Here is a 121,896-nt window from a genome sequence, read left to right on the forward strand (position 1 = left end):
TTCTGTGGGTTTAATTTATTACAAAGGACCCACAACTATAATCCAGATTTCCCAGCACAGTCCAAACAGTACATTCACACTTTCAAGTTTCAACAGTCCATCAATACACCAAGTACAGCTCCAGAATCTCTCACATGGCTCACCCACTAGGTACAGCTCAGCATTGCTCACCACACCTCACTCCAGACCCTCCAGCTGGGGTTCTTCTCCACCATGTTTCATTCTCAGGCCTGGTTCTAGCTCTCACCCAAAGACATCAGTGGGCTCATCCATTGATCATTCCCAGCCTTTAGCCCTCTCTGACCCTCCAACATCCACTCAGAGAACCATCAGGCATCTCCCTCTGCTGATTTCAGCCCTCTTCTGCCCTCTCTGGCCTGGGGAAGTTTGTAAGTGTCCCTTTCCCGCAACTACCTTCTTGCCTTCTACTGTCACTGCTTCTGCTCTGGCTCCCTTGCTCACTAGGGAAATCTCACTGCTCCCTCTATCAGTGGCATCTGCTCCCTGAAGTTCTCAGCCTAGCTCTGTTCGTCTTCTGACTCTGGCTTTCTGGACTCTGGGTTGGTTGAGTGACAGATATGACAGTGTCCTGCAATATCCTGGACAAATCTTACTGAATTAAGTTAAACCTTATTGAATTAAGTTTAAGAGTCTTAGGCGTTCAATGTATTAAAATGTGATCACAGGAAAAACCCCTGTATGAGGTTTGAATGGCTAATCACAAATTGGATCCCTTGTCAGAGTGAAGTGGTGCTTTCTGGTAAGCTTATTAGCATGCATGTAGGTGCTTTTTATGGTTTTTAATATATTTTCTCTATAATGTTTTTACCTTAACAATACAGGTGCTTGCTCAGAAAGAGCAGTGTGGTCATTTAATTGTGGCAATTACACTGCTTAATTAGACAAGCAAAGCAGGCCTGCTTAGGCAGTCCAACTTTTCTGGGGAGGTCACAGTACGGGCAAGGAACTGTGCAGTCAGACACAGGTCTCTGCCTAAGAGAGGGGTCAGCTGAGAGCTTAGAGTGGGTGCTTTTGCTGGACCATAAAGGGGGAATATAGGTGCAGGTGCCATGAACTGTGACTGGTTGGTTGGTTGGTTACTTACTTACTGGGTTCTGAACACACTCTTGCCTTTGAGCTGTCTTCCAGGGACAGCCCCATTCTCCTCATTGCATCAAAGTAGCATGCACCTAGACTGAAGAGCAGGGCCCAGTTTTATTTAAAGAGCCAGCTACCCTGTTATAAATACATGTTAATATGCATTCTCTACATGTACCATAACATACATCTATTGTGCAGATGTTGTACAATACATACTGTAATGTATATAAATATGTACATACATATGTATATGTTTTTCAACTCAATGGTGCATATAATTTTTTTATTGGCATGAATCTGAGATGCTCACATCTTTTACTGTATATCAAGTCTAGGTAATATATGGAGCTGGAGTGTGGGGACTGATCATTAGATTTAATTCATTTAATTATTTATATGGAAAGAGAAGGGTGAAAAAATCTTTTGGATTATCTTTAATAGGGCTCTTTTGGTTCAGAGAGCCTCCTCCCGAAAAGCAATGCTAAAATGTGCCATCTGTTGTCTTACTATAAAACAAGTGATCAGCAACGGAAAAGTGCCCTTATCTTACATGTTGGCTATACTGCTTAGAATTGTCTCTTACTGATTTAATTTTTAGAGTCATACAACCAGAAGATCATTATTAAAGTCAGAGCGGTAAGATTCATGGATCCACCATCAGCCAGGCCAGTTTGTAAAGCTGTAAATGTTACAGTGGTTCTCATATTTCAGTTTTATCTTCGCTACGTTTTCCCATATAGAAAGTAGCTGTTTCGGCTCCATTGTCTGTGTCTGCAGTGCCCTCCTTTCAGAATGTGATCTGAACATTTGTTTCACCCAGAATCTGCTGCAGGCAAAGTTGCTAGTCAGCAGCTTCCTTAAAATTGGTTGCAGATTTATCTTTATTTACCCGGTCTATGCGCTAAATAAAATAAAATTCATAGTATCGGGTCTAATAGTGTGTGAGGTTTGCATCATTTTCATTATGAAAGAACAACACTACTCATTGCCCTCCAGCATATGCCACTTAATTTACAGTATTATTTTTGGTTTTTTCATTTGGTTACAGCAAGAGCTCCCCCTGCTGATGTAATCAATTACTACACCTTTAAGACCACAATAAATATGGTCCTGAGCTGAAAAATTCAGATCTGGGTCCAGGCTTCAAGGGGCTAGGAAGCTCAGCTTTTGGATCATGACTTATTTCATTATAATTAATTATTAATGATAAGCTGTCATATTGCTACATCAATCCCATACGCCGCTGGCTGCCTTTAGAGTTTGTTTAAAAACACACAGTAATGAACTGTATGTAACTGGCAGGCAGGCAGACAATCCCCAGACTAATCACCAACCCCCAGCATGATTTAAAAGAAGACAGAAGCACCGGACATGAGTTACCTCCACTCCCAACCCTCTGAAAGCCTAAGGTCTTATAAATAGATGGGACTGACACTGTACCCTGAAAGTCATTAAATGTGGAGCCTAGCACACTCTGGCGGCCAGGCCAGGCCAGGCCATAGGAATAGCTAGTGGGATGGCACCAGGCCGTGTACAGTCTGAACTGGGGCGATTTAGGTAGCTTTTCTGAGTCCAGCAGCCTCATTACTATTTGTATTTATTATTTGTAAAACCATAGTGCCTAGGAGCCCCAGTCATAGATCAGGACCCCATTGTGCTAGGCACTGTACAAACACAGAACAAAAACACAGTCCAGGTCCCGAAGAGCATATAACCTAAGCATAAGACAAGAAACAACAGATGGATACACACAGACTGACGGAGGGGAGTGCAAGGAAACAATGAGACAATATTGCTTTGAATAATAGTCAGTACACAGCAGCCGAGATGTAGTCAAGCTTTTTATTGGCACCATGACAAAGGAGAGTTTTAAGGTTAATGAGGTAGCTTTGCGGATGTTTATGGGGAGCTACTCCCAAGCATGAGGGGCAGTGCGAGAGAAAGCACAAAGGCGCTTGTTTGAAAATTTAACGAGAGGGTGACAGAGGGTGGCATCATGGGCCAATCAGAGATGGGAATCAACCTCTCTGTAGTGAAAGAGAGAAAATAAGTAGAGTGGGGATAGGTCCTAAAGGGCCTTGGAAAGTGCAGACAAGTAGCTTATGTTTGATGCAACAGAGAACGGGGAGCCAGTTGAGGGATCCACTATGCCATTCCACATCCCTCCCACCAAAGCCATGGAAAGGAAGACGGGTCCCAGGGCCCATGAAGCTGCAGAAGTATGGGAGAAGAGAGGGGCACTGGAACCCAGGTACTTGGGAACCCAATATTTTCCCTATTATTTATTTGATCTCCTATAGAAGAGTGGTTGTTTGGGCAAATCACAACAATTTTTACATTGAGATTCCATATCCCTAGTAAATGTTTCTATATTTTAAATAGCTAAAAGAAAAGGAGTACTTATGGCACCTTAGAGACTAACCAATTTATTTGAGCATAAGCTTTCTTGAGCTACAGCTCACTTCATCAGATGCATACTGTGGAAAATACAGAAGATGTTCTTATACATACAAACCATGAAAAAATGGGTGTTAACCACTACAAAAGGTTTTCTCTGCCCCCACCCCACTCTCCTGCTGGTAATAGCTTATCTAAAATGATCACTCTCCTTACAATGTATATGATAATCAAGTTGGGCCATTTCCAGCACAAATCCAGGTTTTCTCCCTACCTCCTACCCCCCCCCCCGCAAACCCACTCTCTTGTTGGTAATAGCTTATCTAAAGTGATCACTCTCCTTACAATGTGTATGATAATCAAGGTGGGCCATTTCCAGCACAAATCCAGGTTTTCTCCCCACCCCCCGCCTTTCCACACACACAAACCCACTCTCCTGTTGGTAACAGCTTATCTAAAGTGATCACTCTCCTTACACTGTGTATAAACACTGGATTTGTGCTGGAAATGGCCCACCTTGATTATCATACACATAGTAAGGAGAGTGATCACTTTAGATAAGCTATTACCAACAGGATAGCGGGTTTGTTGGGGGGGGGGGAAGAAAACCTGGATTTGTGCTGGAAATGTCCCAACTTGATTATCATACACATTGTAAGGAGAGTGATCACTTTAGATAAGCTATTACCAGCAGGAGAGTGGGGTGCGGGGAGAGAAAACCTTTTGTAGTGGTAAACACCCATTTTTTCATGGTTTGTATGTATAAGAACATCTTCTGTATTTTCCACAGTATGCATCTGATGAAGTGAGCTGTAGCTCACAAAAGCTTATGCTCAAATAAATTGGTTAGTCTCTAAGGTGCCACAAGTACTCCTTTTCTTTTTGCGAATACAGACTAACATGGCTGTTACTCTGAAACCTTAAATAGCTAAAGTATTCAACCTTCAGTTTCTTACAGCTAAATATTTCAAAACTTTCACCGATCTTTATTGCAATTTAATTTCCTTCGTTTGGAGTAATCTTCAATGACTGGATTTCTGCTTCACTCTCTAGGTTCCTTCTTGCTTGTAGCTGGGTTCTTTCATAGTTGATAAATTGTACAGAAGACAAAGTCTGCATCCTTTTAATTTGCAAGTTGCACACAAACTTTAAAGAGGCTATTCACCCCATGGCACTACTGGATGTCTTAATTTGCCCTCTTCATATCTGCTTCCTCCTTCAACACCTTCCCCGTAGGCAGGGAAATCATGTAAGTACCCTTCAGAGAAAAGAGCCCAAATCACAAACACTTCATGCAAGGAAGTTTGAACATCTTACGCTGTTCTTTTCAAGTTTTGTTAATGTCAATTCATACAATTCATGCCTCACTTCATCTCTTCTGTAGGCAAAAAAAACAAAGGGCCAGATCTCTAGCTGGAGTAAGTCAGCATCACTCCCCTGGCTTGGATAGAATTCCACCAATTTACAGTTTCAGAGGAGCAGATCCATAAACATTATTTTTAAAATACAGCAAATGGCAAAGCACAAAACATACTTTGTGGTGAATTTTGACTTGGTTGCTCTTAAGGAGCCCTATTTTCCCCTTAGATTATATTAACATTAATGGAAGTTATTTATAGTGTAAATATCTTATATAATGTGTATAGAAAGGTATAGAATGAAGTGTTGGAGTCACCCTGAATACAGAAGCCAATGGAAGTTATTTATATCCTGCAAAGAGAGAGAAGAGCCCAAATAAGCTGAGCCAAGTTTGCCTTTGGACTAGATTGGCATAGTGCAGTCCGCCCTGAGAAAAGGGCAGTTCATAGCAGTTCCACCCTCACAGCAGAGACTGAATTATGGCTCTGAGACCCTTTTCCAAGTGCTGTTTACTTCCAGGCTATGGCCTGCCAGCATAGTTGTTCTGCAGACACTACTCTGGCATCAAAGTTATAGCAACGCATGCAGCCCATCCCCTCCCACTCCAAGGGTGCACTGGCAGGCTGATCTGTACAGCAGTAGATCCACAGGCCCTATTCCTGTGCTACCAACTTCATGGTGCTATGATAAGAGCCCCAGCTCCTGGACTTGTAGAATTACGTGAGGCGCTCAGCTTTCATTTTTAAAATGTATCTTTCTAGCCCTTATAACTGCAGAGAAAATTTAAGCCCTGCATGCTTAAAAATGAAAAGGCAAATAAAGACCTCAAATGTATTATTTTTAACTATCTCATGCTTAAGCCAATCATCTGGTGATTTTGGGGGGGCCTGACTCATGATTTTTTAAGTGTTAGGGCTGGGCATTGCTACTGCTTCTCCTACCCCACTTCCTGTCCTGATCCCATGATCTACTGCATGCAGCTGGCATATAGACCATACCTAGTTCTATTGTGTCTGTGACCCTCTGTGACGTTGCTTGTGAATGAAGAGGCAGAATTAAGAAAACTATACTGCGTATGTTGCAAGATGTCTAAAAGGATTGTATAGTCTGTGAAATGCTACAGAACCCTGACATTTATAGTTACAGGGTGGTGCTGAAATTATATAGCCATTTAAAATAAATTACCCAAAAGGAAATCTTTTTAGTTTCTCGCTATAATAGCCAGACTCCTCTGGGAAATCTTTTTTTGTCATCTCTATTCTGTTGAGGAGTAGCTATAGTTCTACCACAGGTTTCCGTTCAACGCAGAGCATTCCAGTAACAAGAAAAAAAAATTAACAGATATTTAAACGATCAAAACCCAAGTCTCTTTTCTTCCAGAATAACACTCACTCCTTTCAAGTGCATATAATACATCTTGTGCTGCTCAGTGTTTTTGCTTTATTTTTAGCAGCCCTAATGGCAGAATTCAAATTGATTGATGCTTTTAAAAACCTTTAACAAAGTAAAGAGATCAAGATTTCTCTACAAAGAAAAGGACAATGGCTCTAATGCCAAATTTTATTTCTTGGTGAACAGATCAATGGAAATCATTTCTGGGTTCGGTTTACTGGATAGTTACAAAAGTACTTGGTGATCCCTGAAGATTGGGGTATAGATTTATCTTCAGCCAATGGGTCAGTAATTCAGTTTGCTTTCAGAGATAATAAAGTCAGTCACAGTGGAAATGGAGGAACTGAAAGATGCAGAAAGTACAGAGACAGCATTGCTGACAAGTATGAAATGGTAATTATGGGGGGTTGCAAATGGCAGTGCTATATCCCTAATGTATGCATCTGTATATAGTAAGGCATGTTTTGCTGGTTACTTTAAAGGGACTTTTTCAAGTGAACATCTGTTTTGAAAAGACAATAAAAGAGCAAAAGTTAATTACGCCACAAACTGCCAGCAGAAAGGTAGTGAGGGACACTTGATGGTAATAAAGGGCCAGCTCATGCCCTCTGATCCACAGTACCACTGAAGTCAAGGGGAGCTGAATGTACACATCCAAAGGCAGAATCTAGCTCCAAATTTGGAGATGTATAAAATAATTCTTAGCTTGTCTAGACGTCAGCAAGCTCTCACAGGTGCACAGAATTCAGTGAATTTTGGGGAAGCGTTAGGTTCAGATGCCAAACCACTACACTTTGGGGGTTAGGAAACAGTAGGAATCTTGTAAATAAAATGATCAAACCACTAACTGGGAAAATATGCAGCAAAAGTGCAGCAAAGTGCCGCAAAAATGTATGTTCTAACATAATATAGCTATATGCACCCATTATCCAACCCAGCTTCCATTAAAGTTAATGGAAAGACTCCTATTGGGCTCAGTGAGAATTAGATCAGGCAACTATTCATTTTACTATCCAACCCAAAAATATCCATAAAAGTCCTTCTGGTGTGATTGCCAGTTCCGAAATCATCCGAGGCTGTACTATTGTAATATCCCATACCATTAACTGATGACCTCTTAAAGAATAGTATTTGGGACAGAGTCTTTGTTGATGTAGAGACTGGCACAGCCCTATTGATTCCAGTGGCACTGATTCAGTTCACAGTAGCAGAGTATGTATGAAATGGAAAATGTACCTCTTTCTTCCAGGTTTTAGGGCCTGATCCAAAGCCCACTGAATTCAATAGAGATCCTGCCACTGACTTCAAAGTAGTTTAGATCAGGGCCTTAATGATATTACTTCTTTTGATTGCATTAGTAGCAATCATTTGTGATTATGTACACTGTGCCACAAGCATGCCTGGTGTGACTATTGGTTTTAATGAAGTAAAAAGCATAAATTTTGCCCATCTTGTCTTACTGTCACCTAAAATAAACCTTATGGTGCTGTAAAAAAAAAGGTTGACATTGTTCTCAAGAAGCAATATAAAATTTCCCAGATGTCACTATTTCTTGAATGCAATATTTCTACCTCTTGCAGTAGTGGACATCAATTTTGGTAAAGAACAGATAAGGAAGATTAACAAGATACACACATGCTTCAAAGTAGCCTTGTATGTATAGATATAACAGCTTGGAATTATAATGCAACAGCCACAGAAAAAGATGCCGGAAAGCATGTGAATGCCTGTATATAGCAATTACAGAGGCTCAAGAGGAAGCATTATAATTAATAATCATCTCACAGTTTCCATTTATTAAGTTTATATTGCTGCTGTTTCACCCAATTGCATATAAACATGAATAGGCTCACCTCTCAAGTGCCCTTTGATAGGGACGTAATCATACGTGGTGCTGAATGCCTCTTACAAAGCATTGAGCATCCTCAACTCCCATTGAGCACATTGCTGGATCAGACACTAAGAAAGTTCTTCATTTCAGCTCTACATTTACACTCATTCCACAGTAATCTCTCCAGTTTCCACCTGCCTTCTTTCTCCTTCCAAAAACACAGATGGGGGGTGGGTGGCTAAGTGTGTGTAAAAATATGGGGGCAAGATGACAACTTTTTTAATACAGTATTGTAAATTATGGATATTGGAAATGTTAAACCAATGTACAATGGCAGTTAGGGCATATGTTGTTTGAAAGGAATTAATCCTCTTTTTAATATTCTGGAGTCTCTCGTGCTAGATCTCTGTGCATTTAACAACCGTTTGAGAGAGCAATAATAAAAGGAAATTGTCTCATTCAAGACATCTCCTCTTCCTCATTTTAATATCAGAACACACTGAGATGGCTATTAGTATTTCATACTGTTTAAGGGAGAGTAAAATGTGGTAACTTCGAAACTACCTATCCATTGGCCTTTGCTTTAAAAGACTAGATCTTTTAAAAAATCATAGTCTTTTAAAGCAAAGGCCAATGAATAGATAGTTCAGATGTTACCATATTTGCTTTCCAATCAACAGTATTTTCCATAGTTAGGAATAAAAAGACGCCTTTTCGTACTTTGCTGGCCTTCAACTGAAATACACAAGTCATCAAGTTCATGGGAAAAAGCCTTACAAAATGTACTGTAAGGAATAATCTTACACTTCCCAGGAGCTGAACTTGATATTCATACATTTCTTTTCTGTCTTTAACTTGAGCAAAAGTCAGATTTGCTGTAAGCAGGCTCAACTCCATTCACTTCAGTGGAGCTACACTCACCAAGCCCTGGTGTGAGCCTGACACGTGGATCATTTACTCCTAATTTACAGCAAGAACAGAATCAAGACCTGCGTGTCAACCACAAACATCTATGAATTTACCTGACATTATGCATCAAAGCTAGGAATATCCTTTGTAACTTTCGCTGCTAGTTAGGGAATTGCACAAAGACGGGATAGAAGAGGTCCACTTGTGCATTGGCAGTTAATTATGTTCATATTGTGCGTTGGCAGCCATATTTTCCCAAATCTCTCATTTGTTTCACATGAGGCTGCAGAAGAGCAAATAAGAATAATAAAACAAAATATTATGAACAGTGGTTAAACCAATGTTTAAGACTGTCACATACCCGTTTTTCCCCAAAGAAAAGACACAAAAAGAAAAAAAAAGATTTGTACTGAAGTATCAAGATTTTTCCCATTACCATTTCTGGGGTCCCAGAGATGGACCAAAGGCACCTCAATGAAGTGAAGTACAAAGAGGCCTGGGCGTGCATAAGGCATATATTGCATCTCTGAGGTAAAAGGTAGGTTTCTATATTGCATGAGTGACATTCATGCATAGTCAAATCATTCATCTGAAACAAGCACAAAAACTAAAGGACAATCCATCCCTAATGCACTGGAATGGTGGAGGGCAGCTCCATAACCCTTCCATGGCGGCCACTCAAGGCTTTGCAAAAGACAGAGATTTGGGCTGGAATCAAGATTGCAAATCCTGCGCACCCTACTATGGTTCTATAGATGCTCTCATCCTGCACAACAGTACGTATCACTGGGTGAATTTCAGGTCTGGTATAATGCTTAACCATGAACAAGAGTTACCTAATGAGTGGAAATTTCACTGAAACATTTAATTGCCCTTCCTATACCTGTTGGTTTCTTAAAATATATGTTTACCATTTTGGAAAAAATAAAAGAAGACTGATCTACTTACGTGCGTATTGCAGTGACAGAGAGCAAAAAGAAGCAGAGGGAAAACTTTATCTGTCGAGGTTTAAAACTTTTAATAAATCTAATGAATGTCAGCAAACAATTTATACTGACAGCAAGTTAAATCAGAGGAAAGATGAAAGCCTATAAGGTAACACCTTTTCATTTGCAAGTAAAAAAGCACTCTGTTCCGTTCATATCCTTTGCTTTAGAATATAGATCACATTCAAACATTTTTTTTTAATTGTGGCTATCTAGTAGTTCTATGAAAAGTATCTAAATGCACATTTCTCTCCTGAAACCAAGTATTTTCTGAGACTAAATTTAATGTGCCCTTAACATGCATAGGAAATGTTGAGAAGTGCTAACATTTTCAAACAAATCTGATGACATTATAGAACATGATTCTACTTTGTTACTTGTGAAAAGAACATGCTCTTGGTGCAATTGATTTCATACATAAAAGGAAATGCTTTGAAAGACCAACACTGCTATTTTTGGTCAGCTAGTAGAGACTGATTCCAAGAGCTGATAACAGCTCTGACAATTAATTACAAGCTGAAGATCAAGCATGTCAAATCATTGTAAAATCCCTAGACATGAATCAGAATGCCTTCTGATTACTTCAGTTGGGTTTAAAAGAACTATTATTTTATGCTCATTTTTCGGTGGATTTCCAAGGTGCAAGCACTCTTGAATTTTCCTTCTGCTAAGACAATGCTGGCTAGAACAACTGGTTTATCATCTGGTGTTTTTATATGACAGACTTAACCACTAGTAACTATCTGGTCAGTTAAGTGTTCTTATGTATTAGACCTGGGTGAATTGTGGAGAAAATTGTTCACAAACATTCTTGTAACTTCCAGTTTCAATCTGATCCAGTCATTTTCATACTCTTTGATTGTTTGCTTTTCCATAACCAAACAGATGACCTACTTTGTGTTTGCATGGATGTTTGAGAAGTTTTTATTTGTGCATCTACAGGTACCTGTTTGAAAATTAGTCAATTTGTGCTTGACTACCTGTCTTCATGCCCTAAGTGGGCATCTGGCTGATAGATGTGGGGTGGTAGCGGCAGGCTCTGGCCATGTGGTGTTGGGCTCCATTCCTGGACTCACCCTCCGCCATCACCTGGACGCCCACTACCTCCTCCAGCCCCCTATTGCCGCTGGCCCCCCTGCCTCCTTACCCATCTCCTCATCCAGGGCTTAATTTGTCCCCCAGCATGCCTGGGCTGAGTACATCTGCTGTGACAAGTGATATTAACAAATATACCTTTTCACAGTAGCAGACTTACAAACTAGCAATCTAAAAAAAAAAATCAAAACATGCAAAGCACCTTATTTTTGGTTCTATTCTGTTTAGGTCCAGTAAAGAATAGAGACCACTGTGCATTATTTTTATTACTGAGTCCGCAAAAAAACCCTACATAAATAAATTACAATGATCTGGTCATGTATATATGCCTAGTTATTTGTTTTTCCTGGAGTTAATTAAGTATTTTAGGAAAAATTCTCTGAGCAGCCACCAGCAACAATTGTACTCTGAGGCCACCAAAAATATGTCGTGAAAAGCCCTGACCTAGGGCATGGGCTGAACAGCCCTGGGGAGAAGGCTTGAACTGCCCTTTGTGTTCTTACTGGTCATATGTCACAACAGTAAAAGGGACGACTCAGGAGTGATGAAAATTCACAGATGTCAAACAGGCAAACAAACAACTTTGATACTGTTTGTAGTACTTTTTCTGAGTCAGACACATATTTAAGCAAGGGCTGTAATAACCTTCTCCTTAATTCTAAAACAAAGCTCTAATATTGACTTTCTGACATTGTGATAATTCAATCAGTATGCAAAACTCCAGAGAAAAAGGAAAATTTTGGTTACGTAGAGACAAGTTCTTACTCAAACACAGGTGCCTTTTTAGTAGCAGGATTGCAGAAAATTAATTCAAAATCAAACCAATGGGATTGGTGCTCGATAGCAGTCTTTTTATTTCCTTTCCCACTCCAAAAAATATGCCCCAAATAAAAGCACCTCTAAATTCTTATTCACTCCTAGAATTCTGGCATTTGCCATCGCGCCAGCTTAGTGATTGCTTAGCATATATATTCAACAGTGAGTCAAATTTCTTGTCTATAACCCCTAATAAAACCCCATGCATTAGGACCCAATGTTTATCGTCTTGACATCAAGAGCTAAGTAGCTTTTCAATAACTAGAGGAGTCTTACTGGCTGTATCATATTAGTAGGATAAGTAAGCAGACACATTTGTGATCAGCGAAGAAGAGAGGAACTGCAGAGTGGGCCGGGTCACACACCATTGATATTTTTCAGGAGCTGCATGGGAATGGTGAGAGAAAAGACTAAAATGCACTGCATCTCAAACATTTCAGACAAAATATTTAAAATAGCAGTGTTGGCATATCAGAGCTAAATTGCTCTGAAAACAAACTGTAAAGGTCTATTACTCCTTCAAGAGGTATTAAGATTACAGTAGGTTAGTTTACATGTCAGGCCAAATTCTGACTTCTGTTACACTAGTGTAAATCCAGAGTAACACCAATGACGGCATGGGCTTCCTTCAGATTTACATCAATGGAAGATCAGAATCCAATGCTAGAGGGTAGATAAATGTAGAAGCTTAGTCCTGAAGTGCAGGAGGGACAGACACACCTGCGGAGTTGTGCAGAAATGGCCGTGGAATGCACTGGTTACAAGAGGTAGTTAAAAGTATGCCATCCTCAGCATGCTGATTCAGTAATTGAGGCCACCGCCTCTTTTACCTAGGTGCAGGGTACCCAAGAGTTGTCATATTGGAAGGACAACAAGGAGTCCGGTGGCATGGATCATGGAGTAAAAACCCTGCATCTGTAATTTTCACTCCATGCATCCGATGGAGTGCGTTCTAGCCAACGAAAGCTTTTGCCCAAATAAATCTGTTAGTCTTTAAGGAGCTACCGGACTCCTTGTTGTTTTTGTGGAGACAGACAAACACGGCGCCCCCTGGTACTTGACATATTGGAAGGGACATAGATGGACGTGTGTCTCTTGGATTGGTGCTGAGCCTTCATCACAGCGCCGGTGAGTCTCAACCTCGCTACACCATACAACTGCTGCAACTCATGGGCTGGCCCTCCCTCCACTTACAGCAGTTAGATTGGAGATGGGGGGAAAATCACCCATCATCTGATCAAATCGCTCTCACAAGCAACTGGCCAGGAAAAGAGGAGTCTAATTCCTGAAATTTTCTTTCCCTGGCAGCTTCAGGGCATTGCACATCATAAAGCCAGCCCTGAAATAACTGATAATTTATGTGGTGAATTGAAAACTGTAAAAACTACAAGCTGTCACTTTAACGTGTAAGGTGTTTCTTGGTCCTGCTTGCAGGCTAGGGGCTCTGTAGGGAAGCAAGCAATCAGTCAGTCAGTCAGTCTTCAGTGTGCCAGCCTAGAGCAAGATGGGGTAAATTGTGCCTTTCTGCTTTAGGGAGCAGCCTGCTTTGTCTCTCTTTTGTGGGGGTTGTGTGCGTTATTGTTATGAATACTGAGAAATAAAGTAGTGTTACATCGCAATCTTTCAGCAAGAGCATTTTATGTTTTTAATCTAACTTCTCTGTGTGTATACTGCAACCATTATAGTTTGAAGCAATAGTCTTACTTCCTATATTTTAATCTAACTCTTCTGCTAAGTAAATTTTATTAGCAGAAATAGCGAAGTGACAAGCTTTGGTAACGATTCATTTTAAATGCTGGTCCTCTTTGCAATAGCCAGATTCTATAAGAAAATAACTTGGTGGATGTCAGGTGAGGGGAATAAATAAAGGGTTTTTTTTTAATATATCCATGATACTATTTATATTATATTGCGTGAAAAAGTAATAACCCCATAGACATAATACAGATTGAACTATCTCCTCTATTCCCTCCTTTATTTACAGTGGCAATGTTGTTGGAAGCAGTACAACAGCAGGAAGTAGACATGACCAAATTATATCCCTCTCCAGGCAGCTGAGAACACAACTGTCGGCTTCCGGAGGAAACTTCATTTTGGAATCATTTCTTGCAAAGATTGCCACAAGAAACTGTCACAGCTGTGCTGAGGAAAAAGCAAATACACCACTCCCGGTATACATTGTGCTCAGGATAGAGAAAACAGACAAATTAAAGGATGCAACTACAATAGTTAACATCCAAATATCATCCTTTGCTTTCATTTTTTATCTGTTATGATAAATGCCCCTCCACGGGCAAAAAGTTTTCACCATGCCTTTGACTGTATGCAATTTCCAAATTATCTAAAATAAATGCTCTGTCTCTAACAGGCTGAAATACTCCCACAGCAGGTCAGAAATCACCCTTGTATGAGTTGGAATTCCAAGAAGACACTGCGGGTGAAGAATATGAACAAGGAAAATACAGATGAAAGTAAGACACAAGGCAGGGACGGCACAAGGAACAAACCAATTCACATACAAGATGAACTGGATGGAAACTTTTCCCATACCTTAGCCCAGCGGTTCTCAAACTGTGTGTCAGGATCTCGAAGGGGGTCATGACTTCATTTCAATGGGGTCACCATGGGTAGCGTTGGACTTGCTGGAGCTTGGGGCTGAAGCCTGAGCCCATCTCCCGTGGCTGGGGCTGAAGCCGAAGCCTGGCCAAAGCCCAAGAACTTCAGCCCTGAGCAGGAGGGCTCAGGCTTTGGCTTCAGTCCTGGGTGGCGGGGCTCAGGTTACAGGTCCCCCTGCTACCAGGCTTTGACTTTGGCTCCCCACCGTGGGGGACAGGACTCGGGCTTCGGCTTTGCCCTCCTCACCGCCGGGGGCAACAGGGCTCGGGTGGGCTCAGGCTTCAGTTCCCCCTCCTGGGGTCATGTAGTAATTTTTGTTGTCAGAAGGGGGTTGCAGTGCAATGAAGTTTGAGAACCCCTGACTTAGCCATAGCATTTCTGAGGTTCAGGAATTGTTTCTGAAATCCCTCCATGTTTGGCATTGTGGGGGGGAGGGAGTAGAATAACACTTACTTCTTGTTAAAGTCATCTTCAGGAGCAGCCAGGCAGCCAACTATCAACTCCAGAGAACACAGAGGGCTTAGGGTGGCCCACCGCAATCCTTGTGCTGCAATGTGGCCTTCAGGGGTTTCAGAAGCATGTGGTGAGGTGTGGGTACTACAGAAACCACAGAATCCAGTTCAGCTGTATGTCAGCAGTTGAAGTAGAACCCTCCACTGGACCACTGTCACTGTTGTTACCACCACAGGAGACTGGGGGGCGAGGGAGAGTGTGTCTAGTTCTCACCCTACCTCCACCTTGTCCCAAGCCTATATAACAAGTTTCCTCATTTTACCAAATTTAACCTGGAGTATCCATGGAAGTGATTCTCCATCACATTCTCCTCTCTGTGGCCATGCTCCCTTCTTTGAGGGGAGAACTACTTTTATTTTTCCCTCTTTCTCCTCATTCTTACTCTGCCACTCTGGCAAAGATTTACCACTTAGAATGGAAGTAGAATCCAGGCTGCATGGTCTGTATTTTTGCGCTTCCTGACAAAACATGGAGTGAAAAACTGGGTCTGATTTTCAAAAAGGGAGTCATCTTTTCATGGCTACCAGCAGTTTGTGAAATATAGGGGTCAAATCTAGCCCTTCTTTTCAGGGAGGGCCTTCCCAGACTTTATCTTAAAAAAGGTACGGAAATATCTAAAATAAACTCAGCTAATCTGGTTCTAGTGGAAAGGGGAGAGAGGAGAGAGAGACAGAGAGATTGGGGTTTAATGATTAAAGGGGCTTTAGATATATTGAAAAACGATTATCTCTGTCCTTTGAACATTTCCCTGCAGTGTTGGAAATCCAAATGCAATAATGTGGCCAAAGTTTCAGAGTGGTAGCCGTGTTAGTCTGTATCAGCAAAAATAACGAGGAGTCCTTGTGGCACCTTAGAGACTAACAAATTTATTTGGGCATAAACTTTCATGGGCTAAAACCCACTTCATCAGATGCATGGAGTGAAAAATATAGTAGGGTGTGTGTGTGTGTGTATAAAAAGATGAGAGTTGCTAATGAGACCAAGGCAATCAAGATGGATGTCTCCCATTTCCAACAGTTGACAAGAAGGTGTGAGTATCAGCACAGGCCCACAAAGAAAGTAACAGAACGCCACTAGCCATCACGTACAACCCCCGACTAAAACCTCTCCAGCACATCATCAAGGATCTAAAACCTATCCTGAAGGACAATCCCTCACTCTCACAGACCTTGGGAGACAGGCCAGTCCTCGCTTACAGACAGCCCTCAAGCCTGAAGCAAATACTCCCCACACAACAAAAACACTAACCCAGAAACCAATCCCTGCAAAAAACCTATTGCCAGCTCTGTCGGTATATCTATTCAAGGGACACAGTCATAGGACCTAACCACATCAGCCACACCATCAGGGGCTCATTCACCTGCACATCTACTAATGTGATATATGCCATCATGTGCCAGCAATGCCCCTCTGCGATGTGAATGGGCCAAACTGGACAATCTCTATGCAAAAGAATAAATGGACACAAATCAGACATCAAGAATTGTAACATTCAAAAACCAGTAGGAGAGCATTTCAATCTCCGTGGACACTCAATAACAGACTTAAAAGTGGCAATTCTTCAACAAAAAAAACTTAAACTGACTTCAACGAGAAACTGAAGAACTGGAATTAATGTGCAAACTGGACACGATCAAATTAGGCCTCACTAAAGACTGGGAGTGGGTGGGTCACTACAAAAAGTAATCTTCCTCCTGCTGATACTCACACCTTCTTGTCAACTGTTGAGAATAGGCCACTTCCACCTTAATTGAATTGGCCTCATTAGCACTGGACCCCCACTCGGCAAAGCAACTCCCATCTTTTTCATGTATAAACTGCTTACTGTATTTTTCTCTCCATGCATCTGATGAAGTGGGTTTTAGCCCACGAAAGCTTATGTCCAAATAAATTTGTTAGTCTCTAATGTGCCACAAGGACACCTCAATGTGGCCAAGGTATGTGAACCAGCAACTGAAATTGACTAGAAATAGAAAGCCAGATCCTCAGCTGGTGTAAACAGGGAAGCTCCATTGACCATTACACCAGACCAGGGGTAGGCAACCTATGGCACGCGTGCCGAAGGCAGCACGCAAGGTGATTTTCAGTGGCACTCACACTGCCTGGGTCCTGGCCACCGGTCCTGGGCGCTTTGCATTTTAATTTAATTTTAAATGAAGCTTCTTAAACATTTTAAAAACCTTATTTACTTTACGTACAACAATAGTTTAGTTATATATTAAAGACTTATAGAAAGAGACCTTCTGAAAACGTTAACATGTATTACTGGCACACAAAACCTTACATTAGAGTGAATAAATAAAGACTCGGCACACCACTTCTGAAAGGCTGCCAACCTCTGCACCAGACAAAGATCTGGCCCAGAAAGTGAAACCATTTCATTTAGTTTTAGTGTCCAAGCTGAAGAACAAGCAACATAGGAAATCAGCAGCAAAAATGGAGACAAGTCAATTAGATTGTGAAAAGATTTTCTGTTGTAGTCATCTGAGATTTTTTTTCAATATGTGATTTATATCTTGACAGTTTCCCTTTAAATATTATACTGTAGTATCAGTTTTTTAAGTGGCCTAGATTTCTATGTAATCACATTTTTAAAAGTCAATTATTTTGCTGCAGGTTTAATTTAATCAAACCCATTTTAACAAGGTTGAAAACAAGAATACCATTCCACTTTTGATCAGCTGTTTACAGTGAAATATCACAAGAAAAAGAGAAGCCCAATCTATAAGTAGATATTGCATCTTGATTTTTTTCAGTGTAACATGCTTGGTGTATTTCCCAGTGGACACCTTAATGAAAATCGAAGCATGATTAAATTGTTTAAAACCCTTTTTAAGTTGCAGAGCCACTTTTTAATTAGAAGAAATATAGCAACAGTACGCCAGAGAAACCTATTTACAGGTAGATGACTAAAACAGTTCAAAGTTTTTTACATTTTAGAACTATTTTTTTTCTTATTTACTGTTCTTCATCAAAAATGGCACTTGTTCTATAATTCCAAATAGCCTGAAGATGGTAAAAATGCTTGATCTGATGCTTAAACAGTGGTTTAATGATTGGCAAACAGGATCGGGGTTCAATATCCCATAGTAACTGTAAGTTTATTGAACCATTTATAACTGACAGTACGTCAACTCTGTAAATTGTACAGTCACATTCTATTTTTTTAAACAGCACATGTGAAGAATTGTGCATTAGCATTTTGCCACTGTTTCTAATCAATATGTGTCTACTTTTATATCCAAGGCAGATAACATTCTCTACTCCTTCTATTCAATTAAAGAGTGAGAGCACACACTACATATCCTTTGGGACATGCAATAGTTGATGCATGAATTGCTTGTGAGACAAGGGTAGCAAACGTGTGTCCTTCCAAAGTGAATGGCCGATTAGAGCTGGGTGACATTTTCAGACTTATAGTTTCAGTTGACCCGAAGGTATTTGAAAATTTGACACAAATTTGCCGAATAGTTTCAGCCAAAAAAATAGTAATAATTGTGGGCTAAATTCACAAACCTGGGAGGTGGCAGCAGGAGCAAATGAGGGCTGGTCTACACTACACGAGGGGGAAATCAATCTAAGTTATGCAACTTCAGCTACATGAATAATGTAGCTGAAGTCAATGTATTTAGATCTAGTTACTGCAGTGTCTTCACTGCAGTGTGTCAACGGGAGACACTCTCCTGTCAATTCCCCTTGCGCTTCTCGTTGAGGTGGAGTACCGGACTCAACGCTAGAGCGATCGGCTGTTGATTTATTGCGACTATACTAGACACGATAGATCGACCCCTGCTGGATCGATCGCTGCCCCTCAATCCGGCCAGTAGTTTAGACAAGCGCTGAGAATGACTTTGTGGTTAGGGCACTCAGCTGGGAGGCGGAGACCCAAATTCAGATAATCTTTTAAATATGCCTGGAAACAAAATACTGCTGTTTCATTTGACCTGAAATAAACTTTTTCAATTCACCAAAAAAAAATAAAAAAAATTAAGTTTTCAGATACAGTTTGATTTAAACCTATAGTTGTGTTATTATTATTTTTCAGCACAGCCAGTGAACTGAAAAAGCAGCTATTCACCCAGCTTTGTTGTTCATTCAAGTGCATTTTGGCTAGGTTTCTATTGGTTATGTAAAGGGAAGTCAGTGTTCCTGCTCTTTCATAATATTAGCATGACTATGGAATGGCGGCAGCCACTCCAGAGTTATTACAACAGTGTTTTGCTTATAAGCCTGATTTTGCCTCCCAGTCAAATCCACAAAAAGTTGAATAATTATCACTGGTAAAAACAATAAAACCTAATGTAATGGAGTTTCCCACACGAGATCTAGTTCATAAGGCCAAATTTTAGTTGATTTAAAGTCTGATTAAGTAGGTGTAGGTGGTGGCTGGGGAATAGGGTTGCTCACTCCCTGGGTCTCCTGCATGATGCGAGGTGACTAACATGGAAGAAATGTCCCCTGGATCCACTCTCTCCTCTCACCAAGGCCCTCCTCCTGGTGACCTCCTGTAGATCTTAAGATATCTGCATTGAGGCAACTGATGGCCTTGGGAGCCTACAATGTCACTTCACTGCTACTACCAAAGCCTCCTGCTCTGCAGTAGCCTCTTATTTCCTTACACATGCCTGTTGGAAGTGTTTTAGGCTGTTGGGTGTACGTAGTGGCAGCTCCCCTGAAAACTTCCCATTGGGCCTTCTACACCTCACCCTTCTCACTCTGAACTGCAGTGGAATGGAATCCCATGGCTGCATCTCCCTTTGCAGCCTACCCTCAGCTGCTCTGCTGTAGGAAGGGCCCTCCATGTGATGAAGAAGAAGCATTTGGCTAATAGGGAAGCTGTTTTTGTACCTTATAAGTTAGGTAAGGAGGCAAAGCTATGCTCTTTAGGAATATATTCTTTTGTTATTGTTTTAGCAAGCTCCCACATACTATATGATGGGGAAACTTTCTAGTCCAGAAGTGAGCTGCTAGCCATCAGAGCATAAAAATGAAACAGTTAATAGATGTAAAACTCATTCTAGAGGGAAGGGGGGAACAAAATTGTGTCATTATTAAACAAGGCTAAGTTCGAATGCCTTCCTTTTAATAGTTCATTATGCTTGTTTTATTGCTCTCATTCTATAAGAAAGCATACAATACATTTTTCAATTGAGTCATTTGCCAAATGGTAAGCAGCAGGAACTAATAAAGTCATCTGAGAGGAAGACATGCAATTGTATTAGCTGAATCTCTGACTTGTTTCAAGTATATTAACAATATGAAAAGACTGCTGCAAGGTTAGATGAACATGCACAATACAAATCAAAGCCCTTGATTTTTTTCTACTTGCTCTTGGCACAGACCCCAAGCAACAAAAGAAAAGCCAATTGTAAAATGTAACATGAAATGTTACATTTGCTGAATTATCTCTGGAGCAAATGTGTCCTGGAAAGAAAGGATTAAAGCAAACAGGATGCTGTTTTCATAGTGCAGTCAGAGTAACACAAAAAAGACATCGCATTGACATGATATTAATATAACAGACAGATACAAAATCTCTGTATTGTGGTATGAATCTTCTGTCAATGGTTCTCAATTTTTTTATATTATCATCCAGAAAAAGTTCCTATCATCCCAATATAACACCTGCTACACAGCAACCTGACTGGTTACATGAAAAATCCTGAAGTCCTTATCAGTTTTCACTCCGTTATTGCTCAGGAAAGCTACTATCTCATCAGCTAATGTATTGATTTTACAGAAAAGAAATACCTGACAGAGAAAGCTGCTTGTTAATAGACTTCACTTACTATGAGGCACAGGCATACAGAGGGGCTGAGCTTGAAGACTGAGGTTCAGCTGAAACTTTTTAGGATGGTAGGCCCACCTGTTGTTTCAGTTGAGTGCGCTTCACCATTATGCAGGAAGCAGCTGCACTGATCACCTTTGATTTCAATGGGAGTTTGCCTGAGCTAGGATTTAGGCCCAGATCCCCACAGACATTTAGGTGCCTACTTCCCATTGAAGTCAGTTGAAGCGAGGTGCCTAAATACCTTTGAAGATCTGGCCCTTACTAGAAACTGATAATTACTTCAGATTTTGGCCCTGTAGATGTACTCATGAAAATGATCAGAGATACAGTGGGAGTTTTGTTAGAGTATACACTGAAGAAGAACTCACAGCCACCGGTGATCTGCAGAGCGCATCCAGACTGCCAGCACAGAGGAGAAACCCACACAAGTGAAACAAACATTCCTAGAACATTTCTATTGTGCATGCATAAGTCTCCAAGCAGGGCTCCCTTGTACACCAGGACCCAAGGATCTTTTGATGCCAACTGGAGGAGGGCACAGGGATACTTAAGGGTTACAGAAATCCTCTGGGTCTGGCATATCTACCTACTTATCCACCAAAGAATGTCATATCAGTCGTAATAACTGTGAGATGTAAGCACAGAAATTATGTGAAGAGTTTTATGTGTATATATACTAAAAATTATGTTCTTTAGTCTGTGAGTTAAAAGAAGTCACTAAAACGTGATCCACCTACTCCTGTCAGGCAGGGGGGAAGGCATGCTGATCTCTCTCTGGCTGGTCATGTGCAAATTAAGTATTGTATGCTTCACAAGGAGTGTCCATTTACAATCTGAGCAAACTGCAGAGGCTGGAAGGAAAAAACAAAAACCGCAGGAGTTATCCTGTTAAGGTGTAAGACAATGAACTTTTGAAACTATATCAGGGTGCAGATGAACCCCCAGCTGTTATTTCAATCTTGGAGGACAAGCCACCTGCAGGCTTGATCTTGTGAGAAGGGATCTTAGCCAAACTGGTTGAAAACGCTGAGGAAAGGACTTAGGTTATGCTACCTTGTAGAAGACAGGGGAATGCCTAGTTGGTTAAGTTTAGGCCCTAGGAAGCATGTTATGATTCTGTTTTTATATGTAACCATTTGTTTCCAGTTCCATTCTCTATCAGTTCAATCTCTGTCCTTTGAAAATAAACTTGTTCTAGTTTTCACTCTAAAATATATCTAAGTGCTGTGTGTTGAGTGGTGATCCTGAGTTGAATCTTATAAGCTGGTGTGTACTATTCCTTTGAGAACAGCAGATCTAAGAGAATTCTGTGAGTATTCAGTGGAACAAGAGCTGAGCACTCCATGGGGATGCCTAGAAGACTTGGGGCTTAGTGTGTGTACCTATCGCTAACGTACGCAGAAACCACGAAGCCTGGAAGGTAGCATTTGTGTTGCCAGAGCACTGATGGTTTCAGGCAGGTGATGGTGAGATGCCTCACAACCCTGGGTAGCATCACATACACCTATGTCCAGTTGTGTAACTGCATAGAATATAATGAAAGAGGGAGCCGAACAGGGTTATGAAGAATTTACTTTTTTGGTGTTAGACTGAATGCCAAATACTAGACAATAGTCTTCATCAAAAACTGAATGTGAACATTCAGGGAAGACACCACTATGTTGTAAAGCAATATGAAATTTGTCATAGGATTGTTTAAAAATGTATATGCAATTTAAAATACATTTCTAGCATACAGTATTGTGATAGGCAGCACAGAACCTTTGGAACCCCAAAGGATGGGGAGACCTTGTAATCATGGTGTCCCTGTGTGCCAACTTCCCTAATGAATAGGGGAAGCAACATGTGGGAAGTTAGGGTTCAGAGGAGTTCCCTCAAGAGAGGAAGGTAGGATGGCTGCATCTAATTTTCAACAACGTATATAATGAGGGCAGCAGCTGAAGAAAGTTATTATGGCTTAGAGTAGATTATTCTCCATTTCTTGATGAGGTACCACAAATGCATCTACCTTAATTTATATGCTTTCTAGATGAACCTTTTTTGAATAAATACCCCCAAACAAAAAAGGGCCTTTATGAAGGGACTTTACTTTCTGTTGGGTTTCTGAAGTAAATAGCTAAGCATCTTTCCCACAAAAGTCTGTTTTTCTTCAGGAAAGACATCTCTGTTTATTGGAAGCTCACCAACTAGAATCTGTAACAACTCCTAGCTAGTTAATCTCTTTTAGAAGGACATTAAATCTAAGCTATATTTTCAAATTGCTTAGTACTGTCTGTGTGCAATTTGATTAACTTGCTTTGTGACGAAACAAAGATACGAAAAGTCCTGCTGTGCATATGCAACTAAAAAATAAGAACCACGCTCAACCTTTGATCTTTGCACAAAGCTCCCATAGAAGGAACCAGGAGTTCTGTGTTCAAAATGGTAAGAGTATAAGGAACTCCAAGATGAAGTCTCCTTTTTCTTTCTCATATTCTCCTCTGCACAAATTTAAAATTGATGGCTCTTGAGAAATGTCCAGTGACCCAGTTATTTGAATGCTGAAAGCCCACTTGTGCTCTGAAACATGTTACATGACAGGCCACATTGCACCATGACACTCAATAGTGATCTGTGTAAATAACATCTGACTGCTGATCTAGCAATGTAAAATGTGGATCTGTGTTTGACAAATTCTCATAGATGTTTTGTCATATCCTATCTTCCCCACAAAAAAGACCTTTTGAAAGTATACAAAGAAAGAATATACATGAATTCACAGTCATTGTCAGTGGATGGGAAGGAAGGCAGGGTTTGCCTTTCCTCCTTGTAGAACAGAGAGAAGCTTGACACCAAAGCCCAGGATTCCAGGGGGCTAGTTAGAGGAATGGGCTAGCTGCATAGGCAAGGTCCTGTGTGTCTGCAACCAGACCCTCTGCTTCCTAGCAGCACAAAGCCTTTGGGGTCAGACTGACAATGCTTCCCCTGCCAGCAGATGGTTCTGAAGCACCATATCAAGGTGGGTCCCCAGCTTTGAAAGGGCTCAGTGCAGCCACTAGCTATGTTAACTTTTGGGCAGATTTACGATGATGTACATCCACACAAGCTCACCCTCCCCAAACATGCTCCCACACAAAGACTCCTGGACCCACAGAAAATTGTCTTTAGGTTGAGTCCAGAGGGGTAGACATTGCTGTAAAAGGGCAATTGCTGTAAAAGGGTAAAAGGCACCACTTCTTTTTGTGTGAGCTGGGAGAAAATCAGCATGTCAGGCTGTGAGGGTTGTCACCCTTGGAGCGCAGTCCGGGAGCTGTGGGAACCATGGTACTCCTCTAAGACACACAACTAGGTTGGGGACAGAGCCTGTCTCACCCAGACCCTGTTATCACCCAACACGACAGCAGGTGGCACCACTCACACAAACTGGTCTACCCGAGTGCAAACAGCAGACACAAGCCAGCTTCCCAGCTCCCCAGACATGCACTCCCCTCTGGAGTATAAACCCAAAATTATACTGTCTTGAACTGCACAGGGACCTGTACAGTATAAGCTCATTAATATGTCCACCCCTCCCTCAATGTGAAGAGGAATATGCACAATACACCTGTGTTAAACCAAGCTGAGATTTTCCCCAGACACTTCAGTCAAAGGCACAGTGGTTTAGATTAAAACATAAAACAAGTTTATTAACTACATGTAACGGGGTCAGCACCCACCTCTCATGCGCACCCCTTTTCTCTGGCCAATATACCTGCAATTACAGTCTTTTTGGGGGGCAGCACTCACCTCTCATGGGCAGCCCCCTTTGGTTGGTTGGGTGTGGACCTGCTTTTGGTTTTAGTTCTTATATCAGGGTGGCACCCACCTCTCGCGAGCATTCCCCCGGCTGATGGTTCTCTTAGCGGGTCTTCAGCAACTCAGCCCTCTAGCAGAGCCACATATACTGTTCCCCCCTTTTGGAGTATACAGTCCAAGTTCTTATCTTGGCCCTGGTGTTGGGCCATAGCTCTAAGGTTTCTCCCAGAGACACTGCTTTCTTCAACTACCCTGCTGGGGCCCATCTCGGTACCTGTAGCTGGTGGTGTTTCAGCAGGCCTCCCTGGGCTCAGTCTTCAACCAGACCAGCAGGACCCATCTTGGTACCCTCACTGGCCTGGCCAGGTTCTGGACTGAGTCTCCCTGGGCTTCAGCCTGCCCACACTTGCCTTCTGCTGGTCCTGCTGCTCTTCCTGCCAGCCAGCACCCAGTCTTCAGCAGCCTTCCCTGGGTTTCTGTCCTGTCTGCAGTGAGAGCTCCACAGTGACCTGTCCATGGTACTACTGGTCTTCCGGACACCGAATCTTTACTCCTTGAGCTCCACACAGCAACTGACTTCTCTGCTCTGGCTCTTCTGGCCCCAGATTGGCTGCTCCATCAGCCCCTCTAATTGGCCACTCCTCTGCAGCCACTCTAGGCTTCCTAGACGACTTCTCTCTGCTCTATTCCGGGGCAGGGTGATGCAGGGCCACGAGCAGGGGGCCTCCAGACCTAGTCCACTCTGCCATACTACAAAAGATAGATTTTAAGTCAATGTAAGTGATAGCAAACAGATTAACTAGTAAATAAACAAAACCGCAAACTAAGTCTAAGATACTAGAAAGACTGGATATAAATTAGCAATTTCTCACCCTGACTGATGATACAAGCAGGCTTGCAGATTCTCAAGACACAAGCTGCACTTGCTTTTCAGCTCGGGCTCTCCACCCCTGTTCCAAGTCCTTTTCCTTAGGAGCGTCTCTTAGGTGGTGAGTTGTGGGAGAGTGAAGAACAGAGGATGTCACTCCCTGCCTTACATAGCTTTTCCATATGGCGGGAACACTTTGTTCCAAAAACAGTTCCCAGCCCAGTTTGTGGAAAAATACAGGTACCCAAAATGGAGTCCAGAGTCATGTGGTCTGGTCACATGCCCTTGCAGAGTCATAGCAGCCATTACTTACAGGCTGTCTGGAGCATTCTCAGGAAAGCTCACCAGGTGTGAGAAGAGTTTCTCCTCAGGCCTATTGTTTTTCCTAATGGCCCTTTATCCTGAATAGGCCCTTACCCACCAGCTTTCTAGGCTGGAAGTATTTTGCCTAGTGAGTGTCACCACATTTGAAATACAGATACATAGCAAATATTCATAACTTTAGATACAAAAAATTATATATGCAACAAAGAGGATAATCATATTCAGCAAATCATAACTTTTCCAAGGACACCTCACATGACCCATCTTGTACAAATTGCATCATAATTACATCATAATCATACAATTATTAAGAATATGGGGTGCAGTGTCACACAGGGGTCCATCCTATTCTCTCACATGGATCCTAATGGAATGCTATCCCCAAGGGCCTGATGTAGGAATCACTTGATGAAATTCTGAGGCTTATGTTATGCAGGAGAGCCAACCAGGTGATCCTAATTGCTCCTTCTAACTTTAAAAATCTATGTCTCTGTAAACTATTATTCCTGTTTTTTGAATAGCAACACACATTACATCTGTGTATATTGCAGATTATGGTAAAGAATTCAAGCAAGGTAACTACCGAAGTAGTAGTAGCATGGATCTACCTCATGGAGCTCAGTGGCCCATGGGCCCAGTTGAAACCCTGGTGAAGTCAAAGCTTCTAATTTATTTTCTTTACATTAAATGGTGTGTGTGCTTCACTTTTGCCCTGATCCAATGTCCTTTGAAGTCAAGGAAAGGCTCCTGTTGACTTTAGTGGATGTTTAGAGGTCCTTTATTAGGAGTGCCCTGTCCCAACATGTTCTCAAAATTTGTGCATAGAGACATGAATGTGTGTGGATATATAGTTCCATGGACTTCTATGTCAAGAATATCACTAATTTGCTATTATTAATTAAAGGAGTATTTTTGTATTTTAAAAAAAGTCTAACTTGAAGAAGCTAATTAAAATATATCATTGAGTCAGCACCAAGGTGTTTTGGGGCTAAATAGAAACAACATCTAGATTAGATAAACACATGTAAATAATTTCCCCCCAAAATACTGACTTCCTGTTGATGTAATTCCTAATTCAAATACGCTTACAATCAAGAACAACAAAAGCAAAAAAGCAGCAGTAGCAGCTAGAGTTAGCTTGAGTAAGGGGAATGAGTGCTGGAATGTACTTATTTCTATATTTTAAACCTATCTTGCTTTAAAATTATATTTTAAACTTGATATTTAAAAATAATTATGTTGGGAGGGAGAATTTCCACACACTCTGCTGTCAGCGTTCACTGGTTAATGTGATTTGCCTTGGTGGGGAGTTATTCTTTTCACAACATAAGTCTGAAATTGCTATTCACTTTGACAAGCCTGCTCCTGATTGCACTCCAGATCATGACATTGGTAAGAGAAATGTGCAGAGCAGAGCTCTCCAATATATGTTGTTTAGCTCAAAGAGATGCAGTCAGACCCCTCAATATTAGCTGATGTGTTCTAGACAATATTATGAGGAAATTAAAGTCTATAAGTATTGGCTGATGGCGGTGAATTATGATAAGTTTCAGGAGCTAGTTGTCTGAACCAGGATATGCTGATTAATTACCCAATAATTTTCTATTAAGACAGCTAGGTCCACATGTGCTCAGCAAAAGCAGGAGTATTAGACAATAAATTGTGAAAGTACAATTCAGACTACACAGTATTTGTGGCCATAGCCTCAGTAATAAATTATACAGATTCATTTTTAAAAAATAAGATATTTTAAAAAGCAATGATCAAAGTAACTGAGGTGAGCAGGACCATGCTAGATGCTGTATGAACATATGAGGACAGTCCCTGAGTGCATATCTAGAACCAAATTTTGCTCTCATGTATATCCTGCATGTAGTGAAGTAGACTGGCCTCCCTCTAGTACAAAGGGGGTTAACTCCTCCTGCCCCACCCCCTCTGCAAGAAGTGCAGAGGCAGGACAGGAAGTATAAAAGCATGGCCCTGCAACTTAGTTGAGGCTGGACCAGGAAAGGAGGCAGATGTCTCTCTGAGGGAGCAGAGCTCTCAGCTAAGCCTGTGACTGGTAGCAGGGAGAAAAGGCAAACCACTATCCCAGGAGCTGGAAGACCCTGAGGACAGAGTAAAGGAAGGGCTCCTGATTGGGAGACTGATTGCCAGGTCCCAGGGATGGTGGAGTAGTGCCACCACAAGCTGATAAACAGTTGGGGTTTTTTTTAGTATTTTTTTTAATGGAAGAGTTGCAATGTAAATCTTTTGCTCTTAGAGAGGGTTTTCTTCATACTTTTTCTTTGAATGGTAACCCTTACAGTATATTTAAAATCCAGAAACTTCATGATGACATGCTCCATATCCCCCAAATAACAAGAATGGTAAAATGTTGGCTTTAAATCTCTGTTCCCAATGTTATCTAGGTTCTAAAGTCCAGACATGCTCTCGCACTTCATTGGGGATGATGGTCATGTGGTTAATGGACTGGCCGCCAACTCAGAATAGCTGGGTTCAGTTCCTAGCTCAACTACAGACCTCCTATGTAACCTAGGTTAAATAATTTACCCCATCTATATCTCCATTCCTAAGTTATTGCCTGTATCTTGTATTTTTCTCTTACTTTTTGTCTGTCTAGAATTTAAGTTCTTCAGAGCAGGGACAGTCTCCCACCAGGTTTATACAGTGTCTTATAAATGGGCCCTTGTACCTGAAGCTTCTAAATGCAACTGTCTGACCAAATAGCATGTCTTATGTGGGTGACACACCAACATACTTGAACTGGCAAGGGTAGATTTACATCAGTGGCTCTCAACCTTTCCAGACTATGCACCCCGTCTTGCATACCCCAAATTTCACCTCACTTAAATTACCTGCTTACAAAATCAGGCATAAAAATACAAAAGTGTCACAGCACACTATTACTGAAAAATTGCTTACTTTCTCATTTTTACCATATAATTATAAAATAAATCAATAGGAATATAAATACTGTACTTTCCTTGAAGTGTATAGTATATAGAGCAGTATAAGTGAGTCATTGTCTGTAAGAAATTTTAGTTTCTACTGACTTCACTAGTGCTTTTTATCTAGCTGTAGTGGGTTGGTGGTCGTCCCTCTCCCTCCAGCTCAGTGAGAGGCCATTCCACCTCACTGGGTCACTATGGGGTCAGCCCATGGGCAGCGATGGGCAGTAAACAGTCTAGGGAGCTAAGGCCCTCAGGCAGGGCTGAACAACAGGCCTTCCGGGTGGGGCAGAGAAACAAGCATTCTTTTACCTGACCTCCTGACTCAGGTAGACGTCAGACAAATGCAGGCCTCTTGACTTAAGGTGGGTAGGCGGCCACCCCGGGGTAGGGGGGTGGGGGTGGCGTGGCCGCAGCAGGTAGGGAGACCCAGGCCTATCCTATTCCACTGGGTCCCAGCCCAGAGCCCTGCCAGTAGCAGAAAGTTCCACCACTGAGAGAGCTCCACCAAAACACACCAACCTGAGCACTGACAGGAAAACCAGACTAAAGTCTGATTTCTTTGGGCTACTTCCTACCATGATCCGGGGAAGGTTCCAGCATCCAGGGTCCTACATCTCCTTGGGGTATTTGGCTTCTGGCACACTCAGCAGCTCCTCTCCAAACTCTGTTTCCTCTCGGGGTAGAGTGCTGCCCGGTTTGGTACAGGGCCGGAGGCCTGCAGCAGGCAAGAGTCATTTGTTTCCTCCCCTGGCTTCCCTTCAACTGCTTTGGAGGCCCTGCCTCTTAATACTTCCTGTCAAACTTCTCACCTTCAAGCATGAAGGCCAGGCCTGGCCTGGCTCTGCCCACTCAGGCACAGAGAGTGATACTTAACCCTGGCCTCACTACAGTGTCTGGCCAGTTCTCTCTGGCTCTCCTGCTGGCTGGTGGTCTGCCTGGCCGTTGCTGCTGCTGTTCGGAGGGCTCTGCTGGCCTACCCTCCAGAGGGGAGTGAAGAACCCTGCTCCTGCTACCATCCATGGGGTCTCTCCTGGCTGGCTTGCTGGTGACTGCTGCTTCAGAGCCTGCTGCTGGTGCTGTCGAGGAGGAAGAGGAAGACTGTTACAGGGCACCGTGGAGGGGGTTTCTAGCTGGACTTTTACATCTTGCTCCTCTCGTGGTGCTGTTGTGGAGGGCAAGGGGAGCATGTGGAGCCCTCCCCCAGTTCATCTACTCCCCCCCCACCACCACCACTGCCATCCCCTCCACCACCTGCACTCACCATCTGGATCTGCTCTTTGCCCCTCGACACAGCTGTTTGCTTCACCCTTTTTCATCACTGGGACTGATTGCAGCAGCAAGCATAGATTGTGTCACGCCAGGGCACGTGGGCACATGTGCCCTCCCTTCCCCAGCTATGTTTGGCCAGTGGGCTCCCCCATCCTCTGCTTTGCCCACTGGCCTTCCTGCAGCAGTTTGCCCCCTTTCCCCTTGCTGCCTTCCCCGCACGCCCCTTGCTGCCCATTTTGCTTTCCTCCCCTCCTTCCACCTTGAACTTTATGGTGCAGGTAGTCCGGCGTGGATCACGTTGGCGCATGCTTCCTCCGCCGGGCTCCCATACGACCAGCAGCTCCTCTTTTATCTCCATCTCAGAGGACTTCCGCAAGACTTCTCTGAGCTGATGGTCTTCTACCAGGATCTCCTCCAGACCTGGAAGCTGCTATCAATGACCAGGTCCATGGTTGCCACCAAGGGAGCAGACCTCCTTGCGGAGCCCCTGCTACACAACCCCCACTTTCGTGTGCAGGTGGCAGAGTCCCCCTCTGTGCGCCAGAGGCTGGTCCTGCAAAAACCACCAGAATCGGAGATCTCCTGGACTACAACCAGGGGGACTGGGTAGATCCCCGAGTACTAGGTCAGTGCCTGGGGTTCTCCACCCTTCAGACCCCCCCACATATACTCTAGGAGCCTTATTACTCACTTCCCAGGTTTTCCTTGAGTGGGTCCTGTGAGAGGGTGTTCCCCTCTTACCTCAGGCCCTCTGGACTTTTTCACTGGGCTCCTGCTGCACAAACCCCCTGGCTCCCTCCCTTCCATAACCTGAGCCATCTGTGCGCCCTGCAGCCAGTTCGCTTCCAAACTGCACCAAGGGAACAACTGTACATGCTCATGCACCATACGTTTCACTTCCTCACCCTCATCTTGCCCCGATACCAAGTGGCAGGACCTACCACTACTTGCGGTAATATTCATTTTGTGTCCATTTAGAAATCTTGCTTCAAATTAGTTCAAACAGTTCATGCCAACGTTCTCTGCAAGAAACAAATTAAACAGCAGAATGAATGAAACATTACACTTCCAGCCCTGCGTTCCATGCTCAGGCCACACACCCACTTAACTCCAAGTCAATGGACATTTGGGCAGAGTATGTGCTTCAGAACTAGGCTCTGGATGTCTAAAACCATAAACCAGTTAAAAAGAACAAAGTCGAATAGTACAATAAAATTAAAGCCTCTTCTGATCCAACAATGTAACAAGAGAATTCAGAGTTGTGATTAAAAATCCTTGTCCTTGATTTACCCTTTTGTATCTTGCAGACACCACAGATTGGTGTGTAGTGTTACATACCATATGGGCTAAACTATTTCTGTGGTCTTTCCTTCCCATTTTTCTTCTTTCACATTTTCATTTCTCTCCAGGCTACTTACCCATTTTTTTCTCTCTTTTTTTGTTTAAATGAGGTGCCCGATGTCATATATTGATTAACATCTGGCAGTCAGCACATCATGACTACACTGGTCAGCAGAAAGCACTCAATGAATCTCTTCTTGGTCTGAATCCCAGATTTTCAGATATGATAGTGTCTCACAGACCTAATGTATTAGAATTTGGGGAATACAGGAAAAGTAATCTCTTTCAGAAGATTAAAAGGTAGAAAAAAATCTTGGCTAGCAATTTCAGGTTGTTCTGTACATTCCTACATCTTCTAATTCTGATTTTCTCCTCTTTTCCTTCTTTAATCCTCCTGTGCATTTCTTTTCAATTTCATTTCTCCTACCTTGTTTTCTTTTAAAAAAAGAGAGGGGGTTTTTTTGCTAGATCTAAAGACCCAGCCCTGGTCCTTTCTGGAAACAAAAGCAAAACTCCTATTGACTGAGGAGCAGGCCCTATTAAAGTTAAGATAGTAAAACATTTCCCCTCTCTCAGCCTCTTCAAGGTCCCTTACCAACTAAATCCCTGATCCTGCAAATACTCACATGTGTGTAACTTTATGGACATAAGAGTTATGCACATAACAGTTAGCGGGCTTGCAGTCTTACTGTCAGGAGTGCATATGTATGTACTGGGGGACAGGAGGGTCTGGACTTGAAGGCTGGTATAGCCTTACTTCATTTTCTCTTCAGTGTCTCACAGTACGTTATTTCAATCATATGACTTTGCACAATTTAATCTGATTGTTGTATTAGTCACTGTACAGAAAAATATGGTCCGGGCCTCAAAGAGCACACAAACTAACGAAACAAGACTGTAACAGGCAATATGAAAATGGAGGAAGGAGGCCAAGAGTCGTATTAATAAAATGTTACATGCGCTACCCACATGCATGGTCTTATGGTTCAGAATCATGTGACTGTGTTTTTTTTATTTCTAGACATGAATAAAATTTTCCTGACTGCCCTTCAACCTACCATTCAACCAACCTACTGTCCACCATTAGTTCAGAGTGTTGTAGTTCACAAAGCCAAAAGTCATAATGGAGAAGAGGTAGTTAGGATTGGAACTATCCTCTATTATACAGCTCTTTGTAGTTCCCTCTAACTTCTGGGAAATTTGCATGAAAATTGCCATGTTTACTCATGAAGACAAAGGGCATGTTTCTGAAACCCTAAAGAAAATTAATTATACTTTTTTGAGTTACTGTTGGTCATTTTTAAAAAAATTACCTAAATTTGAAATTCTGACCTTGTCTAATTATTGCTATGTCTCTGTAGTTCAAAAACCACATTGTCAAAACCACATAGGTCCTTCAAGCTTTCCACAGTGTTAAATCTCCTCAAAAATCTCATGCACTGGCTCTCCTTGAAGAAATTAGTGTCGGGTTAAGCAAAGTTAATGGTTAATGATCTTTTGTTCTGAATAGTTTGGGGGACAATATGGGAGGCAGGATGATCTTGTGGTTAAGAGAAGCCCAGGTAGAATAAAAGGCTTTTTGTTTATTATAAAGTATAAAGCTGTACGAAGCCCAAATTGGGCAGAAAATGTTCTGTATCTAATAACCCGACAGAGAAAATAAAAAGGCAAAGTTGGGAAAAGAGGACCCTGAATTGTATCTTGATTGGAAAGGAGCAGGCCAGCGATCAGGAGGGGGCACTCAGGGGTAAGCGTAGTGACCTTATGACAGGCTCCTAATGACAGTACAACCACAATACAAAAATAAATAATGATGTGTGGCTTGTAAAACACTGCAAGGGTAAATTTTCATTAAAAAACAAAACAACAAAAGCAAACAACCTTCTATTACACTTACTACTGAGTAGTCATATTTCAGTGGTAAATAATACCTATGACACATAAGAAGTCAAAATTAGGTTGAGCACATCACCCAAAAACCTAAGAAAACCAACCAGCAATACAATAGGAAAACCACTGATTTAGCGCCCAAATGAAAGAGTAGACACAGCATTGCACACATCTATAGCCTTGTCTACACTAAAGGGAAAAATTGATCTAAGCTACGCAAGTTGAGTTATGTGAATAGCGTAACTCAAATCAACATAGCTTCGATCTACTTACCGCGGGGTTCACACTATGCGATGTCAACGGAAGACACTTTCCCATTGACTGCCCTTACTCTTCTCGATCAGTGGAGTACAGGAATCGACTGGAGACGATCGGTGGTCGATTTAGCGGGTCGAGTGAAGACCCACTAAATCGATCACCGATGCATCGATCGCCGCAGCATCAATCCTTCAGTAAGTGTAGACAAGCCCTTTATTTCTGTCCCATACCTTTCCTATGGAAAGGCAGCTTTTGAGTCAAAATCACTTTGTGTAGCGCTGTGTCCACCTTACCACTTGATTCATTAAAAGCACATGAATTTTCATAGCACAATCAGATAATTCCCCAAAACCTTTTTTCCTTTAAAAAAATTCTACTCTGTAGAGGTGGAAATAATGAGATTCAAATGTAATTTACTCCCCCACGTTGCACTATTCCTTTTTCTCCTTGTAGGAAGTAACAAGGTAAAGATGTCAGGCTGTTCATGATTTTTCTCCAGCAAGCAGATCTTGCCTCTTGACAGATTTCTGAGGCATTCAGTTAGTAATTTTGAGGCTTCTCCCACTCTACTGCCCCCACCCCCTCAGATTGTGACATACTTTAAGGCTGCTGATAAACAATCATGGTTACTTTGTCATAAGCATAGCTTCCCTTTGACTTATCCTTGATTCTAAGAGACTGTGAGCATTTTTATCCATTTGAGATTAAGATCCTATGCGAATAGCTAGAAATCTTTAATATACCAATAAAATATTGCCATTCCATATATTGTTTGCTTGTTAGTCTACCTGAGTCAGGGAAGTCAGTGTGCTAACAAGCTAAGTATAGGATAATAGAATAAGTTTATTGCTAGTATTGCTGACTCCTCTTCTTCCCTGCTTATGTTTTCAGGCGTGCAGCAAAGAGGTCAGCATTTCAATAGCTTTTCCTTCAGTCCATTCTTTATCATCTCACTTCTCATCTCAAGGACCTTCAGGGAATGTAGGTTTAGAGTTATCTGATGTTCATCAATTGAAGATATAAAAAATAATCACTTTCATTACCTTTCAAGCCGTTAGCTAAACCTCAGCTGCTTATTCTACATTACAAAATCTACAGCAATGAAATAAGACATCCATTTATTTCAGCTGATGTTTGCTCTTAAGTTTTTAAAGGGTTGCACATTCTTTCTTTCAGAAAGAGAGTTCCATGGAGAATTGGAAAAAGAAAAATGACTCATCATTCATCTTCCTTGGGCTCCAAAGGCCAACAAGAGATACAGCTCTAAACACAGGGATGGCAACACTAAAATGTAATACTGATTCCAGAGGTGGCTCTGACTGACTCTGCAATAAAAAGGTTAACACCTGAAACAAGTTCTAGAATTGCTTAAACAGTACATAAATGTATCCTCCAAACATTTGTGATGGGCAAAGGGACGTAGTCTAAAAACTTGAACCAGTGGCCAGGAACAAGCATTAGTTATGGTTGAAAATGACTTTCCATTATAATTCCCCATCCTCAGATCTTTCCAAAACATTCACTTTTGGGGCTAAAATTTTCCAAAATAGGTCTCTGTCTGCAGATGAATGTTTTGGGGAAAGTTGGAGCAAAACCCCTTTTGCCGCTTTTGAATTATGTAGAAAAATTGTTTTCACTCAGTGTTACAATTGCTGCACATATCTTTTTAGAGGATTTCAAAGCTGCTGAAGCCTGAACCTAATAAAGTGGCAGAAGAGAGCAGGATGCACTTGGAATAAGTACATGTCTGCCCTAGTATTATATAAAATTCCCCCTCCCTGCCCACCACTGTGCTATATGTTGTATTGATATAAATAAAACAAAAAGAGGAAGACAATGTTCCATACTGGCTTTGTTTATATTGACAATAATGTATGCATCCTCACCAGTTTGATTTCCAGTTGGCAAACTCATTTATTCTATCTAAAAACAGGACAGGAGTGAATATGAACCAGGAACTGTGCACAGTATAATTAGTAGTATTGACTGATATTTCATTAAAACCAGAATTTGCATTCAATATTCTAGGGGCTTAAAACAGACTTCCCTAAGGCCAAAAATTGGTGTGCACAGCTGAGACAACTTTAAAAAAAAAAACATACATAGAAAAGGCAACTGCCCTCAGACAGCACAACTATTTTCTGACGCTAATGTAGGCAAGTTACACTGCTTTAGGCGTGCTTCACTTAAGAAGTCCCACAAACTAGCTTTATATACCACTTTTTTAAAAAACTCTAGAGTCCAAGTTGACCTTAGTAGGAAGAAGCAGCAACGGGGAAGTATACGATGTATATTGCACTCTGATACAGATATGCTGAGTACAGTGTACAGCAATGACAACTGGAAATGGAGAAAAATGCCAGATGTGACAGCCTTCTTAAAGCCTGACTATATCTGAATCTTACCAGACAAGAGTCCTGGAAGCCACTATCCTTCCTTGCAGAGAAAAAGAGCCGTACAAATGATAGCTGATGACACTCTGCTTTCTAGTGTTTCTAGCGGTCACTGTAAACCAAGAGATTCCATATGGTATTGTGAAAATGAATGTGAATAATACTGACCCTCTTCTGTGTGCCACTTGATGACTTTCAATTTTTTTCTTGTTTCAGTGATTCTTTATTTCATATGAGAAATAAAGGAGATTTTTCAAAGACACAAATGGAAGCTAAGTACCTAAATACCTTTGATTTTTTTTCCTTGGGATTTGGACACAATTCCTTAGGCTCCTTGGAAAATTCCACCTAAATATTTCACTTGAAACTGGGAGGCAAAGAATGAAAGATAGATTGTTATTGAGCTACACACAGAAGCCCTGATCCTGCACTGGGATCTGCTAGTACAGATCCTTGACTCTATGCAGGATCTGAGTTAATGTGCCTTTGCAGGAGTAACGGCTAGTGGATCCCAATGTTGGATCGGTGCCAAAACAGTTTTGAAAGATTAAACTCAGCTGGATAATGGATAGGGGTTATATCTTTGTGAGAGAACTGGGTGTAATAAGAGTTGGGATTCAGGGATATTCAGTTGTCTGTAGTGTAATATGTATATCTATGACACTGTATAAATCATTTAAATAATTAACTGTCAGAATCTCTTCTGGACCTATTACATTTGCATTTTTCACATTAAGTGAGAACACCTTTAGATTTCAAGAGCAACAAATGAAAATGGTGCAAGGTTTGCCTAAGAAAAGATGTCAGGCTTTAGCCCAGCACCTGCAATCCTTTAGATATTTCACTGTGTCTAGAATCTCCCTCTTAGCATATTTCCTGCTGAAGATGAGAGGCAGGATCATCCAGTGATTAGGGCACTGTAACAGTCTGTACCGTTATATTCACCACTGTTTACAAAACTATGATAAATCTTGTACAAAGTATGCCTTGTGAGGTATCATTAGAAAGTTCATAATCTGCTGAACATTATTGTCTTGGTAATATATTTGTGTCAACATTATATGAAAAGTTATAAGATTCTACTATATGACTTTACTGAGACATGTTCTAAGTCTAGGGAAACAGCTTCAAACCAGTTCCCCAGAGACAAAAGTTTAGCCAGCACCTCAGCCAGGTGTCAGCAGAATCAAGTGGATTATCATGTGATCAAGCAGCCCTTCTTTGGCAGGAAAAAGGGTGTGAGCAAAAAATTTACATCTTGGCAATGGAAGACTGCAGGTTCCAATGTAAACAGACTGGCTATCACCTGAACCCCAGCTGGAGATGATTATCAAAGAGGAAGAAAAAATATAAAATTGAGAAACAGAGGCCCCAATTCACCTCTCTCCCCTCATCTATACTCACGGCATCAATAACATTTGAAGGACAAAGGAAGCATCATTGAACTGGGAGCGGGTCTTGGCTGAAGGTATCTAGCCAGACTGCTATAAGCATGTGGTGAGAGAGCTTGAAATTAACTTAGCTTGTTAAATTAGGTATTAGCTTGTGTTTTACATTTTATTTCTTTGTAACCAATTCTGACCTTTATGCTTCATTACTTGTAATCACTTAAAATCTATGTTTTTGTTAATAAACTTGTTTAGTTTTATCTGTTTGGATTGAAATGTTTGGGAATCTCCATTTGAGATAACAAGGTTTGTGCATATCATTTTCTATTAATAAAAGGTTGGACTTTCAATGAGCTTATATCATCCAGGAGGATAGTGGGTAGTACAAGATGCGCATTTCTGGGGACAAGTCTGGGATTGGGAATTTTCTAGTGTTACTCTACAATATAATTCAGGAGTGGCTGGCTAAGAGCATTCAGGTAACTCAGCTGAGAATAGTTTACATGCTAGAGGCTATATGTGCGCATGCTAGCAGTGGTTGCTCTCACAGCAAAGCAGCGTAAAAGGCACCTCAGGTTGGAGAACTGAGGGGACACAGCTGTCTAAGAGTCCAGATTGTACCTGGGCAATGTCACAGGCAGTGGCAGAGCTAGGTTCAGTTCCCTGTCCTGCTATACTGTGTGACCCTGGACAAGTCATTTAAGGAACATCTACATGCTACCCCTCCCCCCGCACCCAACAAAAAAGAGTGGCTGCAAGCCTCAGAGCCCAGGTCAGCTGACTTGGTCTTACAGGGCTTGTGCTATGGGGCTAAAAATAGTAGTGCAGACATTCCTGCCCAGGATCTGAGACCCTCCCCCCTATGGGGTTTCAGAGTCTGGTCTCCAGCCCAAGCAAGAATGTCTACTCTACTATTTTTAGCCCCATAGCATGAGCCCTGCAAGACCAAGTCAGTTGACCCAGACTCTGATATTTGCTGCCTCAGGAGGTTTTTTTAAGTGTAGATGTACCCACTGTCTCTCTGTGCTCATTGAAGGAATTATACCACTTCCATGCCTCACAGGAATGTTGTAAACATAAATCTATAAAGTACTTGGGAAAAACTGAAGTGCCATGGAGGTCACAGTAGTCTATAAAGAAGCTTGTTCTTCTATCTGATTGTTTTATCTTCTCCCACACCTCCAGTTGTATTTGAGGAGTATTTAATGAGGTTGTATGTTCTTCTGTCATGTCAAACATCATAATTTGGAACTCAAGATCAAGAAACCTTATTTATAAACAGGAGATGGTTATCATTCAAGGAATATTTGGCCTCATTCTCATTTACACTAAGGTCCATTTGTACTGCTCTGTATATGTAAAATGGCCTTATATTGATTCCCATTTTAAGGCCCCAAATGGCCTTACTGTAAATGAGAATCAGGCCCACTGTAACTCCCTCTAATGGACAAACAACTGTGAAAGATGTTGAGAGGCTTAGCTGATTTTATCCTTGCTTAACCAGATTAGAATATGCCATTTATGTTGCAAATCAATTAATCTAGTGAGAGGATGATTATATGTCCTGGAATTACTTTGTGTAATCAATAACATCATCTATATTTTCAGTATCATATAGGAAATGAAAAAAAGCAAAAACAAAAAAGGGGGGGGGCATTCTATTGAATGTGGCAGCCATTCTGCACTGCAAAAACAAAACAACAGAAAACCGAGGAATAATATTCTGATTTGGTGAATCTATTACAATTTATGGATTTTTATTGATGTTATGAGATTGTTGAATCATGGAGAGCCTCAGTGAATGCAGAATCCCCTATTTGCCCACAAGAGCTGCAGAACATACCTACTGTTTCATTAGCAAAGAGTAAAGATGAATAGCAGTTGAACAAATAGAACTTAATTAAACCCTGTGAACTGCTCTGTCTATGTACCCAAGTTCTTTCTAGTTCAACTCTAGTCACAGTCCCTGGTGTTCCATCAATAATGGTCCTTCTAGGGAACAGAAGCCCTCTTATTTTAGTTCCACTGATCATGATACATCTTTTCCTATTTTACAAACTTTAATATAGGAATTAAAAACAAATTAATTGATGCCTAGACCTGTATCCCATGTCCCTTTTGCTGGAGGTTGCTAGAACTTAGCTGAGTTAGAGTCTTGTTTTTATCACAGACTCAACTGCTTCATAGTCATTAAGGTAGCTTGCTCTCCTCAACAGATGACCACACCAGCAGTGACTGATTTCCGTGCATCTGTCAACTGTCTCCAAGTCTAGTACACTATATCTCTGTGGACTCCCCTGGCTCCCTGTAGGATTGGTCTCCAGATGGTCTCGGTCTCTCCATTCTGTGATTCTCTTTATTTCTGTACTCTCTCTGGGTGTTGTCTGCTGGATGGTAAGTGCCTCCTGTTCCTTCGGATCACTTGTCCCTCTTGTGTAGTCACCTTTTATGACCTTGGTGCCACTGCACCCCTCACAAGTCCATTTAGTCCACTCTCTCTGGTGTCTCCCTAACGGCTGGATCCTCACAGGAGTGCCTGTCTCCAGGGCTGACAAGCCCTTGGCTGATCTTTCATACTCTAGTGCCTACTTTCTCTGATTGTTGCAGTCAGAAGGACGGAGATACCACCGAGAAGAGATGGCAACAATGTCTTCTCAGTGGTAGTAGAGATTTGGTCCCTCATCCCATCAGTGCCTGTGTGGACGGTTTTGGCACCTGTGTGATGGGGTATTCCGGTCAGCCAAAAAATGCTAGCAAGAGGTCTGAACCACAAGAAACAGCCTTGAGTAACAATGTTAGCTGTTTTCACAGCTGATTCCACCTTACCATTACTCTGGGGATATGTTGGGGAGACAATAGGGTGATCAAACTCCCATTTGCATGCAAATACCTTGTATTCTCCAAAGGCAAATTGGGGTCTGTTCTCAGGGAATACAGTGTCTGGAATGCCATGTATCAGAAACTGGGCCTGAGGTTTCCCAATCACTGACTTGCTTCTTGTATCAGGCAGGGCACTGGCCTCCCAAAAAAATGAATAATAGCCCACTGTAATTAAGCATTGCTTTTCACTGAAGGTAAATAAGTCTTTTCTAGGGCTGTCAAGCAATTAAAAAATTAATCGTGATTAATCGCACTGTTAAACAATAACAGAATACCATTTATTTAAATATTTTTGGATGTTTTCTACATTTTCAAATATATTGATTTCAATTACAACACAGAATACAAAGTGTACAGTGCTCACTTTATATTTTTATTATAAGTATTTGCACTGTAAGAAAAAAGAAATTGAGAAATACTATTAATCTAATACAAGTACTGTAGTGCAATCTCTTTATCATGAAAGTTGAATTTACAAATGTAGAATTATGTACAAAAAAACTGCATTCAAAAACAAAAAACAATGTAAAATTTTAGAGCCTGCAAGTTCACTCAGTCCTACTTCTTGTTCAGCCAATCGCTCAGACAAACAAGTTTGTTTACATTTCCAGGAGATAATGCTGCCCGCTTCTTGTTTACAATGTCACCTGAAAGTGAGAACAGGTGTTCTCATGGCACTGTTGTAGCTGGCATCGCAAGATATTTACATGCCAGATGTGCTAAAGATTCATATGTTCCTTCATGCTTCAACCTCCAGTCCAGGGGACATACGTCCATGATGATGATGGGTTCTGCTCAACAACAATCTAAAGCAGTGCGGACCCACACACGTTCATTTTCATCATCTGAGTCAGATGCCATCAGCAGAAAGTTGATTTTCTTTTTTGGTGATTTGGGTTCTGTTGTTTCCACATCGGATTTCTGAAAACATTCTCCACACCTCGTCCCTCTCAGATTTTGGAAGGCACTTCAGAGTCTTAATCCTTAGGTCGAGTGCTGTAGCTATCTTTAGAAATCTCAGATTGGTACCTTCTTTGTGTTTTGTGAAATCTGCAGTGACAGTGTTCTTAAAATGAACAACATGTGCTAGGTAATCATCAGAGACTTCTATAACATGAAACACATGGCAGAATGTGGGTAAAACAGATCAGGGGACATACAATTCTCCCCCAAGAAGTTCAGTCACAAATAAAAATTATTATGAGCATCATCAGCATGAAAGCATGTCATCTGAAATGGTGGCCAAAGCATGAAGGAGCATACAAACATACAAATGTTTAGCATATCTGGCACATAAATACCTTGCAATGCCGGCTACAAAAGTGCCATGCAAATGCCTGTTCTCACTTTCTGGTGACATTTTAAATAAGAAGAAGGCAGCATTATCTCTTGTAAATGTAAACAATTTGTTTGTCTTAGTGATTGGCCGAACAAGAAGTAGGACTGAGTGGACTTGAAAGCTCTGAAATTTTACATTGCTTTGTTTGAGTTCAATTATGTCACCAAAACATCTACATTTGTAAGTTGCACTTTCATGACAAAGATATTGCACTACAGTACTTGTATGAGGTGAATGGAAAAATATTATTTCTTTTGTTTATCATTTTTCCAGTGCAAATATTTGTAATAAAAATAGACACTGATCTCAATTACAACACAGAATATAATATATATCAAAATGTTGAAAAACATCCAAAATATTTAATAAATTTCCATTGGTATTCTATTGTTTAACAGTGCGATTAAAACTGCAATTAATTGCGATTAATTTTTTAAATTCCAATTAATTTTTTTGAGTTAACTGTGATTAATCAACAGCCCTAATCTTTTCCCACCTTTTCTCTTGGTCGGGTGAGCAGCTTATGTGGTAACAGTCTCTTTCTGCTGGTGGTTATCACATGACTGGCAGGTGTAACACCCTTCTGTCAAGGAGTAGAGTTATGTATTCATTCCCAGCCAGTAAAAATAATTCCGAGCCTGTCTAAGGCAGCTGTCAATGTCCAGGCGTGAGGCATGTATTTTTTGCATGACATCCCAATGTAATGAAGCAGGAACAACAGCTCATTGTCCTTGAAATATGATTCCATCTTGCACACTTAGTTCATACTTACTTTGAAAACATAGTTCTGCTCCTATTGGTACTTGGCTTATGTCTTCTGGCCAACCTGCTAGTATCAATCCCTTGGCTGCCTGCAGTTGGACTGAGGCCTTGTTCCCCGGTAAGGTAGAAAAATGGGTTTACTTTCCAGCTTTTGTCATCCTCCTGGGTGGCCAGGTCTGTGTACAGCTCGAACTCCTCTTTCCACTGGGTCTGTCGCTAGGCTACGTTTGTGTCTGCAAAATCCAGGGCTCCTGGGGGCTTCAGACCAACTTCCATGGTTCACGCTGCCAGCTGCTGCTCTGCAGAGAATTCACAGCTCAGATACTGCCACCATGTTTCATTAGCAAAGCTTGAAATGTCATGATACACTTACCAGACCACAGACAATGGAGAATTGTTAATCTTAATGACTGTGCTCTGATCAAACAATAGGTATTCAAAGGAGGTTGCTTGAGCTGGTAAACCATATCAACCAACTGGTTTCAGAGTAGCAGCCGTGTTAGTCTGTATCCGCAAAAAGAAAAGGAGTACTTGTGGCACCTTAGAGACTAACCAATTTATTTGAGCATAAGCTTTTGTGAGCTACAGCTCACTTCATAAGCTTGTGCTAAAATAAATTTGTTAGTCTCTAAGGTGCCACAAGTACTCCTTGTCTTTTTGCATATCAAACAAATTTCTCCGCAGAGAGGGGGAATTGAAGAGTAGAAAATCTTTAGCAAGAGAACAAAGGATCCAGGTGTTAGTGGTGCAACATATCAATGTGAGAAACTGAGAAACACAGAAAGCTTTGGGCAGGAGAGAGAAAGAGACGGGCATGCTTTTGTAGCAGATTTCAGAGTAACATATATATATACAAATTTGTGTGTATATAAAAAGATCTTCTACACTTTCCACAGTATGCATCCGATGAAGTGAGCTGTAGCTCACGAAAGCTTATGCTCAAATAAATTGGTTAGTCTCTAAGGTGCCACAAGTACTCCTTTTCTTTTCGTAGCAGAGGGTTCTGCAGGACTAATAACTGAGTAAGAAGGAAGCTAGCTGACCTAGAGAGAGTGAGAGACTCCATGATTTAGAGGAGAAGCCATGTGCAAGAGAGGGAACCTGGACTCCCTCAGAGGGTCTGCCCTAGACCCAAAAGAATTCCTCAAAGTGGTGAGGAAACAGAGGCTGAGAAACATGTACAGGTGTGTTTATTATTTTGTCTAGATCGGTGTATTCCTCATGCCCCCTAAAGAGTAAATTGTTTTAGAATCTTGCGCAAAGTCTGTCTGTTTCACTAGCACGTGCCTCTGGAGAGTGAGCACCTGGCTGGAGTTCTGGGAAAGGATGTGCTTAAGCAACAGAAGAGTCTGAGGGGTCAGTACTGGTCCCAGGGCCTCAGCAGTTGAAACGTGAGGTCTTAGCTCTCAGGACGGGGTGCGAGACAGACAATCTGCACCCTGCCTATAGACTGCAGCCAGAGGGCAATGCCTGGTCTCTGTTCAGGCTTGGGAGGCTTAAAGCACGCCCAGCCCACTGAAGCCCACATCCAAGCACAACAGCCTGGTGAATATCAAGCTAGAAAGTGTTCTACCCAGACTGTGTGTGTGACAAATACATTCAATTGAAGCTGGTACCAGGGAAGTTTTTGGTACACAAAATGTAACCAGTCTTGGCTAACCTACAACTTCAGGTGATCCATCTGGGCAAACACACCAAGTGTAGTAAAACATGCAATGGAGTCTTGAATGACCACAAAGGGTCAGGACCATTTAAAACTCAGCTCATCAATGGTACAGTCAGAAGCACTCAGCCTCTAAGCACTCTGCTGGGTCATTGGTACAAACAGAGTACTAAGAAGAAATGCCGTCTACCGAGTCACTGACACCACTCCTTGCAGCATTCTGGGTGTTATTTAATGATCTCCCATTGTCAGATCAGGCTTGACCCTGCTTAATTTGAGATCTGACAAGATCACGAGCCAAGGTGAGGGTCATATAATTAGAAAAGAATTAGAATAAATACCTTTTCTCTGAGAGCAGCTCACTTTAATTTATCACAGATGTGTAGACGGGTAGATTCTCTTTAGTTGGCAAAACTAAACCTGAGAGCGATGTAGAGGTTTTTTCACTGATTCTTCCAAATAAGAGCACCTTATATAGTGAACATGCTGTTCACCTTGGTGGAAAATCTAAAATATGGAATTGTTTACAGCTTCCATGTTCAATACAGATGCAGGTCTAGAAATTTAATTTCTCCCTCATGCACATTTTCAATTTCCCCTCCAGAAAATTGACAACTACGTGTTATCAATGCAACAAGAAAATGAAATGAGAAGCAAATTAAAATCAAATTAACCAAAAGCCAAATTATATACATCTATTTGACAATCCTGATGTAACTGAACTTTTCAGTCTTTGACCCTGTCCATGCAAGATCAAGTTGATGGGTTGTTATTATAATTCTCTAATGGTGTTTCTGTATATTAATCATCAAATGTAGATTATAGCCATTTAATTATGAAATCTGAAAATTATTAGAATATTAGGATGGGAATTCAAAAAGGTAGTTAGATGTCTAGCTCCCAATAGGCATTTTTCTACATTTGGAATATCTTTGTCCTGCACAGCATTTGTCAGTCCCAGGATGCAGTAATTATGCACCTCAAATCTTTTTAATTATTTGACAAATGGCAAGGTTTCCAAAGGCGTAGATGATAAAAACCATCATGGAATCTTATCACATACAGTGCAGGAGGCTTCAAGACAGCTTTCTATATGCAGAAAAGATTACTTCTAAATATGTGCCCAAAGAAAGTAATCAGCAATCTTACTTTACACATTGAATAAATGGATTGGTTTTTTGCATATATGGAAAATCTCTTTAAATATAGCCTAAGCAAATAGAACAGGTTTCTGATTGGAGCAAATGCAGGGGAAAATGTATGACCTACATGCAAATTTATTTCACAAAGTTATAGCTGTTCATGTGGCAGTTTTAGATTAACTACTGGTTTGATGCACCAACTGGCCAATGTGCATAAATGAGTTCTCTCCCTCATGGTGTTTAGTATGTTCCTTGTCAGTAAAACAGCTCCGCCATCTGTGAAATTCCCTGTAGATTCTCATAGCAGACAAGGATTGTGGCTCACCAGTGAAGTCTGCCATCTTGTGACAACCCTATTCTATTATAATTCCAATAAAATCATTTTACAGCAGCCCCGATTAATTCTAGAATGTATTAAGTTTGTCTATTGTCTATTCTTGATCCTATGAGCAAGACAAAATATTTCTTTTTAACTATCATTTGCAAGAGGGGAGATGCAGTCCATGCCTCCATCTCAACAATTTCTTTATCAGAAAAAAAAATGCAGTGATAAATGGCATCTTAATTCAACAGCATCGTAACTCTCAGCAGGTAGTTGCAATTTGCTTGACCACTCCCCTTCAAATTGCTTGGTTTTCAATGCACAAGATTGGAAAAGGAAAGATCACGGATATAAAAATACTATACAATTTGAAATCAATACATTGTTTCATGCTTCCTGTCTTAAACGTAATGTGGGCAAATTCCTGATGGAGGTAGTATTATTCAATTCAGATACCAATCACCAATTATAATATTATATTTGTGCTGTTTATGCAGGCCACAAACATACCAAATGTATTCAACACATTTCTTTTAGTGGTTTCATAGAGAGGTTCTGTAGGGCTTAATTGAAGAGCTAACCCTTGTTATTCCCTCAATACAAAATTGTATAATTTGCAAGTAAATAGCGAAAGACACAGTGTTCATTGAAGTCAGTGATAAAACTTCCAAACCAGCAGCTTTGGTATAAATTAGATTTCGGCTGTGGCTTTCTGAACTGAAAGGAAAAGAGTTAGATAAAGAAAAATCTGGTGGCTTTTCAGTTAAAATTTCCCAGCAAAAGACTGGGGAAATAGAGATTTTTAAAAGGGTGTAAAACCAGCATAGCTCATTGACATTACCCAGCACAGAATACATGAAACACAATAATAGGCAAAACTATGTATTAGCCTTAGGCCAGTGAGCAAAGACCAGGTGCACAGTTGAGCTCACTGGGTAGCAAACAGAATTATCTAAGTATGTTCTTGTTAATGTGTTTTTGCATCTGTTAATCAAGCTGCAACCTTTGTGCGCAACTTCAGTGTTGACAATATGTTCATCTTGGGGCAAGGTGCTTTTGCAATGGAGACATGCATCATAAAACTGAGACTGAATATAATCAGAAAGTGAAACATACAAATCTAATGCTTTATATATGCTTTCCATTATTCAGAGCAGTGGCAGAATAGCCACTGGGCCTATGGGGCCCCAATCCCCGGGTGCCTGGGGAAAGCCCCCGCGCCCTGACCCCACTTCCAGACAGCAGCTCTGGGTGGGTGGGGCAGCACAGCGGCAGGGGAAGCACCCCACATCCTAAACCCCATTCCTCAGCGGCTGCACCATGGAATAGCAATGTGGGAAGCCACCTCACGCCGACCCCACTCCCCAGCATCTGTGCTGGGCGGGCGTGGTGTGCATAGTGGCAGGGGAAGTCCCCAGCATCGCCCCAGCCCTGGCAGCAGCCAGGTGCGGTTGCAGGCGAAGCCCACAGTGACCTTGACCCTGTCAGCAGCTGGGCGCAGCAGCAGGGGAAGCCCCCAGTGCCCCCAGACCACGGCAGAAGCCAGGGAGCCATAGGGAAAGCCCCCAGCGCCCCATGACCCCGTCCCCAGCAGAAGCTGGGGAAGACCCAGCACCACGACCCCCACTGTGGCCCTGGGACTGGAGGAGCTCTTGCTACCTGCTGCGGCCTCAGGGCTGGTGCAGTGGGGGGACAGGGCTTCCCCAGTCTTGGGGGTGGAATGGAAGGGACCTAGGTGGAATAGGGGTGAGGCCCCAGGGAAGGGGCAGAAAGGGGTGGGGCGGTGGGCAGGGTCATATGTGGAGGGGCGGAACGGGGGTGGGGCCACAGGTGGAAGGGCTGGGGTGTGCCCCCCCCCCACTTGCTCTGGCCCAGGAAACCTTAATCTGCCTCTGATTCAGAGTTGCTTATAAGTGGATCTGGAGAGAAACTGAACTATGGAGTAAATGGATGCAAGTCTGTTAAATCAAAAATAGCATCACACCCACTTGCATCAGGTTGGAGTTTGGCCCAGAGATCTATTTATGAAGTTTGTCATCAGCATGACTTCAGCAATATAAAACTGAAGAAAATCTCACAAATAAAGCCTATAGCTAACAAATACAGAGAACATTTTCCTCTGAATGTAAATTTTAGTAGGTTTGTGGGAACACAAAAATTCCATTTTTTTTAAATCAATGTTTCCAAATTTGTTTTCACTCTGATGCAGAATAAAAATGACACCTCTTCTGAAATTTTTGAGAAAAAGCACAAGAGATACCCACTTATCCCAGAATAGCCAATAGCCCAATGGTTAGGGCACTCAGCTAGGGTATAGAAGACCTAGATTCAAGTCTACTCTGCCTGTTTTAGAACAAGGAATGTAGGGTCTCCCATGTTAGGGGGCTTATTCCTTCACCCACTTACTTCCCTGGTCCTTCTCGCATGAACAGAGAGCAACAATACCCGAAGTCCAAAGGTGCAAACAATTCGATGTTTATTGGGGTGAACTTCCAGCAAGCATGATTCCAGTTTCCTTCCTTAGTATCCTCCTTCCCAGCTCTGACACCACAGAGCCTTACACTTGTGTCCCTGTTCCCATTCCTACCCTTAGCCAAACATGATTCCAACTTCCTTACTCCCATTCCCTGTTCCCATTTCCCCCTTTAGCAAAACATGATTCCAATTTTCTTACCCCCATTTCCTGTTCCCATCTCCCCCACCCACCCACCTCCTCATTGACTACAGATTATATAGTAAAACTTGAGTTCTATACCTTAACCAATCATTTTCCTGAAATAGTGAGTTTGTGTGTGTGGTTTTTGGGAGGGGGGTGAGGGGGTGAGAGAACCTGGATTTGTGCAGGAAATGGCCCAACTTTATTATCATGCACATTGTGTAAAGAGTTGTCACTTTGGATGGGCTATCACCAGCAGGAGAGTGAATTTGTGTGGGGGGGTGGAGGGTGAGAAAACCTGGATTTGTACTGGAAATGGCCCACCTGATGATCACTTTAGATAAGCTATTACCAGCAGGACAGTGGGGTGGGAGGAGGTATTTTTTCATATTCTCTGTGTATAAAGTCTGCTGCAGTTTCCACGGCATGCATCCGATGAAGTGAGCTGTAGCTCACGAAAGCTCATGCTCAAATAAATTGGTTAGTCTCTAAGGTGCCACAAGTACTCCTTTTCTTAATCCTAACATATTGTAACATGATTATGTAACCAATTATATCCCACCACCTTAATTAGTTTACACCCAGCAAAATTAATTATACAGCAGACAGGAACAATCACAGAACCAGACAAAGATTATACAGACAAATAGCAAAGTGGGAACTATAATGACAAGACAATACAGAAGTGAGGATTTCACATCCCAGCTATTGACAAGTGAGTTCTTGCCAGACAGGATGCTATCAAACTAAGTTTCCTTTTACATTTTCTAGGCACTTCCCTTTCTCTGGAGGTGACAGGAATACAATCTTGTCTTGATAGTGCCTAACAGCCCAATAGCACCTTATTTCAATATGACTAGTTTGGAATGTGAGGATGTGACTGTTTGCTTCCTAGCTTATGGCTGCCTCTGCTGCTTACCCAAAGGCCTTAGCCTAAGAACAGGGCCTCAGACTGTCACAGTAAGAGAAGGCCCTTACACCAGCAGACAGTGATCTTGATTCTTCTTTTATACCTCTAGAACTAGCCAAGTGATAAGAACACACCTAAATTCTTAAAGTACAGGCCTTTGCAGACAGGCCTGAATATCTTTATCCTAACATCCCACACCCCATGTGAGTGCCTGCTGGGCTATAAAATGAGGGTTCTTTTCCCTCAGTCTTTCCTTTTGCTGATGTTCACTGTGTATAAATAGCAAAAAGAGAGACTGATTATATAGCCCAGTGGTTAGGAAACTCTCCTCAGATGTGGGCAATCCCAGTTCAAATCTCTGCTCTGAATCAGGCAGAATAGAGCATTGAACCTACATCCCAGATGAATGCCCTAACCACTCAGCTGGAGGGTGGGAGTGGGTGTCTCTCTCTCTCACTGACCAGAAATTCCATCTTGGACCTGAGAAAGTTTAATTGAAACCAACCCTTTTCCATAAAAAGTTTCAACAAACAGGCATTTTCTGATGAAAAAACATTTTGTCAAAAAGTTCCTGATCAGTTCTAGATTTTAACACATGTGTTTAACTCCCTTAAGAAGGCAACAGAGAATACAGGGTTTTCATTTGTTAATTTTTAGATGCTTCATTGTGTAACCCTTCTGCCAGGTGGAGCCAGCTGCAACCAGGGCCGGGTTCAATATCTAAGGATTCCTCTACATCGATACAACACAGAACAGGCTCAAGCCCACACCCAGTAACCTGGGAAAATTACACACCACCCCTGGGCGCCTCTAGAGGCAACATTTCTCTACTCGCAAGCACAGAGTCTGAGTATAGAAAAGAAACATTTTAATAAAAGGAGGGAAGTAACTCGGCATTAATTTGAGAAAACACTGCAAACAGGGTTCATAAACATAAACCATGAGCAAAAGACCCACCCCCAAGTAAGTTGGGCAGTGTGCTTTTCCCCTCAGGTTCTTAAGTCCAGTAACCCAAAAGTCCCTTTCACATGCCTGACCCTTCTCTGCACCCCACTCACAGTTGCTGTCCTTGGTCAGTGCAGACCCACAGTTGCATCTGCAGAGTTCATCTCCCTCCCTGGGTGCAGGGGGGTAAAAAGGCTCTTTACACACTCTGCTGCTCAAGCACTTGCTTGCCGCCCCTCTCTGCAGGGCTCTGCTCTGGCCCTCTCTGCCAGCCACCCTGCTGGCGACTCACCACCAGCTGCGCCTCACCACCAGCCGCCCCGCTGGCCACTCACCGCAGGCCACTTATCTCCGGCAGCCGCCCTGCTGGCCACATGCTGTGCCTCTCTGGCTCACCAGCCACTTGCTCACCAGCCAACTATCAGTCACCTTCTGCTGCCACCTGCCTCTTTGCTGTCTTTCAGCTAGGTACTCATGACAAGCACTTCTCGCTCCATCTTTGCAGGCACTACTAAGGAAATCATGCCCACATACCTCAATGCTCCCATTGGTAGCTCCAACACCCCTGTTTTAGTGCTCTCAATTCTTCTATAGGTTTCAGCACAAAACATATGGACCATCAGGATGTTCAGGTATTGGTCCCCAGCCCATTGTCTGCAGTAATCCGGGAGTACCTTGAAAAGACCAGAGTTGGACCCTATCAGCACAGCCACATCAGAAATTACTTTAGAGTCGGGGCATATTAAGGCAGCGGTGACTCCCTCTTTTCTTACACCAGCAACCTCCTCTGGAAATTCCAGGTGCATTATGACATACCCTTGGTAGGGGTGTTCATCCATGCTGAGGCCACACAGGCCAAGGCCTGTCAGTGGCTGTATACACAGGTACCTAAGCATCTGGTGGTAGAATGACTGAAATATAATAGTCACTTGAGATCCAGTGTCAAGCACTGCTTTACATTCTGCCCCTTCAATCCTCACTGTGACCTCCGCTCGAGGCCCTATCAGTCCTGAGGACATCCCATCTGGACAGTCTTTTCCAGGGAAGCCTTCAAATCTTGCGGCCCTGGGTGGCTGCCGTCCCAGGACCCTTCAGCAGTTCCTCAACCCCACCCAACTGGTCGTCAGCTTTCCATACACTAAGGAGGGATTTTCTTCATTACGACACTTGGCAGCACTGTGTCCACCCTGACCACACCAGAGAAAGAAGAATTGTCCTTTCCCCCTTTGGTCAGGTGGAAAGGTGGCTCTAAATGCTGACTTCTCCATCGCCACAGCCAGAGGCTCCTTATGCCTGGAAGTCTTAGTTCGGTCAATGGTGCTTTGCACCTCAGCTATCTGTTCTATTAGGACCTGCACTTGCTGGGCAAGTTCCTCTACAGCGCTCGCTATCAGTACACTGGCTGCCCACAGGAGTGCTGTGCTCGCTGGCTCAGATGGTTGGGCTTTCCAAAACTCACTGGCAGCCTGCGTTTCTTCCTCCCCTCTGACCTCTTTTATCAGCTGGGAGTAACTCGGGGGACATTCCTGTCAGTCTCTTAAGTGGAGATGAAGTAGAATCGGGTTCTGATATCGAGTTCATCTTACAATTTGAGCAAGTCTGGTCTGATCCATCTGCTCGGCAGTCACTGCTCCCCTCTTGACAGCTCCCTGAAGCAGCCTCTCCAGCCTCTGTACATAGGCTGAAACCTTCTCGCCCCTTTGCTGTCGGGAATTAAGGAACTTTCAATAACTGTCCTCAGAGCCCTCTATGCTCCCAAAGGTGTGCTCAAGGGCCTCTAGGCAGTCCTTCACACTGACCCCAGAGTTAGTGAGCTTCAGGGTGCGAATCACGTCTAATGCTGGGCCTCTGAGGCTCTCTGTTAGACATCTTCGCTTCCCAGCATCTGGTCCGGCCCACTCCTGCAGCATTTCAGTAGTATGCTCTAACCAGGGTTCAAACTCCTCTTCCTTAGGTATTGTAATGGGACTCCCAGCAAATAACCTTAACTTACGATAGCAGCTTGACATAGCATGGGACAACACAACCTTTTCCAATGTTTTCCCCAGTGCTTTTGCCCAATCATCAGCTCAGGCTGCAGCCCCCAAGCTAGGGGCTGCTGAGTCAGAGCCCAACAAACCCAACATATTAGCCATTACACAAACAGTGATTTCCTCAAAATATAAACACAATTGTTTCCCCAATTTAGTGAATCACTCAAGATGTACTTGCGAGGGGTACCGACCCAGGATCCTGGACGAGCCTCCCAAAATGTAACCCTTCTGCCAGATGGATCCTGCAGCAATCAGGGCTGGGTTAAATATCTAGGGGTTCCTTTCCATTGATACAACACAGAACTGGCTCAAGCCCCCACCCAGTAATGTGGGAAAATTACACCCCTGGGCACTTCTGAAAGGCAATACTTCCCCACCCACAAGCACAGAGTCCGAGTGTAGAAAATAAACTTTTAATAAAAGGAGAGAAGTAACTCGGAATTAATTTGGAAGAGTTCATAAACATAAACCATCACTAAAAGACCCATCCCCAAGTAGGTTGGGCAGTGTACTTTTCCCCTCAGGTTCTATATTCCAGCAACCCAAAAGTCCCTTTCGCATGCCTGACCCATCTCTGCACCTCACTCACTGTTGCTGTCTTGGTCAGTGCAAGCCCAGAGTTCAGAGGTGCATCTGCAGAGTTCACCTCCCACCCTGAGTGGGGAGGGGTAAAGAGGCATCTTCCTTGCTCCACTGGCTGCTCACCGCTCTCCTTGTGCTCCTCCACCAGCCACCCAGCTGACTGCTCGTCACACGTCTCCATTGCCACCCTGCTGGCCGCCCATCACGCCTCTCCACCGCCACCCTGCTGGCCATTCATCCTACCTCTCTGCTGCTGCCCTGCTGGTCACTCATTTGTCAGCTGTCAGTCACCTTCTGCCTCTCTGCTGTGACCTCTGCACATCCGTCTCTCAGTAATTTTCAGCTCTTTTGCAGGCTGGCCAGAAATACTACCCCATCTCAGGTGATTTCAGCTCTCAGTGATTTTAGCTCTTAACAGGCAGGGCACAAACACAGTCCTACCACAACTGGTTTCAGCTCTGATTGAGCAATTAAAATAACAAAAGAGGCTCCTCATTAAGCCTATTTAGCTCTATTCTTTGAACAGTGGGGAAGAACAGGGTAAGCCAGTTTAGAGAGGACTGGGGGAGGGGAAAAAGGGGATTGCAGCCTCCTGACCAGGACTCCTGTTCCCTCCTCCCCTACTTGCACAAGGCTTTGGCAGTCGAACTCCTGGCTCAATGAGGTCCTCCCTGCTAAGGATGACCCCCCCGCCATTTGGAACAGGTTAAGCACAGTCTTCCCAAAATAATTACATTGGTAATGCCATTTCACTATCTCTGCATTCAGTACTAACGTAATTTGTGACCCAACACTAACAAAGCTGATTACAATGAGCAAAACACCACTCCAGCTGCTGAATATCTAGGCAAAGCAGGAGCAAACTGTATTTACATAACCACACCGAGTCTCTCCCTGTTCTAGCTAGCTGTCAGAGTAGCATTCATTCAGCCCCTGCTTACAAGTGTATGCAAATATTCCACTAGCAATGGAAATGAAAGTTTCTTCTCATGATTAATTCTTTGTGTATTCTATAAGTTTTAATATGAAAATAAAAATTCATATGGGCTTTGAAAGTTTCTCAAAGTGTTGTTTTATTAGAAGATAACATTTTACAAGATAGTTTTCTTTTATTGGATGTTTTGTTTTATTGATGTATTTTCATTTATCAAGGACATATCAAAGACTGTGAATGTTTGCTGAATTGATTCCATAAAATACCTTTGGTAATTGGAATAGGATATAGAGGCAGAACAAGAATAAAGGCCAAAAGCAACCCACACCATTCCTTGAAAATAGATTGATAAATTAATTGATTTTAAGTCCAGATAGGACCATTATCCTATAATATGACAGCCTACATAACACAAGCTGTAATACCTCACCTAGTAATTCCTGTATCAAGCCCATAACTTCTCGTTGAACTAGCAAAGGCCTTTGAAATCCTTGCTGATCTTAAACACAAAAAAGAGGCTTACAAGAAGTGGAAGATTGGACAAATGACCAGGGATGAGTATATAAATATTGCTCGGGCATGTAGGAATGGAATCAGGAATGCTAAATCACACCTGGAGTTGCAGCTAGCGAGGGATGTTAAGAGTAACAAGAAGGGTTTCTTCAGGTATGTTGGCAATAAGAAGAAAGCCAAGGAAAGTGTGGGCCCCTTACCAAATGAGGGAGGCAACCTAGTGACAGAGTATGTGGAAAAAGCTAACATACTCAATGCTTTTTTTCCCTAAGTCCCGGAAGATTGGAAAAAGGCTAATGTAGTGCCAATCTTTAAAAAAGGGAAGAAGGAGGATCCTGGGAACTACAGGCCAGTCAACCTCACCTCAGTCCCTGGAAAAATCATGGAGCATGTCCTGAAGGAATCAATTCTGAAGCACTTAGATGAGAGGAAAGTGACCAGGAACAGTCAGCATGGATTCACCAAGGGCAAGTCATGCCTGATGAATCTAATTGCCTTCTATGATGAGATAACTGGTTCTGTAGATGAAGGGAAAGCAGTGGACGTGTTATTCCTCGACTTTAGCAAAGCTTTTGACACGGTCTCCCACAGTATTCTTGTCAGCAAGTTAAAGAAGTATAGGCTGGATGGATGCACTACAAGGTGGGTAGAAAGTTGGCTAGATTGTCGGGCTCAACGGGTAGTGATCAATGGCTCCATGTCTAGTTGGCAGCCGGTATCTAGCGGAGTGCCCCAAGGGTCAGTCCTGGGGCCGGTTTTGTTCAATATCTTCATTAATGATCTGGAGGATGGTGTGGATTGCATCCTCAGCAAGTTTGTGGATGACACTAAACTGGGAGGAGAGGTAGATACACTGGAGGTAGGGATAGGATACAGAGGGACCTAGACAAATTGGAGGATTGGGCCAAAAGAAATCTGATGAAGTTCAACAAGGACAAGTGCAGAGTTCTGCACTTAGGACGGAAGAATCCAATGCACCGCTACGGACTAGGGACCGAATGGCTAGGTAGCAGTTCTGCAGAGAAGGACCTAGGGGTGACAGTGGACGAGAAGCTGGATATGAGTCAACAGTGTGCCCTTGTTGCCAAGAAGGCCAATGGCATTTTGGGATGTATAAGTAGGGGCATTGCCAGCAGATCGAGGGACGTGATCGTTCCCCTCTATTCAATATTGGTGAGGCCTCATCTGGAGTACTGTGTCCAGTTTTGGGCCCCACACTATAAGAAGGATGTGGAGAAATTGGAGAGAGTCCAGCGAAGGGCAACAAAAATGATTAGGGGACTGGAACACATGAGTTATGAGGAGAGGCTGAGGGAACTGGGATTGTTTATCTATGGAAGAGAAGAATGAGGGGGGATTTGATAGTTGCTTTTAACTACCTGAAAGGTGGATCCAAAGAGGATGGATCTAGACTATTCTCAGTGATAGCAGATGACAGGACAAGGAGTAATGGTCTCAAGTTGCAGTGGGGGAGGTTTAGGTTGGATATTAGGAAAAACTTTTTCACTAGGAGGGTGGTGAAACACTGGAATGCGTTACCTAGGGAGGTGGTGGAATCCCCTTCCTTAGAAGTTTTTAAGGTCAGGCTTGACAAAGCCCTCGCTGGGATGATTTAGTTGGGATTGGTCCTGCTCTGGGCAGGGGGTTGGACTAGATGGCCTCCAGAGGTCCCTTCCAACTCTGTTATTCTATGATTCTATGATCTAATCTTGATTTTACAACTTCAAGTGATGGAGAATCCATAACTTAACTCACTCTACCCCTGTGGTTACTACATGGTTGTGTACATGGCTTAAGAAGTTGGGTGAGCTTGATAGATAGTCCTTGTTGGACTACCAATTAACCCAGGAGAAGGAATACAACCTTTTGGCCTGGCCTGGGTGAGAAGGTGGGAAGTCAAAGCCAACAGGAAAGATTCTGTCCCAAATAGTTGTGGCGAAGAAGTTTTACCTATATTTGAACTTGTTGGCATCTGTTGCTTCCTACAGTTTGACTGGGAAAGGTTAACTGGCCTCAGACAGTAAATAAAAAGGTGCTTTGTTTTCTAGGAAAGATCTTATCCAGGAGTGGATGGGAAACTTTGCTGACTGGACGAACTCTGCAGTCAGCATTTTCAAGGCACGTTATGTACTGAAATATGCAGGTAGATGCTTAAACAGGTGGGATACAACTGTTGTATGTGAGCCAATAAACTGTAGAGGCCATAGCTCTTCCAGCAAAGAGAAGGCAAGGTTGGATTATTTCCAGGAAGCTGCCTGAGACTTCTGAACAGATTTTATTATTTCTATCTGTTTTATAGTGGTGACAGCTCTTCTGGACCTGGGTCATTCGGTTTATATGCAGGTACTTTTTGAACTGTTTGTCATTTTCTGGGAATTTCAAATCTGCTTACTTTCTGCACTTATACACTTGGCTTTATCTGTGTTTCTTATCCAGCTATCATTTTGTTTTGCCATTTCTGTACATAGTATATGGCATTTTTAATATTACATAGTCATTGATGGGGACACCTACTGCAACTTTCTGAATTCTTGTAGAGACTTAGCTCTATTCTATATTAAACTTTTTGGGCATCAAGCCATTTTTCTCTGTCTTCAGTATTCAAGTGATGGGGATCTTCTCTGTTTTTTATATTTGGTTTGATATAGGGACAGGGTTTCCTAGTTAAAATATTGAGTTTAAGATACTTTGTTATAGCTTGTGATTGTATTGGGGTTTCATTTAAGAGGATAAAAATTGAGACTGCAATCTGTATGAGAGACATGAATGAATTGCACCAATCATAGAGAGAAGAGTACTTTAAAATATGGAGCATCTACCTGACTGACGCTGAGGAGTGTTAAACGGAATCTAAACCACCAAATCCTTTTGCCAAACTTAATCAAGTAAAATACACTTTTCCTGAAATTGCTCCTACCTTACCTTTCAGTCTTCAAACTATTTATTCCATTAGCTGATGTAGATAACTTTTTATCCTGTTCTTTGTGAGAAGGTGGTACGTTAACTTTAAAGTGTTGTGTAACCCTTCTGCCAGGCCAAGTTGATAGCAGCAAGGGCCGGGTTCAGTACACAGGGGTTCCCTCTCATCAAAGCAAATGCAAAACTGTCTCGAGCCCCCACCCAGTGACCTGGGAAAATCTTACACACCCCCTGGGCACCTCAAAGAGGCAATACTTCCCCTCTCGCAAGCACAGAGTCTTGGTGTAGTAGAGAATCTTTAATAACATGAGGTAAACAACATCAGCATTAAATTGGGGAAACACCACAACTAGTGTTCATTAACCAAACCATGAGCAACGCCCCACCCCAGAAAAATTGGGCCACATCCTTTCCCTCGGGTTCTTGAGTCCAAACGTCTCTTGAGTCCAGCAATCCACGAATCACCCAAAGTCCAAAAAGTCCAGCCCCAGAGTTCAAAAGTTCATCTGCAGAGTGTTACTCCCCAGTCTGGCTAAAATGTGCCTGGGTGTGGGGGAAAGAGATAAGGGGCACCTTACGTGCCCTGAAGCTGACTGCCCCGCAGGGCTCTGCTCTGCTACGCTGTCTCACGAACGGCTCTGCTCCACTACGACCGACTCCGCTCTGCACAGCTCACCATCTCACGAACAGCTCTGCTCAGCTCGCCGTCTCATGAACACACCGCTGTCTCACGACCGGCTCCGCTCAGCTCGCTGTCTCACAAACAGCTCTGCTCACCCCGCCATCTCATGAATAGCACTGCTGCACACTAGATCTTCCGGCTCCCCCTTACTTGACACAGTGCTCAGTGATTTCAGCTCATAGTAGTGGGAGCTTTAGTGCTGGTGCACCATAAGACTAAAGTGAATTCAGCACAGTACCTGTAACAAAACTCTTAATAGACCCAAAATTAGCTCTGACATTCCACAGTGGAGAGAGACAGAGGTGCAATTGGTGCTTCAGGCCCTCACAAAGGGGCCTACACTACCAGGCACTAATACCTGTCTCAAGTCTCTCTCCCTTCACAGAGTTTTGGAACCCATGTCCCTTGCCTAGCGAGTGCTACTCAGTTGATGGTGAGTCCTTCATCATAACAAAAGGCCAAGTACAGTTCCAAGCACAGTTCCCATAATCAGGGTAATAACAATTTATTCTTCCCGCCCCAATAACAGAGACAATAGGGGATCCCACAACAGCCAAAGTGACCATTTGGGCAGTTATGGCCTCATTCTAGGCGGGGTGGGTGTGCCTATGCAAATGAGATCAGCCCCTGAAGTTCTTTTCCACAACTTGCCACACCTCACCACCAGATGTAAGGGTGGAGCCCACCCTGACTCTGCTTACATCTGCATGATATATTTAGCAATTAATCAACTCCAAATATTTTTTTAACCAGTACTTGCTTACTTTAAATGAACTGAAAAAGGTTTGATCACTTTTAAAGCTAAACTTGTGTCCCTGTGCTGGCATGAGAAAAGGTTTCCAAACTAATTTGTAGGTAGCGGAAGGATTTGCCTCCTCTGATTAGATTCTTTAAACTGGATGTGGTGTTAGAAATTTGTACTACCCATTTGTTAAGTTCTCGGGATTCAGTGATCAAGCTGCAGCAAATCAGTCAAAATAAAGGGAGGTCAATTGTCATGCAGTGAACTGATACACACATTACAGTGCAATTAATAATGACCAATTCCTTTTATGGAGTCAGTCCTGAATTCTTTGCACAATGAAAAGTCTTATTGCCTTAAGTGGGAGTTTTATGTATTCAAGGATTTCAGGATCAAGCCCTAAAAGAGAACTTTCTAAAATCTCGTGCTTCTTAGCATGGGTGAGCTATCATTCAAGCTCAGGATATTACTAGCTTAGAATCTGATCTAGCACCCACTGAAATCAGGGGGTATCTTTCTGTTGGCTTCAATGGGTGCTGCATCAGGCCCTCAGTGCTTCCTTTATTAAGGGCCAATCCTGCTGCCTCTGAAGTCAATGGCAACAGGATCAGGCCTCCATTTTGGCATATGTTGGGAAGAATTTATGTCATTAGGCCCAGTCCCGAAAGTATATATATATAACTAATATACTGCTTTTACTGTAAAATCAGTGGAGCAGAGAGATACAAAACGGAACATAAAGGTGCCAAAGTAGTCTGTTAAGTGCTAAGTACCACACAACACAAAATCCATTTATGGACAAATCCTGGTCCATACCACCGATCGGGGCAGTAGAACTAGGGTTTGGGGAAAGAGGGGAGGACTAGCATGCCTGCAATGGAAATAGTCGGGGGTATGGATCTATGTTCCCCCCACTCCAATAATCTCATGGAAGTGAGAGTGGGACCTGGCTATGTTCTGTGCATGTGCAAGGGGGTGGAGACATGAGCGGGACCCGAAGGAGAGGCTGGAGTGGCTACTGCAGTGTACAAGTTCAGGGTGGCCACCATGGAGCAGGTAGGACTCCCCAGCCTAGCCTGGTCCTGCTTTCTAGCCACTGTGGGTCCCAGCAGAGACCCTCACCCTAGGAGCAGATGCACCAGCTGCTGGAGTGAGGTGGGGGACCAGGACAGGACACAAGCACCTGGGTAGGGGATGGAGAGGATTGGCACAAGGGGCACCAGCTGTCAAAGGGGGTGAGGGGAAAGCACTGGGCACCAACCACCTGGAACTGCCTTAGGAATGGCCATAGGAACTACCGACACACTCCTTCCCAACCTTAAGCTGGAAGCCCTTTCCCCGCATCTCCCACCTTGAGTATCAGTAGCTTCCCTCAACCCCTCTTCACAGGGAGATTCCGTCCTACCCCCACCCACCGCTATGGGGCAGTGCTCTCTGACCTCCACAACACTGGAGGAGAAATGAAATGTTGAGGAGGGACTCAGTCTTAGTAGTACCCAGGGATCTCCTACACGGCCACCCAACCCCACTCCTAACTGCCCTGTTTTGGTAAGATAGTGCTGGAGAGTGTTATGAGAGGAGGCAAAACCCCCTCTCAGTATTCAAGTGGTAGGGTGAGGCTTCCCCTTCTGAGTGGCACTGGCAGCAATGGGGACTCTAAGGCTACCAGTCCAGAAACAGCCCTGAATGAGAGTTCCAAAATGGCATTCTCATGGAAGAGAACAGATCAAGACCAAGACCAACATTCACTCACCCAAGCAATCCGGATTGGAGGGGAGATGACACCACTCTCCGAAACCAATCTGCAGTTTGTACACTGGTACACATATCCCCCTCCCCTTTTGGCTGGTCCACAAGGGTAACTGAAGCCTCAGTTAATATGCAGCCTGCATAAAATTATTTCAGTAGAGAAAGTCAGGATTTGGTCCAAAGCACACAAGCACTGCATTAATCATAATAAAAAATAAAGGGAAGAGCAAAGAATGGAGTCACAAGTTGTACATTCACCACTGTTTTTTCTAAAGCATAAAATGTATTTAACTTCATGATCAGACAAGATAATACTGTGGGTTCATTATAAATATTCCATTACAATTTAGTTTTTAAAGGAATCCATCATTTCAAAAGTCCTAAATAACCTTAATTATGAGACAGAGAAGATAGCTCACAGGAGCTATCACTTTAAGGTTTCAATCAAGTAGCTCATTGTTTATCATTATGTAACTGAACTATAACTAAGTTTTACTTTAAAGACTATGGATTATTCTGTAACTGACTCCAAAAAACAGGCCTCAAGGGGTAATCATAAATCATGTCCTTATGTAACTTTAACACACACACACACACACACAGACACCAGGAGGCATATGTAGAGAACATGCTCATGTTAAATTCTAATTCATTAAAAATCACTTGTCCATGAATTTTTAACGTTAGTCTAGTGTAATTACCTGCCACATTTTCTTAGTCCCCACACAAAACACACTACATTTTAACATAGGCCATCATTATGTATCAATGGAAATATATCTATACATTTCTATTCACTTTGAGACCAAACTTGCAAGCTGCTGAATACCCTCAACTCCTATTACCTTCATTCAACATCTTAAAAGTGTCACCATCACTCACTTTCCAGGATTTGGCCCTTAAGACATTATATAGTGTCAGCCAATTATAAGATTTCCACCCTCAGCTTGATAAAGCGTGAATTAAGCGGTGTTCCTTATCCCCGTTTTCTTCCAAGCCATATCATCTTATGCCATCTACAGTGTGCCCCCTTCATTCCCACTAGAGCCAAGGAACATTATCTTGCTTGCTTTGTTGTTTTAAATTCACTGGGCACATTTAAAACCACATTTTTGGAAGAAAAAAAGCTTTACATTTTTGAAACACTTAAGATTAAAAGTACCAAAAATAAACTAGTAAAAGTAAGAGGTTTCTTTGGGTATGTTTACACTATGAAATTAGGCTGATTTTACAGAAGTTGATATTTAGAAATAAATTTTGTACAGTCGATGGCTTATGTCCACACTAAGCACATTAAGTCAGCAGAGTGCGTCCTCACTACCGTGGCTAGCATCGACTTACAGAGTGTTGTACTGTGGGTAGCTATGCCACAGTTCCCGCAGTCTCCACTGCCCATTGGAATTCTGGGTTAAGCTCCCAATGCCTGATGGGGCAAAAACATTGTCACAGGTGGTTTTGGATACATGTCGTCAGTCGCCCCTCCCTCCATGAAAGCAACAGCAGACAACCGTTTCACGCCTTTTTTCCATGCAGATGCTATCCCACAGCTAGCATGGAGCCCACTCAGTTCAGCTCACCATCACTGCTGCTGTTTTGTCCTGGATGCTGCTGTCAGCAGACGATGCAGTACGACTGCTAACCGACATCATCCACCACTTCCGCTGCAACTCTGTTCTCCTGCAGACGCCATACCATGGCAAGCTTGGAGCCCGCTCAGCTCACTGCTGCTGTTGTGAGCATTGTAAACACTTCACGCATTATCCTGGAGCATATGCGGAACCAGGCTAAGAGACGACAGCACGAGGACAATTTTGATGAGGACATGGACACAGATGTTCCTGAAAGCACGGGCTGCGGCAATTGGGACATCATGGTGGCAGTGGGGCTGGTTGATAAAGTGGAACACTGATTCTGGGCCCGGCAAACAAGCACAGACTAGTGGGACCGCATAGTGTTGCAGGTATGGGATGATTCACAGTGGCTGCGAAACTTTTGCATGCATAAGGACACTTTCCTGGAACCCTGAGTTGCTTTCCCCTGCCCTGAAGCGCAAGAATACCAAGATTAGAGCTACCCTGACAGTTGAGAAGCAAGTGGCGATAGCCCTGTGGAAGCTTGCAACGCCTGACTGCTACTGGTCAGTCGGGAATCAATTTGGAGTGGGCAAATCTACAGTGGGGACTGATGTGATCCAAGTAGCCAGTGCAATCACTGACATTCTGTTATCAAGGGTTGTGACTCTGGAAAATGTGCAGGTCATAGTGGATGGCTTTGCTGCAATGGGGTTCCCAAACTGTGGTGGGGCGATAGACGGAACGCATATCCCTATCTTGGGACTGGACCACCTTGCCAACCAGTACATACACTGCAAGGGGTACTTCTCAATGGCGCTGCAAGCACTGGTGGATCACAAGGGATGTTTCACCGACATCAACATGGGATGGCTGGGAAAGGTGCATGATGCTCGCATCTTTGGGAACTCTGGGCTGTTCGAGCAGCTGCAAGAAGGGACTTACTTCCCAGACCAGAAAATTACCATTGGGGATGTTGAAATGCCAATAGTTATCCTTGGGGACCCAGCCTACCCCTTGATCCCATGGCTCATGAAGCCGTACACAGGCAGCCTGGACAGAAGTAAGGAGGAGTTCAACTACACGCTGAGCAAGTGCACAATGGTGGTAGAATGTGCCTCAGGACATTTAAAAACTTGCTGGTGCTGTTTGCTGACTATGTCAGATCTCAGCACAATCAACATTCCCATTGTTATTGCTGCTTGCTGTGTGCTCCATAATATCTGTGAGAGTAAGGGGGAGACGTTTATGGCGGGGTGGGAGGTTGAGGCAAATTGCCTGGCGTCCAATTTTAAGCGGCCAGACAACAGGGCAATTAGAAGAGCACAGCAAGGCATGCTGCGCATCAGAGAGGCTTTGAAAACCAGTTTCATGTCTGTCCAGGCTTCAGTGTGACAGTTCTGTGTGTTTCTCCTTGCGGCAAACCCGCCCCCTTTGTTGATTTTAATTCTCTGTAAGCCAACCACCCTCCCCCCTTTGATCACAGCTGGCAAAGGAAATAAAGTAACTATTGTTTTGAAACCATGTGTAAGCAGAGTCAGGATGAGCTCCACCCTGACATCTGGTGGTGAGGTGTGGCAAGTTGTGGAAAAGAACTTCAGGGGCTGATCTCATTTGCATAGGCACACCCACCCCACCTAGCATGAGCCCATAGCTGCCCAAATGGTCACTTTGGCTGCTGTGGGATCCCCAGTGTCTCTGTTATTGGGGCAGGAAGAATAAATTATTACCCTGACTACAGGAACTGTGCTTGGAACTGTACTGGGCCTTTTGTTATGATGGAGGGACTCGCCATCAACTAAGCAGCACTCGCTAGGCAAGGGACATGGGTTCCAAAACTCTGTGAATAGAGAGAGGCTGGAGATAAGTATTAATACCTGGTGGCATGGGCCTCTTAGGGAGGGCCTTACATGGTAATTGTACTTCCTCCTCTCTTGACTGTGGAATATCAGAACTAATTTTGATTCCATTAGGAGTCTAGTTACAGGCTGCTGAGCTCACTTTGGGCTAATGGTGCACCAGCACTGAGGCTCCCCTACTACAAGCTGAATTCACCTAAGAGCTGAAATCACTGAGCGTTGTGTTAAGTAGTAGGGGAGCCTGAAGATATATTGTGGAACAGTTTGCAAGGAGTGCTGGAGTGCCTTGTGGACAGGCTGGTGGAGCAGTCCCTAGGTGGCGGGAGCTGCTTGTGGGACGCGGAGCGGAGCAGTTCGTGGGACGGCGGGAACTGCTTGTGGGCCGAAGAGCAGAGCTGAGCTGAGCGAAGCAGTTCGTAGGATGGCTGGCGGAGCGGGACGGAGCGAAGCGAAGGCCTATGGAGCTGTGGGGCGGTCAGCTTCAGATCATGTAAGGTGCTCCTTACCTCTCTCTCTCTCCCCCCCGCTCATCTCCACCCAGGTTGGGAGGTAAAGCTCTGCAGATAAACTTTCGAACTCTGGGGCTGCCCTGACCAGGGACAGAGACTTTTGGGCCACTGGACTTTTGAGACTTTGGGTGATTTGGGGTTGCTGGACTCATGAACCAAAGGGAAAGGGCATGCCCCAATTTTTGCTCATGGGTTGTGTTATGAATCCTGTTGGTGGTATTTCCCCAACAGAATGCCACATTGTTTCTCTCTGTTTTATTAAAAAGCTTTTTGCTACACTCAGACTATGTGCTTGCGAAAGGGGAAGTATTGCCTCTTGGAGGTGCCCAGCGGGGGTGGTATATATTTGTCCCAGGTCACTGGGTGGGGGCTCGAGCCAGTTTGCATTGTGTTATTGGAATGGATCCCCTAGATATTGAACCCGGCCCTTGTTGCTGCCAACTCTGACAGGCAGAAGGGTTACACATGCATTCTTTCTTTATTAATTAAAAAAAAGTGAGATAACTGACAAGGTAGCCCGGGTGGGGTGGGGTGCGGAAGGAGGGAAGGACAAGGCCTCACTGCTTATTGTAGCCACACTACAAATCAAACTGTTTGAATGACAGCCTTCTGTTGCTTGGGCCATCCTCTGGAGTGGAGTGGCTGGGTGCCTGGAAACTCCTCCCACCACGTTTGTGGGCATCTAGGTGAGGAGGATATGGTGTTATATCAATAAATTAAAAACTAGCAGGACCTTATTAAAGAGGAAAAAAGGCAAAATACCACATTTATTGTGAATACAGAAAGAATCATAGTAAGCAGTGAGTTATAATTATAACATTCCATTCAATCTCATATTTATTCACACAGAGAGAGAGAGAGAGAGAGAGAGGTTCTGCAAGGTTGTTATCATAGTTACCAGCCTTAGAGTTGCTCATGCCAAGCCACTGGCCAGGTGGCCTGGATATGAGGAGGGAGCAGAGCCTTGTCAGATGCTCATCTGATGCTCCTGGAAGTTGGTTTGTAGAATCAGACCCCCCCAAAGTTCTCACTTTCTAGAGTCTATTTTTATAGGAATTTATTCCTAGGCCAGTCTGTGGGAATAGCTTCATCATGCTGTTGCTGAATCAATCAGCAGATAGCACATCCCTGACGGCTCCGTGCTGCTAGATGTTATCTTGTTCTTTGGTTCTCCCATTCTTGAGGCTGTTGGGTGGATTCCAGTCTGCCCTCCGGGGATCCTCTGGTTATTTGCACTTGACGCTTTCTTCAGCCGATGGACACTGGATTCTTAAGCTGGCACCTCCCTGATCATTCAGTTATTATCCACACCAAGCATCCATCCACATACATCCTCTATCTCTATTTTAATCACAATTGTTAATACAACAAAAAGGCGGGGAGTCTCTGGGTGCTGTTTCTGTTGTTACAGAGTATTGCTTTGAGTCTCTCTCTGTGTGAATTGCTTTGAGAACAGACTCTGTCTTAGAATGTACTAACGCAATTAGCAGCTTGCAAGTTTCACACATAGAGGGAGAGAAACAGTACCAAAAACCAAGAGACCTCTTAATTAGTAATACCCTGGAATTTAAACTCTGGGGAATCAAACTCATTTGTGATTTTAATACAGAACTTCTTTAATATGATCCAACAATGGAACTTAGGGAGGAGGTCAGGTGGTTGTACAATGGATGCAGCGGGGGTCTGTGCTCTTGTTGGCTTTCCTGCAGCTGCACCAGATGGTTCGTCATGTCTGTTTGCTCCCCCATTAGCCTTAGCATCACCTCCTGCCTCTGCTCTTCGTGCTCACTTAATGCTTTCCTAGCTTCTAACACTGAATGCCTCCATGCATTCAGCTGTGCCCTATCAGTGCGGGAGGACTGCATGAGCTCGGAAAACATGTCATCGCAAATGCATTTTTTCCGCCTTCTAACCTGTGATAACCTCAGGGACGGAGATGATGGGGGAGCATAGAAACATTTGCACCTGGGGGGGGATAAAAAAGGAGAGTAAAATTTAAGATGATACATTTCTGAGAACAAAGGGGAGACTCTTTCACAGTGAATCAAGCAATTCACAGCAGACAGCACATGTGCTTTAGGTACAAGGTCGCATTTTGCCTTTTTTATTGTGCGCCTGCCGGTATGGTGACACATCACACACGGCTGGGCAACAGAATTCAGTTTGGCAAAGGGTACACGGGGTTGGCTTCTTACGCATAACATGTGAAAATGGTTTCAAACTGCAGCACCATCCTTTCCCATAGCAAGAAATGGGTTGGGTTTCACATTTAAAAGGAAGGGCTGTGGTTTTCAGGTGGATGTGCAGCACACACCTCCCCCCACCCCATTGCATGCCTATTCTCTGGGATGATCCCTTTTAGCCAAGCGCAAACAGCTCAGCGCGAACGGGGTCCTTTTACTGTTCCCTTACAAAAATTCCCCTATTTCAACCAGGTGATCATGAATGATATCACTCTCCTGAGGCTAACACAGAAAGATATAGACCGAATGTTGCTTGACTGCGATCAAAACCCAGGACCGTTCGCTGCCATGCTTTGTGCTGCAATGATTCCAGAATACTTTCAGAGTCCTCCAGGAGAGCTTAATGGAGATATCCCTGGAGAATTCCCGCTCCATCCCCAGACACATTAACAGACTTTTCCAGTAGCTGTACTGGCCGCGAATGCATCCCAATTCTTCAGGGCAAATTGACTATTAAACACTATTGCTTTTAAACCCTGTACTATAGTTACAAATGTGCACTCACCAGAGGTGCCTTTCTCTGGCTTCAGGGTCCGGGAACCGGCCTTGGGAGGGTATTGGCTCCAGGGTGATGAAAAGGTCCTGGCTGCCGGGGAGAACAGATTCACCGCTTGCCTGCTGTGCATTCTCCTCCTCCTCTTCCTCATCCACAAATTCCTCCTCCCTGTTGCATGAGACTCCCCCTTGCAGGTGTTCACGGACAGTGATGGGGTAGTGGTAAGGTCCCCTCCTAGAATGGCATGCAGCTGATCATAGAAGCGGCATGTATAGGGCTCTGACCCAGAGCAACTGTTTGCCTCCTTTGTCTTTTGGTAGGCTTGCCTCAGCTCCTTAACTGTCACGTGGCACTGTTGTGTGTCCCTGTTGTAGCCTCTCTCCAACATGCCCTGTGAGATTTTGGCAAATATATTTGCATTTCTTCTTTTTGATCAGAGTTCTGCCTGCACAGATGCTTCTCCCCATACAGCAATCAGATCCAGGGTCTCCCTTTCGGTCCATACTGGAGTTTGTTTGCAATTCTGGGGGGACTGCATGGTCACCTGTGCTGTTGAGTTCACCACTCCGACCAAACAGGAAATTAAATTCAAAAGTTCCCGGGGCTTTTCCTATGTACCTGGCTAGTGCATCGGAGTTCAAAGTGCTGTCCAGAGCGGTCACAATGGAGCACTCTGGGATAGCTCCTGGAGGCCAATACCATCGATTTGCATCCGCACTAGCCCAAATTTGACCCAACAAGGTCGATTTTAGCACTACTCCCCTTGCTGGGGAGGAGTACAGAAGTCGATTTTAAGAGCCCTTCAAGTCGATGGAATGGGGTTGGTTGTGTGGACGCATTCATTTTAAAATCAACCTAATGCGGCTACATTTGACCTAACCCCTTAGTGTAGACCAGGCCTTTGAGTTTATTCAGGTCTATTACAGTGTCTTAAACAAAACCTTGTTGTATAATCATAAGAAAGCCTGGTATGTATGAACTGTAATTTATTACTTTACACCTACCGAATAAATGTATTGACAACACTTAGCCAAACAACACACTAAACCACAGCCTGCCACATCTTATTCTTTAAATCAACACATTTTTTGTGCTGCTCCATCTGCCTAGAATTCTTTCCCCTCCTTCTCTCTGAGCCTCACTCGTTTTATGTCTTGCTTATGTCCTGACCAAATTCGGGGAAGAATCCTGGTCACATGCTACATCAGGCACATTGCACATAGTCTAAGAAGAAAAACTCTTTATGTAAGATGCTATGCAGAAAGGTACATTGCTCTCCTTGGTGTCAGTGGTTGAACTCCCAACAGCCTCAGTCAGGCCCAAAAGGTGTATTGTAAAATCTTTTTTGATAACCTGATAGTTCTGCTGCTCTATCGTCTTTGCACATAGTCTCTTGTCTTTCTCTATCTCAATTTCACTTCTTAATTGATTAATATATTTCTCACTACCTTACATTATTCTACTGTGATTTTCTTCTTTAGAGCTAATAGATCAAGACACTACATGAAGAAAGAGACACCAAGAATATGGTTGAACTAGGCCACAACATTATTAACTCACACATCTGGGAATTATCTGGCAATAACTCATCCCTTGCAGGTCATCCTTCCTTTTGTAATCTGTACCACCTGGAGGAGTGCCGCTGTCAACTCCTCTCCTCCCGCTGTACCATCTTGGGGTATGCTGCTGTCAACGCCTGACCGCTCCCTACCATCTGGGGTAGTGCTGCTGTCAACCCCCAACTCCTCATGCTACCTGGGTAGGGCTGCTGTCAGCCTCCGCCCCATCCACACCATTAAACTAGTTCCAGCACTGTGGCTGGGACCCATCATACAAGAGTTAAGTAGATAGAGGGTTTTGTCCTCACTGTACCAGTCATTAGGTGCCCCAATCCCATCCTGCACCTTCTTTAGGGGATGCTTCTCCTAATCCACTTTTTCAAGGAACCAGACTCCCTACTGAATGGGTATCTGCCAAATTTTGACTAATTTAATTTTACAGCATAACCTACACATGGGGTCCCTGGGCAGCTGAGAGGAAGGGGGTGGTGGAAAAATCTATATCGCCCAGGACAATCCCTCAGTGAGGGAAAAATTATTTCCTAGCCCCACAGCAAGGACTGAAAAACCCTGTTTATACTAATCCCAAGGGGGATGGGGATGGAGCTTTTCCTCAGTGCTCCAGGTACGGGGAAGGATTTATAAGAAGCCCATAGGCTTAATCCACACCCTTATGCCACGTGCTTCTGTCTAGCCATGGAGCCCATGAACAGGCTCAGTGCCCACAAAGAAGGGAGAAAAAAGGCAAAGCAGGCAGTAATCCAAATGTTTTCTTTCCCCTGCTGGCCCAGACAAAGCCTCTCCACCTCTGAGGCTACATCGGAGGAGGGGACTTTTTCATTGCTTGACTGAATCATAACATTTTAGTTCAGACTTTTTTTTTTAATTTGTTAAATGAGCTTTTTCATAATTGTACACCTGGTTATTCCCATTCGTTGTTTTTATTTGCATTCACTGCTTTTGTTTCATTTCCCCCCTTACCTGTTTTGCAACTTCAGTTTGAGTTGCATATACACTCACAAGAGAGCTGCGTCTAAACAATGAATCCAAAACAATGAATCCAAGCACTTTCAGGTTTGGGGTCTCGATTTGAACTTTGTGGATCAGGTCCCAGGCTACCATCTGTTTCATCATTTGCACATTTGCAGAGGAGAGACTATGTGACTGAGTCAAGAGACAGACCCTTCAATACTACTTATTCTGGTATTGTATAATTTCATTAGAGGGATGAGAAAAAAGCAAGACCGGGCCAGAAAGAGGATATGTTGGTTTGAGGGATATGTTAATACAGTACGTTAATTTCTTTGATGGACAGAAATCAAACTCAGACTGACAAAGCCCTGCTCTCAATTATTCTGTATCATAACCTATTCTTTCACTTGATCATCTGCAGGTTGATATGCTGGTACAAAATCATGAACGTCCAGTATCCTGCCAAGGGACTTTAGATTTATAGTAACTCATTACATCAGCCTCATGTTGAGTGTACCACTCAGATATCCTTTCCCTGGGCATGAGCAGCCAAAGCTTAATGTCTCTCTCCTTCAGCAGTTCCAGAGTCCTGCTGACTAAAGTGAAAAATAAGTGTATTTTCATGAAATATTGGTTTGCTGTAAAACAAAATGTGAAAAGGAACTGAGACAGTACGAGATGGGGAAAGGGGATTAAAACTCTCTTGCTTCACTAAAGAAGCTACTATACATCTGCTCAAATCAGTATGTAAACTAGAGCATTTCTATTTTACTTTTTATCTCTGTATTTGTTTCTTTGGATAGGATACGTACACTATGTTTTTGTAATCTGCACGCTATTTTAGTTTGGTGTTCAAGGTGTCCTGCAAAGAAAAGTTGTTTTTTGTGTCCTTTTTAAATTACTGTTATTCTTTATGATGTACAAAAAGACTGTTTTTAAGTTCCCTCTTTCTGTTTATGTGTGTGTGGGGGGTTGTTTGTTTGTTTGTTTGTTGTTTTTAATAAATAAGAAATTCAAGACTCATCTACCCTGTTTTCTTGATAGATTCTATGGAACACTGAAGAACTGATAGGAGTATCACACTAGGGATACCCTGCAAATAAACCTGATTGAAGGGGAAATAACTTGAAAATCACAATTCCATCTGAAAATTGTGGCTAGCTACTGCTGTCAAGGGAACAACCCCCAAGTGAGAAAACTGAGATAGTTAAGGTCTCACAGCAAGTCAAAGGTAGAGCCAGAAACACAGCCAAAGTCTTCTAATACCAAGCCCAGTCCTCTCCACTGGATGGTGCTACACATACTCCTTAGGATTGTTTGCATTCCAAGGGACAATATTTGCCATTTGAATTTGGCATAAACAGCACAGCAAATTTTTACATGTTTTGTGTTAGGTATGTTGGAGGAGAAACAGCTTGGCTGGTCTGTTTTCCAGACCCTCAAGATTCCAGGCTAGTTATGAAGGGAGCATCAGTAGGCTACAGTCTGCCAGCTAGGGGCATAGTGTTTATGCTACTTGCTGATCATGCATATAGTCTGCTGCTTTTTAAAGGAAAAACAGCTTAGATCTCCACTCTCCTTACCCCCTCCACTACTAGTGGACCTGAGCCATCTGACCTTGCACCAGCAGCATGGTGCTGGAAATGAACTCATGGCCACCACAGCTCTGATTATCCTCAATGCACAGAGTCCTCAAAAGGATCCAAGATATCAAAAATTATTGTATTTTGGGTCCACTAAAGGGCTTCTGAGTATAACTTTCGAACAGAAAAGTTAATCTATATTGAACAAGCAACAAACAAAGTGTATCTACAACACAGGGGTTAGAAATTATTCAACAAAATAACAAGTCCCCATCCTTTGATATTACTTTTAGCTTCATCTCCTTTGATTTTACATATGGAACAATTTAGAACATCAAAATGGTGTGATGCTTTAGAACTTTTTTCTTATAATGCCAGCATTCATAATAGTTGTAATTTGCTTTTCAAACAACCCTTGAAAAACCCATTAAAACAATCATAATAAAGCCACTGGAGGATTATTGTTGCATTGGAATATCAAAGAATTTAGCATGCATTGAAGATTTATTGTCATATGAAATATTCAAATGTTAATGATACCAATCTGCAATACGGTGTTCTTCTTTTGATTAGATGCTATACATCAATGTGACATCCTTAATACTTTTTGTTAGGCTGATAAATGAAATCAATTTTAAATTACTTTCTTCAGTATGCCTGCCAGTTAATTTAGAAATAAAATTATTTCCCTATAAATCTTAAGCAATGAACTATAGAAATGTAAACACACCACAACAAATACTGTTACTATTCTGTTGCCTATAATGTTTATAGTAAGTTGCATGCATTTCTACCTCCAATGTCTCATTTGTATCTCTCTTTTTAAACACAGGAAGCTGGCAAAATATTATTTTTTTCAGTAGGGTTCTCTCACTGGACCCTTCTCCTCCGTCCTCAATTAATTCTTTTAGGCCACGATTCAGCAAGGCCCCAATTCAGCAAGGTACTTAAGCACAAGTCTAACTTTAAGCACATGAATAGTCTCACTGATGTCAGTAGGATTACTCATGTACTTAAATACCTTACTGAATTGGGATCCAAAGCTTTTAAGCAAGTGCTTAAGTCCATCCCTATTCAGAAAAGCAATTCCCAGATTCTTAAGTCCCATTGACTTATATGGGACTTAAGCATATGCTTAAGTCCTTTACTGCACTTGGCCCTGGCGCTTGCTCCTGACTTCAGCAGGGGCTGAGGAAGTTCAGTGCCACTCTGCAGTGCTCAGCTCCTTGCAGGATTGAGCCTATATTTATAGTATTATAGAAGCAAGTGTTGTATGTAGCTGAAATATCATTGTAGGAGGTTCATTGGATAATGTAATGATTACTGAACTTTTCAGTGTAGCAGGGAAAGTGCTTGAAAACTTTATTGCAGGGAGCAGAAGGTTTAAAATGAAATCTTAAAGATGAAAACAAAACAAAAAACCTTCTTCCCAGCCATCTGGTTTTTGTCAGCTAACCTTTTAAAGTTGTACCAAATCATTTTTCTTAGATCTACACAACCCATTAGTCAAGTTTGCTGTAATACACCTCATAATTTGCCCCAATTAAGTCCAACTCAGAGATGTGACTTGTGCAACAAGCATTATGTCATGAAGGAGTATATGGGACTACCTGTAGTTACCCCCACCTTCTTTCTGTTTGATTTGCCATTTCATTACTATGTGGATGGCAAGTTGAGGGTGGGAGTTTGATGCAGGTAGAATTTTACTATATAAGAACACAATCCTGCTTCCAAAATTGATGGAAGCATAGCCAGTGACTTCAGTGGGAGCAGGGTATGCTCAAAACAGTACAGCACGTTTTGTTTTAAATGTTTGATAAATGATTTGTATAAGCATAGAAAACATTACTGAGTGGGCAAAGCAGAGTGTTTTGAAAGATGTATGTTGGTGTTAGTTATTGTTATCCCAAGCCTGTAGTTCCCAGGATCTTCCTTCTTCCCTTTTTTAAAGATTGGCACTACATTAGCCTTTTTCCAGTCATCCGGGACTTCCCCGGTTCGCCATGAGTTTTCAAAGATAATGGCCAATGGCTCTGCAATCACAGCCGCCAATTCCTTCAGCACTCTCGGATGCAACTCGTCCGGCCCCATGGACTTGTGCACGTCCAGCTTTTCTAAATAGTCCCTAACCACCTCTATCTCCACAGAGGGCTGGCCATCTCTTCCCCATTTTGTGATGCCCAGCGCAGCAGTCTGGGAGCTGACCTTGTTAGTGAAAACAGAGGCAAAAAAAGCATTGAGTACATTAGCTTTTTCCACATCCTCTGTCACTAGGTTGCCTCCCTCATTCAGTAAGGGGCCCACACATTCCTTGGCTTTCTTCTTGTTGCCAACATACCTGAAGAAACCCTTCTTGTTACTCTTGACATCTCTGGCTAGCTGCAGCTCCAGGTGCAATTTGGCCCTCCTGATAACAGGAGGTTCTTATACTACATTCTTCCCCATAGCATCTGAGCTCTTGGGGTGAAATCCTGGTCTAACTGAAGTCCATGGCAAAACTCCCACTGACTTCAGCAAGTCCAGAATTGTACCCTTGGTCTTCCAATTGCCTCAACTGCCCTATCCTCTGTAGCACACATGTAACAGGAAAAGCTTTTAGGCTAACATCTATATTTTCAGTGTAGAGTACCAGTGCCTCTACTATCTCAGAACATAAATGGGGGTTTTGATGAATTTTTTCATTGTTTCCATCTAGACAGACAGCCTTTAGTTATCAGTGCTCTGGGTGAGCTACTATTGGGTGTCTCCAAAATTAAAGTAATTAGAGATAAGTGTTCATTTCCAAATAGGGTTGCCAACCCTCCAGGCTTGGCCTGGAGTCTCCAGGAATTAAAGATCAATATTTAATAAAAAATTATGTCATGTGATGAAACCTCCAGGAATATGTCCAACCAAAACTGGCAACCCTGCTTCCAGTGATGCATCCTGTCCTGCATTTTAGCACTCTAGACTCCCACACATATAGACCAAGCCTATCTACCTTCCAAGATTCACTGGATACTGGCCTGTGTTTAAAATAAAGAAGGTAATTTGTTTTTACTAAATGTTATGTTGCAAGTCTTAAAATCAAAAATAAAATGATCCCAAAATAAATTTCCTGAAAAGTTTCATGCATCAGACGCCACAGTTTTATCCCTTCAAAATTATGGAACATGACAATGTACCAGCCTAGGAACAAAACATACCTAGTGATGGTAATAAAATATGATATTTTACTAGTCTGCTGACTAGACATGCAGAACTTTTCAAGGCAAACCTTTCATTTATTTTAACTCCTTTATATTGGTATTTTTCAGCTCTTCCAAATATAAGCTTTAAACCAATATCAATCAGCAATTCAATATATATATTGCTTAGTTTGCAGGACAATAATTCAACTGATTGCTGCCTCGGAGAGAGGTAGAAGAGCAGTCATAGAAATAGTAACAGGATAATGTAAGCAAAACTAAAACAGGCATGTAAAGGTTCCCCTTGTTTTTAGTTATGTGGGATCTATTCCTTTCCTCCAATGCACACAGATGGGCCACCAGATAGAATACAGTTCTGAAAAGCTGCTTGTAGACATTTACCCATTGCAAAATAACATGATCTGGTCTATTGGATACTGGCCCAAGTATACATTTTGAAAAATAAATTATAAATAAGTGTAGAAGATGACCACAATATTGATGCAAAAAAAGTTATTAATAAAAGTATTAATATTTAGTTTTATACTTTTAGATTATTGCATTCTTCACTTTGCCTTTACTGAATTTTAGGAAATACTTGTAATATGTTCATATGCATTATGCTTAGAGACTAGGATAGCTCATATGCTTATGTTTTGGTTGCTTATATAATGAAATATAATGTTCAAGCTAACTAAGCAAATTCTGAGAAAATCTCTGCTTTCCATCACCAGTAACAGGCATCAAGTGTCAAGGAAGATAACACATTCATTAGCCATAAAACCATGCTTATTACTGCCAAATGTTATTACACAGACTCTGGAATGCAGCTTTATAACTTCTATTTGGCTTTAATATTCTATATCATGTTCTTTTTTTACTGTGTTTTGAAAGATGTATGTTGGTGTTAGTTATTGTCAAGGCTACGATTAAACCATGGGTTTTTTTAGTAAAAGTCATGGATGGGTCATGGGCAAGAAACAAATAAATCACAGCTTGTGACCTGTCTGTGACTTATACCATAAATACCCCTGACTGAATCTTAGGGGTGGGGGCAGACTTTGCCATGGGGGAGCAGCCCCCAGCACCAGCCACTGGAGGGGGAGCTCCAGGAGGCCAGCAGCTTCTCCGACTGCCACTGTGGGGAGAGAAGCCCCGGGGCCAGCCATTGCTCCGGCCGCCCCGGGACTGCTGCCGAGAGCCGCTGAACTGCAGCTGCTTCAGCTGCCCCGGCACCGCTGTTCAGGACGAGGGCCACTCCAGCAGTGGCTTGGGCAGCCCTGCGGTCAGTCACACTGGCCACTGCAGATGTCATGGAGGTTGCAGGAAGTCATGGAATCCGTTACTTCCGCGGCCTCTGTGACAAACATGGAGCCCTAGTTATTGTGATTCATGCTTTGTATAGACTATTTGATAGGAGTCTGGTTGCAAACTGTAAGTGATTGTAAATTGTAGCTTGTAAATCTAGAAATCATTTGGCCAAAAGGCAAATCAACAACGCTGTCTTACCAAAGAAAAGGACACATCTCTCTTGAATCAGATAATAGTTGGTATAGATATGATCTTTATCTCAAGAAACAAATTTTATAAGATATTTATGTTTTAGAAAGAGACCTATTTCTGTAAAAGAATGTGAATATTGTTTTTATGCAGGCCATACCAAACAGGAGTGATACTTAGGATGTGTTATCAGAGCTATAAACGCAGATATAAAATTGTGCTTTTTTACCCCTCCACTTTGACAAAAGGAAAATTTTAGTTTCAAACCCACACAAAAAATTCTAGAAATATCCTTATTGAAACTGATTTCTTATATAAACACACTAAAAAGTCTTCCTTCTTCAAACGTTAAGGAGAACATTTATGGTTTGGAAATGTTTTACGGAAGATATTCATTACTATGGATTTAAGTTTCCAAATAAAAGGTGAAACATTTTGCTTTCCTTCAAATGCTTGAGATGGTATAAATTTCTTTTGAGATGTATATTTGTCGATATTTTCTATCTCAGTGCAAGCCTTCATCTAATAATAACTGCCTGAATCCCACTGTAATGTTACTAGTAAGATGTTTTATGTACAAACATAGCAAGGTGTGACAAAGTTCCTCCTCTACCTTGGTGGGTCTTCCATTTATTGGCGGATTTGCTCGCCTTGGAGCTTCACGGCAGCCTCAGTTTGGCCGTTTTCGTGAACCCACAGTCCAGATCAACTCCTCCTGTGTCTGACCAGGAGTTGGGAGGTTTGGGGGGAACCCGGGCCCGCCCTCTACTCCGGGTTCCAGCCCAGGGCCCTGTGGAATGCAGCTGTCTAGAGTGCCTCCTGGAACAGCTGTGCGACAGATACAACTCCCTGGGCTACTTCCCCATGGCCTCCTCCCAACACCTTCTTTATCCTCACCATAGGACCTTCCTCCTGGTGTCTGATAATGCTTGTACTCCTCAGTCCTCCAACAGTATGCGTTCTCACTTTCAGCTCCTATTGCCTCTTGCTCCCAGCTCCTTACAAGCACACCACAAACAGAAGTGAGTTCCTATTTAAACCCAGGTGCCCTGATTAGCCTGCCTTAATTGATTCTAGCAGCTTCTTGATTGGCTGCAGGTGTTCTAATCAGCCTGTCTGTCTTAATTGTCTCCAGAAGGTTCCTGATTGTTCTGGGACCTTCCCTGTTACCTTACCCAGGGAAAAGGGACCTACTTAACCTGGGGCTAATATATCTGCCTTCTATTACTCTCCTATAGCCACCTGGCCCGACCCTGTCACAAAGGTCATTTGGTTCCCAATGTAAAAAGCAATTATATTAATAGGGGAATTTAATTGGTTATCTAGCAATGCTTACGCAAGTCTCAAACTCAGGAAGACAAGGAAAAAAAGCCAATATCTACTCTAATGACCACTTAAGTTTAAAGAATCTTTAAGAATCTTTAAGAATCAATTATGTTTTTCTTAAAAAAGCTATTGTGAGAGCTGGAATATTTTTAAATAGAAAACAGAATTGTCTGGACTTATTTGAAACAAAATTTCAACTCCTATTAAACCCTGATGAAACTAAAGGGATATATCAGAAAATAGACTAAATGAAGAGTTAAAACTCTAACTTTGAAGATATTCTTAGACTTTCCTACTACAAAGACAAAAGCGATTACAACCCTGCTGCATATGCTTAGTAGATTGCATAGTCCTCAGCAATGCTACCATGACAATCCCACAACGATGCTGAGCCAATAAAAGGTGACAGCAGCTGATATTTGAATCCAGTAAAATCCCTAAAACAAGGGTGTCTTCCATCATCAATGAGATTATAAAAAGAGAGGATTATAAATCTCTCTGAACTGAAATACCAACACAGCACACTCATCTTAGCACACTTAGTACAGCCTGCTCATTGCATCTCTGCAAGCAGACACCCACCACAACAAAACAGCTCAGAAGAACAAAGAAGCTACAACACAGCATGATGAAGAAGCAATCTCCCAGCCCTGCATTGCTTCTGTTACATGATGAAATCTGTGAGATGATAGCATCATTGATGAGATGGGGTTTTCAAAAGTGCTGCCAAGGGGTTAGATTTAAATTTTTCTTGTAATAATTTTAATCAAATATTAAAACACTGTTGTAATTTAAGATATTAACAGCTTCTCCTTGTAAATGCCAGATAGTTTAAGCTATGTAATCTTGGAGAGGACACATCAGCAAAAGAGAGAAATAGTGAGATTTTATTTGAATGTAAGATTCTTAATATTTATTAATTTCCCGGTCTCAAAACCACTCCTTGAATGACTTCTTTTAAGTAACTAAGTTTTAAAAAACTTCAGTTTTATAGGACTTAGTTAAGCTCACCTTTGCCATTAATACACTGTTTAAGTTATCTATGATACACTAATACAAGACTCACTCCAAATTTTGGGAATGATATACTTTGGTCTTAACTTACCTAGAGTATCCCCACTCTTGCATATTGCAGGTGATTAAGGTGAATTTCTGTTGAATACACAGAGAGAGAGAGAGGAATACAGAAGAAACTGAACCTGAAGTAAACACTGTTTACACAACAGAACCACTAACCCAGGAACTTATCCTTGCAACAAAGCCTGTTGCCAATTGTGCCCACATATCTATTCAGGGGACACCATCACAGGGCCTAATAACATCAGCCACACTATCAGAGGCTCGTTCACCTGCACATCCACCAATGTGATATATGCCATCATGTGCCAGCAATGCCCCTCTGCCATGTACATTGGTCAAACTGGACAGTCTCTACGTAAAAGAATAAATGGACACAAATCAGATGTCAAGAATTATAACGTTCATAAACCAGTCGGAGAACACTTCAATCTCTCTGGTCACGCAATCACAGACATGAAGGTCGCTATCTTAAAACAAAAAAACTTCAAATCCAGACTCCAGCGAGAAACTGCTGAATTGGAATTCATTTGCAAATTGGATACTATTAATTTAGGCTTAAATAGAGACTTGGAGTGGCTAAGTCATTATGCAAGGTAGCCTGTTTCCTCTTGTTTTTTCCTACCCCCCCCCCCCAGATGTTCTGGTTTAACTTGGATTTAAACTTGAAGAGTGGTCAGTTTGGATGAGCTATTACTAGCAGGAGAGTGAGTTTGTGTGTGTATGGGGGTGGGGGGGATGTGAGAAAACCTGGATTTGTGCAGGAAATAGCCCAACTTGATTGTCATGCACATTGTGTAAAGAGTTGTCACTTTGGATGGGCTATCACCAGCAGGAGAGTGAATTTGTGTGGGGGGGTGGAGGGTGAGAAAACCTGGATTTGTGCTGGAAATGGCCCACCTGATGATCACTTTAGATAAGCTATTACCAGCAGGACAGTGGGGTGGGAGGAGGTATTGTTTCATATTCTCTGTGTATATATAAAGTCTGCTGCAGTTTCCACGATATGCATCTGATGAAGTGAGCTGTAGCTCACGAAAGCTTATGCTCTAATAAATTGGTTAGTCTCTAAGGTGCCACAAGTACTCCTTTTCTTTTTGCGAATACAGACTAACACGGCTGTTACTCTGAAAACTGTTTATTCATTGTATTCAGTTTCAGTTTTCTTTTCTTTCTTTTTCTCTTTTTAAAAATGAAAGAGATTGTGAATAATTGTGATTATTTTGCTTAACATTAACTGTGGTGTCCCCCAAGGCATAGAAAGAACCCATGTGACTAAAACAGTGGGGGGGGCACATCTCTGAATTGGCATTGAGAGAGAGAGAGAGAGAGAGAGACTTAGTAAGATTGCATTTTCCATTCTTGTGTCTCTAGATTACAATTTTTTAGTAATTTTAGTATAAAATTACTTGGTGCTTGACAACTTAAATCACTCCTTTCTCCCCTCACATATTACATCAAATATACACTATCTATTCAGTCACCTGGAATGAACCCAAAGGCAAATTTCCAAAATGTAAAATACACTCTACAAACTTAACTACATATATACCCAGTAGAAAATGAGACATTCAACAGTACTGAGTACGTGCAAAAATACATGTTTTAACTATAAATATGTATATATGCAAATACTTCTCCAATAGATTGGCTGGAATCTGAAGTTGTCACTCCATTTTGTAGGGTTAATAATACACATTTTTAAAGGGTATAAATAGATATACTTCCAATATGTGTAAAATTATATAAATACCTATTTACCTCCTAGAGTTCCCCAGCCCATTACATACTAATTACGTATTTACATTCTTTAGAAAATCATATCTAACTGAAAGATTGTTATAGCTTTGATGTTAGCCATCAGATGCATATTAGTGAAAAAACTGCCTCAACAAGCTGCTTGAATGCTGGTTTAAAAATCAGGGTAAACTTTACTATTTACTAGTTAAATACCATGTATGGGGGTAAATTTTCATGTATTCCATATGCAAATTTAAGTGAGAAATCAAGAGAATGTTTTTCTGCATCATGGGAACAAAGTTTGCCCACATCGAGGTTCAGCAGTGGCAAAATTCTGCAGCTGGCAAGCCTGCCAGGGAGTGGATGGGAATTTTTGTGCATGCCTGTACCTGTGCTGTCATCCTTCTACTTGATTCTGACAGAAGCTCTTCAGAAGAAGGGGGTGACTAACCACATAACAGGAAACCCTACTTTTCCTTTCCTTTCTGGCCCTTTCTGAGCCCAACCAAGCACCATGGAGTAGTTAGCTATGTACTATAACTTAAGTCTTTGTTTACTATGTACTGTACCTTTTTACTTCTAAGGCTTCTGCCGTCTGCAGAGATGGGGTAAGAAATTCTGGCCCATTGAAGTCAATGGGAGTTTTGCCACTGATTTCAATGGGGCCAGGGTTTCACCTAGGAAGTCATTTTGTGTTCAGTTAAGCACAATATGTTACAGCGAATGCATCCACTGCAAGTTCTCATGTTGACTTCACTTTTGTTGTTTCTTCTCGTACTCTAAACTCTAAACATAGATCATTCTGACTCAAAAACATACATATACATCTGTTGTTTCTACAGAAGCCTTCTACAGTGCCTCCTTCTCCTCTAACAAACCAGCTTTTAGCAAGAATAAGGGTCAATGCCTCCATCATTCTGGGAGAGCTACATCTTCACAGCTAACTTGTGAGGGTAACTCATGCACTGTTTTTATTACCTATATTCCTTTTCCCTTTGCCTAATCCAAAACTCCTGGGGAGTTAGATGATGTGGGCACAACCTCAGCTGGTATCAACTGTCATAATTCCACTGAAATGTAGTAATGACAATTTACACCAGCTGAGGATCTGCCCATAGGTAGGTCTGTCTGACTAGGACTTCATGTCTAGGCGTCTGCGGTACACCCATTTTTTAGGCTCACCGTTTCTTTTTGTTCTCCAAATGCTGTGATACAAGAGGGGTCAGAGTTGGCCTTTATTGTTTAATCATTAAACATTTTCTTCATGTTAAACTAATATACGGGGCCTGTGATTGGCTTATGACATTTGATTATTCGGCTCCCATTCTTTCAGCAAGGTATTGGCAACCAGCAAGTGACTCAGAAAAGCACATTTTAATTAACAGCTTGGCAGTTTATTCTCCCACCAAGCTGCATGTGAGTAATTCCCATGAGCATTAACAGAAGTTACATAAATGTACTGAGGAATGGATATATATTTCCCTTTAATTCTGAAACACAAGTCAGTGTTCGTACATGCACAAAATGGTGTTACTGTGTGAACTTGTAGAATGCTTGTGGAGAGCTAAACGAGTGATGCTTTGCTTTGGTATTACTCAGTTGTTATAATACTCTGTCAGTAATAATGTTCAGTAACATGGTTCAAAAGTATATTAATGTAAAATATATTTGTGTGTCTACCTCTTTTACTAGCTACAACACATCCAATCACATACTAACTGAAATCCTAAAAGAGACCACAAAGTACTACTGTAATATGAAAGTATGTTAATATATTTCTGTTGGGAATGCTGTCCATGGCTTTTACAGCTCTTTGCAATGTTGTTTGCATATTGTTAAGGCCAAACAAGCAGTTTTATCATATTATCTAGCTTTCTAAGTGTAAAAAAGAAAAAAAAAAGAAAAAGAGGCTACTCTCCACCCCTGTATATTCTTTCAAATGTAGTGGTTCCTTCCTAAATCTTTTTAACTGTTAAATGAAGAAAATGCTACAGCTGTAAGAATATTGGCCCTAATTCAGATCCCATTTACACCAATGAAACTTCACTTGTTTCAGTGCAAATGCTGTTGTTACGCAGGAGCATCAGGTCAGAAATTTTAAATTTTAATGATAAGGCTGGCCTGAGGTCATATGGGGCCTTCTGAACATTGAATACTATCTAAGAGAAGGGGAAAACTTGACTCACTTTCGACCCTGCTTGAATTCAGGTTCCTCGGAGCATAATGGAACTCCCTGTGGTCACAGGGTTTGCAAATGCTGAGGGCTAGCCCTGTGAATGAACACTAAGAAACCCCAACTTAAAGTGTCCCCAGGTGTACACAAAATTGGGTAAGTGCTAAAGGAGAGGCAGTGATGCCTAATGAATAGAGCAATGTACTGGAACTCAAGACCTGGATTCTATTTCCAGTTTTGCTACTAGCCTACTGGGTGATCTTGAGCAAGTTACTTCACCTCTCTGTGTATCAGTTTCCCTATCTCGATTATAAAGATAATGATAATCACTTTGTTAATCACGTTGAGATCTGCTAATGAAAAGTGGTATACAAGCTCTAGGTATTATTATTATTATTATTGTTAATGAAAACTAAAGTTAAAAAAAAAGATATCTAATCATTCCAATGTCTTTGTACTAAGCATTTTCTCAGAGGTAGACAGTTTATTCGTATTACTATTCCTTAATTTTCCCCACTTCTGTGGCTTACATTCTGGAAGTGATTTTGAACTTAATACTCAGGGAGGAAAGACCAAACAAAAAATATGGCCCTGTTGGCAATATGGTGACAGAAAAGAAAATCCCAGAAAGAACTGAGGAATTGTACGCTCAAATTGTCACGTGCGTCTGCTCAAGCTCATTCTCTTTTAATGATTACAGCGGTGCTTATGTTAGTAAAATAAGGGAAGCAAACTAAATGCTGGAGCAGAGTGGAATTGTTATTATGCACTCTCCAGGACTTGTTCCGTGTACAGTAGGTGTTTACTGCCACCTTCCGGGGAGCCTGAAAACTGTTCTGACTTACACATGTAGGTCTGGTCTACCCTAAAAAGTTAGGTCAACCCAGCTACATAACTCACGTCTGTGAAAAATCCACACCTCTGAGGAACTAACCTTGGTGAAAACAGTGGTAGGTTGATGGAACAATTCTTCTGTCAATCTAGCTGCCACTGGTTGTGAGGTAGATTACCTGCACTCACGGCAGAACCCCAGGTTGTGTCTACACTGAAGCACTCACTATAGCTTTGCCACTCTAAGGTACCACAAGTACTCCTTTTCTTTTTGCGAATACAGACTAACATGGCTGTTACTCTGAAACCTGCAGTGTTTCAAGTGTAGACAAGCCCATAGCTTCTCATTTTACTATGACTTCAGTGAAGGGAGAAACAATGAAATGTACTCCCCAAAGGCACCAAACAAAAGGCTCTAATGTTTTACCATGATATTTAGGGCTGGGTGAATTAGTTCTGATTTAGAAAACAAGAAAGAGCTGATCCAAAGTTCAAAAAGTTTAAATGCAGTACTTTTTTTCCATTTTTGTCAATCTCGATGCTTCCCAATTTGGGCCAATACCAGAAATACAGAGGCTGTTCTTGTGTTATTTACAACCTGACCGGAAAGAAGGAACACCAGAATTCTCATGAGGGAGAATGCAGACTTCAGAGGATCAGGTACAGTAGTTGTCATGTCTTGGGTTAGTTATCTAAACCAAACATGAACTCTGCGCCTTTTGAGATTGACATATCATTTTTCATAATAACTTTGAACTTCTATAGCACCTTGCCCATGGATCTCAAAGTTCATCGCAATGAATTGAGCCTCACAACACCGATCAGGGAGTGAGGTACTATTATTCCCATTTTACAATGATGAAACTAAGGATTTGTCTACACTTACTGGGGGATCGACACGCGGCGATCGATGGATTGGCAGTTGATTTGTGAGACATACAGTAGAAGCGCCTTCTGACTTTCTAGAATATGCTAACATCTTACTGTAGTAGTAGAAGAATCATTGCAAGCTCATAACAAGAATGTATGTCTAAACAGATCAAACTCTGCAATCTCTGGGTGGAAAGTGAGTTACGCTTAATATTATCTGTAGTATTATCTGTTTACAGACAGAAACTATTTATTTAATTTCAGAAATTGTGAGTCCAATTCAGATAGTTGCTTGAAAGCCTTTTGTAGTCTTTTGGATCCCACTCATCTAAGCGCACTTCATCCAAGAGCAGCAAAGTCCACAGGGATAAGGACTTTGGAGGAACTCATAAATCAGAAGTGAACCAAGATTCAGGCGCAACATTGCAGAAGATGGAGTGACTAGAGCCCTGAGAGACAAGGATCCTGGACTGACTTCAGGTTCCCAAATGACAATGAGGCTGACTTAGAAAGCCTGCAGATCAGAGGACCGATCTTACCTAGGTATAGTACACACAAGACATGAGAAAAAGAAGTAGGAAAGGCCTGTATCCTAAGAGGGGACACAAAGACTCCATGATCAGGAGACTGTCACTTGGAGTAAAAGAACAGATGGTGCACAAACAGCTGACAGTCCTGACTTCCTAGCACCCAGGAATCCAATAACAGCATACCTAACAATGAGACAGTGGCATTCACACATGTGACCGTCACCTCTATGCATCTAACACCAAAGCAGCCAGTGTCAAGACATCAAATACTTGTAGCCATCCCCAAGGATGGACCACCTGACACAGAGAAGCCCTGCACAGGATCATCTATGCCGATGTCATGGGGTGCTCCACTCACCCCTACACTGGCACCTCCTCCTGGTCACGCTGTGGAATAACTGAGGTAGATGCCCCCTTCTGCAGTTTACACGCCATCACTCTGTCTTTCTATCTCTGGTCTGCAGCTCCTCTCTTGCTCCAGGACCCTCAGCATCTCCTTCATGACTTAACCCTCTGGCTATGCCACTCAGCATTCCCCTGTCCAGGGTACACTCCATCAGCAGTCCTAGGCAGTCTTCCCATTCACTGCCTCAGGTCTATGCTTTGTCCTCAGTGGCTGGTAGGGGAACCCACACCCATCCTCTACTCCAGGTTCCAGTTCAGGGACCCTTAGCTCAGCAGTTCTGAGTTTCCTCTCCCTCTGCCTTCACTACTCCTTCCCTGGACTGCTTCCTACTCTCTGGTTCCCCTTCTCTCTCTGGGTGTACCAGCTCCAAGAACCCACCACCCTGTCCCCAGGGAGCGACTGCTGCCCGACTTCCTGCAGCCTTTACCAGCAGCCCCCAAACACTCCTCCATCTTCCCAGGGAGCGACTGCCCTTTCTCAGCAGCCACCCAGTCTGTACCCTGCTACCTGGCTTTGTAGACCCCACCTGTTCCTGCACAGGTGAGCCTCTCTCCAACCAGCTACTCTGGCCTAAAGCTCTCCTATTTGCAGCCTAATTAACTGATCAGGCCCACTCAACCCAACACAGCTCTTGTAGGGCTCACCCCATCATAGCCCAATACAAAGATGTTGGAGAATCCAATAGTAAAGTAGTTGATGATAATGATCCCAATGCCAAGGCATCAGAAACATAACATGCCTCAGAATGGTCATGGTGATGAGCTGAGTTGCAAGACTCAGTGCATATAGTAAGTCGGCCCCTGGAAAATATGTTCCTGTTCCTTGATGAGCTGATTCTGTATGGTGCCCCAAATGAGAAAGTCCTATTGTATTTAGCAGTGATGAAAAATAAGGTTTATAGAAATGTAATAGGGCTCTAGAAAAATTATTCTAAGAACCTGTAGAATTTACTAGAGAATGATATCCTGCCTTTGAATTTTAAACATATCCTATAGAATTATAGCATGGATATATTTCTATAAAGAATTCTGTAGAGTTCAAAGACTCTACAGAAAAGTCCTAGCTCTGAGCGATCTAGGAGAATAGATAGGAGACATAACAAACTTTTCAATGAGATACTGAATTACTGGGTAAGGCAAAAGACAATATTCTGAGAACAATCACATAACTCACCTGAAACTAAGAGTTCCTTAGCTACAATGGTACAATCCCACTGACTGCATGTGTGCACCAGTATAATAGAGAGAATCTGGCCCCACAAACTGTAACAGAACGCAAAAAGAAAAGGAGTACTTGTGGCACCTTAGAGACTAACCAATTTATTTGAGCATGAGCTTTCGTGAGCTACAGCTCACTTCATCAGATGTTTACCGTGGAAACTGCAGCAGACTTTATATACACACAGAAATCATGAAACAATACCTCCTCCCACCCCACTGTCCTGCTGGTAATAGCTTATCTAAAGTGATCAACAGGTGGGCCATTTCCAGCACAAATCCAGGTTTTCTCACCCTCCACCCCCCCACACAAATTCACTCTCCTGCTGGTGCTAGCCCATCCAAAGTGACAACTCTTTACATAATCAAGTCGGGCTATTTCCTGCATAGATCAAGGTTTTGTCACATCCCCCCCACCCCCATACACACACAAACTCACTCTCCTGCTGGTAATAGCTCATCTAAACTGACCATTCTCCAGGTTTAAATCCAAGTTAAACCAGAACATCTGGGGGGGGGGGGGGTAGGAAAAAACAAGAGGAAACAGGCTACCTTGCAACTCTGACATCATAATCAAAAAGGCTGACAAAGGAGGTGCTGTTGTCATCATGAATAGGTCGGAATATGAACAAGAGGCTGCTCGGCAGCTCTCCAACACGAGTTTCTACAAGCCATTACCCTATGATCCCACTGAGAGTTACCAAAAGCAACTACAGCATTTGCTCAAGAAACTTCCTGAAAAAGCACAAGATCAAATCCGCACAGACACACCCCTGGAACCCCGACCTGGGATATTCTATCTACTACCCAAGATCCATAAACCTGGAAATCCTGGGCGCCCCATCATCTCAGGCATTGGCACCCTGACAGCAGGATTGTCTGGCTATGTAGACTCCCTCCTCAGGCCCTACGCTACCAGCACTCCCAGCTACCTTCGAGACACCACTGACTTCCTGAGGAAACTTCAATCCATCGGTGATCTTCCTGATAACACCATCCTGGCTACTATGGATGTAGAAGCCCTCTACACCAACATTCCACACAAAGATGGACTACAAGCCGTCAAGAACACTATCCCCGATAATGTCACGGCTAACCTGGTGGCTGAACTTTGTGACTTTGTCCTTACCCATAACTATTTCACATTTGGGGACAATGTATACCTTCAGATCAGCGGCACTGCTATGGGTACCCGCATGGCCCCACAGTATGCCAACATTTTTATGGCTGATTTAGAACAACGCTTCCTCAGCTCTCGTCCCCTAAAGCCCCTACTCTACTTGCGCTATATTGATGACATCTTCATCATCTGGACCCATGGAAAAGAAGCCCTTGAGGAATTCCACCATGATTTCAACAATTTCCATCCCACCACCAACCTCAGCCTGGTCCAGTCCACACAAGAGATCCACTTCCTGGACACTACAGTGCTAATAAACAATGGCCACATAAACACCACCCTATACCGTAAACCTACTGACCGCTATTCCTACCTGCATGCCTCCAGCTTTCACCCTGACCACACCACACGATCCATCGTCTACAGCCAAGCTCTGCGATACAACCGCATTTGCTCCAACCCCTCAGACAGAGACAAACACCTACAAGATCTCTGTCAAGCTTTCTTACAACTACAATACCCACCTGCAGAAGTAAAGAAACAGATTGATAGAGCCAGAAGAGTTCCCAGAAGTTACCTACTACAGGACAGGCCTAACAAAGAAAATAACAGAACGCCACTAGCCGTCACCTTCAGCCCCCAACTAAAACCCCTCCAACGCATTATTAAGGATCTACAACCTATCCTAAAGGATGACCCAACACTCTCACAAGTCTTGGGAGACAGGCCAGTCCTTGCCTACAGACAGCCCCGCAACCTGAAGCAAATACTCACCAACAACCACATACCACACAACAGAACCACTAACCCAGGAACTTATCCTTGCAACAAAGCCCGTTGCCAATTGTGCCCACATATCTATTCAGGGGACACCATCACAGGGCCTAATAACATCAGCCACACTATCAGAGGCTCGTTCACCTGCACATCCACCAATATGATCTATGCCATCATGTGCCAGCAATGCCCCTCTGCCATGTACATTGGTCAAACTGGACAGTCTCTACGTAAAAGAATAAATGGACACAAATCAGATGTCAAGAATTATAACATTCATAAACCAGTCGGAGAACACTTCAATCTCTCTGGTCACGCAATCACAGACATGAAGGTCGCTATCTTAAAACAAAAAAACTTCAAATCCAGACTCCAGCGAGAAACTGCTGAATTGGAATTCATTTGCAAATTGGATACTATTAATTTAGGCTTAAATAGAGACTTGGAGTGGCTAAGTCATTATGCAAGGTAGCCTGTTTCCTCTTGTTTTTTCCTACCCCCCCCCCCCCCCAGATGTTCTGGTTTAACTTGGATTTAAACCTGGAGAATGGTCAGTTTAGATGAGCTATTACCAGCAGGAGAGTGAGTTTGTGTGTGTATGGGGGTGGGGGGGATGTGACAAAACCTTGATCTATGCAGGAAATAGCCCGACTTGATTATGTAAAGAGTTGTCACTTTGGATGGGCTAGCACCAGCAGGAGAGTGAATTTGTGTGGGGGGGTGGAGGGTGAGAAAACCTGGATTTGTGCTGGAAATGGCCCACCTGTTGATCACTTTAGATAAGCTATTACCAGCAGGACAGTGGGGTGGGAGGAGGTATTGTTTCATGATTTCTGTGTGTATATAAAGTCTGCTGCAGTTTCCACGGTAAACATCTGATGAAGTGAGCTGTAGCTCACGAAAGCTCATGCTCAAATAAATTGGTTAGTCTCTAAGGTGCCACAAGTACTCCTTTTCTTTTTGCGAATACAGACTAACACGGCTGTTCCTCTGAAACCTGTAACAGAACGGAATTTGCAGTTTTATGCAGGATTTCATTTTTGAGCATAGCAGAACAGTGACACTTTGTGGCTGTTGCTGTTCCTAGCAAGTAACCAGGCCTGAAACATTCTCCTGAGGTTAAAATTATTGTCCTGTACAACAAGTTTCTTAGACTGTAAAAGCAAAATAGCCAGTTTAAATTTGATTTTGATTCCTTTTGATTTAATAAGATACTCTCAGGAACTATGCTCTGGGGTTTTTCATCATTCACAACTGATTAAAATATATTTCAATTTACGCCTCCCTAAACAGGATTGTTTTTGAACCTGAGTCTTATCATTCATTTAGTCTATTTCTAAACAATGTTATTTATATATATATATATATATATAAAAATAACATTGTTTAGAAATAGACTATATAAAGGAAGTGCAAAAGACCATATTCTTTCATACATAGAAGCCTGATCCAAAGCCTATTGATAGAAAAACTCCCATTGATTTCAGTGGGCTTTAGATCAGGCCCAGGATCTGCTCTTTGCTCCTTCCCTTTGCTTTTGTGTATATAAACATATCACCATGAATCAGCTATTCCTTTCTTGAATGCATAAAACATACATGGAATAACATTGTTTATTTACTGCATTATTTTCAAAACTCTCAATGATCTGAGCTAAAGATACCTAAGCACTTCATCATCTGGAAGCTTGACTGCTCTTGATATTTATGCTCCTCAGGACCAATTGGGGAACATCTTATTACTAGAATGGTGCTTATTTGTGCAGGGGACAGAGGCTTTTTCCCATGGGCTGGCCCCAGACTGTGGAACTGATTGTGACCAGGTGCCTGGAATGGACCACACTGAGAATGCCACACTCAGGGCAGACTGCAAGAATCATGGCAGACAATCCCCAAAAACTGGTGGTTTATTCTATAATTAGATTCACCAAGCCAATAACAACAGACCTTCTGCAATACCACATTGGTTAAACAGAAGACAAATACAGTCCCCCTTAGGCATTCCAGCCCTTGGCTCCCATCCAGACAAACAGGTCTAATATAGTGAGAGGTTACTGAAACCCATCTGAGAGATTCTACTAATCCCAAAGGATGAGGCACACCTACTCGCAGGTCACATCTTACTCAAATATCATGCTGTCAACCAATCCTTAGTAAACTAAAGATTTATTAAGAAAAGAGAGTATAAATGGTTAATAGATCATATATATGCAAATGTTTGAAAAGTCCTTATATCAGGTTCGTAGCAGTGATGGAATAGACTGCTGGCTTGTAAAAGTCTCTCTGGTAACTTCCAAAAGATTGAAAGGTCCTCAGTCCATAGTTCAAGACACTCCTTTTAGTTGTAAATCCACAGTCCAGAGAACTGGAACAGGCAAGGGATAAAATGGAAATGCCTCAACTATCTTTTATATCCTTTGCCATGTGCATGGAAGTTTACTATCCCAAACAAAGTCCTCAGCCCCTGAGTATGGGAAGTTGGAGTCCAGGGTCATGTCCTCACTTGTGCTTTACTGACTCACAGGAGCAGCCATTGCCCATATTGTTTCTGAGGTGTCCACAAGAAAAGCTTACTGGGAGGGATGAGTTTCAATGGCCCATTGTGAGCTTAATGTCCTTAATGGACCATCAACACACAGCTGTCTAGCCTTGATGTAAATCTCTCAGGGTGGTGTTACCCAGACATACAACACATGTCTGACATACAGATACATAGACAGTATTCATAACTTCAGATACAAAGATGATACATGGATTAAACCAGGATAATCATATAAGACAGATTGTAACTTTTCCATTTACTTCTTGTATGACACTTTGTATAAAATTCATTGCAATTGCATAGGCTACAACACCCATGGAAAAAATATAAATAGTCATTTTCAATCATACAGCATTACACTCATTACTGTGGCAGCTCAAAAAAACCCACAAACATGTAACGTTCTGATCCAGATGCAACATGCATTTCCTTGATCTTTCCCTCACAAATAACACATAGTACTAACTTACCTGAAAAGAGAGAGAGTGCCACGCATGCAATTTTTCTGACTGGAGTGAAAAATGAAGAGGAAACCCTGCATGACAGACATTAGTTTCCTTGTTTTATTTTCTAACTCTGGAAATCTTTCAAATATGACAGTGATGAGTGCAGTATAAGAACCTTAAGAGAATAGAATTAGACGAATGTCATAGGCTATTTGACTGTGCTATACACTCCTCAGGCTGGAGTATTAATTTGTGAACCATATTAGATACATAAAGTAATTGCCACTGATGAGAACTACAATAAGTTAGGATCTTCCTTTTATGGTACATTTATGTGAGTGAAAAATTGAGAAACCTAAGTAATATTGTCATGTAAAGAAGCAGACATTTCTTCATTTTTAGAGCTATTTTTTATGAGTAATGAGTTTTAACACAGCTGGTGTTGGGTTTTTGTTAAATTATAATCTATTAGCTAGCAATTGAAATCTAACTATCTGGCAAAAGATTTCACAGAATCCTAGAAATTAAAGATGAGATTCATCTATTACAGGCCCAGCCCTTTATTGTGTGAGTGTCCTTCCTCAATGAAGTTAGTGAGACTATTACCCTGAGTAAGGATTGGCTCCTGTGACTTGGCCTGGGATAATTTAGTCCATCTCTCTACTGATACAGGATTATTTCCTACTATATACTTTTCTAATGATTCATCTAATTTTGTTTAATATGCAGCCAGTGCTCAGTTTTCCACCACTTCTTTTGAGACACTACTCCACAGTCTAATAGATGTCACTATCAGACAGCTTTTTCTGATATTCACCTAAATTTTCAGAAGGTTAATTTAATATTTCTTCTAATGATATACTTTTACTGCCTTGAATTATTACTCTTCATGTTTGGAGTGTATGGTATAACTAAAATGAACCCAATGAGTCTTGGCTGATACATGTCTGTATTTTCAGACCAGAGTCTACTAGACACCGGGCATCCATAACCACCATTATACCTTGAAGATGGCTATCAAATCTACTTTTAGACATCACTTCACCATGCTATTCGTATTTTCTCTTTTAGTCATTCCTTCCCGATCACTCTTCATTTTCTCTGAATTTCCCCATATTTGTCTATATTTTTCTGGGATTACAGTGCCTAGAAATAAATGCAAAATGAATGTATAGACAAGAAGCTTTGTCAATTTTTATTTCTTTTAGTGTAAAAGACTGTCTCTTGCTAAATAAAATTTAGCTTGCCCTCTATTTGAGATCTGCTCTGATAACTGGAATATTTAAGGCCAAGTTCTCTTCTCACATCTATATTGCAACACATATATTGTGATACTGCTCAGATCCCCAGTTGACCTACTACTGCTATCAACGGGAGTTCCATATGCAGTTCAAGATCACAGTGTGGTCTTCAGAAGCTTTTGTAAAAGTTACCCTATTAGTTAAGTAAATTCACCTGTGCTTTTACAATCTGACAATATTTTGCCCTTCACTTTGGTGTTCGCTAGCCTCAATAGTTGGTGACTTTGGTTAAAAAAATCCAGGCATTTTAAGCTAATTACATTATTTGTATAGCGGTAGCACCTAGAAGCTCCAAATAGAATTCAAGGCTGTATTGCACTGGGCCCTGTACACAAAGTGCTGACAATTTATGCATATCAGGAGATGGGGAGAAAACAAATACATGAAGAGAGGACAAGGCAAATAGTGTGCTACTATATGAAATGACAGGTTTCAGAGGAACAGCCGTGTTAGTCTGTATTCGCAAAAAGAAAAGGAGGACTTGTGGCACCTTAGAGACTAACCAATTTATTTGAGCATGAGCTTTCGTGAGCTACAGCTCACTTCATCAGATGTTTACCGTGGAAACTGCAGCAGACTTTATATACACACAGAAATCATGAAACAATACCTCCTCCCACCCCACTGTCCTGCTGGTAATAGCTTATCTAAAGTGATCAACAGGTGGGCCATTTCCAGCACAAATCCAGGTTTTCTCACCCTCCACCCCCCCACACAAATTCACTCTCCTGCTGGTGCTAGCCCATCCAAAGTGACAACTCTTTACATAATCAAGTCGGGCTATTTCCTGCATAGATCTATGCAGGAAATAGCCCGACTTGATTATGTAAAGAGTTGTCACTTTGGATGGGCTAGCACCAGCAGGAGAGTGAATTTGTGTGGGGGGGTGGAGGGTGAGAAAACCTGGATTTGTGCTGGAAATGGCCCACCTGTTGATCACTTTAGATAAGCTATTACCAGCAGGACAGTGGGGTGGGAGGAGGTATTGTTTCATGATTTCTGTGTGTATATAAAGTCTGCTGCAGTTTCCACGGTAAACATCTGATGAAGTGAGCTGTAGCTCACGAAAGCTCATGCTCAAATAAATTGGTTAGTCTCTAAGGTGCCACAAGTCCTCCTTTTCTTTATATGAAATGAGGTTCTCTGTAGAGCCAGATCAGGGCCTGAATCTACAGTCTGCTGGCAAATGATGCTCATGGAAAGTAACTGTAGTCCAGCCTTTGTAAAGACTTCAGGATTGAGGGTTAGCAAGTCTAAATTACTGTTCTATCTTGTTTTCAAGCTTCATAGGAGTATTTGGGTTTTATACATATTTTTCAGCTAAACAAGAGATCTAAATGCAAATTCATCATTCAGGGACACCATATGAATACATGCCACTTTCTGGAGCAGTGGCTCTCGCTCTTACCAGACTACTGTTCCCTTTTCAGTAGTCTGATTTGTCTTGCATACCCCAAGTTTCACCTCACGTTAAAACTATTTGCTTACAAAATCAGACATAAAAATGCAAAAGTGTCACAGCACACTATTGCTGAAAAATTGCCTACACTCTCATTTTTACCATATAATTATAAAATAAATCAATTGGAATATAAATACTGTACTCACATTTCAGTGTATAGTGTAATAAAACAAGTCATTATCTGTATGAAATTTTAGTTTGCACTGACTTCTCTAGTGCTTTTTATGTAGCCTGTTCTAAAACTAGGCAAATATCTAGATGAGTTTCTGTACCCCCTGGAAGACCTCCCCATACCCACAGCAGTATGCATACCCCGGGTTGAGAACCACTACTCTGGAGGACATGAGTACTGAAATAAATGACATTAGTCTAGAAATGCAGGCTTTTAACATGACAAAATATTGATATTTCTCATTTTCACTAACTTTCAGATCACTGTGAGAAAACAACAGAATGGAAATAACTGATACTAAATCTGAGACGAGGTTGAAGCATTTTGTGACATGGAATGAAGAGACTGACATGTTATGTCCTGGCTTGTGGCATGCTGGAATCTAATTGTCATGCTACAGCTTAAAAGCCAGAATATTTTTATGGCTGGTTTTGATGTGAGGTAGTTTAAGACCATACTGTCAAACCATCTATTACCAGAAATGAATGCTTCCTTTCATTCATTATTTTATTTCACTTTGATCACTCAATGTCACACCATTTCAACTGAGCTGCAGGTGTGTAGCTATTTAAGTAAAAACAATGTAATGGATTCAGTAATACTTCAGATTCAATTCAGTTGTACTGTATAAAGAAAATGCAAGAGACGTTCAGTCAGATAAATTCTTAGTCTTCATTTTAAGTAAAACACTTTTTCTTCCATTCTAAAACCTGAGGATTTTTTTTAACTGTTTTATAAATTTAAGTTCAAATGTGAAGAGGAAAGTTTGAGAGGAATGTTTGTCAATGGAATAACCCTAGTTTTCATGAGCACTGATTTAAAAATATTCAGTAACACATAAGGGTTGACTTTCTAATAGCTTTTTGAGGTACCAAAAAGGTATTACTTTTGCTTATGTAAGCTATACCAGAGCATGATCTACTCCAGGGGCGGGCAGACTTTTTGGCCTGAGGGCCACATAGGAATTCTGAAATTGTATGGAGGGCCAGTTGGGGAGGCTGTGCCTCCCCAAACAGCCAGGCATGGCTCAGCCCCAGACCCCTATCCAACCCCCCCTCCCCCCCCGGCTTCTCACCCCCGACAGCCCCCTCGGGACTCCTGCCACATCCGGCCCCGACTCTGTTCCCTGACCGCCTCCAGACCCCCCACCCCAACTGCCCCCCCCACCACCCCATCCAACTCCCCCGCTCTCCTTCCTAACTGCCCCCCTGGGACCCTTGCCCCATCTAACCCCCCCATCTCCTTAACCGCCCCTGGACCCCCAGCCCCTGACTGCCCTCTGCCACCCCATCCAACCCCCCCACTTCTTGACGGCCCCCTGGGACCTATGCCACATCCAACCACCCCTTCTCCCTGTCCCCAGAACCCCTACCCCTAGCCACCCCATCCAACCCCCCCTCTCCTTCCTAACTGCCCTCCCGGGACCCCCACCCCCATTCAACCACCCTGTAACCCGCCCTATAACTTCCCTGACCACCACCCCGAAACTCCTCTTCCCGCTATGCAACCCCCCTGCTCCCTGACCACACTGCCAGGAGCACTGGTGGCTGGCAGCGCGGCTGCACCAGGACAGGCAGCTGTGCAGCACAGAGCACCGGGTCAGGCCAGGCTCTGCAGCTGTGCTGCCAGCAGAGCTCGCTGCTCCGCTGCCCAGAGCATTGCTGGGGAGGGGCTGGGGGCGAGCCTCCTGGGCCAGGAGCTCAAGGGCCAAGCAAGACGGTCCCGTGGGCTGGATGTGGCCCATGGGCCATAGTTTGCCACCTCTGATCTGCTCAGTCTGAAACAAAAGTGACACTTCTAAGGCCCAGAGCCTATTTAAGTCAATGGAAAGACTTCCAGTGAAGTCAGTGTGGGATATGGGTGAGACGGAAGTGTGTGGGAAGAGAGCAGCGTGTGGATAGAGTTTGGGGAATATTGAGGAGAGAATGAGGGATTTGTAGGCAACAGTGGGTGGCTGGAGAGAGGGATGAGAGGCTCTGGCATTCAGGGAAGGGTGGCAAGAGGATGTGGAGCTTAAAGAAGAGTGGGAAAGCAGGATGTGAGCAGCTGTTCAGGAGAGGATGGGGGCAAGAGTAGAAGGATCAGGGCAAGTGTTGGGAGTGGGTAGCAAGAAGCCATGGGACAGGCTCAGAGCCTTGGATGAAGGTGGATCTTCAGGGGTATAAGGCAAGAGCCATGGAGCTCTGGAAAGGAGTGGGCAGTAGAAAACTGTGGGGTCTGGGGAAGGCTGGGAGTTTAGGAGTGGGGCAAAAGGTGGTTCTGAGTTTCAGAATGAGTGTGGTAGCAACCCTCACTCTTTGTACATTTTTTTTTAATATGGCTATAATTCCTAAAAGACCACTCAGACAGAGCATAGATTTAAATTGTCGTGTATATTAACATAGGTTTTCCTGAGAGAGGTGAAAAATCAGTTTTGTTGGAAAACTGCCAACACTACGCGGGAAAAAGATTAACATCTGGAAAATTCATCTCTGACTGCAGCATGGCAGCTGGTTTTCTTCTCAAGAGAAGACTATCTTAATTCAAAATATTTTTTGTTTGGTTACACGTTGTTTAGTAACCTGTTTTCTTTTACTACAAACTAATTTTGTTGTATAACTGGCAGCATGTCTGTTTAGTGATTCCATCCAGGTTTTGTTCTTACAGCACTGAAAATAAATAAAATCAAAATATACAGTAGACGTGTTGCCTGATAGACAAAGTATGAATTTGTTGATTATATTATTGGAGAGGAAGCTAAGATTTGCTTGGTTTACTAATCAATGTTTAGAGTAAGTAAATATTGTTAAGTGGGTCAATTGTTAGAAGAGAGTGTTTTTTAAGTGTTTTGGAGGATCCCGATGAGGTTAGTAGTATTCCACGGAAGCATATTTTTTTTTTATTTTTTTTTGTGTGTGTGTGTGGTGGGGCGGGGGGTTGCTTCTTTGGTTAGATATCTAACACAAATTACATCAAGAGCACATCAGAGGACTTGTTCTGTTATCCTTATACCACACTGGACCATGAGGAAGATAGGGTTTTTTTAACCTGTATTACTATCCAGTCCTTGATTAAGTTCTTTGCTGGGTTTTGAAGGCAGAGATTACAGTTTTATTTTTGGAGATTGTGTTATTAGTGCAGGCATACATTAGAAAATCATTGTATCTATGTAATGTAGCGTCCCAAGCTATATAAGGGTGAATATAATGCAAATAATATATATATAGGTTAAAGTCCCAATTCAACAATGCATTTACACATTTGCTTAACTTTAAGCAAATGAGCCTTACCAAAGTCAGTGGGATTACTAACATTCTTAAGTGTTCTGCTGACTCAGGAGTTAAGAAATTTTGATCAATCAGTTTTACCCACAGTATATTCTCCATGAGTCTGTTGGAAACTTAAGTTGCTAACTATGGTACTGTACATACTCAACAGCTCTAAGTTTAAATTTTATTAACCAAAATAAATCTGAAACAAGATTATATATAACTAAATAGTAGATGACATTTTTCAATGGAGTATTCGGCTTACTTTATGTAGTCTTGTTTTTTTCTCCTCAATATGGTCTCTTTTTCTCCCAGAAAAATCTCTGTATTGTGAATTAATTCTCCTCCCTCTAGACAATGAGTAGATGAATGAATGGATATATGATTGAGAGTCTGGAGGGGAGTTTTTATCCACTCTGGCTATCTAGAACCTCACAAAAAGCAACTAAAGCTATAGGACTTGGAGACTAAAGTCTTGATAGAAAGCTGTGCCCGTTCTTCATCATCAAACAAATCCCACTGAAGGTGAAAGTAGAGAATGGAGACATCTGTGGGACAGGCAGCTTCTCCGGCATTGAACTTCTCTGGTAGCTGCCAACATAGCAGAAATCAGGATATCAGTATCCTCCTCAGCTGCATTGTCAGGTCATTTTAATCGCAGCCTTTCCTTTTGTGTTTCTTCCCTGCTATTTCTTGTGGGTACATGTTTAGCTCCCGATTCTCTCTCACCCACTCTTCCTGTTAGTTTTTCTTTTTGCATTCTCTCCAGGTGCAGCATTTTCAAATCTCATGCTGCTTCCTCCCTTCTTGCTAGGGGCAAGAGCCTCTTTTTGAAGGCTCTGACATTTGTGGGGTTGATTTTGCCCACTGGCATCAGTATTTCCCAGACATGAGTTGATTGCTGATGTATCTCTCTCCCTGTTCCCTAGTGCTTATGTACTCATAGCCTATATTCTTCAGCCATTTGGTGAACCAGCATCCTGATTTGACAGTTAAAGAACAAAGGAAAACCCAGCTACATCTTGCTGCTCTCCAGAAACACCACCATTATGGCTGTATCTATAAGCCGTAATGGAATCCCAGTTTCTTCTAAAGAAGCAACCCCCAGACAGGGTACACTTTCTGGACTTCAGATGCTTGAAGCAAGCTACTGGATATCTATCACTATTACATCAAAGTGATTTTCAGGAAGTAACATCAGTGGGCCATCAGAGGAAGCTCTAGTATGTATTGTGAGAACAACATTAGCTGAACGGAGAGCAATATGAGAAGATACTCCTCCCCCAGCCTACCTCCTGAAGGTTATTCCTTGAGAGGGGATGCTCTAGACCTTTACCTGTAAAATGCAGATATTCATACTTAACACTCACATGAGTATTGTGAGAACAGAGAGCACTGAAAGATGCTATATGCGTGAGTGCAAATTGATCAAAATTCCAAACAACAAAACTACCATAATAAATGGCAGTAACCGACATGTTTGTTGGCAGTATTAGCAAAGAGTATCTAAAACACTCATCCCATAAATGGTTGGAATACAATTGGACTAATACCCCCTTACATAAACCAATCTAAAATAGAAATAATGACTCTAAAATCAGTGGAACTGTACTATTCTAAACCTATTGCAAGAAGACAATCAGACCCAGTGGTGGGGATAGCATGGATGGTTATTGCTGGAGCTGTACCTACTCTGCACATAAATTTGAGGCCTTCCATTGTCTTCAGTTACTTTCATGAGCACTAAATTAAATTTAATTTTATTATATAAGGCAAGGATTCCTTAAGCAGTAATAGTTTCTTACCCTGAGATAGTCATCACTTTTACTCTCAACACAAACTGACTCATTTCCTATGGATTCTCCAACTTAAAAAAACCCAACATTGAAAATTTCATAGCAAAATTGAACTTTTGTATCCAAGCAATTACCACATTTGCATATGAATTACCTTGCTGCTCCTGTTCTGCTCATTTTGGAATCTTAATAGAAAAGTTTCATGTTTTTGATTTCTCAGAGGTGTCATACTGAATGTTACCCAACAGATTTGGCTCACAGTACAACCTAGCTTTTTTAGTAATTTAAGCAAGTGATTTCCATTATATAAAATCAGTATTGTCATATCATCTGTAAAAGTAAATTAGTCTTAAATTGGTAACCTTTCCAATTATGCAGATGACGACAAATATACTCAAATGAGTCTGGAAGCAAGTGCAAGTAATAAGGCAAATCTCAAAAGATCTGAAATTTAGTTTTGTTTAGGAAAGCATCCTCCACAATATGGACCTTTATCAGAACCTCCCACACTTGCAAATCTGTATATGCTGGAAATCTTCTGAGAGCAGGCTCCCGATTGCCATTACGTTTTGCTTTTGGTCACGCCCAACACACCATCAGCGTAGCCTTTTTAACTGGTTTGATATTTTAGCACATGTACTTCTAGTTTCCGATATAACCAGGAAATACAATTAATAATTAAGAAAGACTCACATTACGTTTTATTATATCCATTGTACTCATGAGGGAATTAAAGCATAGTAAAATTAAGTGACTTTGATTAAGGTTACAGAGGAAGTCTGTATTAGAGCTAGTAAAAAAATGCAACCCTAATATTTGACTTTAAGAGCTCAGGCTTTAAAAACATCAATTATGTGAGAATTGAGATAATATCACATAATGGTAACATTGGGGTTAGGTGCCTAACTGCATTTGTGCCTTTGAAATACTCTCCCCCTTTGGCCCTGGTTGTCCCTTTCATGGTAAATTAATGGAAGTAATTGTTAAAAGGACCAAAGCAACTTATATATACATACAATCATTATTAAAAAGAAAAGGAGTACTTGTGGCACCTTAGAGACTAACCAATTTATTTGAGCATGAGCTTTCGTGAGCTAGAGCTCACTTCATCGGATGCATACCGTGGAAACTGCAGTAGACATTATATACACACAGAGACCATGAAACAATACCCCCTCCCACCCCACTGTCCTGCTGGTAATAGCTTATCTAAAGTGATCATCAAGTTGGGCCATTTCCAGCACAAATCCAGGTTTTCTCACCCTCCGCCCCCCCCCCCCCCCCCCCCCCACACACACACAAACTCACTCTCCTGCTGGTAATAGCCCATCCAAAGTGACCACTCTCTTCACAATGTGTATGACAATCAAGGTGGGCCATTTCCTGCACAAATTATTTCCACCTTGATTATCATACACATTGTGAAGAGAGTGGTCACTTTGGATGGGCTATTACCAGCAGGAGAGTGAGTTTGTGTGTGTGGGGGGGGGGGGGGGGGCGGAGGGTGAGAAAACCTGGATTTGTGTTGGAAATGGCCCAACTTGATGAAGTTTCCACGGTATGCATCCGATGAAGTGAGCTGTAGCTCACGAAAGCTCATGCTCAAATAAATTGGTTAGTCTCTAAGGTGCCACAAGTACTCCTTTTCTTTTTGCAAAGGCAGACTAACACAGCTGTTACTCTGAAAACAATCATTATTACAGAATCAAGTTAGTTAAAATGCAAGTAACTGGGCCATATTCACCCCTCATGTAACTCCACTGAAGCTCTTTATTTCCACCACAAAACCTTTTGCCCAGATGCTGACTATTTTGTTAAGCACTAGAATAAATTGCCTAGGCAGGTTGTGTGATTTCCATCACTGGTATTTTTAAGAGCAGGTTAGACAAATGCCTATCAGGAATAGTCTCATAATACTTAGTCCTGCCACGAGTGCTGGAGACTGGACTAGATGACCTCTCGAGGTCCAGTTCTATTATTCTACTTCCCACTTTGATTCCTATATTTTTCTCTTTGGCCTCCCACAATTTTGCTCATGCCCCTTGAAACGATCCAAAATAGCACCAGAAAAAGAAAAAGCATTTGCTTTAGCCTGATCATGTACAGCCCCACTCCAAATCCCTGGCTAGGCTCCCATGCCCCTCTATATCAAATTTAAGCTCTTTGCCCACATTCAGAACTACCTAGGTCTGTTTTAGAGTAGAGCAGTGTTCGTCTGTATCTGCAAAAAGAACAGGAGTACTTGTGGCACCTTAGAGACTAACAAATTTATTTGAGCATAAGCTTTCGTGGGCTGCAGCCCACTTCATCTGATGCACAGAATGAAACAGACAGTAAGAAGATATATATACACACATACAGAGAAGGTGGAAATTGCCATACAAACTGTAAGAGGCTAATTATTTAAGATGAACTATTATCAGAAGGAGAAAAAAAACTTTAGTGATAATCAACATGGCCCATTTAGACAGTTGACAAGAGGGCGTGAGGATACTTAACATAGGGAAATAGATTCAATATGTGTAATGACCCAGCCACTCCCAGTCTCTGTTCAAACCCAAGTTAATGGTATCCAAGTAACAGCCGTGTTAGTCTGTATTCGCAAAAAGAAAAGGAGTACTTGTGACACCTTAGAGACTAACCAATTTATCTGAGAATGAGGTTTCGTGAGCTACAGCTCATGCTCAAATAAATTGGTTAGTCTCTAAGGTGCCACAAGTACTCCTTTTCTTAATGGTATCTAGTTTGCATATTAATTCAAGCTCAGCAGTTTCTCTTTGGAGTCTGTTTTGAAGCTTTTCTGTTGCAAAACTGCCACCCTTCAATCTATTATCACCCTTCATTCCCCAGCCAATCCAGGCCACATGCCTCACTGCTGCTTTGTCTCCCAGCCCCCCAGTCAGGTCTCCATCCTCTTTTCCCTACCTCCCCTCACAAATGGGACCCTCTGTCCACCTCTCTCCTTAATATACACTTCTTCCAAAAGCACCAGCAGGGCTGTCTTCGGGGAGAGGCGTTAGGTACGTCACCGGATAGCTGAATTTGCTGTAAATCACTGTACATTTAGGCAGCTGAGTAGGGAAAACGCATATTACTGACTGAGGGGGAAGGCGCGGGGGAGGGGGGGTCATACGTCGCTGGAATAGCACCGTGGGCCGGAGTCCTGCGCCGCCGTGTTACAGGTCACACACCTGGGCTCCCAGGCCAGGCCGGTCTGGGCTGGCGGCAGCTCCACACCAGCGCCCTCGCAAGACGCCAGCTCCCGGGGCAGTCAGCACGAGGCCGCAAGGGAGGGCGGCGCAGGCACGTCCCCGACCTGCAGTAAGGGCTCGGCCGAGGAGCGCCGGCGGAACGGGGAGGCCCCGAGCGGCCCGCGGCCCAACGCCGGCTGCACTGGCTGGGACGGGCGGGGCGCAGGGAACCTGCTCCTTCCGCCACGGGACCACGACTGAGAGCGCGAGGCTCCGGCCCGCCCCGCGTGACCACTGACCGTTCCCTCAGCAGTGGGGGGAGGGAGCCGGCCAGGGCAACCGCGCCTCACCCCAGTCACGTGATTCCGGCATCGTTGGGATTTTTCGCTCGTGGGACGTATCTTTGTACGCTCTTCCCCACCTCAGATTGCGCGCGCAACCCCTTCCGCAGAGCGCCTCGGGGCAGTGGTCGTTGACGGCCTGTCGTAAACGGAATCCTTCCTTTGCTTTTTCATTGCTTGGCTTTGCGCTACGGCCCGTCGGTCCCCGTGCGCTTTCCGGCCGCGGCGCTGAGAGGACCCGAGCGAGCGCGGACAGGGGCTTGCCCCCCTTTCCCGAGATGCCCCCCAAGAAACCGCCACCTGCGGCGGGGCCCAATAAGAAGGCGGACCAGAAAAAGAAGGAGAAGATCATCGAGGTGAGGAGGGGGGCCCGGGAGGCGGCAGCGGCAGGAGCCGGGGTAGCCAGGCCCTCTGAGGCGCCTCACAGGCGCGATGGGATGGGGAGAGCGGAGCCGTAGCTTAGGGAGGGGGAACAGGGAGTCCATAACCGTCTCTCCCATGTCACGCCTCCGGTGTGTCCCCGCGTCGCCTTCGTATTCCGCCGGCCCCTGCTGCCCATCGCACCCCGTAGTCCCCGTCCCTGCTCCTCGGCCCCGATCCGGCCCCGTCACCCTCCTCCTTCCCCCTCTCTTCTTCCCCGCCACCTGCTTGTCCGTCCCCTCGCCTTCCCGGGCCCTTTCTTGACCCCTCGCCGTCTGGGGGAGCCTTAAACCATCAACCTTGGCTTGCCGTAGAAACGGAGCTGGTCTCGCTCTTTCCTCTCCTCCCCCCGGAGAAGTGGCTACTGGGCGGCCACTGCTGTTGAAACAACTTAATGAAAATGTTTTTAAATCAACAAGCTTAAAAACAAAAGTGTAGAAGATGCTGCCACCGGCTGTGGAGGCGTCTCTGGGGGGACTCTGCCGCCCTTCCTCTTCCAAGGCACCAGTCACATCTGCTAACGCATCCTGGCTCGTCCGTGGCCCTTTAACTGCTCTTTTCATTGGATCCCGTAAATAGACCAGGGTCGGTTATTTTCAGCCTGAGGATGGGTTGGTCAAAGTTTTTATTCTGACACATTAGAGCACAGGTGTTAGAAAGCTTTCAGGGCTCAGCTCTTTCAGATGTATGTCTGCAATGCCAGTCAAATCAAATCACTCTGTACGTGGATCTCAATTCAAAACTTGGCCTGTCGTCTCTTGTGGCAGGGCATAATGTCAACTGATGTAATAGCCAGGGGGTAAATACTTATTTCGCAAATCTAGGCTGAATAAATTAAAGATTATTAGGTAGTGACATTTTGTGCTCTCTTGGTCCTCTAACAATGTCTGTCATTCATAAAGCTATTCTTGACTGTTAAGAAATTTCAGTGTTTATAATTTTATTTAATAACACTTGTAACATTACACAGCTTCATTTGTCATTGGGCTTCCTTGTGAATGAATATCTTCTGAAATGCTGAAAATATGACTTTTTGGGGGAGATGAAAGAGCATAAGTAGAGAATTAAATATCTAAGCAAACTGACTGGAGATGGGTCGGGTACGTTAGATTTGGGATCTACCTACCTTAACAATTTTCCTTTTAAATATAATGCTACAAACTACCCTCACGCAATTGTTCTTTTTTATTACACTCCTTAAACTGTTTTAGATTGTAATGATTATCTTGGAGTGCTGGTTGCTGAATTAGTAATGTTCTGGCTGAACTCTGTTATAGAAGAGTTCTAGTCCGCAAAGATTCTTATTTTGTAGTTGAAAAAACATATAAGTTATCTTTGACATTTCAAATGAGATCACAAACACGATAATACATGTAAAGTAATGGTGTATTTAAGGGACATTCATTATATAAAATGAGGCAATAATGCCACATGTGAATCAGTCTTTTTTCATAAGTTAGGGCATGTCTATACTACAAAATTAAGTCGACATCCATACTGTATTCCTTCTGTCAGCTGTGTGGGTCCTCACCAGGAGTGCTTCCACTGACTTAATTCTCTGGGGCATTGGGGGGCACTGACAACTGGAGCCCCTCACTGCAGGGCTGACAGCTGGAGCCCCACCACTGGGAGGTCCTAGCTGTCAGGCCCTTGTGGGGCTGATAGCCAACAGATGATGTAAGTAACGCAGTGTCTACACTTACAAGCTTACAGTGGTACAGCTGTACCGCTGCAAGAGCGCTTGGGTAGTCACATTATGCCAACAGGAGAGAACATAATAGCTACCACTGCTCGTTGAGCTGGTTTTATGTTTGCAGGAGAGCGTCTCCCACTGACATAGCGCTGTGCACACGATGCTCAGGGCTGTGTTTGTTTTTTTTACACCCTGAATGATAAAAGTTTTGCCAACATAAGTGCTAGTGTAGACATGACCTAAGTCAACATAGTGGGCGACTTACATCGGTGGGAGTGACATTTTAGTGTAGACGCTTACAGAGTTAGGTCAACATAAGCTGCTTTACGTCGACCTAACTTTATAGTGTAGACCAGGCCTTATGTTTGTTGTATTTAAAAGCTATACGTTCATTGCAAAGCAACAAATTATTAGAAATATACACCAAAAACTCACCAATCCATTATTATTATTGATAGTTAATTAGTATGTAAAACTTTGTGAGCTTGAGTGCTGGCACTATTTTTTAGTGGTTTCAATAAAAAGTAACCAATTTCTAATTTACTTAAATTTTGGTTATTTTGATAGGTGTTTTTCTTTATTAACATTTCCCAAATTGTGTTAACCAAGATGTTATCATTGGGTGACTTTTTTTTTTTTAATTTCAGTGACTAGCAATAAAATATTTTTCTGCTTCTAATAAATAGAATTAAATCAAAGCCAAAGATAGGCTTTAAATAGACGTTGCTGTCACAGAAAAATACACTGCTGCAGATAGGAGCGTATAGGGAGTTGTCAGGTTTTATATAAAATTTGAATGGAACTGAGATAGACGCTCTTCCCTCCATAAACAAACTGAAAATGTAGGGAGAAAAATTGCTGCAAAGGAGTGTGAGCAGACACTTTTTTCCATGGAATGGGGGATACTCAGCAACTTTTTGGATTGAACACACAGAAAGCAGGTGCCTTTTCTTCAACAGATGCTGTTATAGTGTGAAACTTCGTAAAATACTACTTTAATGGTGTCTTACATTGGCACATGAGGAAGATGGGTGGGCAGAGGAACTACAGCAATGGAAAGGAAAACTGTTAAAAGAATGCAGGACAAGAAAGGATTACATGGATATTTTGCTGTCCTACAAAATTTTGGGGCACAAATATTCAGATAATTTGAAGACATTGATTTAATTTGGAGGACCCTTTGGTTCAGCACCTCTCGGGGAGGCAAGTGACAAGCACACCTTGCCATAACAGAAATCAGCAGTAACGGGGAGACGCTTTTGGTTGGACACCCTAGGGCAACTGTTGCTCTTACAAAAATGCCATGGAATGGCTTTCACCAAAAAAAATCAGCAGACCCTCCAAGTCCATTTTAAGGTCACATACGCAGTTTCTGTCTTTCCCATAGCTTAGTGCATTTAACTGGGAAGCCTTTTTCTGCAGCCCAAAACTTGAAACTGGTGGTCCCAGAAAGTATTGTGTTTTAAATACTCCTCTAGTCTATTTTCTGTTCTATCATTCTCAATAGAATAGACCAGTGTTCCTCAATCTTGTGAACATTGTGGGCCATATATGCAGCTTTCTATGTTCTGTGGGCTGCCTCCACACACACACTATATATATAAATATATAATAAACATGTCTGGCACTGAGGATGTCACATGGGCCGCAGCTGTGTGCTGATTGGACCGTAAATGGCCCCTGGGTTGAGAACCACTGGAATAGACAATGTCTTTCTTTATTTTGTGTTACCCGTTGAACTTTACTTGGGAATAATATTGTTCCACAAGTCAAAGTTAAAGTTGTGAGTAATGCAAGCTAACCTCTTTTTAAATGAAAAGCCCTATAGGTTTTACAGATCTGTAAAATTGACTTCAGTTAGTACAGAAATCTCCAAAGGGAAAATAAAGGATTACGAGTTGTTTTGGAGCTGAGTCTCAAAATGACACGCAACTCGGATGGTAAACTGAGTTTAACAGATAGAATGTAAGCTTGTATTCTCTTCATTTTACAACTGCTGCATCATGTTATTGGTTCAGTCAATCATAATTGCCTGTTGGGATAGATTATTTAATTTACCAAATCCTTGTTGAGGTATCTTTTATTTTATCATGGTTTTTTTTTATTCTTTTAATTCTGTCTCCATGCAGGCCTTCTATATTTAAATATAGACTTTTACCTCATTATTGATGATATGACCAGATTACATCATTCAAAAACTAAATAACACTTACTGAACTGGAAGTTACAGCCATAGGGTTTTTTAATTAGTTTTAATTAAATCTTTGAATACTCTTCTTGCTCTTTCTTGACTAAAAAAGAATTAACTGTAATTTCAGAATGCTATATGCTACCTTTGAGAAATAACATGGCTTGTTTAAATTGAAAAAAATCTATTTTAATTTAAGAGCTAGTGTTTAATTTGATATAAGACCTTCAATCTTTGCCAAATGCAAGACTAAATATTGCCCATTCTGTTCCTCAGATCAGAGTAGCTTTGGGGAAATCAAGGGTGGGAATGGTATTGATAAGTTGAGAGGAACAGTACATTTTTGTTGTAACTTAAATTGAACTTTTCATAGAATGTCCAGTAGCTGAAGCATCACTTATACAAATCTCTTCTAATTTAGGACAAAACATTTGGTCTAAAGAATAAGAAAGGAGCAAAACAGCAGAAGTTTATCAAGGCTGTGACTCATCAAGTTAAATTTGGTCAACAAAATCCAAGACAGGTAAGCACTGAATTTGTAATTATCTCTTATCAATCATAATGTCTCTCATAGACTTGTAATGAGATGTTGTTGAGATAAGATTTATTACTTTGGCTAGCACAATTTTAATTTATTCAGTTGGTTTAAATTTTTTTAAAAAATAATAGCTATTTAATTGTCAGACACTAATGCTCTTTGTCATTATTGTTAAGTTAATGTTTATCTAGTTAAAGGATAACATAGTTCCAAATCTATAATTTTTTAATGTACATTTTTAATAAAACTAGTTTAAAAAACTAGTGAAGATGTTTCCATATTTAAAAAGCTTTTCAATGGTAACAGGATTAGCAAACATTCCTATGAAATGCTTTTAATCCAAACATTGTATTATTGCGCTAGTGTGTGAAACCTGAAGGTAAATAACTACCACCTAATTATAAACAAAAGTGAAACAAAGTGGCTCTTTTTCACCTATACGGGTCAGGAAGGCAGTCTTTTCCCTCCATTCCATTCTGAGGGCTAAAACATCTGAGGTGGCTAGGCAGTAATACTGGCTAGGGAGTGGAGGTTAAGTAGCAAATGTGTGGCAGTAATAGTGGATCACAAATTGAATATGAGGCAACAATGTGGTGCAATTGTGAAGAAGACTAATATCATTCTGGGATGTAATAATAAGGGTGTTGTAAGTAAGGCACAGAATGTAACTGTCCCACTCTACTCGCTGCAGATGAGGCTTCAGGTGGAGTTTTGTGTCCAGTTGGGGGCGTCACTCTTTGAGAAATGTAGACAAACTGGAGATTTCAGAGGAGAGCAACAAAAATGATAGGTTTTAAAAAACTGACCTATGAGGAAGAGTTTTAAAAATAAAACCAAAAACCTGGGTATATTTAGTCTTGAGAAAAAAAGACCTGATAAGACTTCAAGTAAGTTAAGGTTTGTTATAAAGAGGATATTGATCAATTGTTCTCCAGGTCCACTGAAGGTAGGACAAGAAATAGTGGGCTTAATCTCTAGCAGGGGAGATTTAGGTTAGATATTAGGAAAAACTTTCTAACTGTAAGGATTGTTAAGCACTGGAATAGGCTTCCAAGGGAGGTAATGGAAGGTTTTTAAGAACAAGTTGGACAAACACCTGCTAGGTATGGTCCTGCCTCAGGGGAAGGGTCCTGACCTCTTGAGGTCTCTTCCAGCCAGCGATTTCTGTGGTTTTAGGCCACTGCCGGAGATGGGACACAGCATGGGAAGGTAGGCTGCTATGTGATGGTACTGAGAATTCTTTTCTCGGGTGTCTGGGTGGGTCTTACTCACAAGACCAGGGTCTAGCTGATTGCCATACGTGGGGTCAGAAAGGAATTTTCCCCAGGTCAGATTGTCAGACACCTTGGGTTTTTTGTCTTTCTCTGCAGCATGAGGCGCAGGTCGCTAGCTAGATCATCTGTAGAGCCCTGTGAAATTCTTTTTTGGTTCGTCTGAGTTTCACAGCTGCCCACCACTGAATAGCAATTGTAAAACTGACCAGGCTTCTGTTGATTTCGCTCAGTTGCTGCTTTCTGACAATGCTGTGCGCAAAAGAGAAGAATTCCTCTCAACAAAAAATGGAAACTGGGCAAGGTATATCCTTGTATGTCTTACGGACTTGCGAGGTACATCATTGTATTAGGATTAGATGTTGAAACTTTTCTCCCCAAACAGCCAGGAAACCTAGAAGTCCAGGAAGACAACTTTCAACATCTAATCCTAATACAGTGCTGTACCTCCCAAGGCCATACCTCTGTGAATAACCCTCAAGAGTCAAAGACAGGCATGTCTTGAGGTACAAATGGAAGTGCTGTCGAGCTAAGAAACAACTTCAGCTCTAACCCTAGAGGTGTAACAAAGGTACTCTAATAAGTGTGTGTAATTCCAAAGAGTAAATCACTAAACATATTGGTTTTTATTATAGTTGACAAGTGTGGAGGTGCCATTTCATCCATCAGATGCAAAGTAGGATCGAAATAGGCTTTTCTAGATTGAATGTCATTAGAAATCAAAATTGTAAAGATAATTTAGCATCTTTTTTAGGTTGACTGTTAGCCCAGGATCAATTTACCTTTATAACTATTTTGAAAGTTAGAAATCTCGTGCATCATTTAGGGAAGAGGGGAGTCTGCTTTTAATTCTGCATTGCATCAAATTAGGCCGCTGCCTAGAAGTATCCAGACTGCAGAGCCTGAATGACAATATATTGAAAAAGAGAGAAGGATTCTTTCAAATGACTGTTTACCAATGACTTCAGTTCTGACTGGGCCATTAGGTATAAAGTCCCATTAACAACTTTGGGAGGAGAATCAGGCGTATTAAAACTAATTAATTGTACATGCTATTTTCCCATGTCTTCGTTCTTCTGTACTGGTCCAGGTATTGGGGTATAGGTCTTTTTTCCTACCAGCTTAAGTAACAGTGACTAATGATGATGAGGCTTGATTTTTAAACTACTAGAAGGGGGAGGCAGGTTCACAATGTCTTCCTTGTAGTCATAGAAATAGTTTTCCCTTTCTACTTTATACATTGTCTCTTCCTCACACACAGTTCAAATGAAACTAAGCTTTCCTGCCATGTACACCATCAGTTATTAACAGAACACTGTAATGCTGAAGAACTGCACACAATAAAATAAAATATTGGCTAGGTGATGTAGATGAATAAGACCACTTTCAAAGCCAAACTTCCTGGCTGGCTGCTGTGGATACACATAAAAGGAAAGACGAAAACATAAATTTTAGGGTTTTAATAGTAGAGTCTCTACCTTTGTGGATTTTGGGCAAGAGTAACTGGGCTGAGTGTTGGTGCTGGGTCTTTAATTCAGTTATTCCTCTACTGTGACAGTTTATGTTTGCTAGAGTCCTGCTAGAAGATGGCTGTCCTGTGCCAGCAATGACACTTATTTCCTGATTTCCTATTCCATAAATGTGGAACAAAAATAGAAAAGGGTCCTTCAATCATATCAGTATATCTTAGCCCTTGTAAAATGTTAGCTGTTACATTTCAAACCAAAGAGAGGAAAGAAATTATTTTAGCTCTTCCTGACATTTGCTAGCTAGTGCACCCTGGCCATTAATACAAGGAAATATTAGGAAAAGAATAATGCTGACACCTCCTAAATCAGTGACTGTCGTTCTATATGACATATAATTAATATTGCATGCTATGTTATCTTTGAAGCTGTAGTGCACAGATTGTGAATAATGTCACGGTTCTAAATATCCTTTACCAATCACTTCAAATCTGGGATTATTATAGGCTGCTCAAGCTGAAGGTGACAAGAAATTAAAGAAGGATGATAAGAAGAAAGAATTACAGGAACTAAATGAACTCTTCAAACCTGTAGTTGCTGCCCAGAAAATTAGTAAAGGTAAATTAAGAGTAATGTAACATTTTAGTTTGTAGCTAATTCTGTTAGTATTTTATATAGTTCACATTAAAAAAAATATTTAAAATGTCAGTTTTCCTATCTATAAGCAAGCAGTTCTAACTTTTTTATTTTAAAAATTCCGTTCTGTTAACAAATAAAACTAAAATGGATATAAAAGGTTATATTACGTGACCTTTTAATGCTAACCATTGTGAGGTCATAATGTCATTGATCTGAGTACGGAAATCTGCTCTGATTTCAATGGAGATTTCTTCATCAACATTGGCAGGCTGCAGGAGCAGATTCTGTGCTGCATCAGTTTTTACTGGTACAATAGAGTTGGGGGTGGAGGGCTGTTAGAACCAGTTGCGGTTCCCCAATTCTCTGCCCTGGAGATTGCTAGAGTGTAGTACACTCACTCTAACACTGTCCTTCTCTGAAACTGTTCCTGTGCCAGAGGCTGCAGTGAACTGGTTTTACAGGCTCCATGCCAGTTGTGGACTCCCTGCTCCAGGGGCCTTGCATATAGTTTTCATTTTCTGTGTGCTGCCCTTTACTGTTCAGTGGTGTCTATTTCTTTGTAAAAGTATAACAATTTGATTATTTTATTTATGTAAGTAAGGAACACTTTAAATTAGCATTATCCCCATTTTACAGAGTGGAAAAACAGTCATGGTTGTTGTGTGTTAGGCTAGATCTATACTACAAAGTTTTCTCAGCATAGCTGTGTCGGTCACGGGTGTGAGAAAAACCACACCCTTTATCTGACCTAGCTATGCCAGCCAAAACCGCAGTGTACATACAGACACGCCAACAAGAGTGCTTCTGTTTGCATAGCTAATTTTGTTTGGGGAGCTGGTGGTAATATACCACCAGGAAGAACTTCTTCTGTTGGCATATACTGCACCTGGACTAGGGGAATATGCCAGTAGAGCTATAATGTAATGTGCCAATGTAACTATCAGCAGAGCCTGTATAATGTAGACTAGCCCTTAGGTGTCAGATCAGATCATTGGCCAAATCGTACTTTTTTTTTTGCCTGACACTCAGTACTCCACCCTAACCATAAACATCACTGCCTCATTAAGACTAAATCCTAATAGTTTCATTGCTATAGTAATACATCCCATAGCAGTGGTTCAGTGCCTGTGTAAATGTTTGATATTTCCATTAACTATGTTGCACTGGAGCTAGCTGGTTGCCACTGAAAATATCATGGCTTATGAATCAATATTGGAATTAAGTACAAGAAACTTGATTAACCCAGTTGATAGTTATAAAGTGAATTTGATTCTTGAATTAGTACCTATTGTAATAAGCTAAGAGTAGGTCACATGCATTACTTAAGCCACACATTGATGCCAGACTTTCTTAAATATCAAAATGCCTTTAAATTTGGACATTTAAAACAAACCTAACAACAAAGTAGGTACGGAAGCATACGTACATGAAAGACAGCAGCTTGGTAGTGGTATTGAAGCAGACTGAGAGAAGTTAGTGATGGTAATTGTCTTGTGAATAACTTCCAGGTTTTTTTTAAATTAACTTTGAATTTCTATGCTCTACTGTTTGGTGTTTAAAAACTGAAATGTTGCGTTTAATGCTTTTTGAAAAAAAATGTGGAAAATCATTTTAAATGCGACTTAGTGTTTTGCCTGGAAACCGTACTAAAATACTAAATTTCATATGACACAGGTGCAGATCCCAAATCAGTAGTTTGTGCTTTCTTCAAGCAAGGACAGTGCACTAAAGGAGATAAGTGCAAGTTTTCTCATGATTTGTCTTTGGAGAGAAAGTGTGAAAAACGCAGTGTTTACATTGATGCAAGAGATGAAGATCTTGAAAAAGGTATGTTCTTTCTGGAAAATAACTGCCAACATACTTTACAGGTGCCAAAGTTCTAATAATAAGTTCATAAGCTCTTTGGACCAGGAATAGTCTTCTTGTTCTGTTTATACAATGCGTAGCACAATCAGGTCGTGGCCTATGCCTGGGACTTCTAGGTGGTTGGTAATACAAATAATATTGAGCTGACTTAAAAAAGAAAAATCACTCAACTTCTTACCTGCAAGAGAATTTTTTCTAGTCCCTACTTTGATGGATTAGTATAATAAAGACAATGCGCTACAGGGCAGCAGTCCTTAAACTCTGGTGGTGTAGAATATTTACAATATAGAGGTGGCAAGTCATCTAGAATTGGCTCCTTTTAGTTTCCAATTGCTTCTAAAAATACCCAGACTTTAGAAAAAGCAAATGAACTGCAACTTATTATGTTTTTTGCACATATGCTATTAGTAGTAGCATAATGTGTTTGAACAGTATTTTAAATTCAGGTTGCTTGGGAAGCTTCTGTCTGTGGCTTCATTCCCCATCAGCACTGATCAGTCAAAAATAGAGTGTTGTTTGGCTTTGCACTTTTGCTCAGCATGGGTTAGAGAGCTACACTAAGACAGGTCAATTTTCTTTTGTGGTTGTCATGCACTAACACAATGTTGTATGCCATTCCTGCTGGGTAATGTTTTAACCTTTTGACACACTGAAGTGGTGCACCAGGACAACACATATGGCTTCATTGCTCTTGTTAGTGTTCCAACCCTTCACAGCCTCTTTTCTTTAATAGCTGCTTCTTCTGTATCACCAAAGATGATAAAGAACTTCCTACCTTGACTTATATCTGTCAGCCTCTCTTCTCCTGCTCATGTGTTTGTTTGAGCTGTCTTCCCCCTACCTCCTTCCTGGGCACCATCCCACCTACTATTCCATGTTTCCTTTTTTTGGAAACATGAGTTTATGTGGAGGAAGAGGTGTAAATTCTTTAAAATGCTCTCAAAGAAGAAGTTTTAAAGTACTTTTTACGAATAAATAAAAGCATGTGAGGCTTTGAAAATCCTCTTTATTAAAATCATAATTAAGAACCTAAACTTGACAGTATTGCTTTTCCTTTACTGCAGTTAAACTGCAGAATCCAAAGCAGTTTGATTGTGAGGTTTGGTATTTTAGTTATAATTTGAGATGTAAGTAAAACCAACTTTTTTACTATTTATATCTAGATACAATGGATAATTGGGATGAGAAAAAGCTGGAAGAGGTGGTGAACAAGAAGCATGGTGAGGCGGAAAAGAAAAAACCCAAAACTCAAATAGTATGTCCTTTTCTTTAATTGAGTTGCAGTAGTTATTAGCTATCATTAAAGAGAATTAAATTTGGAAAGGTACTGGATTTTTCTACTAGAATATCTTGAAATCTTTATTTGAATATTATAAAGGCTTTTTGAGGATAAAGGTTGACTTGCATTATTCTATCATCTTGACATATTTCTGAAATAAGCAAGGCTCTTTTATAATTATAAATATATACTTTTATGTGCATATTTGGGTATGAGAAGCATCTTTTTCTAAGATAGAAATGATTTCACAAACAGTATGAAGAGTAATCCTGGTACATTACTGGATGTAATTTGACTACCCACATTCAAGATTTAAGTGTTCATAGTTACATATGCCAATAGGATTACTTATGTGATTGATTCTCTTGCACATCTTACCTTTTTGATTGTGAACCTAAGATGCTAATAGATTAATAGATGGGAACAAAGAAATATTCTAACCATGAGTGTCCTACATCAGTGCATACAGTTTAATCTTTTCTGTAATGCTAAGTCTAAAAAAAATCACTAATTAGAAGGGATTTTCTAGTATTTAGGGCTCCAAAACGATGGGATATTTTAAATTGGGACCTTAATTTTATCTTGCCTTAACTAGCATCAGTTTAAATCTTTAATATTTTATACCTTTGTGTTTTTCACTCTTCTAATTCCACATTGTTATCCATACAAACTAAAAATACAAGAAAATGGTAGTTGTATTCATGCTATGTTATTTCACAATAACTAAATATTACTCATGACACAGTTGGAAGTGAAATGTGAAAGAACAGCTTGGGATCTATAGTAAAATTAATACATTGCTTGTTAAAGTTGCCAGATTCACAGCTCTGGCAACTGAAGTGTTCTGTGTAGAGATGGGTGTACGACTGCAGCAAGAATGCATGCTGTCCCTTTAGTGTGCTTCAAAACTTGACCTGGAACGGACAACCTCCAAGGTTGAAAGGGTCGTAGAGTATAGTCTCCATTCTCATTACATTCTTGTTGTATCAGTGTGAAACTGCCAAAAACATACAAAACCATGGCCTCTTTTTAAATTAAAATTAAAATCTAGAAGACCTGACCAACTCGCTTCACACAGAGACACTGGATTTATACCACTAGACAATCAATCACTAGTCTTTTAAGCCATCTGTTCCCCCAAATTTGAGACGCCTTAACAGAAAAAGCTGCTGAAAACTTTAAATGTAGTTTTTTATTTAAATACATTAATCAGTTGTACTCTTTTGACATTTGTCCATTGTTCTTTAGTCTAAATACATTCAAAAATATTTCTTCTTGGGACTTCTGTTTGAATGGTAGCTCAGAAATGTAATATGACTAGCTGTGATTTACTGACCATTGTTGTAATACTGTTCCTGAGTTAATGTGACAAACTCACTTTACCAGTGTAGGTAGCTGGGGAGGAGAAGGTAGGATTCAGGGGTAATAACCACTGTTGTTTAATACAGGTCTGCAAGTATTTTCTTGATGCTATCGAAAACAACAAATATGGCTGGTTTTGGGTTTGTCCTGGTGGAGGAGACAACTGTATGTACCGCCACGCTCTCCCTCCTGGCTTTGTACTAAAAAAAGACAAAAAGAAGGAGGAAAAAGAAGATGAAGTTTCTTTAGAAGATCTAATAGAAAGAGAGGTAAGGTAATAGCTAACTCAGTCATTCAAGCCTGAATATTGTATGGTTTAATTATTTTTAACAAAGTACTCTGAAAAGAGGCACATGTTCAAAATTCAGAGTAATAGCCGTGTTAGTCTGTATTCGCAAAAAGAAAAGGAGTACTTGTGGCACCTTAGAGACTAACCAATTTATTTGAGCATGAGCTTTCGTGAGCTACAGCTCACTTCATCGGATGCATACCGATGGAAGCCACGGTATGCATCCGATGAAGTGAGCTGTAGCTCACGAAAGCTCATGCTCAAATAAATTGGTTAGTCTCTAAGGTGCCACAAGTACTCCTTTTCTTCTAGCAACAGAGTAAAAAAAAAAAAATGGTACTCACTGATGTTTGTATCCACTTGGGCGTTAGAGTGAAATATACTCAGTGATTCTTTGAAAATAATCAAGTCTTTCTTTTGAAACTGTTAATTTCTCCAGTTTATTCACCAGATAAGAATACAAAGTAAAGTTTAACTGAATATTTACCTCTAGAGGGCAGCAATGATTTAGGTCAGAATTTTGACTTGTAATACTGAAATGCAGCTTCTGAGAATAGTAGGCACTATTGAAGACTGGGTTTCTGTGTGTGTGTTTTTTTTGTCTTAAGCTGGTAGACAAAATCAGGGAGTTGAAAAGATTGAAACCAGAAGAAAAATCTAGTGGTGTTTGTGCTTATTGTTTAAAAGGAACTTGGGAATTTTTTAATAATATCTCTTCTAAAGCCAGGACAAGTGTTGCCGTTGAAAGTGACACCTTTAGTTCATACCATATTTTAAGGTTGCACATAACCATCATTTCTTAAATATTGCCAGGTTACCTATACTAGTAGAATAGATTTGGATGTAGCCTATTGAAACTTTTCTTTGAGTCAAACAATCTCAAATTTGACTGCATGAATGCATGTTTATTATTAGTAAGAAAGTCAAAAGAAAAATCTCATTAAGTATTTCTAATGTACAGAAAAATCTTAAGAGGGAATGATTTTAAGAGACAGTTTCTTAATTTGTGAAGAAAAACTTGCCCTATTATATTGTAGATAATTGTGTTCACAAAGATTGATTAAAGCTAATGCCTTTATTGCACAGCGTGCTGCCTTAGGACCAAACATTACCAAAATCACCTTAGAGTCTTTTCTTGCATGGAAGAAAAGAAAAAGACAAGAAAAGATTGACAAGGCTGAACAAGATATGGAACGGAGGAAAGCAGATTTTAAAGCTGGCAAAGCACTGGTGGTATGTTCTCCACTCAAATACTACTACTTGTAAGAGGAAAGAGTGAAATACACTTTATAATGAGGTAGCTGGCCTGAAATTAAGCCGTGTGTATTTTCTTTTATTCTCTAAATTGCAGTACAGATAACATTTAGTGTTGTTTGAATATGTCTTACTTGCTTCCCCATGGATAGATCAGCGGACGTGAAGTATTTGAGTTCCGGCCGGAGTTGGTTGATGCCGATGATGAAGAAGCAGACGACACTAATTATATTCAAGGATCAAGTGAAGATGAGGTAAAGAAGTAAATATTAACTCTCTTTAACTACCTCATATTGCTGGTAACCATTTAAAATTTAGAGACTTAACTTTTTGGTTTTGATAGGCTTCCATAAAAAAAGTAATAATGATTAAATTTGAGAAGCTTGGCTAGTACTTAAATAGTAGGCGCCCTTTTTAGTTTGCTGTTACTTAGACTGAACAAAATAAAACCTGCAGAAAGAAAAGTTGATGTCAAATGTAAAATTAACAAATCAGTTGCAGGAAAGTAATGATTAATGCAAAGAAAATAACTTTTGTTTTTCAGGTTGAAGATCTTGTGAGGATAAATGATGTAGACTTGAACCTGTATGTCCCAAAGGATGTAGATGAGACTGGTATTACTGTGGCTAGTCTCGAGCGATTCAGCACATACACTTCAGTGGAAAAAGATGGTAAGGTCACTGTTTAGACATAACTAAATTAACAGATACAGTACTTTGAAGTAATGTTAAAGGTTTTCCAATACCCACAAAGAGAGAGGCTGTGAAGAAATGTTCGATAGATTTGTATAGTGCTTATTCCATAGTATCTTAATGCTGCTTCACATATTGTGTTCTGAAAATACAGAAGAACTATATTTTCTAGTATAGGGGAAAGGAATTGCTGTAGGCAGGTTTTTTTGTTTGTTTGTTTTTAATTAAATAAATGCCCTGTCTTTTGACCTCTAGTTAATATTTACAGTCATTTCTACTACAGTATTTGTTTAACTTTTAAATCACTTAAAAATTATGTCTTGAAACTGGGAAAGGAAACACCTTTCTTTACACTTTCCTGTTTTAGTAAATAAGTGAATGAATGATGACTCCAAAATCTGTAAGTTTACCTTAAACTTGTTAGCTAACTTTTTACAGCAAGTACTTCATCTTACTATGTATTTGTACAGCAGCTACCAAATAAAAGTCTGATCCTGATTGACCTTTCTGGACTTTAAATACAGCATTGAATAATAGTAATAACAAGGGCTGTCAAGTGATTAAAAAAATTAATTGTGATTAATAGTGCTGTTAATAATACAATACCATTTATTTAAATACTTTTTTGATGTTTTCTACATTTTCAAATATATTGATTTCAGTTGCAACACAGAACACAAAGTGTACAGTGCTCACTTTATTTTTGATTACAAGTATTTGCACTGTAAAAAAACAAGGAATAGTATTTTTCAATTCACCTAATACAAGTACTGTAGTGCAATTTCTTTTTCATGAAAGTTGAACTTACAAACGTAGAATTATGTACAAAAACCTGCACTCAAAAATAGAACAATGTAAAATTTTAGAGCCTGCAAGTCCATCCTGTCCTACTTCTTGTTCAGCCAATTGCTCAGACAAACAAGTCTGTTTACATTTCCAGGAGATAATGCTGCCTGCTTCTTGTTTACAATGTCACCTGAAAGTGAGAATAGGCATTCTCATGGCACTGTTGTAGCTGCTGTCGCAAGATATTTACGTGCCAGATGCACTAAAGTTTCATATGTCCCTTCATGCTTCAATCACCATTCCAAGGGACATGCGTCCATGCTGATGACAGATTCTGCTCAATAACAATCCAAAGCAATGTGGACCGATGCATGTTCATTTTCATTATCTGAGTCAGATGCCACCAGCAGAAGGTTGATTTTTGTTTTTGGTGGTTCAGGTTCTGTAGTTTCTGCATTGGAGTGTTGCTCTTTTAAGACTTCTGAAAACGTTCTCCACACCTTGTCCCTCTTAGATTTTGGAGGGCACTTCAGATTCTTAAACCTTGGGTCGAGTGCTGTAGCTATCTTCAGAAATCTTACATTGGTACCTTCTTTGCGTTTTGTCAAATCTGCAATGACGGTGTTCTTAAAATGAACAGCATGTGCTGGGTCATCATCTGAGACTGCTATATCATGAAATATATGGCAGAATGCAGGTAAAACAGAGCAGGGGACATAAAATTGTCCCCTAAGGAGTTCAGTCACAAATTTAATTAATGCATTATTTTTTTACTGAGCATCATCAGCAGGGAAGTATGTCTTCAGGAATGGTGGCTGAAGCATGAAGGGGCATATGAATGTTTAGGATTCCTGGCACGTAAATACCTTGCGACGCCAGCTACAACAGTGCCATGAGAACGCCTGTTATCGCTTTCTGGTGACATTGTCAATAAGAAGAGGGCAGTATTATCCCCTGTAAATGTAAACAAACTTGTTTGTCTTAGCGATTGGCTGAACAAAAAGTAGGACTGAGTGGACTTGTAGGCTCTGAAGTTTTATATTGTTTTGTTATGGAGTGTAATTATGTAACAAAATATCTATATTTATAAGTTGCACTTTCATGACAAAGGGGTTGCACTACAGTACTTGCATGAGGTGAATGGAAAAATACTATTTCTTTTGTTTATCATTTTTACAGTGCAAATATTTGTAATAAAAATATACACTGATTCAATTACAACACAGAATACAATATATATGAAAATATAGAAAAACATCCAAAATATTTAATAAATTTCAATTGGTATTTCTGTTAACAGTGCGATTTAAAACTGCGATTAATCATGATTAATTTTTTTGAGTTAATTGCATGAGTTAACTGCGATTAATCGACAGCCATAGTAATAACTTAATAGTATGAACCAGCTGGTGAGGACAGGAGTTGTAAAAAAATCTCTTGCATTTACGCACACCTGTGTTCACTTGCAACTGTTAAAAACCCAGTCCTGCAAGCACACAAGTAGTCCTGTTGAGTTCAGTGGGATGAATTGCATTAGTAGGTGCCACATATGTAAGTCGTAGTAGAATAGCTGTATGGCAGCATTTTTGCATCAAAACATGGGTGTGTATTCTTCAAGCATGGACCCTAGTTGATGTTGATAGATTGACTGTAAGAATTTGTAACATTAATAGATGTAAGAATTGTTTTTATTTTCAGATAACAAATTAAGTGAAGCTTCAGGAGGTGGAATAGAGAATGGGGAGCAAAGTGATTCAGAAGAAAACGAGGCAGAAGGAGAACAGGAAAATGGAGTAATAGATGCAGTTCCTGTTGATGAAAATCTTTTTACTGGAGAGGACTTGGATGAACTAGAAGAAGAATTAAACACTCTTGATTTAGAAGAATGAACAAACAAATGCAATAAGAAAATTGAAGTCTACCTTACAAAGTGAAAACTGACTACATCATTTTTTCATCTAGAATTCTTAAACAGGAGGTTTGTGGTTTCCCCAGCTGATTCTGGAGGGCACATCAAAAAACAGAAGTACTTTCCTTCAGTTTCCTTTACTCCACTCTTGACTACATCTCATAGTAAAATATTCAGATTAGTTAATAATTGAATTGAGAGCTGTCATCGCAGAAAATGAGATGTAATTTTGAACTAAAAGTAGGAAGCATAAATGAGTTAAGTGGATTTATTACTACCAGGTGTAGTACACAGTCAAAATGAACATCCTTTTCACCAGAACTGCATTTGTTAATAAGTAATTTTGAGTTGATTTAGAAACTGCCTAAAATATTTGAGCAATGTACTCTAAATGGAACTGATACAGATTAAGATGTTCATGCTCCAGTAGGTATTGATATGCTTTACTTCTTCAGCTGGATGCTAAAGATGTGGATTCGTGAGTTGATAAGGCGTCAGCTCTGGTGGCCTCTGTTTAAAATGTTTTAAACTTTCCCTACACCTTTTGCCAACAAGGTTGTAAATAAAGACTGTCAACTTTAAAATCATTATGTTGACTTTTCTTTACATCAATGTGTGACAAATTGTAAATAAAATATATTTTGTATGAGATAGAGAGTAAATATGTTCCCTCTAGTTATGATCCAGAAGTTTCAGCTAAAGGAGTGGCTAGTTGCAGATAGCTTTCAAGCCCTAGACCTCCATGCAGAAGAATTCTAAATGGCATATTATCTTTCATCTTTCCCTGCAATAAAACTGTAATAGAATTAATATAACATGCTATACAGTTCACTTACCTGTCGTTGCATCTTATTCTTCCCTTGGCCATATTTGTACATTGTCTAGATTGGCAGCTTTTCATGGTGGGGATCTTGTCTTCATATGTCTATAAAGCACTTAGCATACAAATTATAAACCAGAATACATAATTAGTACTGTCTGCATCTCCAAAGGAAAACTTGGGGATGGGCATTGTCTTTGACCTCTAGAAGGGAGCATTTTCAGTCCTGGGTATAGGTCAATATGATGCTTTAAATGTAAAGCTTACATAAAGTTTACATGACCTCTGAATAAAAAAATTGCCTCCATACCAATGATTCCTAATTTATAGTCTCCTGGAAAACCAATATTTATCCCCATCTCCTTACCTTACAAAAAACCCTTGCTTCAGAACTAAAAATCAAGTAACAATACTGTTGCATTAATTATAAGATTTGTACTGATTACTCAACAAATGATTTCAGAATTATTTTCCAAGGAACGTTAAGATCCATGGTACTGTGGGTGAGTTTGCACAAATGTCTTCCAAGTGGTAACATCAGCTTTAGTGGGTTACTTCTGGTGTTGCTAAAATGAACTCTTGCATCTGGAATGCCATTGCTAAATTAGCTGCCATAGACATTTTTTGCCCTTTTTGGGATCTGTCTTTGTGGGGGAGAGAGGCGGGACGATGACTTTCTTTTTTCCCCATAGCAACAGGAAATAGCATCTGAGAGAGAGGCCCAGTGAAACTGATTTCTAAAAGTAAGTATTTAAAGGAAAACACTGATCAGTGAAAGCTGAACTTTCTTACTAAATATTTAATTGTCAGAAGCTTCCTGCTCCTGCTCACCTCCGACATGACCACACATAAGCAGCATCGCCAGCAGGAGGCTGTCTGTTGTAGGTCAGGACACCAAGAATCCAGCTCCCATTTTGAATGAATGACAATACATAACTTTCAAAATCTTTGTTTTAGGTTGGGTTAAAAAAGTAGTTCAATCATTTATCAGTCTGTTGGAAAGATCTTCCTATTTCTGTTCATATTTAATATATATATAAACGACTTTTAGGCCTGTAATTTTTCCTACTTAAATGTGGTGGTTAAAATATATTAGTGTGACTCCCTCCCCTTCACAATGAATATTAGCACAGTTGTTAGCTTTTCTGTTATTCGTTGATGTGAGGCTTCAGATTTGAGTGAGAGAGAGAAAGAGAGATCAGTATTGGATTTGGAATCTAGCCAAATCTCCCTCTTATCTACCCATTCTATTTCTCAGTTCCTTGGTGCCAGCAATGTCAGTGCATTTCCTGGCCAGTGCAGTAACACTATTGGCAAGATTAAGTTTGTCTATAACAGTAACATGTTCTAGTGGTTCTCGAA

The 121,896-nt window shown here is 41.7% G+C and overlaps 1 protein-coding gene and 2 long non-coding RNA genes across 9 annotated transcripts; 1 reads left to right on the forward strand and 2 right to left on the reverse strand.

The window, feature by feature from the left end:
- Positions 1-24,444: 24,444 nt before the first annotated feature.
- LOC140895717 (uncharacterized) lies at positions 24,445-102,842 on the reverse strand. Of its 6 annotated transcripts, none has more exons than XR_013634426.1 (7): positions 101,722-102,842; positions 42,257-42,540; positions 30,937-31,017; positions 30,255-30,548; positions 29,302-29,802; positions 25,453-25,561; positions 24,445-25,330 (listed from the first exon to the last, which is right to left on the reverse strand). It is a non-coding gene; the product is annotated as an uncharacterized LOC140895717 (long non-coding RNA). The 6 variants fall into 6 exon arrangements; XR_013634424.1 differs by having other exon boundaries at positions 29,302-29,441; positions 29,536-29,802; positions 30,255-31,017; XR_013634423.1 differs by having other exon boundaries at positions 30,255-31,017.
- LOC140895719 (uncharacterized) lies at positions 60,049-62,050 on the reverse strand. Its single transcript, XR_012154320.2, has 3 exons — positions 61,616-62,050; positions 61,380-61,461; positions 60,049-60,175 (listed from the first exon to the last, which is right to left on the reverse strand). It is a non-coding gene; the product is annotated as an uncharacterized LOC140895719 (long non-coding RNA).
- On the forward strand, positions 102,187-120,298 carry ZC3H15 (zinc finger CCCH-type containing 15). 2 transcript variants are annotated; one of them, XM_073306106.2, is made up of 10 exons: positions 102,191-102,418; positions 106,785-106,886; positions 110,145-110,256; positions 111,952-112,104; positions 113,307-113,398; positions 114,871-115,053; positions 116,160-116,306; positions 116,480-116,581; positions 116,872-116,998; positions 119,504-120,298. In XM_073306106.2, the coding sequence occupies exons 1-10, from the start codon at positions 102,341-102,343 to the stop codon at positions 119,692-119,694; spliced, it is 1,287 nt and encodes a 428-aa protein (XP_073162207.1). In that variant the 5' UTR covers positions 102,191-102,340; the 3' UTR covers positions 119,695-120,298. The 2 variants fall into 2 exon arrangements, with proteins under 2 accessions (XP_073162208.1, XP_073162207.1); XM_073306107.2 differs by lacking the exon at positions 116,160-116,306 and having other exon boundaries at positions 102,187-102,418.
- Positions 120,299-121,896: the final 1,598 nt, after the last annotated feature.

Source organism: Lepidochelys kempii, chromosome 11 (assembly GCF_965140285.1).
Source record: "Lepidochelys kempii isolate rLepKem1 chromosome 11, rLepKem1.hap1, whole genome shotgun sequence".
Taxonomy (NCBI): Eukaryota; Metazoa; Chordata; order Testudines; family Cheloniidae; genus Lepidochelys; species Lepidochelys kempii.

Coding starts and splice junctions, on each gene's coding strand:
- ZC3H15 (XM_073306106.2), top strand. CDS start 102,341: ATGCCCCCCAAGAAACCGCCACCTGCGGCGGGGCCCAATAAGAAGGCG. Junction 112,105..113,306: donor AGATGAAGATCTTGAAAAAG/GTATGTTCTTTC, acceptor ATTTATATCTAG/ATACAATGGATAATTGGGAT. Junction 116,999..119,503: donor CACTTCAGTGGAAAAAGATG/GTAAGGTCACTG, acceptor TTTTATTTTCAG/ATAACAAATTAAGTGAAGCT.